Below are 125,459 nucleotides of genomic sequence, written 5' to 3'. Positions count from 1 at the left end.
GGAATCAGGCCTCAGATATTACCATGCACTGCCTCGATACTGCTAAACTAATATTCAAGATAGCTCATGCCTCGTCAAAGTTATATCTTTCTCATTATGATAAGAAATGGAATCACTTGTACTATTTTCAGAAAACAACAACATGGCAGTTGATTGGTGTAAATGTGTATACCTCTAAGTCCAAAGTTATCGCCCAGAAAATCAGCTTTGTACCAGGGCATAGGTATCTAATAGGAGATAAGAACACTCGCATGATAGTGTGGTGCAGCTCAAAGCGAGACGTCAGTGCAAAATTGGAATTTGAATTTAGTTATGTTAACTACAGTTTGCTACAGATGGTACATCCAAGTGTTCTTACAAAGATTACTGCTAATGGCGAAATTAATATAGCGCTTGTAGACGGGGCTTTGTTCTGGTCAGACGGTGATCTGAAGGTTGTACGTGACTTCACCACTGGTAGAAGTGAGCTTTTGAAGGAGTGCCCATCGGCGGAACGGAGCCTTAAACAAATTGGCGCTTTTGGAAATGCTTTATATATGGCTTGTGTGGACATGGATAGTAAAGGTCATTTTCGTGTTGTGGCTGTTAACGGAACCAGTATAAGTGCCTTTCCTATTCATGCTGAATGGGACTTGGCAAAAATCGGATAAACTGATCGCCAATGTTTTGCATATTGCACTCACAGTTAAGACAAAATTAGATTGTCATGGGGAGTGGTGTTGGGGAGATGTTTAATCGTTTAAACGACTATCTTCGTAAAATTACCTCTCGAAATATACTTTAGCAACGTACTAAATCCCACGCTCGCCCGCGCGTACACACTTATTACACTTATTATTACACTTATTGTTTTTTTTGTATATAGCAAATGTTACCAACATGTTTGTTTGCGTGTTGTTTAACGCCGCATTCAGTCATATTCCAGCTATGTGATGGCGGTCTGTAAATAATCGAGTCTGGAGCAGACCATGTGTGTGTCTGCCTATGTATTTATCCATTGGAAGTTTATGTTTAAATTTAGATTATCCATATATTGATGCAGTTTTGAATATATTTGTATATTTTATATACAAGTATATGCAATTGTTGTATTCGCTGGATTTTTGTGTGCAATCATTGCATGAAGCTCAAGGGCGTTAACCGAATTAATACATTGATGTATGGGCGTAAGGTTCAATAACCTAGTCATCCTGGACATGTGTGTTTGGACGTTGTGACAGAGGCTGGATAAACATGTAAAGGCAATGATCTACTCACACGCAAAAGAAGCGCAAGTCGAGTATGCAGTATACATGTTATATATTTTCAAGAGTAAAGACAAGAAATACTAATAGGGCAAGATTGCCAAAAATTTGACTGAAGACAGTTTAATGGATTAAAAGGCAGATGACATAATTGTTTTTTTCAAATGTTAAGGGCTTACACAGTATCGGGTCAATACCCAAAATGTCAGTCAGTTCCTGGTGTGACCACCATTACCATGGATCACTGCCATACATCTCCTGTACATTGAGTGGATCAGATTTGTGAAGGCCCTAGGGATCCTCCTGCACACATCCAGAGCAGCTGTGCGTAGTTCATCGGCAGTTGTAGGGACTGTGCGCACATTGTGCAGACGCCTTTGAACCTCATCTCAGAAGTATTCGATTGGGTTCAGATCAGGGCTGAGGGCTGGCCACGGTAGAACACGGATGTTATGTTGTTGCAGAAAGGCCATGGTAGCTCTGGCAACATGGGGACGAGCGTTGTCCTGCTGGAAAATGTGTTGTTGATGTTGTGCAAAAAATGGAACAACGTGGGGTCGGATAACTTGGTCGATATAGCGCTGACGATCACCTCGACGCCACCAAATTCTGACTCCTCCGTCTGCATGGGAGACACAAAAGCGACTTTCATCAGAGAAGATGACACGCCTCCACTCACGATGACGCCAATTGCGATGACCCTGTGCCCACTGAAGTCGTGCGTGTCGATGCCGTGGTTGGAGAACAGGACGACGTGCTGGTCGGCGACATCTGAGATTGTTGGAACGGAGACGTCGGATCACAGTGTCCCGGCTAATGTTTCGACTTTCACGTGCAGTTAGGAACGGATGTCGCTGGTGTTGACGGGTAATCTGCCGAACTTGTCGAGGTGTGGTGACCCTAGGACGACCGCTCCGAGGAAGCATTGTATCGATGCAGGAGACGGTAAATTGTGGTTATGTTAACGTTGAAATGACGGGCAACATCTTGGACAGACTCCAAAAATTCCAAACGTCCGATAGCCTGGTTTCTCTGAATTTGAGTTAGGCGTGGCATTGTTGACCAAGGAGTGGTAGGTACAAGAATCGGCCCCAGTTTTATACCCTCTACAGTTCGTGACAGTTCGTGCATTTTCGATTTCGCGAGAAATGGGTGCTTCATACCCACATATTCATTGAAATGGTGCGTTTTGGCGATTCGTTTTTTATGTTGCGTTTTTACTCGGGGCTTCCAAAATGCAACCAAAAATATTGAAAACACCATCGGGCTTCACTACATGATAAAACTCGTATCAATTTATGGTTCCGTGTTTGTTACCCATTTGTTTCAAACCACTTCCGTTTCTTTTGCGTGTGAGTATATTAACTTTGGAAAAAGGCTTTCGCTAGACAATCTAATCGAAAATATTTACTGTTAGTTAAAATTAGCATAGGCTTTGGCACACTAGGTAACTAATTATCACAGCATTGTTCATTTTTGCTAGGGTAGACTTAAAACTATAAATTTCAGCAGTGAATCAATAGCTGATACAAAATGGACATAATTTTTTTATAACTTCGCTTTCTTTTTATTCTTTAAGGTTTACTGGACTTGATAAGCCTTACCGTAACTCTATTAATGAAGCGATTCACTTCGTCTTATTGTGTATTCCGCAATAGACAATGTACCTATTGTTTCCTCTAATTAGCCCCCTTTCGCGTATATACTATAGTATATTTATTCATGAGATAACAATGTCGCCATCTGAACATAGACCTTGTAGAGGTCCTTGTATCCGCCCCAATTGGTCCATGGACCTGTTCCTCAATGAATGGTGTTTGTTTTACACAGCATTATTCCAGCTATATGGCGGTCGTTTGTAAATATTCGAGTCTGGACAAGACAATCCAGTGATTGACATCATCAGCGACGATATACGCAGTTGAGGAATAGTGTATGACATTACATTGTACAATACCTTGCATAGAAACTTCACTATCTCATGACAATATCATACTAAGTGTATGTGTACGGTCTTGCTTTTCTGGTATAAGATTACTGGTGTTTTCCAATAAACTGCATTTTAGTTCATACTTTCAGTTTCTTCTAAGAATGAGCTAAAGAGTCAAAGTCAAAGATATTTATTGCATGTACGGCCTCCGGCCCATATACAAAACAGTTACAAATAAGTAGTTTTGCATATTTGGATATATACTCATATTTATAAATTTGTTTCTGAGGGAATTTGCATTTTTAACATATATAGCCAGTTTGACATCATCTTTTGAACAAAGAAGAGAAATAAAAACAGGATAATTTGACAGATGGCGTTCTTGTATAAACTTGTTTCTTAGCTCACAATAATAAAGACAGACAAAAGTAAATTAAATTTCATTTTCTATAGCTGAATGGCATAATGGGCACAGCCTCTTCGACTTTTCAGTGAACATTTTCCTTCCTTCAGTTACCATGATATCTGACAATCCGAACCTAAATGTATTTACTATGGGGTAAATACGGTAAGGAATGTAATTTGAAGATGAAGGCTGTGCACGTGAAAGTGGTGACGTCACGTGCTTAAGGTGATCACGGATATTGCAGTATTATTTCGCAACGATTTAATGTGCCAAAAATATTAAAACGTACATTTTTGTTAGAGAAAGAATACCATAGAGAATACGGAGTGTCGGTATTTGACATGGAATATAACACTACAGTCGCGTGTCTACATGTATGATTCTGTGAATAAACCCTCTCGCCTGTCACCAGCGGTAGGCATTACCCATGAGTGGAGTATGGTATCATAGTAAATATTTTATGTTCGTTTGAACATAGTGAATTAGAACATAAATTGAATAAATGGACGTTGAAGGGTCCTTGATGTTAATGTAGATAAGTATTTTTCTGGTTGAATAATACTTTTGAAAGTTCTATAAAAGTCATAACTTGAACTGTTTTCTAGAGTAACATGCATCTTGTTGTAGTTAGTTTCATTCCTTTGTGGGTTTTGTACATATGACACTTATCCATATAATCTTCTTCAAATATTGTATGATAAAATAATAAAATCATGATTATTCGAGATGTTGTTCAAATGTATGTTTAACTATAGATACGTTTTTCTTACATTTTCCTTTTAATGGATATGTTTTGAATTATGAAGACAAAGATAAAAATAAAGATATTATAATGTACTCTTCAAAAAAAGAAACGCAAAACGTATATTTTTGGCCATAAATGCAAACTCAGAGGTGCAAAATGAAGAGGTTTTATGTGTTTTAGATTCAGTGACAAATTTTCCGCATCAAAATGATCACAACAATGACATGCAACACATTATTTGGGCAGCAAGTACGATTTGGACAATCGCACCCAGTGCATTAACAAAAGGGCCATAGAGCTGCACGTAGAGCACATGCAGCAGCACTATGAACAATATTAAAGTGCAGGGTTTATGATTGCCTGGCATCAGCGTAAGTCGAGCAGTGACAGTTCAACAACATGCCAAGATTAACAGAAGTGCAAAGAATCAACGTCATACGCCGCTTGCAGGCAGGGGAATCCTGATCAGCTGAAGCCAGGGTTTTCAATGTAGCGCCAAACAGCATGGGTCAACATGTGATCGGCCAAGGTCGGGACGACTAAGAGTAACCACCCCCGCCCAAGATCGCAACATCCAAGTGCGCCACCAACATGAAATGACGACCACAGACACCTCAATCACATCCCAAATACCAGGACTGCGCATAATCTCCGACCAGACACTTCCAAACCGTTTACGAGCAGCTGGTCTATGAACAAGACGTCCTGCTCGACACGGCATATTGAGTCGACAACATCGTCAACAACGACTGCATTGGTTTCGTATGGCCTCAACTGCGATGGAGAGATGTCTGGCTCAGCGACGGTGTATTCCAGCACAACAACGCTCGAACGCATACATCACCGATAAAAAGAGCCTGTCTACACAACAACAATGTAGATGTTCCAGATCCCTGGATTTGAACTGGACAGAGCACCTGTGGGACGAATTGGAAAGACGGCTATGCTGACATCAACCACAACCCCAGACGTTGCAGGAGTTTGCTTTTGCATTGCAAGCCGAGTGGGTTACCATTCCCCAGAATGGAATTCGCATACTCGTCTCTTCCATGGGCAGGAGATGACTACAATCACCAAGTGTTCTCTCCACAACATTTTAACTCAGTACCTTGTACGATTCCTCCTATAAATGTATTTTCCCACCTCACAAAAATCTGGCATTGCGTTTCGTTTTTGTGAAGAGTATATGTACATGTTAAAGCTGGTCTAGGAGATCTGAAGATAGACTTTGGTTGATATGCGAGCTCGAGTGTAGGCATACACTTCCCACTACACTCTGTGTGATGACCTTTCATAAGTCAAAACACGTCCAACATCACATACCATTATATGGAATGGAGTTCCCCATGGCGAAGAACACAAACACATAAACGTTGAGCAAAATTCCAACTTCAGTTCTTGGGAGGGAACAATAAATGCTTGCTCAAAAATAACATCTTAAACGACGATGCTTATTAAGACTGGGTTTCACTCTAAAGGTCTTAATCCACTCACGACTGCATTTGTTCTGTCAGCCTTGCCCGGGCACTTTTGGGCTGTGAACTTTGGACCAACCTACCCAAAGGTGAACAAATCTCACTTGAAAGATCGCAACGCTTCTGTCTGTAATACACTAAAAGGGTGGCATTCTTTGGAATCCCATATCAACACAAGGAAATTGTTCTTTCTTGGAAACCTGTGCAACATTTTGTAGCCAGACAGCTCTTCTTAGCTCGTCTCTTCGCTTTTAAGAACAACCGTTCTATCAATGCACATGGCCCAATCCCGGATTTATGGAACGTTCTGGAGAAGTATCTGCTTCTACCCTTCTTACATGCTTTCATGGTTAGTGGTACATTTCCAGTGCAAAGTTCCTGGAAGAAAATTGTAAAGAAATCCATTCATGAAGAGAAGGAATGGAATACCCGAGTAACTCTCAATCACGTCCTTAAACATTTCAGGAAAATCCATTCCAACAGAAAGCCTCACCCCGCCTGGTTCATAGCAAAAGCCCATCCAAACATTAAGAAACAGTGTGCGTTCATTGTTCATTTATGTGCCCTCTGGAGATCCTGAAATGTTCAAGGAAGCTGTTTTCTCTGAGGACCTACTTACACACGCCCTGTGTCAATGTGAGACTTTATGCATGTATCGAGACATGCTGTGGTGTGACATCATCAACATTGGTCCTGTGGAACTCAGTGTCCAACTCCAAGATAGATCCGACACTGATCTTGTCTGCAGTCTCCAGATCAACAGATCTGATACGTACAACTTCCAAATTAACTCTCAATCCATGAAAATCTCTCCTTTTCCCTGTTAACTTATAAAAGATTGAATCCTGAATCTGTAACCACCCTCCTTTCCCTCTCCTGCACTTATCTACGAGTCCTATACCCCCTCAACGAATAACCCAAAGCTTCCGCCAAGAGATCCCTGCCACAAAATTTTGACCTACTCTAACCTTGGCGATACCATACACACTGCATGGAGTTCTGGTGTTGACGAAGCCCGCGCTGATGGCAACCACCTCGAACTGGCTAATGAAGGGTTGGAATCTTGTAGCATGCGTGCGTAGTTCAGAATCCTTCGCTTCATATTGTTCGTGAAAGTCTCGTGATGTGATGACGTTGTCTTGGCTGATGACATACAGGGTGGGGAATCTGGTAGCATGCGTGCGTAGTTCAGAATCCTTCGCTTCATATTGTTCGTGAAAGTCTCGTGATGTGATGACGTTGTCTTGGCTGATGACATACAGGGTGGGGAATCTGAAAAGAAATGGACCGTGGCAGAAGTTTTCCTTTGGCTGGACAGAGAGACCCCGACAAAGTTCCCTTGCTTTTGGCTTTGTAGCACCTACTTGTTGGTCTGGTTATGTCAAAAACAATTTGACATGCTTCAAAAACCGGCACCCGAACCATGGTTTGCCAACATTGTGACAACCTGGAAAGAACAGATTGTACTAAAGATTTGAAATGTTCAAACAGTAATGGCCAACACATGGCCTCATCCAAATTCTGCCCTGTTTAACAAACAGAAATCAAAATTCTTAAAGTAATATGCGAAAGAAACACCAGCTATGCCGACACCAGGCTGCTTGTTGCCAATCAGTCAACACCCGTTTCTACTCTAAACTACTCTGCTGCTGTAGCCAAATCTGCTGACATTTCTTCATCTGTTCAGTGGGTCAGGTCTGATCGACCTGTCGTAACTTCGTCTGACACTTAGTCAGATATATGTGACAGTCAATCTGAATCAACATCTTCTACCTCTCAGGCTGAGACTCAGACAATTCATGTAGAACAAGGCAATTTCAAAAAAAGAAAGAAAAAGGTTACAGAAATCAATTGTCAAACAAAAATCAATCACCCAATACCCCCTCTTCTTCGGAGATATCTCCCCCAACCTCTGTTATTGTGCTCTAGACACGGAGGTGACTCCATCGTCACACTAACCATAGCCCTATTTTATAATGTGATAATGTTTTTACTGATAATTTATTGTTTTGCATGTTTTCAACTAGTTTTTGTTTTATCGAATCTGTGATATTCTAGTTATTGTACTGTCCATCGATGACAAAGCGTTAAGATATATATTATTAATGTATAACTTCTAGTCACGATACGGATGAAATATTACCAATATGGCGTTAAATATTTACTCAGTCGGAAATTTGAAAAACATATTTGAACGCGGTACATATTTATTTTTTTACATTTTGGGGGTTTCCTCTTTCCGAAAATAATATAGGATATAGTTTTACAGTGTGGCTAATTTGCCCTTATGATTAAAAAAATAACCCGTTACTAATACTGTACCAATATAATCAGCAATCAATCAAAACCACTACAAATAATATTTAGGAATACGCGAATCACTCGGGACCACTCGGCTTAATCCGCTGCTAGGCGAGTCGAGCGAGCTGTGTGTACACGTTCTCAAATACGACAAATTCCAACTCACCGCGTGCTACCTTGCGTAGGCGCTCGATAGTATGCGAAATCGTTAGGATACTTCGCTGCGTGGAGCTCGCTCAAGGCGAAGGTCGTCGTCAAGGTAAACGTCCAGTGCCTGACGATTCAGGAGTGATCACATTGTAGATATATTTCAACATGAAGGCTTGAAACTCGGTCCTTACACATTTATAGAAGCCAAAACTATACTTAAAGGACATATGAACAGTAAGTTGTGTGCCAGGCATTATATGTTGCTCATATCGTATGTTTTCAATGAAATTTCCCGAACGCGCACCGACCGATTTGGCGAGATTGTTATGAACTTGCAACTTGAATCACTTACAATGATGCATACCATCGTAATTACGCACTGGGGCTAATAGTTACTTGGTTTTATCGTTTTTATTAGATGTTGACTGTTTGGCTTAAGAACTGAACCCAGCTATGACTTATTTGTATACACTTTGAGTCGAATTATATACAGAACTTATTCGTCTCAATGATATCCTAGTAGTAGTGAACGTGTGAAATGATTTTTAGAGAAACGACGAATAACCGTATTTCTACACCTTATCGAAAACGCAATTGACACGCGTTAATGAGTTCATTATTTCCCCTCAAACATTAAAACAGTATTTTTCTGAGCAATATTGACTGTTGTCAGACATTTTCATGGTTGAAAAGATGTCATTGAAGTAGGCCAGGCCTAAACATTGTCATATGATTATTGTTATTAGCCTGCATTGAAGTTTTCTGAATATGTTCACCAAACAGAAATAGAAATAGAGTATCATGTTGTCTGTCTATTGTCTAATATAGATGGAATCGAGAGGGATTCTTGCCAAAAATAATTCATTGTAGTGTACCAGATCGATCTTCTTGGATTAGGAGTGAAATCTTCTTTGACCTCCATATCATATGGGCCAAGCTCTCTAACATTTCACCAACATTCTATCAGCAATAACATCTTCAAAGCCTGACAGGAGATATGGCATAGGCCCTATGCTAATACAACGCTTTCATGTTAACACAAGCGTTAAATGGAATATATAATGCACTAAATGTGAACGTTTAAACAAGTATTATAGCTGAAATGGATAGAATTATCATAAAACTGCGCTCATGTTATCAGAAACCTTTGTAAATCAGTGACCTCCATTGTGAGCTTTTTGTCTCTACAATTTTTATTAATAAAGTCACGAACAAGGTTACTCAAAAAATGAATGTCTTTGTACATCACAATTAATGATATAAAAACACAAAACAGTGTTGAATTCACAAATTTCTGTACAAGGATTTTCATGTGAAATATGTGAGGTGGGTTTTGGAAAATCCAGAATGGCTTTTACTGACTGTATACCGTCTCATATTAGGTCGGTAACAGCAACCTTGGATTTTTACTGAGTATCCTCGGACCCTATGGTACCGCGGCATTCATCGTATCGCGGCATTTGTGATTTCCGGTAGTTCACACGGGACACGCCTCTTAGCAGTTGTCTACTAATGCAAATCAGTAACCAGGAAGTGCTCACTTCATAAACAATTTCAATTTCCTCGGAATGTTCCGTCTGCTGTAAGTAAGGAGTTATAAATGTGTTGATACTTACTTATGGCATCTTTTTTAATATTGCCTTACCCCCCATCTATCAATGACCAACGATATAACCCGCAGTTCCCCAAGTAAACTTTCTCTATCGACCTGAACTAGATCATATGCATATTCATGGCGACTGATAAGGTAACGGAAGTTACGTGGTCTGCACATTTTTTCCCGCTCTGTGCCCAGAATCTATTGGGAGATCATAAGGGCCATAATGCCAAACTCAGAAATACGTTCTTCACTAGTAACCAAAAGATATAAACATACTTTGGGCATACAAGGAGTGCTTTTTACATATTTATTGTTGACTTTTAACATTTTTCCATTTTGTGACAAATTATTGTCATCCAATTTTTTTTATAAACAATCTTAGAATATCATTTCTGATATTTTGTTGTTGACTTATAAAAATATTTTTCTCTTACTTTTCGGTAAATATGCATTGAATACCTATTGCTGATAACACATTTAGAATTTTACTTGTGCTGTCTTTGTACTTGTCTGGACAAATCACTGATGTCTGGCATGATCATACCAAGTGGTTGGAAGAATTATGTCCTCTTTTTGTCCAATTCGGACCTCCATACACAACTTTTCTCTGTACCGCGATACGATGGAGTTATCTCCCTTGTCAAACAGCGCGAGGCCCAGGTTTTACTCGGAGCTACTAATCTAAATAATGAACTTTTATCAGTAAAATATGCTTTGTTTGATCAAATAAATGATATCTGATATAGAGAACACTAATAATCATAAAGGTTAGTGAGTGCATTTTGTTCCGTTTAGCGTACATGACAAGTACCGCGATACCCCGAGATTGCAGGCTATATATATATATGGGCTCATGTGGGGTAAGTACTTCTGCTCTCGCATTGGTCAATTTCACTTTGAGGCATAATTATACCAAATGTAGTTTTGCAAGGACCTTTACTGAATCACTATTATTTTTATGGTCTCATTACTTTATGCTGGTGTTCTGTGTTTTTAAGCCCTAAGAAGTATTTCTGATTACGCGTCTAACAATCCCAAAACACTAAAAGTAAATCTGATCTTTGAGAACATTTCTGTTAACACTTGGATGGTCAAATGACCATGTCTTTTCAATTCAACAGTGATTATCCCTTTCCAAGGAAGACGAGTCAATCGCTTGATTTCGAGCCAAGTTAAAAACAAATGCACAACATGATCAGTCACATGACATTACAGACTGGAAGGTTATGGTGTGGTCACAATCAGGGGGTCATGTTTTTTAGAGAAGCTTGTTATAAGGACCTATATGATTACTTACATGCTGAAAAAAAGGTCATATGTACTTTTTTCATTTGGCAGTCGTACTGTCTTGACGTGACATTATTTACTCTCAGCTTTCCATTTGGCATTAGAATTTTGCCATGGCAATGACCCACAAACATGTGAATTTTCTTCGTTTTATTTTGCAGCCTAAATTTTCACTAACTTTGATGAAGGTTGATTGTTCAAAAATGCATTATATGTTACTACATCAGCATAATAGAGTAGCAACCTCTCAAACAAACAGCAGCCGATACATCATCGGTACATACGCATGTTCTGATGCAAAGTTACCATCAGATCAAGTTTGACTATAATTTGCATTAGTAGTGAAAAAGTAAGTTTTGAGGTTTTCATTTAATTTCTAACCTTGTGTGGCTTAATTCGCCAAACAACATCTTTGAGGCGTCTAGCTTGATAACATCATTAAGCCTGTGGTCATGTATTGTTAAGGGAGTTTAAAAGAGGTATACGGTATATATATTTGAGCCTCACCTCTTTTAAAGTCCCTTAACAATACATGTAATTCATTGTAGCAGTATAACTCAGTTATATATAAATATATCCTTTACCTTATCAACTATAAACTCTTGTATTAACACTTCTCTTCTCTCCAATTATTTTCAACTTGACATAATTTTCTGTGGTTCCAAGGAGTTGCCAAGGTTTTTCTTTCTGATATCATTCAAACAAAACAAATTAATCATATTTTTTGCAGAGTAAACAAAATGTCTGGAAAAGGATCAAAAGCAAGTTCACGGGCTGGCTCTAAGGCAGGATCCAAGCCCGGCTCCAAGACTGGTACGCCACGCAGTTCCAAAGCAAGCACACCTAAAGGCTCCAAGAGCAACACACCTCTGCCAGTAGAATCTGTGTCTGGAGCAGTCAACGGAAGCCCAGATCAAGATGCTGGAGCCAGTAAGTGTCACGCAATGTCATTGTTGCTGTACCCATCACCAAGTTTTGTTTCAAACAAGGAATTCAAATCCTTAAATGGCATATGGATGCACAAGTACTTTATATTTATTTGCTTTTGCAGTTATTGATATTTACAATGATTTAAGAATTGTTTACCATTGACTATGGATCTGAAGATGCAGTCAGGTCTTTACTCATCAATTCTGATTATTTTTTTAGGGGATATTCCTGTAATTGTAGAGGCATGAGTCTCTCACTCATGTAAAGCTGTGTAGAGTTGCCTCCCTTAGGTGTGTCAGGAATCTGTGATAATAGGTTTGAATTCGCCCTGAATAGTATTCATGCCTTGTGGTTTATGAGCACCATACCTGTGCAAAGTGGTAAAGATCTGAATGATTGGTTTTCCTTCTCCATTAAGTCTGGCCAGGTTTATATGGGGATTGACATCACATTCAAGATAATTGCCTTTTTATAGGGACATGAATGCATGTGTGTGTGTGTGGCTGCTTGTTCTAGTCCAGATTTGTGCCTCTTTATAGTGCTAGCCCACAGAGATACCATGCTGCAGTTGGATACCAGACTTAAGCACATTATACTGACTTTGAGCCGACCGGTACTTCTTTTAGCCCTTTGATGCCGAGAGCCAGATTGGGTAACAACAAGTACCATCATTGAAAGTATTTAGTGAAACGAGGCGAGGGGATCAAACCGTCGACCTACCGTTCTCTGGGCAGATTCGCCCACCCTTTAGGCCACAGAGACTGTCCCGCCGACATTAAGCTGACCTGCCCTGGTCTGACTCACCCAGTGATTGTGCGCATGTGTTTTATATACACCCCAGGGAGCTGAGAATGAAAATTGTGTGTACAATCCATTGACTGGGGTAATAGTAATGTAAAAGCACGCCTGTGTAGTGTAGAGATATGGCGCAATATTCATGACCTATTGTTATTATTGTTGTTGTTATTATTATTTTCTTCACAGCAGATGGGACTCTGGAACCAGTCGATGCAGGCGAGGCGGCAAATGGAAGTCTGGTTGCTGTAGACGATGATGGAGAGCTTGCTGTCAGTGTCCATGAACCCGAGACTGATCAAATAAGTGTTGTGAGTGTTTTAGCTTCCATGGGGTGCTGCATAATCAAAGATCAGAAGACTTGTTATTGTCCCTCGGTCTTCAAAATTGAGGATTTAGGTCAATCGGCCCATGGTGTAGTCCAAATGTTAGAAACTTTTAATCATATACGGTACTTAAATTCTTGAAGACATCCCTTGAATTGAGGGTTGATATGGGATATGACATGAAAACTGCTTTACAATATTCTTTTTATCATATACCATAAAATTAAATGATAAAATGTGTCTATTTGCATGTGAAGACATTGTCACATGAAAGCTAGTCAAGCAGATAACTAGCTGGCACTAAGGGAGGTAACTCTAATTTCTTACCTCCTGGCTTATGATCTCCCATTCAAAATGCATTGACAAGCCATGTAAGCCCTTTGGGGTGTAGTACGGACCTGGTTATTTCAATCCCTGTGATGTGACCGAGACTATGTTAGGGATATTGCACATGCAAATGCCTCATATCATTGATACAAATACTGATGGAAATTCATCATGAACGATTTAGGGGTAAACTCCCAAGGGAGTTGATAATGTACTTTGGGGGCACACCTGTCCATTATGTAGCACCATGAGCATGCTTAAGGACATGGATAAGGTTTGATATGAATATGTATTTCATCATCATCATCATCATCATTTATTTATGTTTTGTTTCAAGTTTATTGAAAGTGGCAAATACATAAATGTGTAAGCCGCCTGTATGTAGTGTTACCTATTAAATGACAATGTATACTGATGGAAATGAGTAAGGGAACAATGAAAATTATAGTGAGCTAAGTTTTACTGTCAGTCCATTTGAAATAGAGTGCACACAAAGTCAACACATGTCAGAATCAAATGTTGAGATGTGTTTGTTTCCATTATATCATTTTACTGTGTCTAAAACTAGGTGTTCCCTTTTTCATTTCCACGAGTATATGTGATAATAGTTACTAGCGCCATGAGCATTCACTGGTTGAATGGAACCAGGCACGTTATGAATTGACCTTTTACACAGTAAACCATGTTTATAGCAAACTTGCTTATAATGAACTGACGGATGTGACGAAGTGTTTTTTCGGTCCTTGACTGCATATTTTATCACATAAAATTGATGGATATAAGGAACATGATTATTACGGATATAGCGGATATCGCGAACTCACTTTGTGGTCCCGTGTGCACACTGTCAACAACAATGCTTATGTTTTTAATGAACTGTTAGTCTCTGAGTTGCTCACGTGTCACCAATCAGGCTATTAAAAAACCCACGACCACACACGGCTGTTCAAAGAGGCAATAAACAATTACACTTACAGGCATGTGTTTAACTGGATTAAGTACTGACTCCTCATTCTACTCCGTCAATGAACAATAGTAAAAACGTGATTAGGATAAGCCTTTGAAGTGAATATATTCTGTCTTTAAAACGTGACGACAAGAGTGAGGAAATTCAGTCGAAATGCTTAAAACGATCTACGGTTATAAAAAATTAAAATTAGTGGTCCCTTTGATTTCGTTTTAACCGTAGTTTACTGTAAGTAACATTCACTCACTCACTCAATACTGTCGTCTAGGTGCAGATGATGAGGGACCGCATCACGCTCTGCAACTGGAAGGATGATTGGTGGACAGATACCCATGAGGTGATACTACAGAAGTTCATTGAGGATCCTGCTACAAAGTTCCTGGTCGCTTACCATGACCAGTTCAAAGGATTCTGCATGGAGCATAGCCTACCAGCTTTTAATGTGGAACAGTTGACCTATTTCATCAAAACTGGCTCTGTGAGGGAGCTGAACTCTGACAATTTGTTAAAGAATGTGCAATATGGAACAGTGAAGGGAGCACACATAGAAAGTCTCCTCCGACTCATGATGGGAATATACGCTCCCATCTTCTTCGAGAACACTTCCTGGCCAGACAGTATCCTTGCTTTCACATAAGGCAGTGTGCAGCATGTTTAAAGTGGTGTTCCCAGGTGGGGATTCTGGGTTAGAATAGGTCTCAGCAACCTATGCTTGCTGCAAGAGGCGACTAACGGGATTGTGTGGTCAGCCTGCTGACTTGGTTGATGCATGTCATCATATATTGAGTAGATTGATACTCATGATGTCAATCACTGGATTGTCAGGTCCAGACTCGATTATTTACAGACCGCCGTCATATAGCTGGAATATTGCTGAGTGCGGCGTTAAATAAACAAACAAAGAAACCTTATGGTGCTCCCTGGCGGGATTCTGGGTCAGAATAGGTCCCTAGTATACTGAGGGTAAGAGGCAGCCAAATGAGTTTGGTGATAAATCTGTGACTTTAGCCATTTGTCCGAAACCTGAGTCTTGAAAAAATTCTTTCAGTCTAGTTAGCTGTGCTCATACTAGTCCAAACAATAACACTAATATCTGCTATGAGTAATGTCACGTGACAAACTCAGGCAAGCCTCAGAGTTTTAAACTCTTTATCACTGTGTGTTGGTTTGTTTCCTATAAAAAACATGTGGGTAAGATTCTCTACGCATCATGAATTGTCCCACCGCTTCAAAGTATGAAAGGACAATATCAGTCTTGATTTATTCTAGATTCTGAACTCCACTGACTCAGTCACATGCCCGACAATACCTGGCAGTGTTCAAAATTATGATGATCCTGGATCCTTGAGGTTGCTATGGTATTTGCATCTAGGGACCTCCCAGATCTGAAACTTTTAACGCTGACTAATACAGGACAAGAACTCTTTAACCTTTTTACATAATTTCGGCCACTGGCCATCAGCATGTACATAACAGTCGATCTCCCCAAAACCAGTCTCATAGCAGTGTAAGAGTTATCTCCCCTGGACTGAATGTCAAGATGACTGCTTTCACTCAGCTGGGTCCAAATGGAAGGGTCAAAACTTACAGTTACTTTGAAATATTCGTGTACAAATACATACATATTAAGCATCTTGTACCCTGTATATTTATTACCCTGTGAGCTTTTAAGTTTGATTGAGATCTGAAATGTCTTTCCATAAACAAGCTCTGAGCTAATAAAGGTTCATATATTTCTGGAAAGAAGAACTGGTCAGTGGGAAATTTCCTGAACTAGGCGCAGGTATTAAGAACGATTTCTCGGCCCAACTGCACAAGTTCCTGGCCAACCTGACGGACACACGGTGGAAGCTGGAGGGGAAGACGGTCCTGTACATCCCCACAGAGGGGATGCGGATTCCCCCAGATGTGGCTGCCAAGAACAAGGAGCTGGTACAGAGGTTGGAGAGTAAGTAGTGATGAGTTGGTGGAATAATGCATGGGTTGATAAGGATGGTGATATTATGCATGGGTTGATAACGATGGTGAAATAATGCGTGGGTTGATAAGGATGGTGGCATAATGAGTGTATTGATGGGGATAGTGGGATAGTGCATGTATTGATAAGGGTGGTGAAATAATGCATGGACCCGTGAAGATCCGGGTTAGAATAGGTCTCCGGCAACCCATTCTTTTCGAAAAAGGCTTAAGAAGCGACTAACAGGATTGGGTGGTCAGGTTCACTGACTTAGTTGATGCTTGTTATCATATTCCAATTGCGTGGATCGATGCTCATGATGTCAATTACTAGATTATCTGTCCCAGACTTGATTATTTACAGACCGCCATCATATAGCTGGATTATTGCTGAGCTCAGTGTTAAACAAGAAATAAACAAATAAACATACAAACAAATAATGCATGGGTTGATTAGGATGTTGGAATAATGCATGAGTTGATAAATGTTGTGGAATAATCAATTTATTTATAAGTTTAGTGGAATAATGCATGCGTGCTTTGTGGAATAATGTATACTAGGTTGGTACAGCTTGTAGACGAGTGAATGAGATTAAATAAACAGAACAAAATGGAAAAATATGATTTCACTTCCTGTACTCACCTTCTTGGATCTTTCTTTTCTCAATAATTTACTCATATTCCACATTGTTTGTTCAGTTGATCTGTAAACCAATTTGTCAAGCCAAACCCTGAATTGTTGTAACTCCATCATGAACTGAGCACTTTCATATTTAACCTGCAATCAGGAATAATGCCTGTATTGATAAGGATGGTGGGATAATGTGTGGGTTGATATGGATGGTGGAATAATGTGTTGGTTTATAAGGATGGTAGAATAATGCATGTATTGATGGGGATGGTGGGATAATGTGTGGGTTGATAAGGATGGTGGAATAATGTGTTGGTTGGTAAGGATGGTGGAATAATGCATGTATTGATGGGGATGGTGGGATAATGTGTGGGTTGATAAGGATGGTGGAATAATGTGTTGGTTGGTTGGTAAGGATGGTGGAATAATGCATGTATTGATGGGGATGGTGGGATAATGTGTGGGTTGATAAGGATGGTGGAATAATGTGTTGGTTGGTTGGTAAGGATGGTGGAATAATGCATGTATTGATGGGGATGGTGGGATAATGTGTGGGTTGATAAGGATGGTGGAATAATGCTTGTATTGATGGGGATGGTGGGATAATGCATGGGTTGATAAGGATGGTGGGATAATGTGTGGGTTGATAAGGATGGTGGAATAATGTGTTGGTTGGTAAGGATGGTGGAATAATGCATGTATTGATGGGGATGGTGGGAATGTGTGGGTTGATAAGGATGGTGGAATAATGTGTTGGTTGGTTGGTAAGGATGGTGGAATAATGCATGTATTGATGGGGATGGTGGAATAATGTGTTGGTTTATAAGGATGGTGGAATAATGCTTGTATTGATGGGGATGGTGGGATAATGCATGGGTTGATAAGGATGGTGGAATAATGCATGTATTGATGGGGATGGTGGAAAAATGCATAGGTTGATAAGGATGGTGGAATAATGCATGTACTGATAAGGATAGTGGCATAATGCATGGATTGATAAGGATGGTGGAATAATGCATGGGTTGAAAGGATGGTGGAATAATGCGTGGATTGATAAGGATGGTGGAATAATGCGTGTATTGATAGGGATAGTGGGATAGTGCATGAATTGATAAGGATGGTGGAATAATGCGTGTATTGATTGGGATAGTGCATGAATTGATAAGGATGGTTGTTAATTCTTTCAGCGGCAATGATTCACTGGGCAAGGCAGATCAAGGAAGTTCTCAGTACCCAGGATGCCTTTGAGATGGCAGAGAACTCCGGCCCACTGGAAGAGATTGAGTTCTGGAAGAACAGGTGTGCCGATCTGTCTGGCATCAGCAGCCAGCTGGACAAGCCCGGAGTCAGGAGGATCACCCAGGTCCTCGAACTGGCCAAGTCTTCCTATGTGTCCTCCTTTCTTAAACTCTCCAGCCAGATTAAGGTAAATAGAAATCAGTTATTGATTGTTCATTTTTTGTCACTCAGATCATTGTACATCTTTGCAATACGCCAGTGAAGATCCTGGTTAGAATAGGTCCTCAGCTTACAATAAAAGAAAACTATGCTCGTAGTTAGAGTCAATTAATGGGATCGGGTGGTCAGGCTTGCTGACTCACTGTCATGATGTGATTGCATGGACTAGTGGACTAAAACTGTTAGTTGCTGACGCTGCATTGAAGCTGGCAGAAAGTCATTGTTTTCAGACAGGTATCTCATCCACACTTCGCAAGAAGGTAATAGGCAAGGTAATACTCAAGGCAAATCGTAAAATGCTTTTGAATAGCTGTTGTGTTGAACGTACAAAGGTACAGCCAACCTTCTTGAAATTGTGCCGTCCCAAAACTTCTCAAAAGATCATGTCTCCCCATAACCATCTGGCCACTACAGCACTGTGTTGTCCATTGCTGCAACTGACAGTCACTACAGATAGATGAACAATCTCCACTGCCACATAACACTACAAGCTATGTGCTCCGTATCTGTGTTTCCAGGAAGGATCCCGACAAGCTGAGAGCAACCTGAAGTTCCTTATGGTTCTGAAAGACCCCTGCCATGAGCTGACCGACGCCAAACCCAAGGACATACCCGTGCTGCTTCCCAAGATCCTCAACCTCATCCGCATGATCTGGGTCAACTCGGAGTTCTACAAGACAAGGGAGCGGCTGACCGGTATACTGAAAAAGGTGTGACAGATTAGCTGGACAAAATATTGTGGATTATTTAACTCATTCACTTTTAGCTTTCATTATTCAGATTCAGACATCACAGGATTCAAACATTTCTCATTCTGCATTTACTAAGTGATATGTCAGTTTCCTGTCAAATCTTGGGTTGATAGTGGAGTGATTCACGTGTTTGCTCATCATGCCCTAGGCCTGGTCTTGATTCTCTACATGGGTTCAGTTGTGAAGCCCATTTCTGGTGTCTCCCTCCATGATATTGCTGCAATATTGCTTAAAACGGTCTAAGATGTGACTCACTCACGCACTGTATCAAATGACAATCTGTACCTTTAAGGTATAACTAGAAGCTAGTAAATGTGTTTACATCTGGAAAACTATATTATATTCTACTTGTACCGTTTGATTCCATACCTCTGTATTTAGAGTGAGTGAGTATGGTTTTACGCCGCTTTTAGCAATATTCCCGCAATATCACACCAGAAATGGGCTTCACACATTGTACCCATATCGGGAATCGAACCCGGGTCTTCGGCGTGATGAGCTAACGCTTTAACCTGTAGGCTACCCGACCGCCCCTCTGTATTTAGAATTGAACCTCAGACCCAGTAGATATGATACACCTACATCCATCTGTCAATCTGTCCAAGAAATTGGGGGGCATGGGTGGCCCAGTCGTCTAAGGCGCCGCGATTCGCAGAGTTGCATCCCTTGGGCACGCCAGAAACCTATGATTGTGGGTTCGAATCCCGGTTTGCCCCAATTATGTTTCTAGGTTTGTCAGCACCATACCCAAGCTCGTGGGTTTCACCAAAGTGATAAACGTCTGAGACCTGCATCACTTCGGAGTTTCCTCCAACATTAAGCTGACACGCTGTGATATAACTGCAATACTGTTAAAAGCAGCGTTAAACCCAACTCACTCACTCACTCCAAGAAATACTTCCTTAATCAGTTATCAGTTATCAGTCATCATCTATCAATTATGTCCATCTGTCATTCCAATCCAGCAACCCATCCATCCATCCATCCAAGTTTTCATCCTAACATCTTTGCATCCCACCTATTCCCTGTTAATCTATAACAAATAATCAAATAGCAACTAATCTATGCTTGAGCATAAACACTCTCATAGCTTTCTCCATGAAATATCACAAACACATTTCCCATATTCAAGAAGTTGTGGGTAAATATGGCAGCCTGATTTCAGATGAGCAACGAGATCATCCGTCGCTGCTGCCGGGATATCAACCTGGACAAGATCTTCGACGGCTACGTCCAGTCTGGGAAGAAGACCCTGAAGGACTGCATCAAGTGTTGTGAGGAATGGAAGGACATCTACAACAGGGTGAGAAGCTGCCCCGCCCTACTGGAGCTGCATCAGCTCATGTTATCTGATGGCTCAAATGACCCAGTGGTCTCTGGAGGTGCTACAATTTGCTGTGCGGAGTAGCATCCCTTAACCAGGCCAGGATTCCATAACTCCTACATTAAGTGGAGCCCAGGGCACTCTAAAAAAATTAGAAATAGCGAGCATTTATAATTATTATAATTTATATAATTTGGGCAAAAAAAAATAAAATTGAAAGATCTGGATTTCGTGGTTTATACTGACAGCCTGAAATGATACAAAAGATTAATCTGTGTGTACTATACTCGAGAGACATATTTATCAAGAATTTAATCACCCATAATTAAGGGTGTGTACAAAACATGAGTGCGTATTATACACAAATAAATAAGTCTTGTGTACATTGGTCAATCAGAAGGGGCACTTATTGGGATTGTTCACTTGCAAATACAATAGCCAATATCACCATGGGCGCTTATTAGAGCGGGGTGCTTATTACATCAAGTATGGTATGTGATATAACTAGTCCGAAATAAGCTTTGGACAAGTTCAATTTAAATCATTTTCTACCCATAGTCAGAAGCCTGATAAACAATCATTGTCTCTTATGAAAAGTCTTCCTCTATCAAGTTGACGCTACATAAGAACTGACAACTATGTTAGTTTGTATTGACCTGTATTGTGTGTGTTTCTAGACGGCCAAGTTGCACCACAAGTTCTCCCCCTCCGGTTGGGTTCTGGACAAGAGCAGCATATTTGCCCAGATCGATGCCTTCATACAGAGGTGCAAGGATCTCCTTGAGGTAGGCATGTTTCAAACTCTCCAATTCGCTATGCATTGTTGTGGCCCTTAGACCTGACAGGATCCTATGTTAATGGGTTCACTTCACGTTTGATATTAAATCATGATATATGTGCAGAATGAGAGTTACCTCCCTTTTTTATACATGATTAATCCAGCTTTATAAAGACAGACGACGGTGAAAATGCTTTTGTGATTATCTTTTACTTCACTTTGTTTTAGTATTGTCAGAGCTGTGGGCTCTTTATGATATATATAAAAAAATATGTACTGTGACATGTATTTTGAAAAAGCATGTTTAAAGTTTAAAAATCTATTCCTTTTTCTTTTTAATACTATATACAATTCCCTAATCTAGAGTCTCCCAAGAATAAATGAAATCGCTTCTTTTATTCCAGGTTTGTGAAGCACAGATCCATTTTGCTCGTATGGAGGATGGGAATCGGACAGAGATGCCCTACTTTGGAGGTCAGAAGGGACCGGAGATCACTCGAGGTCTGTTGGAGATCGAGGCACAGTTTGGTAAAAATCTCAACATCCTTCGTTCTGTGAAGAAAACAATTCTGGATGTGAAGGCTACATCGTGGCATGATGACTACAACAGGTATGTTGAATCAATGTTGAAGACCATAAGAGCATTAAGCCACTTATCCCTGAATAAAGGACAGGGTATGATAAGAGTCTTTTGGCCTACAAAAAGGCCTCTTATCCTTTCTTGTTGGAGTGTCATGATAGAGACAAAGTGTAACAGGCCAAACATTCTCTTAAGCAGGACTAAACAAGAAACTGAAATCTTATTAGTATTAGCTGAAACTATTTGCACGACTTTTATACATTTCATGGACCATAAAATTAATTGAAAAGTATTTCTGAGAAAGTTCAGGGTCTGGATGATGAAACATGAAACGAGGTGACCAATGTCACTGTTCTGTTCAGGTTCCGTGCTGGTGTGAAGGATCTGGAGGTGATGATGCAGAACGTGATCTCGTCAGCGTTTGACACAGTGACGACAGTGGAGCAAGGCATAGAGCTGCTGGATGTCTTCATGCATCTGTCCACAAGAGAGGTTAGTTGATGTCCCAGTGAATCCTATGAGGAGAATAGGTGTCCAGTACCCAGGCCTGTCCCCAATGGAGGTTCCAGACCAGAATAGGTGTCCCGTACCCCATGCTTGTCCCCAATGGAGGTTCCAGACCAGAATAGATGTCCAGTACCCCATGCTTGTCCCAAATGGAGGTTCCAGACCAGAATAGATGTCCAGTGCCCCATGCTTGTCCCCAATGGAGGTTCCAGACCAGAATGGGTGTCCAGTACCCCATGCCTGTCCCCAATGGAGGTTCCAGACCAGACTGGGTGTCCAGTACCCCATGCTTGTCCCAAATGGAGCTTCCAGAGCAAAATAGGTGTCCAGTTCCCCATGCTTCATCCCAGTGGAGGTTCCAGACCAGAATAGGTGTCCAGTACCCAATACTTGTCCCCAATGGAGGTTCCAGACCAGAGTAGGTGTCCAGTTCCCCATGCTTGTCCCCAATGGGGTTCCAGACCAGAGTAGGTGTCCAGTTCCCCATGCTTGTGCCCCATGGAGGTTCCAGACCAGAATGGGTGTCCAGTTCCCCATGCTTGTCCCCAATGGATGTTCCAGACCAGAATAGGTGTCCAGTACCCCATGCGTGTCCCCAATGGAGGTTCCAGACCAGAATAGGACTCCAGTACCCTATGCTTCACCCCAGTGGAGGTTCCAGGATTTAATAGGTGTCAAGTTCTCAATTCTTGTCGTCCATGGGATTCCAGGGTTGAATAGGTCCCCAGTACCCACTACCAGTTCCCATACATGTTTAAATGATGAAGTTTTCAGCACTGAGATTGAAAAATATATACTTTGACATCTTTTCCATAAATCATGTGAATTGTGACATTGTACGAGACAGATGGAACCAAATCCAGAGTCTATTGAAATTAAAGTTTGGTCTGATATCTCAGCATGAATTAGCTCACATTAGCTCAAGCAACAAGTTCAATCAAGTTCACCAAGAAGCAAATAGGTACCAGGGTGTGATGATAATGTAACTGCATACCTCACAATCATACCACCAGAAAGGCAGCTTGATACTCCCCAGGGAGCAAGGAAATCAGTTTGAATGCTCCTAGATACAGTGACCAGGTAACATTATCATGCTTGTTGCACATACCCTTGTCTTTGTAAAAAACCTCCACATTTTCTTCTTTTCCAGGCCATTCGTCGCACCATCGACAAGAAAACAGTGGAGGTGTACACGCTGTTCAACGAGGAACTCAACTCCGTGAAAAAAGAGCTCTCACAGAAGGGGCTTGCTCCTCTAACTCCGTCACACCCTAAATTCTCTGGGGTGGCACATTGGGCTCGCTTACTCAAAAAGAGAATTGAGAGGGGTATGATGGTAGGTAGAGGATTTTCAATGGTTGAGCAGACCTGGGTCAGGGGTCAAGGTCAAGGTTTGATAAGGTGGAAGTCAATGGGAGAGTGCACTTGCAGCTGATCTTGTTTTTTATTTATTTTGAGTGGTGTTCTGGTGTTAGTGATGGATTTTGTTGAATATTGTACATATTTTATGTTACTGATTATAATTTGTATATGGTTTAATATGAATTATAGATGAGATTTAGTTCAGAGATGCTTGTCGTAAGTGGCGACCAACGGGATCGGGTGGTCAGACTCGCTGACTTGGTTGAAGCATGTCATCGATCCCAATTGCGTTGATCAATGCTCATGATAACAATCACTGGATTCTCTGGTCCAGACTCGATTATTTACAGACCGCCGTCATAAAGCTGGAATATTGCTGAGTGCGGCATAAAACAACAAACCAACCAACAAACTTTCATTTGAATCTGTACTATTAAAAAATATCATCTTGCCACTCATGCAGCTGAGCTATCTTATCATCAGAGTATTCCTGTCATAACACAACAAAACATGTATAATAGTTTAATAGATAAAAAAATATACGCTTTCAGCTGTTTCTTATGTCAGTGCCTGAGATGTCTTTTCAGCCTTAGAGCATCTATTTTTAACATTCTATTTTCTTTATGGTTTATTTCTTTTCTAAAACCATGGAGTCAGTGATAGAAATAAAACAAATACTTTATGTTTTGTTAGACTGATCCCTTTTTGGTATGTTTGGCCATTTGAAATAAAGAAAAAGTTAAAAGTAAAAATCTTTGAAAAGTAAAGTGTTACCTCCTTCCCCTTTTGTTTCTTTGATACTGAAACAAGTTCATAGTTTTGGTGATATGAACAAAATACTTCGCAAGCTAATTTTTTTTTCCATATTTGTGTAATGCAAGATATGACAAACAGCCAATGAACAACGCCTTATGTTTTAATATACTCTTTAGTGATTGATGTGTAGATGTCTAACTCCTCATTGTCTGGAAGATCAAATGATTCCCTGCTGATAAGTGCATTCTCCCGTTGTACGGCCAAGGGTGTGGGCTTCTGTAGATGTCATCCTAGTCATGTTATCCTAGGGATGTGATCACGTGATCCTAGAGATACGATCACGTGATCCTAGTCATGTTATCCCAGAGATGTGATCACGTGATCCTAGTCATGTAGTGGTTGCTGTGGTGTTGGTGTAGTCCCATTGTTAGGTTGTACATAATCCATGAGCCATGTCGTGTAGGAGAAAGCCAGCTGCAGCTCTGTACAGCACTTGACAGATTGTGTTGCATCCTTTTAATGATAGCTTTACACTAAGTCACAGTCATTGATAAATGTCATTGTGATACAGACAACACATGTTTATTCACTAATGCATGTTCTGTGCAGAGTTATATCCCTTTGTTTCACCAGGATCTGCCGTCATGGGTTTGAATCTCAGATTTATCCTGACTCTGATCCTCAGTTTCTTAAGGAATGTATAGGGATAGAAACTACAAAATGGTAATAGTGAAAGTCCACAAGGAAATGTCTCTGGTCCTTCTAAGATTTTACTTATCTTAAATCAAAACACTTTTGTTGCTTTTGAACCTAGTTGTAGTTTAGAAGAAATATAGTTTGATTGCTGTTTGCGGTGAATGGGAAAGTTTATTTCTTATTGTGTTGGAAAACTGTTTCTGTTTACTTTCATATGTATATGTATCGTGATACACATATTTACATCAAAACAAAAAGCTAGCTGTAGACACATGTTCTTAGCAACTATTTTTAGTTCTGAACTTGAAACGCTAATTACAACACATTTTGTGATAATTTCATCGTCATAAAACAAAAGTAAGTAATTTAAGCATGTTTATTGTATTGTATTGATACAGAAAAAAACATATCGTGTATGATATCGTGACATGAAAACTCATGATGCACCGGTACACCAATGTATCATTTCACCCTTAATGTTTACATTGTATTGATTCAAAATAGTGTAACAATAGTACAAACATACAGTGCTATTTTTGCCAGGTACCATAATACCGATTCTGAGAGTTTGAGGTGCAGTTTTTGCCATTTTAGACAAGTGCTTTTTCGCCAATCTAATGCCATATTTTTTTTTTACCAATTTTACGCTGTGCATCAGCCAAACCCAGACAAAAGGCTTAAATTGAGTGATGTTATTGAGGTCAGCCACCTTCTACCACTAAACTTATTCACCCAGATGCTGGACAGAGCTCACTTCCTGCCCCAAATCGGGTCAGGAGAAGAGGTGAGAGGTCAGTACCAACAGCTGTGTATTGCACTGGATGACTTCATCCGCAAGACCTTCTATGAGTGGACCCAGACAGTGGACAAGGTCAGTAGAACAGTTTGTACCAGCATCCTACTTTGACACAGGTGTTTCAATGATCATAACCATCACAGATACATTGAGCTGTAATTGGTAGGGATGTGCGGTTTTATCGGTATACCGGTATAATGCAATACAAATTCATCACGATACGTATCGCGATACGTTTTTGGCGTATCGGTTTTTCCCTTATTATTCAAATTGTGACTGACATGTATATGCCATGATGTATAGTCTTACCTTATTAAATCAAAACAAAGACAAAACAAATGCTTCATACTCTTTATTTGATTGTAGATAAAAATAATAGTACAATTTATTAAAATTGGTTCATAATTTTGACCAAATTGTTAACATTGCAGCTTTCATATTAATATTTGTCAAAGGGATATGAAAAAAAGCTTTTCTCTTGGAAGAAATTTTTTCCCAATATATTGCAACAATATTGCAATATGTTTTTGAAATATTGCAATATATCGCAATACACTTTTGGGTCCAATTCCCAACCCTAGTAATTGGTACCAGACGTCAATATTATGTACAGACTCTTTAAGGATGACGATAAAATGTACAAACTTTAAAAATATTTATCCGTTTTTAAATAATGATGACTCCCTCAATGATGACTCCAACATATTCTCACAATCCTCACATCAATTACCTGTACCTTTTCTCCCAATACCGATTGTCATATCTCTCCCGCTTTGGGATGCGAATGGTCAGCCATCACGTTCATCTGCGTTGCCCTGATACATCTATGGGGAACAACCCACTAGACGCTCCCCTCTTAAAAATAATGACAAGCAGTCGCCTTTTACAGCAAGCATGGTTTGGTGAAGACCAGATCTTCACGGGTCACATTTACTGCAAGTTGTTGAATAAACCATCATGGTTTGAAATAGTGTTTAGAGATTTCATTGTTTAGTTTCAGATGAATTATACTGAAAGTGTCCTTCTGTTAAAACATCTTATTATTTTTGTGTTTGTATTTTTATCTTACCATTTGCGGCTCAATGTACCTGTCCATGAAATATCCACCTGTATATTCTCTCTTTCTATATATATATCTCTCATCCTACTGCGGATCTTGCCTCTACCCAGAGTTCCTTGCAATCAGCCTAGTACCTCTGCCACAGGCTAGAGAGATGTGATCATTCGTCACGTCTTACATAGTCCATTCAACAACTGACATGTGTTTTTGGTCTATTTCATTTTCGAAAATTTAGATAAACATGTCATCAAAATATGGTTAGCTTTCATTGAGAAAATGTCATGAAAAGTGAAAAATGATTTCCATTTGCATATTCATACATTGTTTACAATGGTTGTACAGCTGCACATGCACACATTGAAGCTCTATGGATAGCAAGCAATACTGTCATTTTGCTGTGAATGTTGTCATACATCTCACTGTCACAGACCCTAAAGATCCGGGGTAGAATAGGTCTTCAGCAACCCTTTCTTGCCGTAAAAGGCGACTATTCTTGTCAGGATCTGGTGGTCAGGCTCGCTGACTTGGTTGATGCATGTCATCGTATTCCAATTTCGTGGATCGATGCTCATGATGTCAATCGCTGGATTGTCTGGTTCAGACTCAATTATTTACAGACTGCTGTCATATAGCTGGAATATTGCTGAGAGGGCATTAAACAACAAACAAACAAACAAACAGCTTTAGTACCATATCATAATAATTATACACAACATGTAAATCACCCAGAAAGGCTCACACAGGCTAAAATGCTTTGATTTAAGAATAAGCACATTTGTTTCCAAACAAGAGAAAAGTCTGGTCAATAGATATGCAAATGAGCTTGTGGATGTGGTGTAATGCTAAGTCATCGCTTTTCTGGAGTGTGATCTTGCCATGCTGTGTCCCTCTCGAAACTCTCCAGCATGGTATGGGGCGGTCGGGTAGCCTAGTGGTTAAAGCGTTCGCTCGTCACGCCGAAGACCCGGGTTCGATTCCCGACATGGGTACAATGTGTGAAGCCCGTTTCTGGTGTCCCCCGCCGTGATATTGCTAAAAGCGGCGTAAAACCATACTCACTCACTCACTCACTCACTCCAGCATGGTATTCTTGTTAGAGACTAGCGTTTAAAATTCTTTTCTTTTCAGTTTCCCTTAATTCGTGTAAATTTGTGTTTGTGTATTCAAGCGTGTAGGAGGAACAGAGTGTTTACACACCTGGAAGTACTGACAATATCTATCAAGCACAAATTATCTTTTTGATCCTCTTGTTCACGTACTATAGCAATAATTTCGAAATCCTCTTCGTCATTTTCTACTAATCAATGTATCTTTCTCTATTCCAGAACCATGTAAGTCTCATGTTTGCTTCTTGCTTTGTGCCATTCCTTAGCGTAGTCTGCGTCAAGTGATCTAATGTCACTCACTGTCACATTGTCACACCGACCCTGCACCCTGCACTTTTTGAGACATGCATTATTTTGCACTTAATGTAACATATTTTGCTGAATGTTTTTTATCAGTAACATTTTTGGGTAGGCCTTGGTAGGCATTATTTTCCAACCACCTTTTATCCTTCCCCTTGTAATTTTTGAATGAGGGCACCTTCTGGACTCATGCAGTGATTTGACGTTGGGCCTGGGTATAGAGAGCATATTTTGTTAGCTTTCAGAATTCTGACGTAGCGCTATGAGCATGCACTCGTAGTTGGATATTGCGCAATAGGAATGTCTATTATTTTTTTTAAAAATTGTATTTGTATTTTTATTAACAATTTGAATGAGTCCCGCAGAGATATGTTTAATTGTTCTAAGAACTTTTCTTATGAATACTGGAAGCAGACTTGCAAGGAGTTGCAATTTGCTGTGCAGAGTTGCTTCCCTTTGTTATTCCAGTATCTACAGATTGTAGATTTGAATTCTAGATTTGTGCTGATTATGATCCTTGTGTGGTATATATCTAAGATCCACATCACTTCGGGCTTCCCTCCCACTTTGAGCTGAGAAGCAGTGGTATAACTGGAATACTGTTCAAAGAGGCGTTAAACCCAACACACTCACTCACTCACTCACTCACTCACTCAAGTCTTATTCTCATGCAACCAGTATCCTTCATCTGATGAAATTAGTATGAGCTCATAAGAAATCAGATAGAACACCAGGAATGTCACAGTGAAAAGTTGAATATTTTAGTTATTTGAAAACTATTTGAAGTTATGCCATACTGATAGCCTCCCTCCAAACCAGGAGCGGTCGGGTAGCCTCATGGTTAAAGCGTTCGCTCGTCATGCTAAAGTCACGGGTTTGATTCCCGACATGGGTACAATGTGTGAAGCCCATTTCTAGTTTCCCCCGCCGTTACAGATATTGCTGGAATATTGCTAAAAGCGGCGTAAAACCATACTCACTCACTCCCTCCAAACCAAATAAATCTCCCCAATGTCGTGCCCAATTTTGTGTTTGTCAAAAACTGTGTTACATTACTGGAAAATGGTGATGGGTCTGTGGTGTTCCTGTGAAATGTAAGGGTATATAGAGAGGAAACACTTGACTAATACGTCACATTTTGTTCATGTTTTTAACACACAATCTTCAGACCAGGAAACCTGCCAGATACCTTATAAAAAAGGAAAAATAAGTATTATGAATATGAACTGTAGCTTGTGAATTCAGCGGAATGAAGTATATTGATAGTATTATGATAGTATTATGAATAGCTAATATAGATTGTGAATTCAATGGTTGAATATCGGTAGTACTATGAATATGAACTCTAGATTGTGAATCAATGGGATGAGATATATTAATAGTATTACGAATGTCAACTGTAGATTGTTAATTCAGTAGGTGACGTATATTGGTAGTATTATGATAGTATTATGAATATGAACTATAAATTGTGAATTAAATGGGTGAATATCAGTAGTACTATGAATATGAACTATAGATTGTGAATTAATGGGATGAGATATATTGATAGTGTTACGAATGTCAACAGTAGATTGTGAATCAATGGGATGAGATATATTGATAGTGTTACGGATGTCAACAGTAGATTGTGAATCAATGGGATGAGATATATTGATAGTATTACGAATGTCAACTGTAGAATGTGAATACAGTGGGATGAAGTATGGAGTTCAGCAGTATAAGGTGTAATTGTTGACAAGCTACACAGACATAGGAAGATGTATTGTGACTCGGTGTGAATGTTTTCAACAGGAGCCCCAGAAACAGCTGGAGGCGCCGCTGATGTGTCGCAGTATGGAGAGACCACCCATGTTGGACATCAACTTTAACAGGTCGGCATTATGGCTTGACATGGACTGTGTGGCTAAAGATATACATTTGTTTATTTTCACTTTGATCTTTTGCATCTATTGTTTTATATGAATAAATAGCAAGTGATTCTGTGGCTTTTCATTGGCGAACCAAGCAATTTGTTTTCCGTTTATATTTCCATAAACTGGAAAAGATTTAGGCCATGTCCACTGACAGAATACTGTGTCTTGATTGGCTTATAATAGAATTGGCAAGACTTGTGTTGTATTATTGCGCTGAACAAAACTGATTTGTTGTGTTGTCTACAGTCTTTTGTGTTAATGATTAAATATGCAGTTGTGAAGTTATTATTGTTGACATATTTATATGGAAGAATTGACTTTAATATTTTTGGTGGTTAACAGCGTTAGAAATTTGCACTAGTCCCATAGTTCTTGACAAACTGCCCAATAGTGAGGGTATCATTACGACTAGTAGAAATTTGCCATTACTAAGGGATTTTCTATGTGTTATTGAGACTAGCAGACTAAAACAGTAAGTTTCTATCGCTGTTTAAATAGTTATAAACATAAAAAAAGGTATGTACACCAAAATGAGTTAAAAAGATGCTTTGAAAGTATCATCACAAAACAACATTTATCCCTGGTGTTACCTGTTTACCTCTTTACCACCGCTTCGTCTTCAGAAGAGATGCTTCTGATTATATGTAGTGCACATGTTGTCCATGTTGTCACTGTGTGACCTTGCCCTTCAGGAACATGCTGAAGATGTTCCAAGAGATCCACTACTGGGAGAGGTTGATGTTCGAGATTCCTCACTACGCCGCTGATCTCTACGCCAAGAAGGAAGACCTCCGTAACCTCCGCGAACATGTGCTACTGGTTGTCCGAGACTATAACAGGTCAGCTACTCATATTGGTTGATGTTTTGGAGGACCAACTCTAGGAAATCGATGTGTTTATGAGTGAAATGAATATTGTTTTACGCCATAGTCAATTTACTTGATATGACCAAATTGGAGACAAACATATTGCTAATATACTGGTAAGTGGCCTTGGACTTTAACCAGCAGCCTTTAAACTTTACCATTGACCCTGACCTGCAGCTATGTATACTGTCACTCAACAGATAAAGATTTATTTAATGATGATCTATTGCACCGCCAGGTATATTGAAAAGAAATACTACTGAATAATGCATAAACCCCACTCACTGAAACTGCCATCTTTCCAGAATTATCGCAGCATTGTCTCTAGAGGAGCGGGGATTGTTCCGGGAGAGGATCAAAGTGCTAGACAAGAAGATCCACGCAGGACTCACCAAGCTGACGTGGGCATCAAAGGGAATATCAGACTACTTCGTGGGCGAATGTCGAGTTCACGCCAGTAAGGTGCAGGCCATATTGGATGACTACAAGGGGGCTAACATGACTGTCTCCGCCCACTGTGTGAAGGTCAGCAAGACTCTGCTAGTGAAGATCGACAGCAGGAAGATCTACGAGAATCTGGAGTTTGATGAAGATCAGGTGGGGTTAAACTTAGTGTCACAGTCTGTTCCAAAATTGTGTACGAGCCCAAATTTTGCTCTCAGGATTATTTTCAGTAGACGTTAGTGTGATTAGTCCAGCTTCCGAGACTCAGATGTTTGATGGTTTTCTAACGTCGAAGACTCTAATTTTGTTGTATATCTTTTTGTAAACAAACTGATGTCTGTGTGGACATTACCTATTGACTGTTATGATTCTCATTCTCATTTTGCCAATTTGGTAGGATAAGATGTGGTGTATTTCAGCAAGGAGGTGAGGTGAAATGGGGTTTAACGTCGCATCCAAGATGATTGCACTTATATAATAGCAATGTGCATACACGTGTGTCCGTGGCTGCTTGTACTAGTCTGGACAGATGCCGATTTATAGTGCTAGCTCACTGAGATACCATGCTGCAGTTTAACATGCATACCCCACTCAGACACAGTATACTGACTCCGAGCCGACCAGTCCTTGTTTTAGCCCTTTAATGCCGAGCGCCAGACAGGACAACAACAAATACCATCTTTTAACGTCTTTTGGTATGACACGGAAGAAAGTGCATGTTGCAGTTTTCTTCATGTGTAGGTACTTGGGGACAACAACATCATGAGAGGCTCGGTGATTGGTAGTAAGACAGTGGGGATGAAAGTGTAATGATTTTCTTATGTATGGCCTTAGGTTAGTTTTTTTACCTGTATGGATCGACTTATTTCAAATTTAAAAAAAACGGTCCTGCAAATAAAAATTCAGAATATGTTTCAATTGTGCAATGTTCATGATAAAGTATTTCAATAAGTTGATGCCAATGTCTGCAGGCCCGACTACGAGAGTCTGTACAAAAACAGCTGAAGGAGATTCACGAGGAGATTGTGTCCACCATGAACCAGACACACGACGTCTTCAAACACGACGGAACAGAGGTGAGGCATTGCTGTCTGATTTGTAGCTGACATTTATTTTGAACTTTTCTCACGTAAGTTCATACACAAGTGTTCAGTGCACAGAATGAAAGACAATGGCCTGTGGCTATCAAACTTCCAACTGGTCTACGATGTGAGAAACTAAACTAGACAGGTTGTCTATGATGATTACATTGAAGGATCAGGTAGTACTAAGAATTATGGCTCATATAACATCGTAGTGATACTAGTTTGCTTTGACATTTTAACATCATTCAGACTTGTTCATCTTGTTGACTTAACATCATTACATCTATCCATTTCTCCAGGTTAAACTACAAGAAATATATTTGAAAAAGGTCTTTAATTCTTGCTCCAATTTGCTCTAGATCTCACCATTTGCAGTTTAGATTTAAAGAAAATTCTCATACCCGTTAGTGAGCAATCTGCCGTCACTCTGATCTCTTGACCTAGGTAGAAAATGTGTAGCACAATGAACAATACAATACCGAATTCGCCATGATAAGTGCCACGCAAAAAAATTGACAAAGAGGGGGGGGTGCTTGAATCAAAGCCATAAGTTAAATCAGTTTTTAAGAGATTTAACTGTGGTGGAAACATAGTTCCAACATCAGTGAAACTAGAGCTTTATCAATAATAGTTGCTAGGCAATCTGGTGGTGTTGTTGTTGTTGGTGGTGTTAATCATGTTGTTCATATACTGATGACATTGTCCAGGTTCAGCAACACTGGCACCGCTACACGGAGAAGATGGACAAGATGGTGGAGGAGGCGTTCCGTCTCAACGTCAAGTACTCGCTACAGGAACTGTCCAAGGCCATCAACGGTGATGGCAAATCTCAGCCTAACCCACTCTTCAGGGTCAAGGTCGTGCTGGAACAAGACAAGGTTTGCATGACCCTATTATTACAAGCCTTATTGGTCATAATCAAAAAGACTTGTTTTCAACAACTCGCCTGACCCTGCAAAATAGCTCTCATTAAGATTACACCTTATTCTTGACCGTGTTTTCTAGATTTTGATGATGTTCACTCCGATGATTCTCTCCTGTAGGTGGAGTTCTCGCCAACTCTGAAGCAGCTGGCTACCATCATGGGGAACATGTCCTCTCATCTCACTAAGGCCATCTCCGGCATCAAGAGGCTGCCTGACGCTCTCCGCACCAGGAAGAAGTCAATGAGAGAGCTGGTAAAGTTTTATCACTGACCAGGGGTAGATTTAACAACAAATTTGTATGTAGCCAGCAGGGCTTACTCCTTTTAAAAGTTACTAGCCCTTTTCCAAACTAACTGGTCTTCAACTAAATGGTGGAGGCCATGAAGTGGCTGAACCTGAGGTGACGTAGCCACCCGGCAGGGCTCTGAAAAGTTTGGAAGTCCTCATCCCTAAAATGTTTTTTCCTGCACCCTGGAATTAAATCTTGGCTTCCGTTTCATTTGCCTCATTTCGTGGCAATTTATGAGCAAAAAAAGAAGTTGTTCAACCGAGATGATTCAATTAAAAAATTTAAACATACACAGGGAAGGGGGGAAATTTTGACGAGCCAGACAGGCCATCTACTTTACGTTTAAACTAGCCTTTTGTATTTCAACTGGCCATGGGCCAACGAGTCAGCAGTTAAATCTACCCCTGCTGTCACAGAATTGTGTGATCCTTACAAATATAACATTGCAAATTGAATATGCTCTTGAGGGCTGTTTGAAATTTATGGGTCTTTGGGTCCTTTAGGTTGGCTGCTGTGGTATCTAGGCATCCCCCAGATGGTTAACTTTTTACATGGGGTTATGACCTTGACTTTCATACTTAAGTCCCTACATGCGGTAATGACCTTGACTTTTATGTTTAAGTCCGTACATGGGGTTATGACCTTGACTTTCATGCTTAAGTCCCTACATGGGGTTATGACCTTGATTTGCATGTTTAAGTCCCTACATGGGGTTATGACCTTGATTTGCATGCTTAAGTCCCTACATGGGGTTATGACCTTGACCTTCATGTTTAAGTCCCTACATGGGGTTATGACCTTGACTTTCATGTTTAAGTCCCTACATGGGGTTATGACCTTGACTTTCATGTTTAAGTCCCTACATGGGGTTATGACCTTGATTTGCATGCTTAAGTCCCTACATGGGGTTATGACCTTGACCTTCATGTTTAAGTCCCTACATGGGGTTATGACCTTGACTTTCATGTTTAAGTCCCACCATTGGACTGTAGTTCATCAATGGTGTCAGGGTTAGAGTAAGTCCCTCCTCTATATCTCCTGGGCTTACATTTCTGTAAACCTACACTAACCCCTGGATCCATTCCCATGGTTCTCACATTTCCCGCCCTTTGTGATGATGTTACAGTCAATTGCATGCTATGTTTCCAGGCTATATACGAAGTCATAGCGCAGGATGACGAGACTAAGAAGATCCAGACCGTGATTAACAGCGGCATGCAGAGTAACGCGTCTCACCTGCAGAACTATCTGAGCACCTGGGACAACTACAGGGAGATCTGGGAGATTCAGAAGGACGCCTTCATCCGGAGATACCAGAAACTCAACCCACAGGTGTCTTCGTTTGATGCAGATATCGGCAGGTACGTTGGATCTCATCACACGCCAGGTACAAGGTTACTTCAGCCCCAGCAAGTCCAGTCTGCAACTGCACTGATAACAGGACCAGTGAAGAGAGAGAAGCTCTAATGCTTCATTTGACATTATTGCATTGAATGCATTTGTTGAAACACAATGTTAAAATACCTCTAAAATAAAGAAAATATTTTTGTTTATTATATAAGCCCAATATGTAAACATGTATTCTCAGTTTGCCTGCCATGAGAACTGAGTTTAGAATTGTAGATAAATCCTGAATCTAAATTCTCAATTGTACTTAATAAAAACAATGAAATATTTATATGATGTCAAAGTTTACAAACAGCAATGATGTTCGACATATCAGGTTGCATCAAAAAGTGCAACTCATGAATGGAAAATAAATCTTGAAAGGCGGAATCAGAACTGAATATGGCATGAAAAATTTCCAATACTCTCAATAGGTGGGATGTTTCAAGAGGTGAGCGCTTGTGGTTACCAGTAACACACACATTCTTCTCCTGCAGATACGACGAGGTGGCTAACAATGTGCAGACACAGGAGACTATCCTCAACATCCAGTTCGTCCTCCTGGACTGTTCCCCCCTGAAACAGGCCATTCTGTCTCACTGCAAGGACTGGCAGAGCAAGTTCACCACCCTCCTCAATGAGATAGCATCCAGCAAACTGAAGGAGCTGTACATGTTCCTGAAGGACAACTGTGAAAAGTAAGTCTTCTCATCACTTAACTTGCTTAAAACAACAGGGCGTCGACTGTTCTGAAGCATTGTTTGGAAACAGTAGCCGATAACCACTGAGATTACTCGATCTGCTCTCTGTATTCCTGAAGAGAAGTGACCACACCACAGTTAGCAGGTCAGGAAACTTTTCTTTCTGGAGAATACCCTACTTTGATCCAGCAATGTGACTGGGTTCATACGACCGAGGTATTTATATTGTAATCTGGGCTGTGATAAACACTGGCTTCCAATCAAGCTGGCAATTAGTACTTTGTAGCTCATCTGTAAGAAAAACATGCAAGTTTCTCTTCGAAGCCGGTGTAATTCTGCGCGGCACTTGGGTTGTCAGCTTTGCTGTGTGGATCTCTTTTGGTGTGGATTAACAATTGAATCATACATGAAGAAAAGGTTTTGACACACATACAGAAATTATTTTATGCATGATTTAAAATGTTAGACACCCAAAACTGCGTGCGTGTATGTGTGTGTGTGTGTGTGTACATATTCGGACCTACAGTTTTTATTAAGGTGTGGGTCTCATCGGCCTGCATGCCGGCTGATGTGTTTAACCATCTTCCCGAGGCAAGGGAGTTAACTAACTACAAAAGTCCAGTTTCCACCCTTGTTGAACTAAATGTGAATAAAGCATGCCGCCATCATTGTGGAGGCTTCAGTTAGACTCCTGTATTTGCTGGAACATTATGGTTTATATATATGACACAAAATCATTGGCATGGTTTCCAGAGTGAAGCGGCTACCGCAGACATTGGATGAACTGGGAGATAGCCTGAATCTGTGGGAGAAACTCAGCAATGACAAGCCCGAGATCGAGGCTAAGTTCGCTCCCCTCAACGACCAGTTCAGCATTCTGGAGAAGTATGAAGTCACCATTCAGGAAGATGTAAGTCAGACATGTTCATTTGCAGCATTGGAAATATGGGCTGTTTTTGTCTCAGGCAGTTACCTTTTAGAAAATATTGGCCCTATGGTCATGTTGATTACAAAAACTGTGTGTAAAATATGGGAATTTTATGGTTACAAATGTTAGAGCTGTCTTGCTCTCATTAAGGTTGCTCTGAGATAGTAGAGCCACCTAGTGATAAGATAAGGGAGGTAACTAACATTTTCAACTTGAAACAAGGGAGGCAACTTGTGACGCCAAGCCCGACATGCCTACCATGAGTACTAGTAGTATCAAAATATGATTTGTACCATACAAAATAACACTTAAAAACTCATATTAGGTGACATGATGATCTACAAATTCAGCTAAGTGACTAATTTGCAACTGCATGAAATTTTACTGTAGCCAATGCTAGTGTTTAGAAAAATGCATGAAGCTTTGGCATGTGCTTCCAATACTGCTACAGTAGCATAGCAATGGAAGGCAGCAAAGATTGTGTGTTGATATTATACCATTTAATTGACTGGTTTTATTATCATTTGCAAAGAGACTGGACTGGCAACTTTCTAACTGGGAAGGAAGTTGAGAGTTGCCAGTCCGGCAAGAGTTTCTGTGAATATTCAACGCTGTCATTTGCCTGATAACTTGTTTGTTTTTTTTTCTAAGATTTGCAAGTTTTGGATATTTAATATGAATTAGACCTTTTTATGGTGGTTTACTAAATTGTTTATCCAGGTCGTGGAGATGCACAAGGCTCTCCATGGGGAATGGGTGGCATTCCAGGAAACTCTCATCGATGCCGAGACCATGCTCAAGAAACACAAGGTAAACATATGGTTTCTCAAAATACTACGGGTATGTTTCACTCCTGATACTGTAGTGATGTCTTAAGTTAATCCTATACTTTTCATATTAAAATAGACTAATTATACCAAGATTAGAAGCCAAAACTACAGAAATGTACTTTGAATTTCATTTACTTTTGATCCTATCATTTTCAGTCACCAAGTGATGAAAGTAATGCATAAATATGTTAGGAATTCCTTATCTTAATAACATAAATAGACTGATTTTTCAGTCAGTTTGAATAATAACTGAATATTTAGGCATTTAATAAATTGCCTAAGTTAAAATGTTACACTTTTTGACTACGTGTATAAAATATACACACCATAAAATAAGCAATGCTCAGGTGAAATATTTTCTTTGTGTCTTAGTCAAAATAGCATGAACGAAAAAATCACACAATACTAAGTGAGTGACTTATCAAAATTTTGTCACCATTACCGCTGCTCTCCACAAAGATACCTTAATTTCCTTATTATCTTCTAGACTAAACTGTATTTCAGTTTTTTTATCGATGTGACCATACGCCTTACACTATCAATAAAAGCGACAAATGCACTTACATATGGCGCAGCACAGGCTGCAAACTAGTCTAGATTTCTGCTATATCATCCGGGTACTCACAGGGAAAAACAATAACAAAGGCAACAACCAGTCCCAGGGAATTGCTGTTGATCTGTTCCCCTTTAAAGCTCCTGAAGTAATTGAAATCAACAGAAATATATAATGTTGACCAACCTTAGACATCAAATAGTTACATGCTTGTGTCATGGCATCATTGCATTGTGTCAGTGTGTCATGGTTTTCAATTATCTGTGCAGAGTTGCATCCCTTAGGCATGCCAGGATCATATAACAATAGGTTCAAATCCCAGATAGGCCATCATTTTAGGGATTGTCATCACAATACTCAACCTGTGTGTTTCACCAAAGTGGTACCCGATGAAGATCCGGGTTAGAATTAGTCTTTGATAACCCATGCTTGTTGTAAGAGGCGAGGAATGGAATTGGGTTGCCTTGCCATGTCATCGTATTGTGTACCATAGATTCTCATGATGTCAGTTACTTGATTAATTGTTTGGTCCAGATTTGATTATTTCCATATAGTTAGAATATTGTTCAGTGCAGCGTTAAACAACAAACAAACAACCCAAATTGATAAATGTGTCAGACATGCATCACTTTGGGTTTTCTCCCTGATTCAGCCGACTGAAGTAATATTAACCTCACTCACTCTGACCTGTTAACAGGAGAAGTTCAAGAGCAGTCTCCTCGCCCAGTCGGAAGAACTGAAGAAACAGGTGGCGAATCTCCTTGATGAGTTCCAGACCAAGGGCCCCTTCACCAGCAACGTGGCGACGCCATCAGCACTGGAGACTATTGACGGCATCCGCAAGTCTCTCACAGCTCTCAAAGACTCGGAACAGAACATCCGGAAAGGTCTGAACATCTTCAAGATTGATCAACCACCATCCAAGGAGATCGCCAATCTTGAGAAGGTAGGTCCCTGCATACTCGCAAGGGGGGCAGAGGTGTGCAGACCCTTTTTGGAAAGTATACTAAAATACTAAAAAAAATATATCACAAAACAATTTGGTGACATTTTTTTCACCCAAAAAAACATTTGACTAACAAATGCAAATCAATTCCTGAATTATGTGATCCACCTTTTTCCGAAAGGCTGTGCATGCACATACCAACTGTCACTTTCATGATCTGGTAAGCGACACTTTGATTGGTCGGATGAAAGGTCGTTCTGACGTGACCCGTAATGGGATGTCCTCAGATCTTTGTTCAGCAATAGCAAGAACTAAGATCTGATTTTGATGAGATTGACTTTTCCTGCTGCATTCATACTAGGCTGAAATTTCCTGAATACTTTGCAATGATTAAGATTGGATGTTTTATTTTTCATTAACTAGTAACATCTGATCTCCTTAACTTAATGAATGTCTAAATCTATATGTGATATCAGTGGGCAGTGTCAGAAATCAGCCCTGGTTGGGTACTTGAGTCTTGACAAGGATTTGGATCTGTATAAGTACTCGAGTACCTGTCAGAGCCCTATATTAGAGAGCTGTTGAAGCTATTACAGAATTCCCCTAGTCAAGGCAGGTAAATCTACACTGTACAACAGACCATTGCAAACCAATTGTAATAGCTACACTGCCCTTGATAGTCAATCTTAAATACTCTCCCATTGGGAGTAGGGTTGCAACGAATACACTATTAGGCGAGTATTATTCGTATCACGAATATAGGGTAACGAATACGAATATTTATTCACGAATACAGTCACAAGTCAGGACTTGATGTATTATTTATGATATTCAGTGAAACAATAAGAAAATAAATTATTTGACATGGTTTGTTAATTATTAATTTATTATTCATTTATATACTGCACTTATCCAGGTACTAGTATCTGCTCAAATGCGATAATGACCAGTGACTAAAATACTGTCAAATTAAATATAAAAGAGTGTTGGCTTTGAAGAAATCTATGCATATAATATGTTCTTATGGATATTTTAAGGGTCAGGGTATGTAAATGCACATGACTGCATATTCATAAATATTCGATTCTAGCGACCACGAAAAACAAATTCAATTCATGAATGGATATGGTTCGATTCACCGAATACGAGAGTGAATTGTAACAGCCCTCATTGGGAGTATGGAATGATATGGTTTTCCAGCTGGTTGTCCGAGGTGACCAAATAGGATTGGGTAGTCAAAGCTAGGTGACTACACTGGTGTGAATTGCTGCTCACAATCTTAATCACTAGATTGCAGTCTGGTCCAAAGGCTTTTGATACTAAGCCGAAACATGGCTATTTGCATCGTTTCGTGTAGATTTTGGTGTTATCATGAGCTGAACTTACTTGACTGGATAGATTTTACTTGACTCAGAATTGGCCAAGAGGCTTGATTCACAGACTGGGATTGTCAAACATTTACAGGTCATAAACCTAGAATATTGCTGAGAGTGGTGTTACCAACAAATGTCAGATAAAAACAATGATTAACTCTGTATTGTACCCTGGCAGGAGTTGGAGCAGATTGAGATGGTGTGGCAGCTGACCAAGGAGTGGGAGGAGCTATGGCAGGACTGGAAGGTCGGCAAGTTCACGGAGCTCCAGACGGCAAACATGGAGACTCACTCTGTCTCACTCTACAAGAAGCTCAACAAACACAGCAGGGAGCTCAAGGTACACGCACCACGGTCTCCATACCTTGTTCAAAAACCATGTAATGTTGATCATGCAAAGATGCTGATGTGTTGCTGATCAGAAGTTACAGAGATGTTGACATGGTGTTGATGCAATATTTACAAGGTGTTGATGGGATGTTAATGAAGTTGATTAGAAGTTGAAGAGTTGCTGACATGATGTTGAATCATTTTCGACAAAATGTTTATGCAATGTTGACAAAATGCTGATGTGCTGTTGATGAGAAGCTAAGTGATGTTGACATGATGTTGATGCCTTATTGACATGATGTTGATGCGTTGATATGATGTTGATGCGTTGACATGATGTTGATGCGTTGACATGACGTTGATGCCTTATTGACATGATGTTGATGCCCTATTGACATGATGTTGATGCCCTATTGACATGATGTTGATGCCTTATTGACATGATGTTGATACCTTATTGACATGATGTTGATGCCTTATTGACATGATGTTTGTGTGCAGGACAAGAACTGGGAGGTGGTGGAGACCAGCAAGAACAGAGTCGATCAGTTCAAGAGAACCATGCCCCTCATCACTGACCTCAAGAACAAGGCCATGCGACCCAGGCACTGGACACAAATCCAGGTAGGTTTCTAGTCTTACAACACTCGCCCCTCATCACTGACCTCAAGAACAAGGCCATGCGACCCATGAATATATTGTATTGGTGGTCAGGGTATTTTGATGCACTAATGTATTGAAAATAATTACCCTGCCCTATAAATGCTTGTCATATTTTTGGATGACCCTCCCAATATCCTAGTACATTTTCTTCATGACCCTCCCTTAAAAGACAAAATGCAAAAGCACTTTACATTTTATTATCAAGTGTTTAGTTTTTCAAGACGCGCCCCAAATATGTGTATTATTTTTTATGACCCTCCCCTAGAGACTCCTCTGATTCCCTATGATAAATGACAGGATTACCTCCTTCTGAAAGTAAATGCTATAAAATACAGCAACCCCTTGGGGTTTCCAGGTTAGAATAACCCAGCTACCTATGCAGGTTGTAAAGACAACAAAAGGATCTGTGGTGAGACTTGGTGACTCATCGTACCCTGACAGTGTAGATCATTGCTCACGATATCGATCACTGGCCCCGTCATACAGCGGGAATATCGATCACTGGCCCCGTCATACAGCGGGAATGTTGATCACTGGCCCCGTCATACAGCGGGAATATCGATCACTGGCCCCGTCATACAGCGGGAATATCGATCACTGGCCCCGTCATACAGCGGGAATATCGATCACTGGCCCCGTCATACAGCGGGAATATTGATCACTGGCCCCGTCATACAGCGGGAATGTCGATCACTGGCCCCGTCATACAGCGGGAATGTTGATCACTGGCCCCGTCATACAGCGGGAATATCGATCACTGGCCCCGTCATACAGCGGGAATATCGATCACTGGCCCCGTCATACAGCGGGAATATCGATCACTGGCCCCGTCATACAGCGGGAATATTGATCACTGGCCCCGTCATACAGCGGGAATGTCGATCACTGGCCCCGTCATACAGCGGGAATATCGATCACTGGCCCCGTCATACAGCGGGAATATTGATCACTGGCCCCGTCATACAGCGGGAATGTCGATCACTGGTCCGTCATACAGCGGGAATATTGATCACTGGCCCCGTCATACAGCGGGAATGTCGATCACTGGCCCCGTCATACAGCGGGAATATTGATCACTGGCCCCGTCATACAGCGGGAATATCGATCACTGGCCCCGTCATACAGCGGGAATATCGATCACTGGCCCGTCATACAGCGGGAATATCGATCACTGGCCCCGTCATACAGCGGGAATATTGATCACTGGCCCCGTCATACAGCGGGAATATCGATCACTGGCCCCGTCATACAGCGGGAATGTTGATCACTGGCCCCGTCATACAGCGGGAATATCGATCACTGGCCCCGTCATACAGCGGGAATGTCGATCACTGGCCCCGTCATACAGCGGGAATATCGATCACTGGCCCCGTCATACAGCGGGAATGTCGATCACTGGCCCCGTCATACAGCGGGAATATTGATCACTGGCCCCGTCATACAGCGGGAATATCGATCACTGGCCCCGTCATACAGCGGGAATGTTGATCACTGGCCCCGTCATACAGCGGGAATATCGATCACTGGCCCCGTCATACAGCGGGAATGTCGATCACTGGCCCCGTCATACAGCGGGAATATCGATCACTGGCCCCGTCATACAGCGGGAATGTCGATCACTGGCCCCGTCATACAGCGGGAATATCGATCACTGGCCCCGTCATACAGCGGGAATGTTGATCACTGGCCCCGTCATACAGCGGGAATGTCGATCACTGGCCCCGTCATACAGCGGGAATGTCGATCACTGGCCCCGTCATACAGCGGGAATGTCGATCACTGGCCCCGTCATACAGCGGGAATGTCGATCACTGGCCCCGTCATACAGCGGGAATGTCGATCACTGGCCCGTCATACAGCGGGAATATTGATCACTGGCCCCGTCATACAGCGGGAATGTCGATCACTGGCCCCGTCATACAGCGGGAATGTCGATCACTGGCCCCGTCATACAGCGGGAATATCGATCACTGGCCCCGTCATACAGCGGGAATATCGATCACTGGCCCCGTCATACAGCGGGAATATCGATCACTGGCCCCGTCATACAGCGGGAATGTCGATCACTGGCCCCGTCATACAGCGGGAATATCGATCACTGGCCCCGTCATACAGCGGGAATGTCGATCACTGGCCCCGTCATACAGCGGGAATATCGATCACTGGCCCCGTCATACAGCGGGAATATCGATCACTGGCCCTGTCATACAGCGGGAATATCGATCACTGGCCCCGTCATACAGCGGGAATGTCGATCACTGGCCCCGTCATACAGCGGGAATGTCGATCACTGGCCCCGTCATACAGCGGGAATATCGATCACTGGCCCCGTCATACAGCGGGAATATCGATCACTGGCCCCGTCATACAGCGGGAATGTCGATCACTGGCCCCGTCATACAGCGGGAATGTCGATCACTGGCCCCGTCATACAGCGGGAATATCGATCACTGGCCCCGTCATACAGCGGGAATATCGATCACTGGCCCCGTCATACAGCGGGAATATTGATCACTGGCCCCGTCATACAGCGGGAATGTCGATCACTGGTCCGTCATACAGCGGGAATATCGATCACTGGCCCCGTCATACAGCGGGAATATTGATCACTGGCCCCATCATACAGCGGGAATATCGATCACTGGCCCTGTCATACAGCGGGAATATTGATCACTGGCCCCGTCATACAGCGGGAATATCGATCACTGGCCCGTCATACAGCGGGAATATCGATCACTGGCCCCGTCATACAGCGGGAATATCGATCACTGGCCCCGTCATACAGCAGGAATATCGATCACTGGCCCCGTCATACAGCGGGAATATTGATCACTGGCCCCGTCATACAGCGGGAATATCGATCACTGGCCCCGTCATACAGCGGGAATATTGATCACTGGCCCCGTCATACAGCGGGAATGTCGATCACTGGTCCGTCATACAGCGGGAATATCGATCACTGGCCCCGTCATACAGCGGGAATATTGATCACTGGCCCCGTCATACAGCGGGAATATCGATCACTGGCCCCGTCATACAGCGGGAATATTGATCACTGGCCCCGTCATACAGCGGGAATATCGATCACTGGCCCGTCATACAGCGGGAATATTGATCACTGGCCCCGTCATACAGCGGGAATGTCGATCACTGGTCCGTCATACAGCGGGAATATTGATCACTGGCCCCGTCATACAGCGGGAATATTGATCACTGGCCCCGTCATACAGCGGGAATGTCGATCACTGGTCCGTCATACAGCGGGAATATCGATCACTGGCCCCGTCATACAGCGGGAATGTCGATCACTGGCCCCGTCATACAGCTGGAATAGCGATCACTGGCCCCGTCATACAGCGGGAATATTGATCACTGGCCCCGTCATACAGCGGGAATATTGATCACTGGCCCCGTCATACAGCGGGAATATTGATCACTGGCCCCGTCATACAGCGGGAATATCGATCACTGGCCCCGTCATACAGCAGGAATATCGATCACTGGCCCCGTCATACAGCGGGAATGTTGCTTACTGCAGCATTATAAAAGTGTGTGTGACTCAGTAAAACCTATCAAGATCCTTAACAAAAGCGTCATGTGTTTTCTCCTGTTTAGACGGAGATGCAACGAAACTTCGACCATAAAGCTGAGGACTTTACCCTGGAGAGAATCATAGAGTATGGCTTCGACCAGTACAGCGAACAGATCAACGACATCTCAGGTGCTGCCACCAAAGAATTAGCCATTGAACAGGTAAACTATATACTATATACTATATACTATATACAGTAGGCTCGCAAAAGTAATTATTGCTGGTTAGGCCACTCTTTTATATTTTTTGGCTTATGGAATTGTCCGATCACAGCCCAAAATTACAATTGTGATGTAAAACAAATTTGTATACCCGATTTATTCATGGAAAGACTATAGTCATTATTAGTTCTTTAACTGCTTTTCAATAGCTTAGATTTCTTTTAATTTGTCCAACTACTTTTTTTTTTAAAGTAACAGGTGACAGATGTGACCAAAATATTACAAACGTTATCAAACTTTACTTGGGACTAACAGTCTGAAAACAGTTGCAGGTGAGAACACTGCCGAAACAATGCAAACTTAAGGTCCAAAACACAACCAGGATACCCTTATCAAACACATCACCATCGAATAACTATTTCTTATTTGTTTTAACTTTAGCCACCATCAAACATGGGTGTATACTTTCTTTTGCACAGCAATTTATCTCAATCATAATTTGATAGGTAATTGGGAGGCACAGGCGGTCCTGCCTTCTAAGGCCCCACAATTCTCTGTCCCTTGTGCACACCAGAAATCTTTGTTCATGGGTTCGAATCCTGGTTCGCCCAGATAATGTTTCTAAGTTCGTTGGTGCCATACCCGTGCTCGTGGGTTTCTCCAAGCGGTAAACATCTGAGACCTGCATCACTTCAGGCTTTGCTCCCACATTGCCACTACTCAAAGCGGCATTAAACCCACTTATTAACAATTTGTGGAATGTCAAGGTTGAAAGATTTTGACTGATTCATTGATTTGTTTTCCATGAAGGGCTTGGAAGCGATTGAACGAACGTGGAATGTGACTGAGCTGGAAATCGCTCCATACAAGGACAAGGGTCACTTCAAGCTCAAGTAAGTGGACATACACCGACAACAGCCCATATCCCAGATGGGCTCAACTGTGTACATGTAATTACCATGTGCATATTAATTTTAGGGAGGAGTTTACAAGTTGCATTCTTCATTAAGAACCACACCCATGTCATTTTGCCTGCTAGACCAGTGGGGACTCTGAGTAAGAATATAGTTCTCAATGCTGGTCGTAAGAGGCGACTAATGGATCAGGTGGTCTGGCTCACTGACTTGGTTGATGCATGTCATTATATCCCAGTTATGTAGATCAATGCTCATGATGTCAGTCCCTGGATTGTCCGATCAAGACTCAATTATTTACAGACTGACATAATATTGCTGGAATATTGCTGAGTGCAGCATTAACCAAACATACAAACTTTTACCCAATATTGCATGTTTCAAAGAAGTTTCTTATCTTGTTTTCTTAACCGGTCTGCAAATAATTTTTGAAGAAAATGATAAAAAGAGCAATATTTTTTAAACTTTGATTGAGAATATATTTTTTTCATCTACTTTTAATTAGGATATTATTTTCATTGCATATTTGATTAATAGAAATGCCCTCGAAACAAACTCATTTGTGTTTGTTTTCATTTTAATCCTAACCTTATGCAGGTTGTCTGTGATAATTGCTAAAACCAGAAATTTTTAATTTACGTGAAGATAGAGACACTCGCACAACAACTGAATGGGCCAGTCATATTTCCTATCATGAACTTATGAAGAGTAAAAAATGAGTTGCAAGTTGATTTTCTTCAGGAGGGGAGGTGTGGTAGTACAGGTATTCTCTCATCACGTTGAAGATCTGGACTTGATTCCCAACATGGGCTCAGTATGTCAAGCCTCTTGTTAGAGCTTCCTGCCCCTGATGGCAGAATAATGCTAAAAATGACAAAAAGTCAAACTCGCCATTCAATTTTCCTCAGGTCCACAGATGATGTTTTCTTAGCCCTGGAGGATAACCAGGTTCAGTTGTCAACAATGAAGGCATCTCGCTTCGTCAAGGCCTTCGAGAAGGATGTAGACAAGTGGGAGAGAACTCTGTCTCTCATCCTGGAAGTGGTGGAGATGCTGTTGACCGTGCAGAGGCAGTGGATGTACCTTGAGGTAGAGTTGTCTCCCTTACATGATAAAATTCGAATTGAATGTCATGAATATGTGGCCTGTTGCTGGAGTTGTCTCCCTTACATACAAAAATTCTAGTAGAACATAAGGAACACTCATCAAGAGGTAGAGTTGTCTCCCTTACATGATAAAATTCAAATTGACAACGATGAAGACACTGCCATGAGGTACAGTTATCTCCCTTCTGATCCTACAGTGGTGCCCGGGCGCAAAATATTGAATTAATTAGAATTCTTACAAGGTAAAAGATGGATAGTAAGCGAGTAAACATGACGTTGTATCTGTGATTGCAAAGCTTGAGTAGTTACAGGTACTTTGTGGGCGAGTAGAATTTCAGTCCTTTTTGAGGGGTGTCCTGGTGTCATGTTGTATATTGTCACAATTCAGGCTTGTAATTGTTTCAAGGTTGTGATGTATGTTGACCCCAGGATGTCATAATTCTAATAATAATAATAATAATTTATTATTCCACCAGAATATCTTCCTTGGCGAGGACATCCGAAAGCAGCTCCCTCGGGAATCAGCGGAGTTCGATGACGTGAATGCCAAGTGGAAGATCATCATGACCAGGCTCAACAGTGTGAAGAACGCACTCAAGGGAACGCATCATCCTGGTAAATAGACACAGAACATAAGCTCTCAGGGACCAAAGAATGTGTTTGTAAAAGTTAATTTCTATGATACTGAACAAATCTGCTACTCTCATTGCTTTCCTCACTCGTACCATACAGAAGCCTTGATGTTGATTGGCTGATTAAAAAGTTCCCCTGTCCCAACCCCATGTGGAGGGTTTCTTTCTCCTTCCTTCTTTCTTTCTTTCTTTCTTTCTTTCTTTCTTTCCACACACTATTCAAGCTATATTACAGCACCTTGTAAATAGACCGAGTCTGGACCAGACAATCCAGCAATTGGGATACGATGACATGCTTCTACCAAGTCAGTGAGCCTGATCACCCAATCCTGTTAGTCACCTCTTACAACGTTACAAACCAGGCCCTCACAGGGCTCAGATCAACATGCAGAGAGTTACCTGATGGGAGTAAACTATCCAGTTTGAATGAGACTGGTAGTGATGAGGGAGTGGTGTGTTGCAGGGATGCTGGAGCAGCTGAATGACATGAATCTGAAGCTGGAGGAGATTCAGAAGTCACTGGACATGTACCTGGAGACCAAGCGACAGATCTTCCCACGATTCTACTTCCTCTCCAATGATGACCTCTTGGAGATCCTGGGCCAGTCCAAAAACCCAGAGGCCGTTCAGCCTCATCTCAAGAAGTGTTTCGACAACATCAAGTCTCTCAAGATGTCAAAGGTGAGGAGGCAGGAATAGGATGAATGTTGTACAGATTTAATGTTGAATGTTTCTTTGACATGAGGAATAAGACAAAGAGAATTTTCATATAAAAAAAAGGATATTTAATAAACTGAACAGAAGCTTATATATAAGGCCTTTATCGTTTAACAATTAAATTCATTATTCTGTATGTGTAGAGATAAAAAGTACCTATGCAGACCTGCAATTAATCAATGTAATAGTAAATAGGAACTTGGCTGATCTATTAAGAAGTTGTTCTCTACTACTGGGAATCTTAAGAAATGCAAATATTTCCATGGGACTGAAATATAATTGTAGTATTGATATTCGTAAATTTGCATCAACATAAAACATTTATTGATTCATCAATATTGTTATATCTCCAAGACGCTAGATTAATTAAAAAAGGAGTCCAACTCAAGTCTAGAATGATTTGGCAGGTCTAGATTGCCTCAGTTATTGAACTTAAAGACTGTTCTGGGCTACATTTGGATTATTATTTTTTGTTCTGTAGATATATATTATTAAATAAGATAACTTTATTTATCATATAATGGGTAGGTTTCTCGGCAGATAAAAACTATGTTCGTTGGGGTCATATGCGGATAGAGATGCAAATCTTGAAGGTCAAGTAGGAACTAATTAATTCTGACTGTAACTCCAAATGATGAAGGCAACACCATGTTTGTCTGTAAGCACATCGGGAATGTGGAGAAACTACCGAGATTATTGCTATCATTATCAAAAGAATAGTCTAATGTACTGACAATCAGTGTCTAACTGTGACGTAGCTAAGGTATTTTACAAGTTTTAGCTACTTTGGATATATAAATTGCAAAACAATTTAGTGAGGACACTAGTCTAGCGGGATCAATTTCCATATCTGTGCTTGTAGACCTCTGGACCTTTTCCGCAAATTAAAACAGTTGGAATTGGCCGAAATATGTCTGAATTTAACTGCACTTCGTAACATTATGACACGTCAGGCAGACTCTAACCAAATGTGACATTTCAAAGACTAGGGTTAGAGGTAACTTCCCTTTAATAAAGGGCAGTTACTCTAGCTGACAAATCGATGGATTGCTGCGAAAGGCAAGAAGAAACAATTTGCGTACGCAATTGTTTTGCTTATGTAGTTAGGCCACTGTTTAAAAAAACAGGTTTCAGTTGGAGCTATATTAACTGTTGTGACTGTCTGACGGACACATCACTTACCTTCTGACATAATAGATATATTAATGCGCCCATTCCAGGAAAACTTGCAATGTTTAGGTCATGTTTGTGAGTGATGGGAAGAGAATTTTCGAGTACAGAATTGAAGAATGACATAATATGATAAAGAGATTATCACGCTTGTGTTGGTGGATGGTATATATTCTGCATTAGGAATAAACTATGTATTTATCTTGCCAAATCAAGCTAAATACAATGTTGATTGTGAATGCAGGATATTTACCAGCCCAAGACTATCGCGTGATTACGTTTATTTACATATAATTTCCCTATACTTTGGTTATTACCAAAACATGTTAATCTGGATGTTTTTTTCCTCGAAACATTAATCTCTGGACTAACAGGCTTCAACTGTTTATAAAAAAGATTATAAAAAAATTAATAAAAATGGCAAGAATACTTTTACGTCCTTGTATCAATGCTAGTCTTGTTTTTTGTTTGCATTGCTTTTATGTGCATTTATTTTGCTTTATCTTCAATGCTCAGCTTTAGTTTGCTCATAGTCCAATACACAGATACTGAAACAGCGTTGGAGAATGTAATTTAAATTGAACATAATTTCTCCACCTATTGTAGCTGCAGGACCGCCCAGTAGTAAGTACAAGTTGTGTGGGACATAGTCCTAACAATGAGTGCAGGTAGTTAACAGGATATCAGTATCAGGCAGTAATAAAGTCTTAACTACCAGTAACCATGGAAACCAAGAGAGTCAATTTAGAGTTACCTGAATTTGATTGTACTGGTATGGTTTCATGAAGATAAAATGAAGAGCCTGTGACGCAGGTTAGAATAGGTCGCCAGCACTTCATTACGTGTTGTCAGAGGCGACTTAATTTGATAGGCTGGTGACGCTTGGTGACTGGTTGATTGTTGTCATCATACCAAGACAGCTTGGGAGCATGCTAATAATGTCAACCACTGGTTAATCGGGAGCAGACTTGTTTATTTACAGGCTGCAGTGATATAGATGGAATATTGTGACTTTGATGTAAAGCAACAAACTAATAATCATTAATAAAGAAAAAACAGTCTAGACATCCTTAAGTTTTTTTTTTGTTTTGGGGGGGGGGGGGGGGGGGGGGGTACAGAATAAAAATTCACTTTGGACTTTCTTCGCGGAAGAAATTTAAGGGATCTGATTAAGATGAATATATTGTAGACGTAACCATTCTATAACTACACAGAACTAGATTTAGTTATTTAGTTAGACTAAACTATAGTTATGTAGAATGAGTTCAAATGCTGCTACTTATCTAATTATTATCTCCTAGAATTACTGGAACTGTATTCACAGATCACAATAAGGTGGTGATTTAGTAGATGTCTTAAGCTACAAGTACCTGCATTGCTGGAAGTCTTCAGTTGATGGACAGATGTATTTTCTCAAACACAGTATCTTACAAACTTGCTCAAATGTTTAAATTGCTGAAGCTTGTTTGTCTTCCATGAATCTCATGGCAAGTGGGCCTGATATTGATGGTAAGCTTTTGTCACACAGATGTTGGAATCTGATTATTGTGGTAAGGTATGCTGATGTTATTGGTGTGAGACACCAGTGTTTCTGCTGGCTGTTGAAACTGCCGGTCTGGTAGACTGGCAACTCTAAAATTACCAGTCCCCCTAAATTTTATCAGTGCCAACATTCAACAAATAAAAAAAATCTATTACCTGGTTTTAAATCTTTCAACATCATGATCAATGCAATGACATCATATCTGAAGTAAGTTAGTTAGATCTACACATCATTCACACAAAGTCCATTCACAATTTTCTCCTTTTTTAAAAAATATTTCCAGACAAGTTGCTACAAATATATATTTAACCTTGAAGCAAACTGAAATGATATTTCAATGTGCTAAAAATAGACCAGCGGAAACCCTGATGGTAACAGACAAGCTGACTTTGTTTCGAAAAATATACTTACATATGTATATGAATATCGCCAATGTTTTGTTCAATGACAAAGATTTATAAGGTACTTTATTTGCCGGTCCACAGGGACTGGCAGTGACATGAATTACCGGTCCAAGCCTAATTCTACCGGAAAAACACTGGCAATTACCGGTTAACAGGAACACTGGTGTGACACTCATGGGAAGGGTGTCGGATACTGGTGTAGGATACTGATACATGTGTTTGTGTGTGCAGGCTGGCATAGCACAGAAGTGGGAGGCAGCAGGCATGTCGTCCACGGACGGAGAGTATGTGGAGTTCGGACACTCTGTCTTCCTGGATGGACCAGTTGAGGTGAGTGATGTTGAAATAAAGTGATGAAGTATTTTAGGAAAAAGAATTTCTCTTCATTTTGACATCAGATACCAAACAAACATGAATAACACACACATTTGAATTGAGTTGTTGTATAGACAATCAGGTGATGTGGATTGTTGTCAGTGTGATGTATGTTGTAGGCCTGGCTGTGTGACGTGGAGAGGACGATGAGATGGACTTTGAAGGAGGTGCTCAAGAACTGCCGCATTGCCCTAAAAAAGAGCCTCACAAAGAGAGACAAGTGGATCAAAGAGTGGCCCGGACAGGTAATGATGATGATGATGATGATGATGATAGAAGGCATATTCATATTAAACCTTATCCATGTCCATAAGCATGCTCATGGTACTACACAATGGACAGGATGATGATGATGATGGTGATGATGATGGTGATGGTGATGGTGATGGTGATGATGGTGATGGTGATGATGGGCACTGCCATTTTGTTTGAAGCAAATGCTAGTGATATGAGAGGTGGAATTTGATTGGTCAATCGGAGGGACATAGAAGGGACATAACTCGTAATAGCCACTGGTGGCGCTATGATCGAGCCATGAAATTCCAGCCTAGTTTGGCAAGGGTGGAAACTGGACTTTTGTAATCAGTTAACACTCTTGCTGCGGGAAGATGTCAGTAACCAATCAGAAACAAGTGTCTCAATGCAAGGTAAGATAATAACCAATGTATCATCAATCGATCACTCTCTCCTGAGGGGTAATTGTATCTGCTCTTCCACAGATGTGTATAACATCCAGCCAGATTCAGTGGACACAGGACGTGACCAAAGCCTTGACCACAACAAAGGAACGAGGAGACAAGAAGGCTCTTAAGAGTATGAAAAAGAAACAGGTACGTATGTAACACTCGTCCTTTAAGTTATACTGAGTCCGTTAGTGGCGTCAGAATCCTATGAGTGTGTGTTCACCATGGTTATTGTTCTTTCACCCTACTGCTGGTTTCATTGGAGTGGGAAACATTTAATAAAGACCTGAATCATTTAGAAATTTCCTCCCACGTTAACTAACATAAGACCTTACATGTTTGTTTACTTTGTGCACTGATCCACAAACCTGGAAAATATAAAATTCAATACCTACCAACCACATATTTCACTCTCAATACCTGTAACAACCATAAGTCTTGCCGTATCATAACAAATTAGTGTTCAAAGTTAAACCAGTTCACTCACTTACTTTCTACCGGGAGATTTGGGCATGACCACAACATGGGTTCTGTTTTCTATACATACTAATAGTGATTTTCTGATTAACTGAATTGATAGGAAGGTCCAAATAACCCAGCAGTTGAATACAATTTTCCAAAATCGAACACAAATGATTTTTGCCCCTCTCTCAACAAGTTATGAGATAGATTTGTTTTAACGTTTATTTAATACTCATATAGTTGTCTTTTTTTTTTAATATATATGTCTGATGTAAGTATTTGTATTTCTTTTTGTGAGGTGTGATCCTGTTTTACATGAACCAATTAATTTTGATGTTAAATCCGTTTGGACAATGCAACCATCAATCATGATTTAAAAAAATTTCCCAACACTACTTTCCCATCCCTTGACAATCAGTTTCAAGTTCTGAAGTTAATATGCATTGTCAGTTGATTTTATGTAAGTAGTGAGTTTTGTGAAATTGCTGCTTTTCATATCATGAGGTTCATGTTATAATATTCCACCTATTTGCAACAGGTTGCCATGTTGAACAAGATGTCAGAAGCTATTCGAGGAAATTTGACCAAAATTCAGCGTCTCAAGATTTTTGCCTTGGTAACAATCGAGGTCCATGCCCGAGACATCATTGAGAAGCTAACCAAGTCTGGATGTTGTGATGTTACTGCCTTTGAGTGGCTGAGTCAGCTCCGAGTGTACTGGGACAAGGTAGGAAGTTCAATACTTAGTGTCAGTGAGCTTGTGACAAGGTGGGGGGGGCATGGGTCGTGTAAGGTGCAGCAATTCCCTGTGCAGAGTTACGTCCCTTAGATATGCCAGAAACTTATGGCTCTGAGTTGGAATCCTGGTTCGCCCCAATTATGTTTCTAGGTTTGTCAGCACCATATCCATGCTCATGGGCTTCAGCGACGTGGTAAACGTCTGAGACCTTCATCACTTCGGGCTTTCCTCCCACATTAAGCTGACACGCTGTGAGACAACTGGAATTTTGTTCAAGGCAGTGTTAAACCTAGCTCACTCACTCACTCTTGGCAAGGCTTGTCTGTCTGTCCATCGTCCACTGTCTCTCAAATCTTGATTCTTTTCACAACTGCCAGAGGGGATTAGTGAAAACATAAGGCATTGTCTGTCACAATAATGGCTTTGAAATAAGGTAGGACGTTCAATGTGATTCCGTGGTATTTGATGATATTTAAAAAATAACTGAGGCCACGCCCTCTAACAGGCTGTTGTTTCCTGATTGGCTGATAATAGAATTGATGGGGCTAGTGTTGCATTACTGCACTGAAACTATGTCACAGATATTGTATCATTATGTGCAGTCTTTTGGTTAATCATTACATAAGCCGTCTGTGAGGTTACTTTCGTTGACATATATTATTATTAAGAATTGACTTCAATATGTTTCGGCATTTACGGAGGTATAAACGTAAAAATATCGTGTGCACACTTTGTGTGAGTCTGCTACACGCCACGGATTTTCACACTGCGTATGCTGCTTTTTACAATTACACCTCAATAAACACAAAAAACACATTTCAGTCAATTTTTAAGTTTCAATGAACTTATAGCAAGGCTTGTCTTGTGTGTCTGCTGTTCACTAACACTCAACTTTATTTGGATTTTCCCAAACTGGCTGAAGGGAGGCACAGTACAGGGACTAAGATTTCTATGCATGCATATACTAAGTTTATATATAATATATATCTTTTAAATAACACTTTTTGAAACTTTGTTTAGGCATAGGAAGTTGAAATTCATGTCGATGTTTAGAAAAACATAAGGATTTTTTTATTTATTGAGTTGATCTTGGTAGTAAGATAAAGGAATATATTTTTTGCTTCAAACATGATAAAAAATTATTTACAATTTTTTTTTTTATCAATTTTTAAAACTGAAAATATAGTATTTAGAGTGTTGAAAATTCTCCGAAAGGTCCAGATAGCTGATAGTGTAGAAGGATATGCAGCACTGCAACTGGACACAGATTCAGTATTTTCGTTTCATTAAGATATTTTCCCCTATCTGTCTACAGGAGATTGATGACTGTGTGGTCCGTCAAACCAACACCCAGTTCCAGTATGGCTACGAGTATCTGGGAAACTCAGGCCGTCTCGTCATCACGCCACTCACAGATCGATGCTACATGACCTTGACCACTGCCCTTCACCTTCATCGTGGCGGTAGTCCCAAGGGGCCTGCGGGTACTGGTAAGACAGAGACCACAAAGGATCTTGGGAAGGCTCTCGGCATGTACGTCATTGTTGTCAACTGCTCGGAAGGTCTGGATTTCAAGTCTATGGGCAGAATGTTCTCCGGCTTAGCACAGGTAGGAGGTTCACCTTAGATTTCATTTTAAGTTGAAGGTCATATTTCTACTTTGTTTTCTATTTTATTTCAATTCCATTGAAATATTCCCATGTATATTAATCATACTCCCGACATGAAAGCGTGTCTGTCCTTCTGATAAAATTTCTGTGTGTGACGAACTTGAAAACTACTACATAGTTTCTTATCAAACTTGGTGAGCACTTTCTAAAAGCAGAGGTGCCGTGCAAAGTTTGAGTTCAATATTTGAATTTTCTGAAAAAATACAGCTATTTTTCTATTTGTTTTATTTAGAATTTTTTTACTTCAACATTTAGGCAACCTATAGCTTGAAAACCTCTTCATGGATTCTTTGCAGTTTTCAGTGCATTGCAAAGCTTTCTGAGAAAATAGTCATAGTTACATCAACTTAGGATATGGTTTTTTTTTTACTTCAACTTTTTTGCAATCTAGAACTTGAGAACTACTACATGGATTATTTTCAAATATAAGGAACACTTTCTGTACCAATGGGAGAGGTGCTGTGCAAAGTTTGATTTTGATATGTGGATTTTCTGATAAAATAATTAAAGCTCAAGAAATATGCATGAGTTTACAGTTTTGTGGTGAAATTGAAAGTTCCTTGATTGTAAAACATTTGGTGTGTCTTTAGTCCAGATTTGAAGGCTAACAGAGAATGTGAAGCCTTGAGATCCAATAGCAGTTTGTTCCAAAGTACTGCTGGGATGTTGGGGTGGCCTAGTGGTTAAAGTGCTCGCTCGTCATGCTGAAGGCCAGGGTTTGATTCCCCACATGGGTACAATGTGTGAAGCCCATTTCTGGTGTCCCCCGCCATGATATTGCTGGAATCTTTCTAAAAGCGGCATACAACCTCACTTGCTCACTCACTCACTCACTCACTCACTCCAAAGTACTACTGCAGGATTGTGCTGTGATGATGTACATGATCGTATGGTTGTGATAATTATTGTCGATTCTTCATCCCAGACAGGAGCATGGGGCTGCTTTGACGAGTTCAACCGTATCAACATTGAGGTGTTGTCCGTGGTAGCCCAGCAGATCCTCTCCATCCTCAGTGCGCTGGCAGCAAACTCACAGAGATTTGTCTTTGAAGGGCGGGAGATTGACCTTATTTGGTCATGTGGAATCTTCATCACAATGAACCCAGGTCAGTGTCAGAAGGGCGTGGCTTTATCAGTGTCAGAAGGACGTGGCTGTATCAGTGTTAGAAGGGCGTGGCTTTATCAGGGGAGACATGGCACAAGGGCTGGGATGGGTTACTCAGGTACCCAGGTCAGTGTCAGAAGGGCGTGGCTTTATCAGTGTTAGAAGGGCGTGGCTTTATCAGGGGAGACAGGGCACTAGGGCTGGGATGGGTAACTCAGGTACCCAGGTCAGTGTCAGGAGGGCGTGGCTTTATCAGGGGGCCTGTTGACAGTTAAAATTACAAAGGGCTTGTTGAAACATAAAGTAGATGGCCTGTCTGGCTTGACAAAATTTCACCCTTCTCTGTGTATGTTTAATAATTTTATGTGGGTCTTCTCAGTAGAATGACAACCGGTTGTCATTTTCTAATGTTTTTTACAACTTCTTTATTTGCTCCTCAATCACCACGAGATGAGGCAAATGAGATTGAAGCCAAGTTTTAATGGAAATGCAGGAAAAAACGTTTTAGGGGTGAGGAGTTCTAAAATGTTCAGAGCCCCGCTAGGTGGCTACGTGACCTTCAGGTTAAATCTACCCAATGGACAGCCCAGCTGTCTAAGGCAACAACAATTATTTGTCTAGAGTTGTGTCTCTTTGTGTGCCAGGATCAGTTAAGCCCAGGTTCAAATCCCAAAATGATGATTCTTCCTGATATGAACCTTAGTTTGTCAATGCACATGCTTGTTGATATTTTTTTAAGTGGTTAAGACCTTAACCGCTTTGCTTTTTTTAGAAATTCCTCCCCATCAATACTGTATAACTGAAATACTATCCAAAACGGCATAAAACCCAACTCCCTCACTCACCCACTCTCCACTGACCACTCAGGTTATGCTGGACGTACGGAGCTCCCGGACAACCTCAAGTCAATGTTCCGACCCATTGCTATGGTGGTGCCGGACTCCAACCTGATTGCTGAGATCATCCTGTTTGCTGAGGGCTTCAACAACACCAAGCTGCTGGCCAAGAAGGTGTTCACCATGTACTCACTGGCCACCCAGCAGTTGTCCAAGCAGGACCACTACGACTTCGGTCTGCGCGCTCTGGTGTCTGTGCTCCGATATGCCGGCAAGAAGAAGAGGTCCAATCCTCACATGTCGGATGAAGAGGTATGTGGTTTTTCCATGAGTGGAAGCGAGGTTACAAAATCAATCCCTATATCCTTTGAGATAGGAGAGAGTGACTGTTTGGAGCATCTCTGATTCTATAACAGTATGGCTCTCACATGTCTGATGAAGACTGTCGTGGGCAAGTTAAATATTACAATGGTATGGCTATATGGCTGGACAATACACCAACTGTGCGATCCAATACGTATCGTGATACTTGCATGTGCACTTATCTGTGGTGCGTAAGCCATCTTTTTCATAGACAGGATTGCCAAATACCTGGCACACTAATGATTAACAGTTGGCAGTGTCAAGTATAGCGCAATGGATGAAAAAAATTACGTTTTCACAACTCATTTTCACTAGTAATTAGTGTTTGATGTAACACTTATTCAAGAAAAAAATTAAGGTAAGAATCGATACTTTTTACTTAGTGTGCGACTGTGATTGATACTTGTAACGAGAAGGAAAAAATCGCAATCCACCAATTAGACCGACCAAATTGTTATGGGTTTTAATGAGTTTCCTGGTAAATATGTCTAGAGACCAAAAAGAATTGTGAAGGTGGATTTCATTTCTCAAAGAAGGAAACCATAAATTGAGGCGTCATTAAAAACATAATATTGGCCTGTCCGAGAACCTGCATACACGCGGATATACACATGGGTTCCGCCTGCTTTTAGAATATAACTAAACATTTCCTTGAATGATTTTGAACTATGTGATCCGGTAATGGCAAATGTTTTGCATAAATTGTGAACACGAAATTCCCCGTTCCTCTGTCAAGCTGTATCTCTGTTTACTGTGTGATTAGCAAAGAAACATATCTTTTTACATCTTCTTGTTAATATTAAGTGAGTTATTCCCAACATGTTTGAAGACCACTGTGTGTTTTGTTCCAGATTCTGCTGCTGTCAATGAAGGACATGAACATCGCTAAGCTGACGTCCGTGGATCTGCCGCTGTTTAACGGCATCATGATGGATCTGTTCCCAGGTGTGGAAACACCAGTTGTTGACAACTCCAAGGTAAGCAGGGGGCACGGGTGGCCCAGTCGTCTAAGGTGCCGCGATTCGCTGTGCAGAGTTGCGTCCCTAGGGCACGCCAGAAACCTATGATTGTGGATTCGAATCCCGGTTCGCCCCGATTATGTTTCTAGGTTAGTCAGCACCATACCGGTGCTCGTGGGTTTCTCCAAAGTGGTTAACTTCTGAGACCAGCATCACTTCGGGCTTTCCTCCCACATTAAACTGACCCGCCACGATATGACTGGAATACTGTTCAAAGCGGCTTTAAACCCAACTCACTCACTCACTCACTCACTCACTCACTCACTCACTCACTCACTCACTCACTCACTCACTCACTCACTCACTCACTCACTCACTCACTCACTCCAAGGTGCGTATCAGTCCCATTTATCTGGAGCCGTGGTGGCCTAGTGGGTAGAGCACTTGCTGATGTCCTGGTTCTTGTCCCCTCATGGTTACCGTCAAGCTCACTCTTGGTGCCTTTGGGCAGTCAGGTAGCCTCGTGGTTACAGCGTTCGCTTGTCATGCCGAAGACCAGGGATCGATTCCCCACATCGGTACAATATGTTAAGACCATTTCTGGTGTCCCCAACCGTGATGTTGCTGGAATATTGCTTAAAGAGGCGTAAAACCATTCACACTCACTCACACTCTTGGTGCCTTGCCCAGAATTCACTCTGTTCATAATTCAACAAATATATCAAACATCAAAACACCAAAAATGCTTTTATAGACTGTACAGCACCCATACTTGTTACATACAAGCTATATAACATTGTATCTATATGGTATCTAACAATACGATAGTTGTATCGAAATTTTATATATTCTGATGCATCCTGATGCATCAATATATCGGTAAATCATCCATCCTCTGTTAAAGGCAACTTACTTCATATAAGTGCAAGTGCACGACACCTGTGTAAAATCCGGGTAGGAATAGGCCCCAAGCAGCCAGTGTTGGATGTGAGAGGCAACAAGGGATCAGGTGGTCAGGCCTGGGGACTTGGTTGGTGTGTGAATCGTTGCTCACAATATCAATCACTGAATTGTTTGGTCCAGATTTGTAGGCCGTTGTCACATACCGTGATTTTGTTGAGTGGGCATTAAATAACACGCATCCACGCAGGAAATAAGCCCAGTGCATCACCATCCAACTTTATTTCTTGCAGCTGAAAAAGGCCATCACGACTGAGCTGAAGGAGCACAGCCTCCAGGTGAATGAGCACACCATCACCAAGGTCATCCAACTGTATGAGACAAAGACGTCCCGCCACGCCGTCATGATCGTGGGAAACACGCAGTCAGGCAAGACAGTCTACTGGAAGATCTTGCAGGCTGCCATGACCCGGCTCAACAAGGAGGGCGACGCTGCCTATCAGCAAGTTAAGGTAAGGCAACCTGTTCTGTAGTCACGCGATAACCTGTCACTCTGTGATGGAGCACGGGTGGCCCAGTGGTGTCAGGTGCCCCATTTCGCTGTGCAAAGTTGCATCCCTTTGCATGCAAGAAACCTATGATCATGGGTTTGATTCCCGATTTGACCTGATTATGTTTCTAGGTTTGCCAGCACCATGACCCGGCTCTTGGGTTTCACTAAAGTGGTAAATGTTTGAGACTTGCATCACTTCCCACATCAAGTTGACAATCAGTGATATAACTGAAATACTGTTCAATGTGGTGTTAAGCCAAACTCACTCAGTTACTCACAACTTGTCCCAAGAGGCATGGGTTGTACTGTTGTTGAAAGTGCTACAATTCACTGTGCAGAGTTGCCTCCCTTAGGCTTGTTAGGAACCTAAGATCATGGTTTTCAATCCACAGTTTTCCTTGATTATGTTTCTAGTTTTGTCAGCACCATCTCCAGTAGGGATCTTTGATATGTTGGACTTCGTGTGTGTTTATTGTGCTCTGATGGTCACGTATTTACTGTGTGATTATGTTAGAGAGGATAGAGGACTGTCATGGATGACATCTGCTTTTTAACTACAGGACTTCCCACTGAATCCCAAAGCTCTCTCCCTGGGTGAGCTGTACGGAGAGTTTGACCTCAGCACCAACGAATGGACAGACGGGGTCTTGTCCTGTGTCATGAGGCAAACTTGTGCAGGTCAGTCAATCGAATTGGGCAGTGTTCAAGATTCAGGGTTAGAAATCGTCCCCAGCAATCTATGCTGGTCTTGGGAATTTTTACTGAGTTTTGTTGTAGATTTGGGGTCTCTAAGCGGGTCTAGATAACCCCCTGCTGTTTCCTACAGAAACATGCATGCTACATTGTATTTGATTACAGACCCGGGACTATGATCCAAATTACATTTGTTAGATTTCATAGTAAGATTGAGTCGGCCTATTTAAGGAAGGAATTTGCTCGATACATAAATTCTCTGATGATCAAATATATTGTCAGACATTAGCAAATATAATCCACAAATGTCAGCTGATATGTGTTTAGCGAAAAATGGTTTTCACCAAGCATCACCAATTAATCACGAAGCATCTTTCTGCAGATGAGAAACCAGAAGAGAAGTGGATTGTATTTGACGGGCCCGTCGACACACTGTGGATCGAGAGCATGAACTCTGTGATGGACGACAATAAGATTCTCACTCTGATCAACGGAGAACGTATCTCGATGCCAGAACAGGTGTCACTCTTGTTTGAGGTCGAGGACCTTGCAGTCGCGTCTCCTGCCACTGTCTCGCGTAGTGGCATGGTGTATGCTGATTACAAAGATCTCGGCTGGCAGCCATTTGTGGAGTCCTGGCTGAAGAAAAAACAAGATAAGGTATGGATGGAGTGGGATGTTTCATATTTCGGGGCTTACGTTTTCATTCTTAAGTCAGCTTCACACTCCCCATTGTGTTTTACATGACAAATATGTGTTGGTGTTATGCTGTTCCTCGACATCTCTTAAATAACATTGCCAATTTGTAGCAGAGGTAAGTGAAAGTCATGTGACATCTACACAGTATCTGATTGGATGTAAGCAACAAACTAATGTTTGGCAATCATTAACACATCAAAATCAAGTATTAAACACTAAAATGTAAAAAATATTAGTGAGAATTGAAACCAATTCTATTTCTCGCCAACAGTTTGCCAACTTCACAAACTAGCTTGCAAACTGTTTTCTCAATGTTCACACACTAACCTATGTAACTGTAACTCAGTGATCTTCGTGTCATGTGAAGCCCCCATTAGAGGACTGTGATAAAGACCTTTTATGCCCCACAGGATCTGAATCAAATTTAAGAAATGAGCCAAACCTTTAGAAAAAGTTATCAAATGTGTGATATGAGAACGTGATGAGACTCTGTCAATACTTGTATGTTTTGGAATTATAACAAATATAAATGTTTACGAAAGGCTAACATGTGTCCAAAAAGCTGACTTAAGTGGTTTCCAGGATATATTTTCCTAATACTTGGACATAAGCTATTCCTTGACTAAAGCTCATTTTCTCAGATGTAGAAAAGTAACAGTAAAAAGTGATGATGGTCACACTCTGGCACAAAATGAGATTTTCACTTGGAGTTTGAACAACAGATGTTTACACTCATTTTTAGTTTTCCTATGAACTTGATCATGAGAGAATTAAATAAATTGCAAATGTAAGAAAGAAAAGACACTAGTTGTCAGCCATTTGTACATGTCTGATAATTTTCATACTCATCTTTACACTTTTTCAGTTACTATAAATGTGCCATTTCTAGTGAGCCAGATCTCCTTCTTTCAGTTATCAGTGCTACATTGTAGCTTTGTCCCTCCCTTATAAGCCATCTCTTCTCTTTGTAGGCCCTGATTGAAGAGCTTCGTCGCCTGTTTGACAAATTCATTGTCAAAATCCTTGACTTCAAGAAAGCCAACTGCAGAGAGTTGATCTCCATTGCTGAGCTCAATGGGGTCTCCTCCTTGTGTAAACTGTTTGACAGTTTGGCAACAACAGAAAATGGGGTAATCATTTGAAATGATAATTGAATTATTTTTTAAAATAATTTTCTTCAGTTTTGATAATTACTTGTAAGCAATTTCAGCTACAATGAAACCTTAATCCAGGACCCATGAAGATCCGGGGTGGAATAGGTCTTCAGCAACCCATGCTTGCTGTAAAAGGCGAAAATGCTTGTCGTAAGAGGTGACTAACGGGATCGGGTGGTCAGGCTCGCTGACTTGGTTGATGGGTGTCATCATATGTCAATTGCATGGATCAATGCTCATGATGCCAATCACTGGATTGTCTGGTCCAGACTTGATTATTTTTCAGACTGCTGTCATATAGCTGGAATTTTGCTTAGTGCTACTTTAAACAACAAACAAACCAAACCAGTCAGTATATTGAGAAAGTGAGACCTACTTTATGCATGAACTTTGTGTACCTGTGAAGATCGGGGTTAGAATTGGTCTTGAGCAACTCATCCTTGTCGGAAGAGGCGACTAACTTGATCGGGTGGTCAGGCTCGCTGACTTGGTTGATGCATGTTGTCATATCACAAATGCATTGATCAATGCTCATGATGTCAGTCTCTGGATGGTCTGTTCCAGACTCGATTATTTACAGACTGCCGTCATACAGCTGGAATATTGCTGAGTGGGGCATAAGCAACAAACAAACAAATATAAACTTTGTGAGAAGCCGGTGCTCCCTGATAAGGAAGCAGGACGTAAAGTAATTGGCTGAAATTTTTCGGATATGTTACATTTTGTTTGTGTGATGAAACCTGATTGCTCACTGATCTGAGCAGTCATTGGTCTCCCTCTCACCTTCAGTCTGGAGCAAATACATGGTAAAGCGGGTGTATTTTATTCGTGGGGGTGGAGGAACGTTATGTAAACAAACCCAGGAAGTAGTGATAATGGCCTTTACGATACCCTGTCTTGTCCACCAGGTTGATTCGAGCGACACAGAGAACTTCACTCGCATGGTGGAGCTGTGGTTCCAGTTCTGTATGATCTGGTCCATCTGCTGCTCCATTGATGAAGATGGGAGGAAGAAGATCGACAACTACATCCGTGAAACAGAAGGCACCTTCCCCAACAAAGACACCATCTATGAGTACTATGTGGACCCCAAGAACAAGACATGGGTGCACTGGGAAGACAAGCTCAAGGGCGGTTGGAAGTATAATCCAGCGTGAGTGTTTCTGTTTACTTTTGATTGCCTTTACTGGTCATGTTATCCTGAAATACAAGTCCCACCCACAAAGCCATACTATTAGTTGTAGCAGGATCACGAGGGGTACAGTTTTTTTATCATACCTCTATGTCAGAGTCAAGAGATCTGATTGGTCCATATGATCTTGATATAATACTGTGTAACCCGCCTTGGAGGGCAATGAATTTCTCAACAGAGGAATAAATCTCCTATACCCCGCCACAAGTACAGCTGCACATGTATTTCTGAGAGACTGAATAAATCCTTTATACCCTGCTTCAAAGCAAAAAGCTGTACGCTTTTTCTTAGCCAATGGATGTCACGTGCACAAGCACAAGCTAACCTCAGCTCATCTGAGCAGCTGTTTTCTATCATTTGGAATTTATTTGAATTATTTTATAATATCATATTAAAACATGTCGGTAAGATAAACTCGTTGTAGCAGGATCACTCGTGGTACATCTGGTTTTATGCATCTCTCGTTAGGTTTTATACCACTTACCTCCGGCTCATGGTATAAAACCTAACGCGGGATGCATAAAACCCCATGTACCCCTCGTGATCCCGCGTTAGGTTTCATTTATTTCAATTTGGGAATTTGTGCTTGCATTGGCTGAATGTCAGCCTTTGAGCAGCTGCGTATACATTGAAATACTTGTTTGGTTTCAGTCTGCCCTTCTTTAGGCTGATTGTGCCTACAGTGGACATGGTGCGCTACGAATATTTGACCCAACATCTCATTGACAACAACCACCCCGTCATGCTGGTGGGCCCAGTCGGCACGGGGAAGACATCCGTCGCTGATTCGACTATTGGTAAACTGGATGCCAAGGTCTACAGCATCCTCTCCGTCAACATGTCGGCACAGGTGGGTGGGCATTGTGCTGCTGGGTAGGATCTTGGTGGGTTTGTAGTGGTGCTGGGTAGGGATGTGTATTGCTGGGAGTGGGGTCTTGTATGTCTTGTTTTGCTGAGGGTGGACTTATATCATTGTGTGCTCATTGGGTCTTGTGTTGCTGGGTTGTGGTCTCGTGTTGATGGGTGTGGGTCTTGTGTTGCTGGGTGGGGGGGTCCTGTTTTGCAGGGGGTAAAAAATTGTTTCTAGTTTTGCTGGTGTGGGTCTTGCTCTGAGTGATACCTTTGTTGGGATACATAGACATTCCCAACAAGATCAACACAAAGGTTGGGTGTTCAGGTTTTACTGTATACAACTGTGACCATGTACCGTTCTGCCCACAGACCACGTCGAACAACGTACAAGACATCATAGAGAGCCGTGTAGAGAAGCGTACCAAGGGCGTGTATGTGCCTATCGGCGGCAAGAAGCTGATCACATTCATGGATGATTTCAACATGCCGGCCAAGGACACCTTCGGATCACAGCCTCCTCTGGAACTCATCAAACTCTGGCTGGACTATGGATTCTGGTATGACCGAGCCAAGCAGTCCGTCAAATACATCAAGGTATGACAGCAACTGTCTGTTGATAATTGGGGCAATAGGGACTAGTGGTCTGAAGGATTCAAATTTAGGGCATTAGGGCCCAGTGGTCTAAACTGTTGAAATTTGGGGAAATAGGGACCAGTGGTCTTAAGGGTTGAAATTTGGGGCAGTAGCGACCAGTGGTCTAAATGATTGGATGATCATGGGTTGGAACCTTAGAACCTTAGATACTTCCTGACACACCAGGAGATAACTGCACTGACACACCAGGAGATAACTGCACTGACACACCAGGAGATAACTGCAATACGGTTCAAAGCATGTGGGTGCAAAGCAGAGAAGAATAGAGAAGAGAAGTGTCTACTGTTGATAAGGGATTGTTTAGATTGGCAATGACAGTGATGCCTCACTTCTTATCACTCAGCACAGAATATTTTGGAGTCAGCGGATTTGAGAAAATGACTGTCCTAAATAAGTGCCAACACTACGACATCAGATGGGCCAGTGTGTGATTTTGATGAGTAATGATATATGTATTTCCAGGACATGCTGCTGTGTGTTGCTATGGGGCCACCTGGGGGTGGTAGGATGGTCATCTCACGCCGACTACAGAGTCGTTTCAACCTCATCAATATGACCTTCCCGCAGGTAACACTGTCATCCTTGCACTCTCTCTGGAGATTCCTTCAGCAGGCCTAGTTAGTTATAGTTAGACAATATTAGTTTTAAAATCTCTCGATAACTATTTTGGATCTTTTGTATGATTATTAAATTATGTTTATTATAGATATTGATCAGACCCAATCAATTCATGTTCATATTTTACCCTAAATTATTCATTTTAAATATTTGAATTCAGTCTAATTGAAAATATGTTCTTTACAAATTTTAGTTTGTGTGGTTTTTTTTAACTTTACTTAAAGATGACCAACAGTCATTTTGTGAGTGTTGCCTCCTGCCTTTTGGCAAACTAACATGGAAATCTTTAAAACTAAAATAGTAAATCCGTCCACCCCAAATATATTTACAGAAGTGAAATCAGAGACTGAGATTGATTACAAAAGAGTAGTATATTTCAAGTAATTGTTGTTTAACTGTGTGAAAGTAATTATAGTTTAAGTATGAGAAAATAATTCTGGTGTTACTATGAGAAAGAAATTAAATTATTATTTACTATGAGAATGTAATTAAATTATAGTTAAATGTGAGAAAGTGTCTTAGTTTAACTATGAGACAATCCCCAACCATTCATACTTCAGGAATCCGAGATCAAGCGCATCTTTGGCAGCATGATAAACCAGAAGCTGCAGGACTTTGAGGAGGAAGTGAAACCGATCGGGGACGTCATGACACAGGCAACCATCGAGATGTACCAGACCATCGTAGCCAAGTTCCTCCCCACACCCACCAAAATACACTACCTCTTCAACCTCCGGGATATATCCAGGGTGAGATGTGATCCATGTCCCTTGTGTAACATTGTGATCCATGTCCATGTGTAACATTGTGATCCATGTCCCATGTGTAACATTGTGATCCATGTCCCATGTGTAACATTGTGATCCATGTCCCATGTGTAACATTGTGATCCATGTCCCATGTGTTACATTGTGATCCATGTCCCATGTGTAACATTGTGATCCATGTCCCATGTGTAACATTGTGATCCATGTCCCATGTGTAACATTGTGGTTCATGTCCCATGTGTAACATTGTGATCCATGTCCCATGTGTAACATTGTGATCCATGTCCCATGTGTTACATTGTGATCCATGTCCCATGTGTAACATTGTGATCCATGTCCCTTGTGTAACATTGTGATCCATGTCCCATGTGTTACATTGTGATCCATGTCCCATGTGTTACATTGTGATCCATGCACTATGTGTAACATTGTGATCCATGTCCCTTGTGCAACATTGTGATCCTTGTCTATATGTATCTTTGTGATCTATGCCCCCTTATGTTACATTGTGATCCATGTGTAACATTGTGATCCATGTCTCATGTGTAACATTGTGATCCATGCCCCTTGTGTTACATTGTGATCCATGTCCCTTGTGTTACATTGTGATCCATGTCCCTTGTGTAACATTGTGATCCATGCACCATGTGTAACATTGTGATCCATGCACCATGTGTTACATTGTGATCCATTCACTATGTGTTACATTGTGATCCATGTCCCATGTGTTACATTGTGATCCATGCACTATGTGTAACATTGTGATCCATGTCCCTTGTGCAACATTGTGATCCTTGTCTATATGTATCTTTGTGATCTATGCCCCCTTATGTTACATTGTGATCCATGTGTAACATTGTGATCCATGTCTCATGTGTAACATTGTGATCCATGTCCCTTGTGTTACATTGTGATCCATGTCCCTTGTGTAACATTGTGATCCATGCACTATGTGTAACATTGTGATCCATGTCCCATGTCAATACCAACATATGAATAGCCTTACTCTTTTAGTACCAACATGTAAATTGTCTTACGCTTGTCAGTACCAACATGTGAATAGTCTTACACTTGTCAGTATCAACATGTGAATAGTCTTACACTTGTCAGTACCAACATGTGAATAGTCTTACACTTGTCAGTACCAACATGTGAATAGTCTTACACTTGTCAGTACCAACATGCGAATAGTCTTACACGTGTCAGTACTAACATGCGAATAGTCTTACACGTGTCAGTACTAACATGTGAATAGTCTTACACTTGTCAGTACCAACATGTGAATAGTCTTACACTTGTCAGTACTAACATGTGAATAGTCTTACACTTGTCAGTACCAACATGTGAATAGTCTTTCACTTGTCAGTACCAACATGTGAATAGTCTTACACTTGTCAGTACCAACATGTGAATAGTCTTACACTTGTCAGTACCCTCTCACAAGAAACTGCACTGACTGAACATCTATATTTGCTGCAGGTGTTCCAAGGTCTGCTGCGAGCTCACAAGGACTACCATGACACAAAACATGCCATGACAAGATTATGGATCCATGAGTGCTTCAGGTAACAGCAGCCCCGTAGAGATTCCTGGTTAGAATCGGTCACCAGCAACCGTTACGAGCTGGGTGTAAGAGGCCGCCAAATGGATCAGGTGGTCAGGCTTGGTGACTTGGGTGATGGCACGTCATACTACTTTCGATTGTCTGGTCCAGATTTGAATATTTACATGCTACTGTCATAGAGCTGTCTTTTTGTATCCCCTGGGCATATCCCCCAGGCATATCCCCCAGGCATATCCCCCGGCATATAATGGGGGGAAATAGTCATCATCTGGTCTGTCTGTCCAACTGTCTGTCCGTATTTTGTTTCTGGAGCATAACTTGAAAACTGTGAAAGATTCTTCATCCTAACTTGGTACATGTATGAGCCAGGGGCTGAAGTGGTGCTTTTTGCTGTTGGGGGGACCGGACTTTTCATCTGCTGATGACTCTTGTTTTGTCAGGTCATGAAATGAGCCTGAATGTGAACTTGTTGTCTATTGTTTCCAGGACACGGGTGGCCCAGTCGTCTAAGGCGCCGCGATTCGCTGTGCAGAGTTGCGTCCCTTGGTCACGCCAGAAACCTATGATTGTGGGTTCGAATCCCGGTTCGCCCTGATTATGTTTCTAGGTTTGTCAGCACCATACCCGTGCTCGTGGGTTTCACCGAAGTGGTAAACGTCCGAGACCGGCATCACTTCGGGCTTTCCTCCCACATTAAGCTGACACGCCGTGATATGACTAGAATACTGTTAAAAGCGGCGTTAAACCCAACTCACTCACTCACTCTATTGTTTCTAGTAAATGCATAAATGAACACATCTACATGTATGTATACTTTTTTATTGATTTAATTTCACCCCTTAGTAGTTTCTGAAATAGTCCTTGACACAAGTCATTAGAGTTATAATATGACAGTCGAGTGATTATTTTTGGTTCTGTTTGTCCAGAGTGTTCTCGGACCGTCTGGTGGACGACAAGGATATGGAGGCATTCGTGGCCATCTTGACAGAGAAACTGGGCAGTCTCTTTGACCAGACCTTCCACAACATCTGCCCCAACAAACAACCACCTATATTTGGTAGGTACAAGATAATATTTCAACTATTTAGGAAATAAACTCTGTTTTCAATGAAGCGCAAGGCTAACTGTAGAGTAAAGAGTCACGTGATTGAATTTGGAACTGGATGAGCTCTAGATGTATGGAATACCAGTTATCTTGGCAAACAACACATGATTCCACTCAATCTTATGGACATATAGAAAATATATGGGGCGGACAGTGGGCCCCCGGGGTCATTTATGTGTTGCATAATGGTTTTATGTTGCTTATTAAAAGTGATTTATCATGTGGATACGGTGTTCGATATCCTCTATGTTGTGAGGGGACAAATTGGACCAGGCTCTGAGACTTGCATGTCATCGTACCCGAACAGCGTGGGTCGTTGCTCATAATATCAATCACTGGATTGTCTAGTCCAGACTTGATTACTTACAGGATGTTGTTATATAGCTGGAATATAGCTGAGTGACAACAAATAAATTAACAAACAAACTAACAAACTCTATAACTGTCAGACTTGTACATGTTTCCTTGGCTAACTCCTGTTACTTGTGTAAGCTGGCAAAATCTACCCCACATCAGAGTTGACGTAGATTCTGGGAGCTAATTCTAAAGGACTGCGACAGGCACCGACTGTCAAGATGACAGAACTACAGTGCACTCTGTCTAAACTGGCATCACATGGTACCGGAAAACAATTCTCATTTAGATATTGTACCAGTTTATGCAGAAAAATGCTGATTGTCGATGAGAAACAAGACAATGGTGTATTTCCATGTCTTCATATACTATATTCACAGATGATGCGAGTTAGTCTGTGCTTAGAAATGTACCAGTACAAGCCTTCTGTGTGTTTATTTATGTAGACATGCACCGTGTTACTGAATACTGATTATGGCTAACAGCAGGGGTAGAAACTAACAGTTATAGTCCACTAGTCCTTACAATGTTAAACATATAGAAAAACCCTTAAAAATGGCAAATTTCTACAAGTCCTTACTATTGGACAGATTGGCAAGGACTATAGGACTAGTGCTAATTTCTAACGCTGGCTTACAGCTGAGTGATTGTTCTGTGCCAGATTATGGAGAGACATTTTCTATGTATATTGGTAATAGGGACTGACAAACAGTGCCAGGATTCGGAACAGACAGTGGCCAGATCAGACAGTGATTATCTTATGACCTTGTCACTGTAAACTGCTGGCAATAAACTATAATGCAGAGCTCCAGATAAGCTGCGTATCTCCGTAAAATACGCATCAGAAATGCAGAAATACGCAGTAAAATAAAATCCAAGCATATCAAATACGCAACGAACATTACAGATACGCTACAAGAATAAAACTTGTGCGTATCATCAAAATACTGTGAAGTAATCTTGCATAATCGATTAGCAAATCAGCAAGTTATTTTGAAATTAAAAACGGGCATTCTGTCAACCTTGCCAAACTCCACGATGACAGTTACATCATGATTATTTGCCATCACACTTTCTTGTTGAAGTATCGTGGTATTTTTGAGTCCCATAAAGCTCTCGAACCCACACGACACCAGTTTGCAGGGACTAGATGAATAGTGTTTTTAAATATTTAACTTAAAAACCCACATGTGTAAACACTAGTGGGTAACAGAAATTTGAATACCCAGATAGAATAACTGATACCCAATGATTTTAAAGTGCATGGGTAAAATACCCACAACACCAAAAGCTTATCTGGAGCTCTGTATAACGGGTTTAGACAGAGCACTGGATTAGGCAAAGGCCAGAGTCCACTGTAAGAGGTATAAGAGCTAAGTCTGTCGTCTACTGTCTCATGGGAGTATGTCTGGTACAGGTGACTACATGAACGTGGAGCAGGTGTACGAGGACATCCAGGGCCTGCCCGGGCTGAAGAAGCACATGCTGGAGATGCTGGAGGAGTACAACACCACCCCGGGGGTGGTCAGCATGGACCTTGTCCTCTTCAGGGACGCCATCGAACACGGTAAGGCTGACCAGCTGCCACATACTTTTAATCATATGAAAGCCGTTTGATCACGTGCAGACTGTTTCTTCATTTTGAATCTACAGTAAAGTACGGTTATAACAAACTCAAAGGGTCTACTAAGTTTAGTTCGTTATAACCGTAGTTCGTTATAAGCATATATACACCATAACTACAGCAAATAGTCGGGACCAAAGAAGTAAGTTCGTTATATCCATCAGTTCGTTATAAGTGTGTTGTTATAACCGTAGTTTACTGTATTTGATCGTGTGAAGGTCTTTTGATCATGTGAAAGCCATTTGATCATGTGAAAGCCTTGTGATCATATTGAGGATATTTGATCATGTGGCGGCCTTGTGATCATATTGAGGCTATTTGATCATGTGGAGTACAGTGTTAGAAGCAAAGGATCAAAGTCAAGGCATCCTTGTCATAGTTCTTATGTTTGGAAGAAAGATTTGAGGTTCCCTTGATCCTAATACCATGGCTAAAAATCTTAAAGGACTTCAAATTTCTTATATGCTTGTATATTCATTATATGATAAATGTATGTCACACACTTCAATTTTAGAAATACTGCGTTTGTAAAACTAGTTGGACCAACTATTCTTTTTTCTAAATCAAATGACTATTTTCTTGTTTCAATATTGCAGATACTAAACATAACACAATGTAGCAATAAATTACAATAGTTAATCTGACATTCATATTATTATAATAAATCTGACATTCATATTACTATAGTTAATCTGACATTCATATTACTATAGTTAATCTGACATTCATATTATTATAATTAATCTGACATTCATATTACTATAGTTAATCTGACATTCATATTACTATAGTTAATCTGACAGATTAACTATAGTAATATGAAAGAAATCATCTTGCAAATCAATATTTTTAGTTCCAATGGCGCCATTGATGTTTCAGTTTCGAAGATCGTCCGTGTCATTCGCCAGCCCCGAGGCAACATGCTTCTGATCGGTATCGGCGGCAGTGGGCGCCAGAGCTTGGCCCGTCTTGCTGCACACATATGTGACTACAACACCTTCCAGATCGAGGTCACCAAACACTACAGGAAACAGGAGTTCCGAGATGGTCAGTACACCCACCTCCCACATGTCTCTAGCCTTGCACATTATTGTTTGATCTTGAACTCTGCATGTGCATTTTCTCTTGTGACCTCCCATGTGACTCTTGATCTTGTGCATTGTAGCTTGACCTTGCAATAGTCCCTTGACCTTGAGTCTTTCTCTGCACTTCCCTCCTCTCTTGATCATTAGTGCTTGACCTTGAAATTGTCTCCTGACCTTGAGTCTTTCTCTGCACTTCCCTCCTCACTTGATCATTAGTGCTTGACCTTGCAATTGTCTCCTGACCTTGAGTCTTTCTCTGCACTTCCCTCCTCTCTTTATCATTAGTGCTTGACCTTGCATATTGTCTCATAAACTTGAACAAATTGACCACATAAATCTATGCATGACATCTTGTTCTCAGGCTGTATTGTTGTTACAATGCTGTTGATGTTTGTGGCATCATTAATAATATCACAATTGTTAATCTGATATATTTATTGTGATAAATGTGAATAATGTTAAAAACTCAGACATTAACCACCACTTACTCAGGGATTGTGAATGAGAACTGATCTACTGGTGTAAAGGAATTGAGGGCACATATGTAAAGCCAGGAATTCCTTACTGTATACATTCTTAAGCTGATTGGGGACATAGAAGGACCCATGGTCTAAACATTTACCTGCCAGAGTTGTGTCCCTTTGACGTGACAGAATCCACTGATAATGGGTTTTAAATTCCAAATTTGGCCTGGCCTATCATACTTGCTTGGTCATGCATATGCCCTAGTGTGTGTGTCTGTGTATGTGTGTTGTTTAATGATAGGCTCAGTAATCTGTAGGTAATGCCTATCATATTAATCACATGCTGCGAGATAACTTACATACTGTTGAAAGCAGTGTTAAAGTCAACTGACTGAGTGTATCATATCTGAAGAAGCTGTGCTGACATTGTATGATATATCTGAGCAATTGTGTGTATCAGATCTGAAGAAGCTGTGCTGACATTCTATGATATATCTGAGCAATTGTGTGTATCAGATCTGAAGAAGCTGTGCTGACATTCTACGATATATCTGACCAGTTGTGTGTATCAGGTCTGAAGAAGCTGTGCTGACATTCTATGATATATCTGACCAATTGTGTGTATCAGGTCTGAAGAAGCTGTGCTGACATTCTATGATATATCTGACCAATTGTGTGTATCAGATCTGAAGAAGCTGTGCTGACATTCTATGATATATCTGACCAATTGTGTGTATCAGATCTGAAGAAGCTGTACTGGCAGGCTGGGGTGGAGAACAAGGCGACATTGTTCCTGTTCAACGACACTCAGGTGGTGGAGGAGGGCTTCCTCGAGGACATCAACAACATCCTCAGCAGCGGTGAGGTCCCCAACCTCTACAAGCCCGACGAGTTTGAGGAGGTGAGTTGAGATGTGGCAATCAGGAGATAACGATTTCTCTAATGTGCCTCGTCTTCCAAAACTATACAGAGTTATGTCCCTTGGCATGTCAGAATCCGGTTCTCATGGGTTTGAATCCCAGATTTATTATGCTAGATATGTCAACATCTGTCCCATGGAGAAATTATGCCAGTTTGCACATTTAGGGATTCACACTAATTTAAAATTAAAATCACACATTTTAAAACAAGTTTTATGTGAAAGATCACACATAAACATGCATTTGAAATGTCATAGTGTGCAACATATTTATTCATTGGAACTATAATATCTTGTGGATAAATCACAAAGTGGTCAGTCATTAGTGAAGAAATTGCAAAGTCCCGCTCGGTGTCAGCAAAGTCTCACATACACAAACAATTGACCACAAAAACAAAACAGTTTACCACAAAACAAAAGTGAAGGAATTCCAGAATTCAGAAACAGTGTACTGCTCAAGAATCAATGGTTTTTCCTTTTGAGATGTCATGCAGGTGACAATTTGTGAGTTATTTAGCCGTGAAAATCAATCTGCCATTTTTGGAAGAAATGTATCTAGACCGAGGGATGTGTGTGATAGAAATATTAATGAAAATGACATTACGAGAGGTAGCGGTGATAGACGGTCGAAGTGTTAATAAGAAGGTATGTAAGAAACACATCTGTGATCTTTACTATGAATGTCATCCACCCCCCTACTGGTTAAATGGACATTCTTCCATTCTGGACCTCCCCCATCCTTTATAGATATCTGGCAAAATCTCTGCCCATGCTTGTGGGTTTCATTAAAGTGGTAAACGTCTAAGACATGCATCACTTCAGGTTTTCCAGTAACTGTAACTGTTGACTTTAAACCTATTATAAACTCCATCACAGGACTTCTGACTTACATGTGTTGTTTGTAGGTGCGCACTGCTCTGTCGGACGTGGTGAAGAAGGAAGGTATTGAGGACACGGTACAGAGCGTGTTCGCCTTCCTCGTGGACCGGGTCCGCGCCAACCTCCACGTGGTCCTGTGTATGAGCCCCGTGGGAGAGGCCTTCAGGTAGAGTGCTGGTCTTACTCACTGTCACACTGTCTTAGTTCCTGTCTCCAAGACCACTCCTGTGGTCTCGTGGTCTCGTGGTAGAGTGTCCACCGGGAGAGTGAAGGTCCGGGGTTCCATCCCCGGCCACTTCATACCAGAAGATGTTTAAAGATGGTACTTGTGGTTACATTACCTGACGCTCGGCATTAAGGGCTAAAACAAGGACTGGTCGGCTCAGAGTCAGTATACCGCGTCTGAGTGGGGTATTCATGTTAATCTACGGCATGGTATCTCAGTAGGCTAGCACAGACTAGTAAACCCACATACACACACATGTGCATGCACGTCACTATATAAGTGCAATAATCTTGGATGCGATGCGATGTTAATTCCCATTTCACCTCACCATGTCTCAAAACAGATTATTCTGCAGTCAATCTCACTGTTTCGTTTACATATATTGGACCGCCTCCATGGTTGAATGGATAGAGCATCTGCCAGGAGACCTTCAGTTTACCATGACTCCCCAGTACACTGACTCCAAGCTGACCAGTTCTTATTCTATCCCCTTAATGCCGAGCTCATGGCAGGGTACCACCACCTTTTAACATCTTTTGTTATGCAGCTGGGGATGAAAACGCTGACAATCTGCTCTCAGGTAGACACTCTATCCAATGGACCACAGAGGCATCAGAAAGTAAAGTAGGTCTCCAAGGATGCTCCAATGTTTGTGTGCTTTTACCCCCATTAGTGAAAGAAAAAAATCCTCATCCCTTTTATAATGTGGAAGGGGGACTTCCCCTAACTTTTTTAGGTTGATTTCTTACAGAATCTGTTACATTTGTCCCAGTTATAACCAGAGTTTATGGTGCAACATTTTTGTGATTTTCAGGTATTTAGACGTTGTGGTCGAATTTATGCATTTTTGTGACATTTGGAGATTTTTGTTTGAGATTATTTTCCAGTCAGCGCTTTAAGAATAACACATAACACATTATTTTTCAGAAGACCCAGCATGTTTAGAGAACAGTTTACAATTTACTGATGTATTACTATTAGAGTAAATGAGTATGAATGTCATGAATGTACCGATAAGACTAATATTATCTTTAAAGCAATTGTTTTCGCTCCTTGCTGCGCTGCTAGTGATGAGGGAGTTAGTGAGGATGCTACGTGGTCTGCTGCCTCTGTAGATCACAATAAGCAGCGCGCACCTAACTCTTCTTATGCATCAGCGCAGCGCACACTGCGACAACAGCTTAGCGGCGCGGCCTTGTGGTGGTGTCATGCATGTACCTTGTGGCTGTGGGTTCTGCTATATATATACTTTCTCTCCGTCACTCATCATTGTGATCACAATAGTAACATAACACGTATAGGCATTTCTCACAATACAGAGTCCATACAGTGCTTAACTTACTTACATTGGGAAACGTGTGGTCCACTCATCTAAGGCGCTTGAATTAGCTGTGCAGAGTTGCGTCCATTTGGCATGTCAGAAACCTGTGATCGTCATTCAAATCTCAGATTTATCCTGAATTTTGGCTTCTCAGCACCATACCCATGCTCATGCGTTTCACTTAGTGGTAAACTGCTAGGGCGTGCACAGCGATAGAAATAACGTTTTAGTCTCCTCGTCCTTATAATAATAACATATAGCAAAACCCTTAAAATGGCAAATTTCTACTAGTCCTTATGATACCTTAACTATTGGGCAGTTTGGCAAGGACTACAGGACTGGTGCCAATTTCTACTAGTCCTTATGATACCTTAACTATTGGGCAGTTTGACATGGACTACAGGACTGGTGCCAGTTTCTACTAGTCCTTATGATACCTTAACTATTGGGCAGTTTGACATGGACTACAGGACTGGTGCCAGTTTCTACTAGTCCTTATGATACCTTAACTATTGGGCAGTTTGACATGGACTACAGGACTGGTGCCAGTTTCTACTAGTCCTTATGATACCTTAACTATTGGGCAGTTTGACATGGACTACAGGACTGGTGCCAATTTCTACTAGTCCTTATGATACCTTAACTATTGGGCAGTTTGACATGGACTACAGGACTGGTGCCAGTTTCTACTAGTCCTTATGATACCTTAACTATTGGGCAGTTTGACATGGACTACAGGACTGGTGCCAGTTTCTACTAGTCCTTATGATACCTTAACTATTGGGCAGTTTGACATGGACTACAGGACTGGTGCCAGTTTCTACCACTGCTGCCGTGCTTCCTCCCACACGAAGCTGTCACGGAATATAAATGATACACTGTTCACAGCAGCGTTAAATCCAACTCACCACTCCCTATTGTGTGTTGTCATGCATGATGTGGCCTATTTCACAAAACTATTATGAGAAAGGGTGCTTCCAAGTTTCATCTTAAGGCCTTACAAATATTTACATACACATTGACTGTGTTTCTAGAAGTGTTCAATGTAATATTGATCTTTCATGAACAGGAATTTAGACGTATATAATATATACGGTCGACTGGCTGTTGTCAAGCTTTCGCTTCTTGTCTGAGGTTACGTATCGTAGCATTGTGAGGATAATGAGGTACATCGACGATGCAAGGTATTAATGTACAGTTGTAAACACCTTTCACTCAAATTAACAAGATGTTCTCAGTAATTAATCCTCGATTAATCAGTGTCAACTCAGTTTATTGCCTATTACAGTGATTGACCGATTGGACTATCACGTAGGTACGATGTATTTTCAGCAATCAAAACAAACAAAGCTTGTCAGTGTAGTTAATCTTCATTGTGTTGCACCTGCAGACAGAAACTGCTCAGTCCTAACTGTTGATCATGTCCGGTCAAAATTTAAGAATGTCCGGACAATACGTTTTAAAATGTCCGGTAAGCAATATTTTAAAACGGACATTTGAGATTCCCAATCGGACATGTCCGGCGCATATGACGGTTTCCGGACCCCTGGTATATATGCTCAAGGAAGATGTGATGTGCTTACTATACAACAGATACCATCCTCAATACGTCACGGGGCTGTATACTCTTCGTTCCTCCAATCACATAAAAACATACATCTGCTAATCAAGATTCTTAATCAAGGAATTATGTGACATCCTGGTTCCACAAAGAGGGAAAGAAGCCAGTTCTCAGACCAATGACGGTTTTGTTTACAGCTGACACGTTTTTGTTCCTCGCCATAGCTTCTTTATCAATAAAAAATTGGAAGGGTTCTGACAAAGATCATGCACATAGTAGGGTTCATTTGGCAGCCATGACTTATACACAACTTCATTTCATTGGCTGAGCAAAATAATATTTAGTCACCAATACAATGCATATCAGCCCAGTGTGTCTTAACCGATGATATCTGTGTGCCATAGGTTGCCTAGCTAGATACTTGCTAGATACTTGCTAGACACTTGCTGTGTTTTATGCCAATCTCATTAAATCAGATCTTTCATTCTGATACCTTACCTCTCTGCGTCATGATCTGAGTACAACTCGAAAGAAGGTCGTGTTGGATGAACTTTAAATGAAGGATGCCTGATTTCTTGATCAAATTACGTGTCAGCTTTCTAAAACGATCATAGCTAAAGAAAACCACGGCAGAACATAAATATACTCGCAGTAGCAGAGACCGCCTTCATCGTCTAGTGATAGATCCTCCTCAAGGAGAGCAGAAGGTACAGTGTTTGATCCCTGCATCATACCAATAGACGTTACCAGAAGGTACTTGTTGTTACCCTGCCTGGCAGTCGGCATGTGCAGTCAGTCTTGCTTGACAACCGATAAGGATCTATATTTATTCTTTACAGTAAATAAAGAAGTTGTTATCATATATTGTGTCTTCTTTGACATCCGTCACATTGTAAGTAATGCCTGTCAAACAATTAAATAAAAGAATGGGTTACTTTCAATCCTTGATATATCTTATCAGATTTGTCAGGTGCATGTTTTGTTAGTCCTTTTTCCGAATTTTCCATTGTTCATGTAAATAGATGTTAGATGTTACTCTGTCATTAATTATTTCTTTGAATTTTTCTGGTGATGGGATAAGTATTTTTCTCAGTGGCAGACAAAAGGTATGATATTTTGGATGTTATTTTGAAGCTTATATGTGGGCTGGCATGATTCCTACACTTTGTGGTGTCTGTCGTTTCTAGTTTTGTGTGGAATGAAAGTAGTTTTAGATGTTGTCAACTACATTTGGCTTCTAAGTGTGAACCAGCATGGTCGCCATTTTACTTGTAAGTTTATGGTCGCCATTTTCATTTCAATTGATGGATCATGGTCACCATTTTAGCTGAGAGTTCATGATTGCCATTTCATGATTGCCATTTCATGATTGACCTTTCATGATTGCCATTTCATGATTGATATTTCATGATTGACATTTCATGATTGACATTTCATGATTGACATTTCCATTTCAACTGATGGATCTTCATCTTCATCTTACCAGACAGAATGTTTTCCTGATTTTAGCTGTTAGAAGATGATCTCCACTTTAACTTTTGGATTAAGATCTCCATTTAACCTGACAGAATAATGATCACCTTTAACAGAGGACGCCAGTGGAGATTCTGGGTTAGAATGGGTCCCCAGTCCCCTTTGCTGATTGTAAGAGGTGACTTAATGGATGGGGTGATCAGGCTCGGTGACTTGATGATTGCATGTCCTTGTACCGTGATTGGGTGGATCATTGCTCCCAATATCGATCACTGATGTGCCTGGTCCAGACTCAATTATTTACAGGCCATGGTATAGCTGGAATAATGCTGAGTGCAGCTTTAAACAAGAAGCACATGTACAAAGAAACCTAAGAGGCAATTGACTTGGTTGAAAATTGTAGAACAGTGCTCATTGTATCAGTCACTGGGTCATCTAGTTCAGTGTTTACACCTTGATGTAGCTTGATTATTGCTGGCTGTGGTTCTAAAGATTAAAGCAACAATTAAGTGACATCATCCATTCTAACCAGCAGACCATTTTCAGTTTACAAGTTATAAAGATCACAGGATATCATATAAACTAATTAACCTACATGATAAAATAAACAGGAAATTATTTAAATTCTATTAATATGTATCCAGTTTGATTTGCATGTTTAATGAGAGCAAACTTAAATTTAGTAGTAACTGAGAGAGTTGGAAGAGCAAAGCTCAGCTCAACTGTCTTTTTCAGCGGGAAAAGGACCTTGACCTGTCGATACTCTCCGAATGATGGCGTTCCTCAGAGTGTACCGACTGACTGTCTGGGGTTCTTTGAAAGCCAAAAGACCTTGGGCAGTGTTTGCAGTTTTCCTTAGGAGTCAAAGATGTCATATTCTAAATCATTTGCTGAGACTATATTTATTTGTTGAAACTGTAGTGTGAGTTGTGTCGCTATGTGTTTGCAGGAACCGTATGCGTATGTACCCTGCTTTCGTCAACTGTACCACCATTGACTGGTTCAGTGAGTGGCCGCAGGATGCCCTGCTGGAGGTCGCCGACAAGTACCTGGCCGAGATGACCCTGGGCAGTGAGGAGGAGGTCAGTCAGTTCTCAAACAGTTGTCAGTCAGGTCAATAAATGTGACCCACCAGGACAAAAGGGACCTTATGGGTGTTGGGGTACAATTGTGCTGTCACGTCATGAAATAAAGATGTTTGATGTCGCCATGTATCGAGGCAGTTTGGCAGGGTATAGGTTTTAACAGGGAGTTTATATATGTCTTATATATTCCCTGAGTTAAGTTGAATATATATCTCTGAATATTCACAGTTCTACATGTGCGGATTGAAGAAATGTATCATATATTTCTCTCGTTAGTTTGTAAACATTATTTCAAAGCCTTTCAGCATACATGTCTACTTTCAATTAAACAGACATCATATCTAAAAACTGCAATTATTACACAAACAGTCATAAGTTTGAAAATGAGACTTTGCAGAAAATGAGTCCTGATGTATCAGTTGTACTTTTGTGGTCCTAAGATACTAAGTCAATATGTATCATATATTTCTCTCGTTAGTTTGTAAACATTATTTCAAAGCCTTTCAGCATACATGTCTACTTTCAATTAAACAGACATCATATCTAAAAACTGCAATTATTACACAAACAGTCATAAGTTTGAAAATGAGACTTTGCAGAAAATGAGTCCTGATGTATCAGTTGTACTTTTGTGGTCCTAAGATACTAAGTCAATATGTATTTTTTCACCTACAAGGTCCTTCACCTCATGGTTGGTCACAGATATGAAATGAAGAAGTGTTTTTGTCAGTAGATTAGTGATTAGTGGGACTTGACAATACATGTGTTGTAGTCTCTGCCATATTCATTTACCATCTTCATTTGACCTTGGTGTTTGTTCTTATCATTCTCAAAATGCATTTCTTTGCACTGAAAACAACAACAACCTCCTCAGAAACCGTGGGACCAGTGACCTTAAACCTGTCATGTTTGTTCCCAGCAATGATGACATTCCGGTTTGTTGATGTTGTGTGAATCCAATTTATTTTCAATATTGGCGGTCACAGTGACCATTATGCAGCCATTTTATCACCTAACTGATCCGTGAAGATCCGGGTAGAGAATAGGTCTTCAGTAACCCATGCTTGCCAAAAGAGGCGACTCTGGTCAGGCTCACTGACTTGGTTGGTCCATGTCATTGTATCCTAATTGCTTGGATCGATGCTGATGATGTCAATCACTGGATTGTCTGGTTCAGAAAGCGGGAATATTGCTGGGTGCCCCATTAAATAACAAACAAACAAACAAATATTACCAGACTGAAGAAGCTGAACTTTAGCGTGTATGTTCCTTCTTAGGATGTAGAACTATTATTTTTATCATAGTTTGTTCAGATCATTAGGATTATGTTGTTAGTTTTTGGTCTGCTGTACTTATACAGAAAATATTTTAATAGCAATGCTGACAGCAATCTTTGTTGAGAGTCTCTCTTGTTTAAACAGTTGTCTACATATCCAGGTGAGCTACAGGTGAGCTTCACTGCAGTTTTATTCGTTGCTTTCCCTTCCAGAACAAGCTGAAGCCTTCCCTCGCTAAGATCTTCTCCGTCATGCACAAGTCTGTGTCAGAGTTCTCCAAGAGGATGCTGCTCGAGATGAGACGTCACAACTACGTCACGCCCACCAACTACCTCGAACTGGTGTCAGGATATAAGAAGTAAGAATCGGTCACTAACAACCTTTGTGGGACTGGACAGTCAGGCGTGGATGGCGTGTCAATGTACCCTGATGATGTGAATCGTTGCTCACAATATCAGTCACTGGGTTCTCTTGTTCTGACTAGATTAGTTACATGCTGCCATCACTTAGCTCTGGATTTGTACGGTTATAAACAACACACACACACACACATCTTTTGATGATGAAAACAATAATATTGATAATATTTGAATTAGTTATAATAAATGGCTTATATGAACAACGCTTCACTACATGTGAATGCTCAGTCACATTACATTAATACCCTAAATGGATAATGTGCCTTCAAATTGCATTCTCAACTCCCTGGGGAGGATACACCAAAATCATGAATCCAAATGTCCAAATGAAAAAATGAAAGTGAGCTTGACTAGCTTCATAGTGGTGACCGATTGACATGACAGTTTGAGATGGTCAACATACCTGATGTTCTAAATCAGTTCGTGATTCTGTTACAGACTGTTGAATGAGAAGAAGAAGGAGCTGGGCGACGCTGCCAACAAGCTGAAGAACGGTCTGAGTAAGATTGATGATACGCGGGAGAAGGTGGAGAAGATGTCGGTGGAGTTGGAGGACGCCAAGACGAAGGTGGCGCAGTTCCAGAAGCAGTGCGAGGAATACCTGGTCATCATTGTCCAGCAGAAGAGGGAGGCGGATGAGCAACAGAAGGTGAGGGCGTGTCATGGGGAGGGGGCTGGTCACCTGGGGGATGGGCATGTCACCTGGAGGGGGCTGCTAACATGGGGTGTGGGCATGTCACCTGGGGGGTGGGCATGTCACCTGGAGGGGGCTGCTAACATGGGGTGTGGGTATGTCACCTGGGGGGTGGGCATGTCATCTGGAGGGGGCTGCTAACATGGGGTGTGGGCATGTCACCTGGGGGGTGGGCATGTCATCTAGTTTGGGCTGGTAACTTGGGGGTAAAGGCATGTCACCTGGGATGTGGGCATGTTATCTAAAGTGGGCTGGTAACCTAGGGGTGGGGGCATGCCATTTAGGCTGGGGGCATGTCATCTGGGCTGGGCTGGGCTGGGCTTGTACCTTGGGTAACTTGTTATCTGTGGTCTCATCTGAGGTCTGGGCATGTTAAATTGTTTGGGTGCGTATCATCTGGCATTTGAGTGTATCATCTTGTGTCAGATTGTGTCATCTGGATTTGGAGGGGGGAGGGAGCATGTCATCGTCGGAGTGTGTCATCTGGGGTGGGTACAGCTTATCTGGCACAGTTGATTTTCTAATCAACTCACCATTTTATAGGTGTACGATTAATGCTAAAATAAGAATGTGCTTATTGTCCAAGACTTTGATTTTTGTTTTGCATACATTCAGCAAATTTTTTTTCTATATTATGCTGGCATGCCATGATATGACTGAAATATTAAACAACTTAAGGGGACTCGTCAATTGGCAGACACAGCAAACTTGATTCAAGTCATTCACATCTTTTTTATCTATATTAGCCTAGAAGGAAAAGATTACACTGTTTGTTTGTTTGTTTGTTTCAGTCTGTGGCTCAGAAGGGCGAGCGTATTGCAGAGGAAGAGACAAAGTGTCAACACATGGCCGACCTGGCCCAGCATGACCTGGATGAAGCACTACCAGCCTTGCAGGAGGCCATCAAGGTGAGCACAGGTCACGGTGACCTGTTGGGTAGGACATTGGTCACAGTGACCTAGAGGGTATGGTAACAGGTCACTCCGACCTATAGGGTATGACACAGGTCATGCACTGGTGAGTGAAGGGCTCACTTGCATAGAGCAATCTCAGGTCTACAATTATTGTAAGTCCCATAGTTTATTATCTACTTACGATAGTTGTTGGCTACAAACACTTTGTCCAAATGCCCTCTTGGTCACATTGACCTTCGGGGATGAGTAGTTCATGCTGACTTACAGTAAATGGGTAGCGGTCATACCGACCTACAGTGCATGCATACAGGTCAAGCTGAACTAGTGTCGAGATACAGGTCGCACTGACCTACAGTGTAGATATACAGGTCGCACTGACCTACAGTGTAGATATACAGGTCGCACGGACCTACAGTACAAGGGTACATGTCACACTGACCTGCAGTACAAGGGTACATGTCACACTGACCGACAGTGTAGGGAGGGATACAGGTCACCCTGGCCTACAAAGGTATGATAAAAGTTGAACTGCTTGTGCACAAAGAACTAAACAGCAGCCTGACTGGTTCTCTACAACACAAAGAATGAAGTAGTTTCATCATAAGCACATCATCTTCTCCACACCAGGCTCTGGAGTCACTCAGCAAGAAGGACATTACAGAGATCAAGTCATATGGCCGACCCCCCGCTTTGGTAGAGAAGGTTATGGAAGCTGTCATGATTCTCCGGGGAAATGACCCAACATGGCCGGAAGCCAAGAGACAGCTAGGTGAGAACCCTCATTATTCATAAGAAACTGAATAACTACATGGTTAAAATTCACTATACGTAAAGTGTTAATAGTTATTATGCCCTCGACCTAAAAGGGGATGTATAGTTATACCAAAGAATTCCGTCTTAAGTTTAACTTGAAAACTACTGCATAGATTCTTTTCACACTTGTTGAACACTTTCTATTCTAATAGGAGGGGTACAATGCAAAGTTTGATTTCAATATTTGGATTTTTGGAAAAAATACATTATTTTTCATTTTTTTACTTAGAATTTGTTTAACTTAAACATTTGTGGGACCTATAACTTGAAGACTACTGCATGGATTCTTTTCAAATTTTGGGAACAGTTTCCATTCTGATAGAAGAGGTGCAGTGATTGTGAAAAGTAGATTTTCTGAGAAAATATGATTTTTTTCATGTTTTAAACTTAGGATACTTTTTTTACTTCAACATTTGTGTGACATATGACTTGAAAACTGTTCCAGGGATTCTTTTCCAATCCTATACCAATAGGAGAGGTGCAGTGCAAAGTTTGATTTCGATAAGTGGGTTTTCTGAGAAAATATTGCTTTTTTCATGTTTTGAACTTAGAAATATGTTGGAGTCCAAGTCAGGGGTATTGGTGAGCCCTGCTCACTTCTTGCCTTGTTGTATTTTATTACTAGTCCACATAAATGATCTGTTACAGCATTGCCATTGAGCTGATTAAAACTTGTCAGAACTTTTAAATAAACTCCCAGACAAAGAAAATATACACATGTTTCATTGTGTCTAGACATTAAACAAACTGAAATATTTTATACGATGGTGATGTGTTTGATGCAGGTGTTCTTGTTGTGTTTTGGACCTTAAGTTTACAGTGTTTTGGTGACTGTTTTCAGCATAGTTATGTTTTGATAACATTTGTAATTTTTTGCTGTGTCATTTATTTATGTCCCTTTTGTTAATTTGGACCCCAGCATTGGTTCACAGTATGATAAATGGTTGCTAGGCAACTCTTGGATAGTTACCCAGCTTCATCAGTGATTCTGTCTCTCTTAGGTGATGGCAACTTCTTGAAGCAGCTGATGAACTTTGACAAGGACAACATCACAGACCGTATTCTGAAGAAGATTGGCTCGTACTGCCAGCAGTCTGACTTCCACCCCGAGATCATCGGGCGCGTGTCCACCGCCGCCAAGTCCCTGTGTATGTGGGTGCGAGCCATGGAGGTGTACGGGCGGATCTTCCGAGTCGTGGAACCCAAGAGACAGCGTCTGCAGGCTGCCCAGTCTCAGCTCAATGAGAAACAAGCTGCCCTTGCTGATGCTAAGGCCAAACTAGCTGAGGTATGTCTGTTACATTCTTAGGAGGAAGTCAGTGATTGTGCTCAGTCAGCAGGATACGGACATCACTCTAGAATACAATGAGATCTTATTTACAATGGAGGACACCATATGCTTGCATGGCATTATTTTTTTTAACTGATCCACCCTGTTTATTTAAAAAGCAGAATGGAAGAAATAATCAAAATAATTTGGTTTTGATACAAATATTATCAAACTCCAAATAGAAGAAATAGTATATTCATCGCGTGCTGCCACTCCATTCATTGCGTTAATTTCATATTTTTCAAGAAAAAATAGAGTTCTTGTGAAAGATCTAGAAGCTTTCCGCAGCTTCAAGACCCATATAACTGTCTCTGTGGTGTAGTGGAGACATACGGGATAAAACAAGGACTGGTCAGTTAGGAGTTGAGTTGGTTAAACATGGCATGGTATCTCATTGGGCTAGCACTGTAAAACCTGCATTAGTCCAAACTAGTACAAGCAGCCACCCAGACACATGTATATCGTTTTATGAGTGAAATAATCTTGAATTTGACTTTAATCAAAATTTCACCAAACATTAAAGCACATAGTCAGGCTGCGTTCAGCAGCCCATTTCTTTTTAGTTTATCAAATATCTCTTAAAACTCTCCTGACAACATGGCATCTGTTGTGTCACAATCACAATGTCCAGCCTGAGCTTGTCTTAATTCGTATGTTTAATTAATTAATCGATGTACAGAACTTGGTCATTTGTTTATTCGTCAGATCACTATACCCAATTTATCTGATCAATGACACTAATAATCGATAACACTTATATGATTTTTATTTATCTTATGATTACCCCTACAAATGACCATGAAGATCAGGGTAGAGAATAGGTCTTTAGCAACCCATGCTTGCTGTAAGAGGCGTCTAACGGGATTGGCTGGTCAGGGTCGCTGACTTGGTTGATGGACGTCATCGTAGATCGATGCTCATGATGTCAATCACTGGATTATCTGGTCCAGACTCGATTATTTACAGACCTGTGATATAGCTGGAATTTTGCTGGGTGTGGCGTTAAACAACAAACAAACAAACAAACAAAACGTCTGCAAATGTTCCCCTTAGGTGGAAGCCAAGATGGCGGAGCTGAAGAGGCAGTACGATGAAAAGCTTGCCCAGAAGGAGGAACTGAAGAGGAAGGCGGAGCACACCGAGATGATGCTTGACCGTGCGTCCAAGCTGGTGTCTGGTCTGGCTGGGGAGCGGATCCGGTGGGAGGAGACGGTCAAGGACCTGGAGGAGAGGATGGGCTACCTGGTGGGGGACTGTCTCATAGCGGCAGCCTTCCTGTCCTACATGGGGCCCTTCCTCTCCAACTACAGGGACGAGATGGTGCAGCAGCGGTGGATGCAGGAGGTAGGGGCATGGGGGGTTCCCTGGGGGGGTGTCATCGGGGTGTCCTTATCGGGCATGTTGATATAGGTGTCCTCATGGGTTGTCATTGCGTTGTGTCTTTGGGGTGACCTCATGGAGTGTGCTTGTGTTGTGTCTTTAAGGGGTTTCCTTATGGGGTGTAGTCATGGGGTGTCATGGAGTGTGCTTGTGTTGTGTCTTTAAGGGGTTTCCTTATGGGGTGTTGTCATTGGGTGTCCTCATGGAGTGTGCTTGTGTTGTGTCTTTAAGGGGTTTCCTCATGGGGTGTCCTCATGGAGTGTGCTTGTGTTGTAACTTTAAGGGGTTTCCTTATGGGGTGTAGTCATGGGGTGTCCTCATGGAGTGTGCTTGTGTTGTAACTTTAAGGGGTTTCCTGATGGGGCGTTGTCATGGGGTGTCCTCATGGAGTGTGCTTGTGTTGTGTCTTTAAGGGGTTTCCTTATGGGGTGTTGTCATGGGGTGTCCTCATGGAGTGTGCTTGTGTTGTGTCTTTAAGGGGTTTCCTTATGGGGTGTAGTCATGGGGTGTCCTCATGGAGTGTGCTTGTGTTGTGTCTTTAAGGGGTTTCCTTATGGGGTGTTGTCATGGGGTGTCCTCATGGAGTGTGCTTGTGTTGTGTCTTTAAGGGGTTTCCTTATGGGGTGTAGCCATGGGGTGTCCTCATGGAGTGTGCTTGTGTTGTGTCTTTAAGGGGTTTCCTTATGGGGTGTTGTCATGGGGTGTCCTCATGGAGTGTGCTTGTGTTGTGTCTTTAAGGGGTTTCCTCATGGGGTGTCCTCATGGAGTGTGCTTGTGTTGTAACTTTAAGGGGTTTCCTGATGGGGTGTAGTCATGGGGTGTCCTCATGGAGTGTGCTTGTGTTGTGTCTTTAAGGGGTTTCCTCATGGCATGTAGTCATGGGGTGTCCTCATGGAGTGTGCTTGTGTTGTGTCTTTAAGGGGTTTCCTTATGGGGTGTTGTCATGGGGTGTCCTCATGGAGTGTGCTTGTGTTGTGTCTTTAAGGGGTTTCCTTATGGGGTGTAGTCATGGGGTGTCCTCATGGAGTGTGCTTGTGTTGTGTCTTTAAGGGGTTTATTTATGGGGTGTTGTCATGGGGTGTCCCCATGGAGTGTGCTTGTGTTGTGTCTTTAAGGGGTTTCCTCATGGGATGTAGTCATGGGGTGTCCTCATGGAGTGTGCTTGTGTTGTAACTTTAAGGGGTTTCCTTATGGGGTGTTGTCATGGGGTGTCCTCATTGAGTGTGCTTGTGTTGTAACTTTAAGGGGTTTCCTGATGGGGTGTTGTCATGGGGTGTCCTCATGGAGTGTGCTTGTGTTGTGTCTTTAAGGTGTTTCCTGATGGGGTGTAGTCATGGGGTGTCCTCATGGAGTGTGCTTGTGTTGTGTCTTTAAGGGGTTTCCTGATGGGGTGTAGTCATGGGGTGTCCTCATGGAGTGTGCTTGTGTTGTGTCTTTAAGGGGTTTCCTTATGGGGTGTTGTCATGGGGTGTCCTCATGGAGTGTGCTTGTGTTGTGTCTTTAAGGGGTTTCCTCATGGGGTGTCCTCATGGAGTGTGCTTGTGTTGTAACTTTAAGGGGTTTCCTGATGGGGTGTAGTCATGGGGTGTCCTCATGGAGTGTGCTTGTGTTGTGTCTTTAAGGGGTTTCCTCATGGCATGTAGTCATGGGGTGTCCTCATGGAGTGTGCTTGTGTTGTGTCTTTAAGGGGTTTCCTTATGGGGTGTTGTCATGGGGTGTCCTCATGGAGTGTGCTTGTGTTGTGTCTTTAAGGGGTTTCCTTATGGGGTGTAGTCATGGGGTGTCCTCATGGAGTGTGCTTGTGTTGTGTCTTTAAGGGGTTTATTTATGGGGTGTTGTCATGGGGTGTCCCCATGGAGTGTGCTTGTGTTGTGTCTTTAAGGGGTTTCCTCATGGGATGTAGTCATGGGGTGTCCTCATGGAGTGTGCTTGTGTTGTAACTTTAAGGGGTTTCCTTATGGGGTGTTGTCATGGGGTGTCCTCATTGAGTGTGCTTGTGTTGTAACTTTAAGGGGTTTCCTGATGGGGTGTTGTCATGGGGTGTCCTCATGGAGTGTGCTTGTGTTGTGTCTTTAAGGTGTTTCCTGATGGGGTGTAGTCATGGGGTGTCCTCATGGAGTGTGCTTGTGTTGTGTCTTTAAGGGGTTTCCTGATGGGGTGTAGTCATGGACTGTCCTTTGTGATGTGTCTTTGGGGGTGTCGTCATGTAGTGGCCTCATCGGATGTCCTTGTGTTATGTCTATGGGGGTGTCCTTTTGTTGTGTCTTTGAGAGTGTCCTCATGGGGTGTCCTTTATAGTGTCCTCATGGATGTCTTTGTGTCTTGTTATCATGCAGTGCCTTCATGTAGTGTCCTTTTGTCATGTCATGTCTTCTTGACCAAGTCATGCCAGAATCCGACGATCGTGGGTTTGAATCCCAGTTCACCTTGATAATGATTCTTGGTTCGTCAGCACCACATCATGCTGGTCGCTTCACCAAAGTAGTAAACGGCTTACACCTACATCAATTTGGGCTTTCCACCTCATCAATCCGACACGATCACTGAAATACTGTTTAAAACAGCATCAAACCAAACTCACTCATTTGTTCGACATTGTCCCCAGGTGAGAAAGCTCGGTGTGCCGTGTGCGCCGGACTTCAGTTTCTGTAACTTCATGGCCAAGCCGACTCAGGTGCGGGACTGGAACATCCAGGGTCTGCCTAGCGACGCCTTCTCCACGGAGAACGGTGTGATCGTCACCCGTGGCAGTCGCTGGCCCCTGATGATTGACCCCCAGGGACAAGCCATCAAGTGGATCAAGAATATGGAAGTGTCTAAGGTAGGAATATTGACTGACACTGGGTATGCCTTGAAGAGCTTATTTTGTTGCTTATGTCTGAAGTATTACATTGAGATACTTTTAATTGTTCATCTTACAACCAAAGAACAAGTCTGAGCAAAATTCACATTCATTTTTTTTCAAAGTTTGTGACCAACCTGGAGATAAGGGTGAAAAATCACAGTTTGACTTTTCATTATGTTTTAAAACTACAGTGTCTTTGGAACACAAACATGCAATTCACAAGCTTCAATTCATATTTCACACAGAAATACATAGCATCAAACATAAAACTCATTTTCTGACTTAAAACGCTTTTTGTAATAATTCCAGTTTTAAACATAATGTCCGATGAATTGAAAGTAAACATGTATGCTGAAAGGTTTTGAAATAATGTTTTTATTACATGACAAACTTATGAGAGAGAAATGATATTTTTGTACAGTCTTAGCACAATTGTATCCCAGCACCCATAAGACCAGGTGGGTCACATTTGTCCTGTGTATGCTCTCTGAAAGTCATAGATCACAATTTAATGTAAAATGGCCCGTGGAACCAAGAACGAGTCAGTAAGCAGTAAATTCATATTTGATCCTGAGCAATAGGGATGTCACGATTCACCAATACATCAGTGCATCAATAATATTCCCAGACAATACAATACAAACATTGATAGATACACAACTACCTATATTGGTACATAATTTAATCCAGTATCACTTCACACATGGAACCTTAACAGCAGTGGAAGGACTTCGAATGAGTCCTACATTTTAAGAAACAATTTTATCTTTGTTAATTTTTGCAAAGTTTTAAGACTTAAATTCTGTTCTAGTGTTTTTCTAACTGGTGCTAACTCTCTAGTTTTCTGTAATTTGAATAACATTGATTGAAATGAGACATATATATTTTAAAAAGAGACCAGATATGCAGGAAGTTTCAAGCCATCTTAACAGTATTTATGCTCTGTGAATTATACAGATTGTTGCAAATTCAGTATCATGATACGTATTGTGAACAAAATATCGCAACTGGAGATCGTCATGTCATTACATTCCTACTATATTGCATGTCATCATTTTTCACAAACAAACTCAGACTGAACATTTACTTACAATAGTGTATTTGGAGTTGTCTTACATGTGCACTGAGCCAGTAATTACCCACAGGTTAGAAACAACCGAGTTCGTAAAAATTGTATGTCCACTATGTTTACGTCATCCAGACAGCATTGTGGACAGCATTCAAATCTTGTTGGGACGACGTAAGGTCAGAATGATATCCCACTAGACACGACATCCTAGAAAAAGAAATTATTACCCTCACTCTCGCTCGAGATACACAGGAATTCTGACACTAGTTTCGTAAAATCCGTATGACAAACATGCTCATGTAATAATATCTATGTATGATTGTAATAGCTGAATGTTGATCTCTTCCTCCAGGGTCTGAAGGTGATAGATCTGCAGCAGTCTGACTACATGCGCACGATGGAGAGTGCAATACAGTTTGGCCTGCCCGTCCTGCTGCAGAACGTGCAGGAGAAGCTGGACCCCTCACTGGACCCCATCCTCAACAGATCCCTCATCAAGATCGGTCAGTCCTCCACACCTCAAGCTTACCTTGTAACGGCCCCATCCTCATCTTCATCACATGATGACGTTGTTAATGGGTTAATTATGTGTCATTGTACCTTGATGGCTTCTTGAGCCATAGAATACATAAATATAAAATGACTTATTATTGTTAAGGCCAATCTAATACAGTCTAAGATTTCCCTGTAGTGGATATTGACAACTTGGGGACGAGTGCCCTTACCGCCCTCGGATTTCAATTAGTGCCGCATGGAGGATCTCGTTGCCAGATTGATGTGATGCTTGGCTAATGACTTCATCAAATTGTCCAACACTTTACCACGGAACCATGAGTGTTATCAGAAATAAGTGCCCATCTACACCCAATTGACACCCAATTGTTTACTTTTATGCACATGCACAGTAGCCATTTTCTCTGTGAAACTCGAAACTTGATAAAAATTATACGGAGTTTCCTCAAATTACATTGGATTAATTTGTTAAAAAAGATAGCTAGCCATACCCGATGTCAAAGTCAACCCAAAGGATCTTAATGGGGTGCCTGACCTAAAGGTTCATTAAGAGGTGTTCCTTTGGCAAGTGGTGTCTAACCCTAATGATCGTAAAGGGGTGTTTGATCAGAAAGGTGTACCTAACCCTAAGTATCGTGAAGGGGTGTTTGATCGGAAAGGTGTACCTAACCCTAATGATCGTAAAGGGGTGCTTGATCAGAAAGGTGTACCTAACCCTAATGATCGTGAAGGGGTGTTTGATCAGAAGGGTGTACCTAACCCTAATGATCGTGAAGGGGTGTTTGATCAGAAAGGAGCTCCAAGGACTGAGGATAGAGTTGGGGGTTAGTTACCGTAACACAACTAACCCTGAGGATCAAAATGGCACGTGAGCTCTGTGTAGCGAGAGCCATAGTTGGCAGCCTGAACCAATTAGCTCTAGTAAGCTGCGCCTGATTTATAAACTGCATTGTTGCCAAAAATTGGTACACTGAAAGACAATGAAACCACATAATCAACTTGAAACCTGAAAAGATATGTTTTTGTGCTCAAGTCCATCTTTAAACACATTGAATGAAATTCGAACCAGTTTGACGACATTGTTATGTTTGATTATGTCATGCCTACCCGTGAAGATCTGGGGTAGAATAGATCTTCAGCAACCCATGCTTGCTGTAAATGGCGACTGTGCTTGTCGTAAGACGCTACTAACGGGATCGGGTGATCAGGCTCTCTGACTTGGTTGATGCATGTCATCGATCCCAATTGTGTAGATCAATGTTCATGATGTCAATCACTGGATTGTCTGGTCCAGACTCGATTATTTACCAGTACAGACCGCCGTCATATAGCTGGAATATTGCTGAGTGCGGCGTTAAACAACAAATAAAACAAACAAAAAATCATACAAACAAACTGCCCTGAACAATTTATTTTGATTTATGTGGCCATTTTGTCAAATATTACAAAAAGTCGAATATATGCATTTTCAAAATGTGTCGGTATATGAAAAAAAACGTTTAAAGAGATCAAAGAAGGAAATAGTTCCGTCCTGCAGAGGATGTTTTTTAATGTGGGAGGGCAAGGTATCAAGAGAATATGTGAAAGACAAGTCAATGAGATTTACACTGGATGCATATTCTTCCAATTTGCAGACAATCTTGAGAAGGGTAAAAATGCATGATCTGTATATTAGCAGTCTGGACACCCTTCTCCTCATTGATGTTTCATGACTTGTCACTTTCAAAATGTGTTTATTGTAGATTTTCATTTATTTTGCCGTAAGGATTCTAGCAACCTATAAGAGGCGACAAAATGGATCGAGTCGTCAGGCTCGGTGACTTGGTGATTGTGTGTCTTTGTACTCCGATGGTTTGGATCAATGTGCACAACATCGATCACTGGATCGCCATCTTATAGCTGGAATATTGCTGAGTGTGGCCTTAAACACGAAACGCACACGTACACACATATTATTTTTTAATCACATTATCAGCAAGATTTTTATTTTTATTGAAATGGTTTCATGCATTGCATGGCACCACAATTGATGTTTGAAAGGCACTGATATGATGCATAGCCACAGAACCACAATGAATGCCTAAGATTTACCATATTTCCTCTGACAGATATCCTTTGTGTGTATTATTCCTGATTTCACAGTGACTCGGCCTGTATTTCATCAGTGTTTAGTGAGCAGCACAGCCTCGATAATACCGGGCACCATTTAACATTTCTTGTACTTAACACAGATTTATCTAAACCTGCTCAGAGGCCAGTATTTGGCCCAAACCTGAAGCAGTTGTCAGTAAGCATTGCCCAGTTATGTTATAATGGTAATAACTAATTCTATGTCTTGTATTTGTGACTTGAATTTCACAACAGCATTACCAATAAACAAGTGGAGGCTTTAATGTTCAGTTTAACATTGTTGCGATGTATGAAATATGGAAATCAGACGCGTCATACCAAAAGACTTAAAAGATGGCACCTCTTGTTACCCTGCCTGGCGCTCAGCATGAAGGGGCTAAAACAAGAACTGGTCGGCTCGGAGTCAGTACACTGTCTGCATGGGGTATTCATGTTAAACTGCGACATTGTATCTCAGTAGGCTAGCACAATAAAACCAGGATTAGTCTGGACAAGCGCACACGCACACGCACACGCACACGCACACACACACACACACACACACACACACACACACACACACACACACAGTCATTATGTAAGTGCAATAATCTTAATCAAGTTAATGTGACATTAAACCCCATTTCACCTCACCTCACGTATGAAAATAAGTAACATTTAAAAGAAAGTTGCAATTTTTAGCTATTTTTTTTTCTCACCATTTTGTCTGTCAAGGCACTTACTTTGGGATCCTAAACATAACCCTGCTTTCTTCCCACAACTGACCACCATAGGCCTATACTCCATATTGTTGTATCACTATTTTCACTGGGACAGTCTATTGGAGGAAATACGGTAGATTGTTCTTGCATGTCAAATATAGAAATTCTACATCGACCTAAATCAGGAAAAGAATTTCTTAAATAAAGCAATAATGATCACAGTCTAATATATTAATGGTAGTTGTTGACATATGAGAATTGCAAAATAAAACAAAATACAAACATAAAAAATTGCTGTTGCCTTAAGCATTGTAACAACCGGCCTTGAAGTTTTTGTTATCTGTTTTTGTGTTTTTGTCCAAGTTGTACATTAAAACTAATTAATGTACCGGTAGTAGGAAATTAATATCATAGAACAGAAAGCAATGGATGAAATGGCTACATTGTCACACTAGTTGTAACTGAGGGACTATTGCAGGTGGCGCTTACATCATCCGTCTGGGAGACAAGGAGATTGAGTACAACAACGACTTCCGTTTCTACATCACCACCAAGCTCAGCAACCCCCACTACACCCCAGAGATTTCCACCAAGGCCACCATCGTCAATTTCGCAGTCAAGGAGCAAGGTTAGAAAAAATTACAAATCGGAAAGTCTATCTGGCAATGTGCATTTCGCAGTCTCAACGATTTTGTTTTCAAGTGAAATATCCCCTCATACTAGATTAGCTCAGTTTGCTAACGACCCGTAAAGATCCGGGCAGAATAGGTCTTCAGCAACCTAACTTGCCTTAAAAGGCGACTATGCTTGATGTAACAGGTGACTAACATGATCAGGTGGTCAGACTCTCTGATTTGGTTGATGCATGTCATCATATCCCGTTTGTGTTGGTCGATGCTCATGATGACAATCACTTGATTGTCTGGTCCAGACTCGATTATTTACAGACTGCCATCATAAATCTGGAATATTGCTGAGTGTGGCTTTAAACAACAAGCAAACAAACAAACATTATGCTAAAACCAAACCACTTGAAGTGTTATGAAGTCTGTCTCCACTTGGTAAGACTTGTGAGACGATGTGTGACAGTAGAAGGGAGAATCTATGAGCCCAGTAGTGTTAAAAAGTGCAGGATGTAATACTGTGAACCACGTGGCCATGCTCAGTTGCCGCCATTTTGTTGTTATGGATACAGGGGAGATAACCACGTGAGAAAAATCATGTCCACATTACCACCATTTTATTTATCAATTTCAAAGGGAAGTATCATTTGTGAATGGATTTCAGTGTCGATGTTATCTTAGACTATACAAATAACAGCAAAACTTGTATATTTTTTACCCACTACCTGGTGTTGTGCTTCATTCCGATTCGCTTTCTAGACGGAGTATGAATTAGCATCAGTTTTGAAGGCTTGTACAGGGGGGGTCGCCTTATACGTGGGGTGGCTTTATATACGGCGATATACGATATACCGAAACACAAATGAAATATTGGAATACATGTTGTTTTAAAAGCGCATTGCAGTATACGGGTAATACCGTGCAGTCCTAGTGCCTCCATAGATGTCCAGCTGAATGTTTGTGTCTGCGCTGCAGGTCTGGAGGCCCAGCTACTGGGAATTGTGGTCCGGAAGGAGCGGCCGGAGCTGGAGGAACAGAAGGACACGCTGGTGAGGAGCATCGCTGCAGGGAAGAAGAAGCTGGTGGAGTGTGAAGATGAGATTCTCAGGTGAGGCTGTGTAACTGTAACAAAGTGACCTGTCAGCAGTTCTTCTGCAGGGGTGGATTTAACTGCTGGCCCATTGGCCCGTGGCCAGTTAAATTTACAAAGGACTTGTTGAAATGTAAAGTAGATGGCCCAACCGGCTAGTCAGCATTTCACCCCTTGTCCATGTGCCATAATTTCTTAAGTAATGTGTATTCGATGTAATATTTTGCTGCTCAAAAAAAATTTTGCGGTTGTATTTAATTTTCTTTTTAGACACAACTCCTGAATCCTGTAAATTCAATGAAATATTTAGGGGGATGTGAATAGGGTGGTCGGGGTCACGCTCATCATTTAGTAGTGGGCCAATTAGATTGGAGAAGGGGCAGTAATTTTTAAATGGTAAGCCCAGCTGCCTACATAAAACCTTGTTAAATCTACCTCTGTCCTGGTGTATTGTTTTAGCGAAGTTAGGAATAGAGTGAGACTAGACAATTTCACCAATTAAGAACTGGTTTTTTTAAGATTTGGCTCTAGGGGTACAGTTTTGAAAAACAGTTGAATGTATTTGCAGGCTGCTTAATGAGACCAAGGGGTCCCTCCTGGACGATGAGCAGTTGGTCAACACGCTCCAGACTTCCAAGATAACATCCCAGGAAGTGTCCGAGCAGGTCCAGATCTCGGAGCAGACCGAGGCCAAGATTGATGCTGCCAGAGAGGTGAGCTTATACACAACAGTGACAAGTGTGTGGATCTGGAGGGCGAAGAGAGGAAAACAAATGAATCGGATTCTTTTTTTCTGCCTTGAAATTTTTCTTTTGGGAGGATTCCTGGTAATCAATATCCCATGCTTGTGATAGGTGGCTGAAGGGGATTGGGTATTGAGGTCTCTGTGGCTTGATTGTTGTTGTGCTATTGTGTCCAGGCTGCATTGTGGCTCATGCCTTCAGACCCCCTGGGGATTCTGGGTTAGAATTTGCCTATCCTTGGCATAAGAGGCGACTTCATGGATTGGGTGGTCAGGCTCAGTGACTTGGTTGATTGCATGTCATCATACCTTGACAGTGTTTCGTGTTCAGCACACAAACTACAAATGGGCGAAGTTAAGCAACATTGGTCACATTAAGTGGATTGGCGACTGTGTTTGACTGTGTTCGGCAGCTTGACTCTTTCTAGGTCCTGCCACACACTGAATCACATGTTACATGTGGTGTTTCATGTGACAATAGACTTTGTTCAAAATATGATTCTGTTCACCCAGCAATGAATGGGTACCCGGTAGGATGAGATGTAATGTGACTGTTAACCTGCTAGCGGCTCATAAGGCAGCTTGGGTTGAAAAGTCTCCAGGGAGATTGAAATTCCAGTACACACTGATCCATTGACCATAGCACTTGCAACATGCTTTAGGGTGTGGATTGTATATATATGCACATTATTATTACTGAATGGAAGAAGCTCCACTTGTACAATTATACTTAAGGCTACAGGATAATCTGCTTCTTCTTTCCAGGGCTACCGGCCCTGTGCCCAGAGAGCCTCCATCCTGTTCTTCGTCCTCAACGACATGGGACGTATCGACCCCATGTACCAGTTCTCCCTGGACTCTTATATTGAGCTGTTCATCCTGTCCATTGAGAAGAGTCAGCGCAGCTCCAAACTGGAGGAGAGGATCGTCAACCTCAACGAGTACCACACTTATGCCGTGTACAGGTGAGCTGGCGCAGTTGTTGTATCCTACCTACTAGCCCCGATCAGTGTGTGAAATACATATTGCTGGCTGGGTAGGACATCTTGCCTCAAAGGGAAGTAAAGTCAGCATAGCAAATTGCAGATTTTAATAATTTAGGACAGACTTAATGACAAATGCTTGACCCAAATTAAGTTTGAAAAACGGAAATCACGTAAAACAGACCATGAAAAAAAAACAGACGAAAAATGTCTTCACTGCGGGGATTCCCCTTACAGAGTTAAAATCTGCTCCCGGTGTTTTACACGCTGTGCGATTTCATTGATCGGGCATGTGCCTAGTCTGCCTGGTGGTTTATTCAGGGTCTTCCTGCTTGTCCCGCATCTATTATAGGTACAAATTCACCCGAGCGTGGTGATGGGTGATACAGTTGGGGATTAAGGGGGGAATCTCACATAAGACAAGTAATTGGTGAGGATGTCACAAAATATAATGACACAGCTACTTGGTGAACTATATTCACATACACTGATACAGTGAAAACTTGAAAATATATATCAATGCGTGACTGAATTTATTAATCATTTAGTACAAGGGCTATAAAAGTAATTACAGACAAGAAACAGTATTCCACTGTGGCAGATGCACAGGCTGACATACAGTCTATTCCCAATTCTGACAGGGGTCGGCACTTGGATTTTGCTGGATACAAGTTCATGACTAAGACCGGACGTCAAACTTCTATTCACTGGAAATGTTCCCACAGAGCATGTCCGACAACCATTAGCACTAAAGATGACTTTGTTACAAAGCACAATAATCTCTTATACCCCGCCACGAGCAACACAGGCAGCACATGGATGTCTGAGAGGCAGAATATATCTGTTATACCCTGCTTCCAAGCAAAAAGCACTAGCTAACCTCGCTCAATCGAACAGCGGAGCATCATATTAAAACATGTCATTAAGATAAATTCGTTGTAGTAGGATCACTCGGGATCCATCCATCATTAGGACACATAAAACCCCATGTACCCTGAGTGATCCTGCTACAACTTATAATATAATCATCACTTTGTTTTTATGATTGTGTGTGATCAATTTTACCCAGGTCATGTCATGGGACAGTTTCGAAGAGGCCCAGTTTGTTTTGATGGAGTAACATGGCGTTGTGGTGTTGCAGGTACACATGCCGGGGGCTGTTCGAGAGACACAAGCTGCTCTTCTCCTTCCAGATGTGTGCCAAGATCCTCGAACATGCCGGCAAAATCAACATGGATGAGTACAACTTCTTCCTCAGAGGTGGCGTGGTGAGTTGAATAGTTTGACGTCTATCTCTGGTGACATGTAAACTTTTTAAGAATTCAAACTGAAATAGGATTGTACAAGTTTATGACCTGTATCAGCTTGTCTTGGATGCTAGAGGTTCACACAGAAGAGATGACGAGACCCATGTTGTGACCAAAATGAATGTGAATGCAGGGATGAGACTTTTCTACAGATTTCATTATGTTATTTTTGTGATGCATGCAATTACACCATATACATAAATCATATAGTCCCCAGAACCTTGTCTGTCATTTAGTGTTTTTAAAAAAGAAAAATTCTCATCCCCATGAATGAATGGCCAGGTTCAGAAATATTTAAGGATGCTGGTTCGAAAACAGACAGAAAACCTATCAATTAATCCACACCTTGAGATTAAGGATGAGAGGTTAATGTTATTAACCAAAGACTTATTCAGTTATTTAAACTCATCTTTGGATATGGATTCTGACCTTTACACACACGCACACACACATGCACACACACATGCACACACAGAGACAGGCAGACACAAACACAGACAGACACAAACACAGACAGACATACAGACACACACACAGACATACAGACAGACAAACACAGACATACAGACAGATATACAGAGAGACATACAAACACACAGACAGATAGACAGACACACAGACAGACACACAGACAGACAGACAGACATTCATAAACAGAGATGGACAGACACACAGAGACTGACACAGAGACACACACAGACATACAGACAGACAAACACACAGACAGACATATAGACAGACATACAGTCAGAGATTCATAAACAGACAGACAGACACACAGAGACTGACACAGACACACACACACACACATGTCACTACATAAGTGCAATAATCTTGAATCGTTTCACCTCACCTCACTCTCCCAACTGGAAACAAGTATCCCTATCAAAAGTTATAGGTCTTTGTTAGTATAAGTCCTCAAGAAGAAATGTTTGTGTTCAGGTAATTGACCGAGACAACCAGATGGACAACCCATGCTCCGTGTGGCTGTCGGACAACGCCTGGGACAACATCACAGAGCTTGACAAACTAGCCAACTTCCACGGCATAATCACCTCCTTCGAACAATACCCCCGCGACTGGAACATCTGGTACACGTCGGCCGAGCCTGAGACCTCGCCACTGCCGGGGGAGTGGGACAACGCGTGTAATGAGCTGCAGAGGATGCTGATCGTACGCTCACTTCGTCCCGACCGAGTCTCGTTCTGTGCCACGTCGTTCATTGTCAACAACCTCGGCTCCAAGTTTGTGGAGCCCCCGGTGTTGGACATGCAGCAGGTGGTGGAGGACTCGACGACCAAGACGCCGCTCATCTTTGTGCTGTCTGCAGGGGTGGTAGGTGCAACTTGTTTGTTTGTTTGTTTGTTTGTTTGTTTGTTTGTTGTTTAACACCGCACTCAGCAATATTCCAGCTTTATGACAGTGGTCTGTAAATAATCCAGTCTGAACCAGAGAAGCCAGTGATTGACAACATGAGCATCAATCAATGCAATTGGGATGCAATGACATACATCAAAGAAGTCAGCGGGCCTGACCACCCGATCTCGTTAGTCACCTCTTACGGGTCCTGAAGACCAATTCTAACCTGGATCTTCACGGGTGAGGAGTGTTGTGTACAACTTGTGGCTGATAGTGTGTCCTTGAACCCGGATGTTTGCATGTTGCTGATGTTCCTGTCCCAGACTCAGTTTGGTACAGCTTTGTGAGATTCAGCTGTAATATTGGTGACTGATGTAACACAATATTCACTCACATGTCACAAAGAAAGTAAAACAAACTCTCTTTACCAGCTTCCATTAAGCAGAAAGCCAAACTGGAACTAGTTCACATTAATCAAGGCTAGTGTATTGTTCTGTCTAGCCATGTAACTAAGGGAAGAATTCTTATGCTGATTCTGTCTTCTTTGGGGTGCACGCCAGTCGTCTCCTCCCCTAGCAGTGACAGGATCCTGTAATCATAGGCTTTGGCCCAGATTTGCCCTGATTATGATTCTTGGTTTGTCAGCACTATATCAGTGTTCATGGGTATTACAATGTAGAGATGTGGAGGGTATGCAACTCCTCACTTTATCTCCCACAAGTAGCTGACACTATTGAAATACTGTTGAAAGGGGAGTGAAATGCATCATTTCCATCTTTATATCTGCTGCTGCTGCTGACAAAAGGTTCTGATTCTCTGATTCTAGGATCCTACGAGTTCCCTGCTACAGTTAGCTGAGACCAGTGGCATGGCTTCCAGGTTCCATGCCCTGTCCCTGGGTCAAGGTCAGGCTCCCATAGCAACCAGGATGATCAAGGAGGGCGTGAAAGAGGTGAGTGTTTAAGTAAAAGTAAAATCTCACTCTGGGATGAGGTCTTCCAAGTAAAAGTATAACCTCACTCTGGGATGAGGTCTTCCAAGTAAAAGTATAACCTCACTCTGGGATGAGGTTTTCCAAGTAAAAGTATAACCTCACTCTGGGATGAGGTCTTCCAAGTAAAAGTATAACCTCACTCTGGGATGAGGTCTTCCAAGTAAAAGTAAAACCTCACTCTGGGATGAGGTTTTCCAAGTAAAAGTATAACCTCACTCTGGGATGAGGTCTTCCAAGTAAAAGTATAACCTCACTCTGGGATGAGGTCTTCCAAGTAAAAGTATAACCTCACTCTGGGATGAGGTCTTCCAAGTAAAAGTAAAACCTCACTCTGGGATGAGGTCTTACTAGAAAAAGTATAACCTCACTCTGGGATGAGGTCTTCCAAGTAAAAGTATAACCTCACTCTGGGATGAGGTCTTCCAAGTAAAAGTAAAACCTCACTCTGGGATGAGGTCTTCCAAGTAAAAGTAAAACCTCACTCTGGGATGAGGTCTTCCAAGTAAAAGTAAAACCTCACTCTGGGATGAGGTCTTACTAGTGAAAGTATAACCTCAATCTGAGATGAGGTCTAACTAGGAAAAAGTAAAACCTCCTGAGAGTTATCACAAAAAAACGAGTACATCCAAAACAATGGTCAGTATCCGTGATGGGTTTTCTAATTGGATGAGTCAGTGTCATCAGTGTCTCTCACCTCTGTGTGTGTACAGGGCAACTGGGTGTTCCTGGCCAACTGCCACTTGTCTCTCAGCTGGATGCCACAGCTGGACAAGCTGGTGGAACAGCTGCAGATTGAGGAGCCACACCCGGAGTTCCGCCTGTGGCTCAGCAGCTCCCCACATCCGGAGTTCCCCATCTCCATCCTGCAGCAGGGCATCAAGATGACAACAGAGCCCCCCAAGGTGAGTGATGGCTGCAGCACACATGAACATACATACAGATTATTATACTCCCATGTGTGCCAATTCTTGTATTTCCCGAGCGAGAGCAAGGGAAAGAATGACTTCTTACACGAGTTTTTTGAAAAATATATTAATCACAACTGCCGTCTTAGAAGACCACAATTCTGGAATGACATCAACAATATTCAGCTAAAACGTTGTTTCTTGTGAGGCATCATTCTGACCTTACGTCATAATAAGATTCTGATGATGTCAACAATGCCGTCCTGATGACAGAAACAATACACAGGTGCATGAAGTGATATTTGCAGTAGTGCTCATACGTTTTTATGAACAGGGTTATTTCTAACTCTATTGGTGATAATAGTCTGAGTTTGGTTCCAGTGTTATTGTGGGGCATGGTATCACAGTGGGCTGGTACTACAAACTGGCATTAGTCTATCCAGACTAGGACAAGCAGCCACAGACAAACATATACATGCACTTCGCTATACAAGTGCAATAATCTTGAACGGACATTATACCCAGCCCCGCCCTGGCTTGCCCTGCCCCGCCCCGCCTTACCTCACCTCATCCCATCTTGCCTCATCTCGCCTCACCTCACCCCCACTTCACCCCACCTTGTGTCACCTCTCCTCTACTCACCACACCACATCCCACCACACCCCATCCCACTTGACCTCACCTCACCTCACCTCAAGCCCACCCCGCCTCGCCTTGCCCCACCTTGTGTCACCTCTCCTCTATTCACCACATCACATCCCACCACACCCCATTCCACTTCACCTCACCCCACCTCAAGCCACCCTGCCTCGCCTTGCCCCACCTTGTGTCACCTCTCCTCTACTCACAACATCACATCCCACCACACCCCATCCCACTTCACCTCACCCCACCTCAAGCCCACCCCGCCTCACCTCGCCCCACCTTGTGTCACCTCTCCTCTACTCACCACATCACATCCCACCTCACCCCACCCCACCACATCACATCCCACCTCACCCCACCCCACCCCACCCCACCCCACTTCACCTCACCCCATCTCAAGCCCACCCCGCCTTGCCTCGCCTTGCCCAACCTCACCTCACCTGACTTGACCTCACCTCACCTCACTGTTCCCGTTGTGTGTGCAGGGTCTGAAGGCCAACATGAAGCGGCTGTACAACCTGGTGGCCGAGAGTCAGTTCAACCGCTGCCACAAGCAGGACAAGTACAAGAAGCTGCTGTTCTGTCTGTGCTTCTTCCACTCCGTGCTGCTGGAGAGGAGGAAGTTCCTCATGCTGGGATGGAACATCGCTTACGAGTTCAACGACTCCGATTTTGAGGTGAGTTGCTGATCTGGTTCTTTCCTGCTGTAATTTTAAGCTCACCTTACCAACCCAGTGATCTTTCGTGAAGACCTGTTTGTCCAGTGTTCATGATCATTGGTGTTTGTAAACATGATCTCAGAAACTGCTGGACCAATGAAGCTGATACTTTATCTACTTGTTATGGGGGTGAGGTAGCCTAGTGGTTACAGCATTCGCTCGTCACACATGGGTGAAATGTGTGAAACACATTTCTGGTGTCCCTGGCATGATATTGCTGAAATATGGCTCAATCACTTATATTGTTCTCAACATTTTTTACACCTGAAATTGTTCAAAAAGTTTGAATCCAAAAGACTACTTTGAATAATTTTCAGTGATGAGAATTTGGTCAAATTATTTGTTATTTGTTAATATGGTCACCAGTTACACTCCGTGTATGACATAAACCCTGTGTGGGATACAGTGAGTGTCAAACGGTCGAGAGACTCCTGAAACTGTAACCATCATAACCTACACAGATTGGATCCAATTTGATGTCATGACAGTATGACGTCATTTTTTAATAGGAGCAATCATCATGATGTCTGCAGTAATATAATGGTGAGATTGCCAGACATATGATATCCTGCAAGCGGGATGATCAGGATCGTCTGATTTCTTACGTACCGGTATATTTGGTAGCAAGGAAGGTATGTGTACCGATATGTATTGTATGGAGTGATACATGTATCTACAGGTGTCGGAGAACCTACTGAGTATCTACCTGGATGAGTATGAAGACACACCATGGGATGCCCTCAAGTACCTCATTGCCGGCATCAACTACGGCGGCCACGTCACAGACGACTGGGACAGACGCCTCATGCAGACTTACATCGGCGACTACTTCTGTGACTCCTCCATCAGCCAGGCCTTCTTCAAGTAGGCACCCATGCTTTGCATCAATTGCCCATAGTATTCATCAGTTGGTTTACCATATTCATTATAATAAGTGCTCTGGTCGCTTAGATAATTGACAAAAGGGGACACTTAAAATATAATACACAAGAGAAATTTGTTGCCTGAGATCGAGCAGCATTGAACAAACCTAGTTCAAACGTTGGTGAAGCTAGCATTTTTAGATAATTCTGCAACAAATTGAACAAAGGGTGGCCATTCGCAAATGGCAGGATGGTGTTTGCCCATGCAAGTGCATGTCCTGATGTTAAGGAAGGAGAATGTTAAATGTATATATGTTGTTGTTGTTGATTTTTGATGACAAAATGAGAGCAATGTCATACGTGGTACTATTTACAAATGGATCCTGGAAGTTTTGGTTAGTTGACAAATTTATTACAATCAGATCTGTTACACCACTTCAAGACAAGGCAACCTTACCGCTACGATTGTCGTAAGTCTGTGTTAATGTATGGGAGTTACGATCGTCTTAGTGCTAAGATCGTTTTGTGGAGCCGCCCCAGGTTACAGGGGTGAAGCTAATGTTTTCCCAGCTGTATGCAGTGTTTGAAATTAGGCGTGGAAGTCACAGGGTCCTTGTCATAACCCCAATGTTAAAAACTTTAATATTTATGAGGCCCTGGAATCAGTTACGACAGCAGCACACCTGAGGGACTCTTAGTGTCTGTGTGAGGAGGGGAGAGTGGAATGTTAAATGTTGTCAATGTAAAGTTCAACTTTATTTAAGGACATTTAGGTGGAGGGGATAAAAAATGTTAGATTAAATAATATGATACAGTCCTAAAACAAATTTCTCCGCCACCTCTCCCACTCGAAAAAATGACCAGTCCGTAAGCCCAAATTGAAAGTTAAGATTTAAGGCTCCCTAAGTTGAATTGCTATAGGAGCAAACTTCAAGGACCGCTGTGTTGAGCTCTGTCTGTAAGTGTGATTTCTCTCCTGTACAGGGTGTCTACACTGGCCACCTACTATGTCCCCAAGGATGGCCCTCTGTCTTCCTACAAGGAGTACGTCAGCATGCTGCCTAACATCGACCACCCAGAAGCCTTTGGCCAACACCCCAACGCAGACATCGCATCCCAGATCCAGGAGACGAGGATGATGTTTGATACGCTACTGTCACTGCAACCACAGGTCTCGAGCACAGCCGGAGAGAGCAGGGAGGACAAGGTACCCAAAATAACATGCTGTAGCCTCCTCTGTGTTACTTCATGGGTCTCATCTTGTATTGATACAAATCTTAAGTGGAGACTTTCGCTGTTGGTGATTGTAGATTTATTGCAGGGTTTGATTATAAAGAGGTTGAGAGTGGTGGGGTGGGCATTGGAAGGGGAGGGTAGAGTGGGATGGGAGGGGTAGGGTAGAGTGGGGCAGGGATGGGAGGGGTAGGGTAGAGTGAGGCAGGGATGGGAGGGGTAGGGTAGAGTGGGGCAGGGATGGGAGGGGTAGGGTAGAGTGGGGCAGGGATGGGGGTAGGGTAGAGTGGGATGGGAGGGGTAGGGTAGGGGGTGCAGGCAAGGGAGGGCTAGGGTAGAGTGGGATGGGAGGGGTAGGGTAGAGTGGGGCAGGGATGGGAGGGGTAGGGTAGAGTGGGGCAGGGATGGGGGTAGGGTAGAGTGGGACAGGAGGGGTAGAGAGGGGTAGGGTAGAGTGGGACAGGCAAGGGAGGGCTAGGGTAGAGTGGGATGGGAAGGGTAGGGTAGAGGGGGCAGGGATGGGAGCAGGAGAGTAGGATGACCTTGGCTCTTCGACCATACTGAAAGATGAAAGTTCTTATGGCCACTACATGGCCATTTGTTTTCAAAATAAATTAAATTTGGTACATGAGTTAAGTTAGTTGTGATATTTGAGTTTTGAGCTTCATAAGAAGTTTGCATTTTGACCATATGCTCCTAAATCCTTTTAAAATCAGACTTTTTGTCGCATTTTAGCCACATGCACATACATTTAATGTTAATTCAAAAACATGCAAGAGTTCAAATGAACACCATCGACTTCTCATTCACATGAATGTGTCTGATAAAGTGTTGGCCAAAAATGGCATTTTGATAAAGAGTGGGACAAAATTGGCATTCTGATAAATTGTGGGTCACCACACCTTCATCTTCACATAATTACTAAATTAGATTCCAGAAAATAAGAAAATGTATATTTTGTGGCTTAACAATTTCATGTTCAAAAGATAAAAATTTGATTTTATTATGAACCTTTTTGAATTCCACATGCCAAGTGTCCTAATGTGTGCATGTCTATGTTTCAGGTGCTTGACCTCGCAGCCAATATTTTCAAACAAATTCCTGAGAATATTGACTATGAGGGCACAGCCAAGATATTGTCCGTGGATCCCTCGCCGCTTAATGTGGTTCTACTGCAAGAAGTAAGTGCACATCAGTCCTTTCTGCAGATTGTTCGGCTGGTAGTATATAACTGAACAGTCCTTTGATCCCTCAGGCCATTCTAGACCACCTCCGTGGTCTAGTGTATAAAGTGTCTTGTTGCAGTGAACTCTGAGGCCTGTCCTTGTTGCAGTGTTAGTTGAAGTGTTTTAACTTGGGTTTTTGTTACAGATCCAGCGGTACAACCTTCTGCTGGACGAGATCCGTGTTTCTTTGACAGACCTCGAGAGGGGTATCCAAGGGTTGGTGGTCATGAGTTCCGAGTTAGAGAACATCTTCCAGTGTATCTACGACGGCAGGGTGCCCCCAGCATGGGAGAAGGTAATACGGATAATAATCATTATGGCTTCTGTGATCCCCAGGGAGATGAGAATATAAAAACTGATAATCATCACGATTGGTTCTGTGATCCCCAGGGAGATGAGAATTCAAAAACTAATAATCACCATGATGGTGTCTTCAGTTCCTACAGGGCACCTACTCACTTCATTAAAACTTCACCTCTTGGAAACAGTAGCCTTGTTCTCCTGTTGGAGAGACTCCACAAGAATAAAAGAATGAAAAAAAACTTTGAGTGTGGTACACGAGTCTGTAGTTTGTTGACTGAGTTAGTTCTCCCTAAGTGAAATAAATCCAATGAAAGTAAATAATTGTTTTATAAATTTTATAAATTATAAATTAGGTTTACCCAGTTTACCCCTTTGAAGGATTTTCTTTACGAAAATGAATTTACACACCAACCTTGTTTGAAGATGTAAACAAACTATACACTGGTCAATGGATCATTATGCTCTCAAATTTCATTCTCAGCTCCCTGGGAAGTATTACAACCCAAGCTACTATGAAGATTTAGTCACATTACCATGCCATCAGATAGAAAGCCTCAGCATTACTTATAACTGTATATATACAGGACGAATTGGAAAATAATTTATTCCAATCTGAAACACAACATACAAACTGTTTTATCTTCTCAGGCCTACCCATCAATGAAGCCGCTGTCAGCATGGACACGAGACTTGGTGACGAGAGTAGAACAGTTTGCCAAGTGGGCTCAGACAGCTCACCAACCGACGGTCTTCTGGATGTCCGGCTTCACCTTCCCAACTGGCTTCCTCACAGCGGTACTGCAGACCTCGGCCCGGCAGAACAGCGTAAGTTGTCTCCCTTTACTTATAAATCCACACAACAATACTGCAGACCTTGGCCAGGCAGAACAACGTAAGTTGTCTCTCTTTACTTATCAATCCACACAACGATACTGCAGACCTCAGACCGGCAGAACAGCGTAAGTTGTCTCCCTTTACTTATCAATCCACACAACAATACTCAGCTGCAGACCTCAGACCGGCAGAACAACATAAGTTGTCTTCCTTTACTTATCAATCCACACAACGATAATGCAGATTTCAGCTAGGCAGAACAGCTTGGCTCTATGCTCCAACACTACAATGTCCAACAATGATTTCCTCTGCTACAACACTCTATATTGTGTTCCTTTATGCTACAACGGCCTACATGGTGGTGTTCCTCTATTCCACAACGCCCTACATGGTGGTGTTCCTCTATGCCACAACACTCTACATTGTGTTCCTCTATGCTACAGGTATCGGTGGACACGCTGTCCTGGGAGTTTACAGTCATGACGGTGGATGATTCCAACATCACTGGACCACCGAAGGTAACGTTTCTTTGTTTGTTGTTTAATGCCACATTGAACAATATTCTATCCATATGAAGGTGGCCTGGTACTGATCAATCTCATTAAAATCAGATTTTAGTCCCAATCTGGTCCGTGACACTCTCATTGGTCGGATGGAAGGCCATTCTGACAGATATTTGTTTGGCAGTATTGAGAACTAAGATCAGATGTTAATGAGGTTTGTTAGTAATCAAATATGGACCAGACAATGCAGTGATTGACATCATGAGCATCAATCTATGCAAATGGGATACGATGACATGCATCCAGCAAGCCTGACCACCAGATCCTGTTAGTTGCCTCTTGTGACAAGTATTGTCTCATTTTATGACAAGCATGGGATGCTGAAGACCTATTCTAACCCAGATCGTCCTGGGTGATGTAACAGCGAGCAGAAAAACACTCCTGAGAATGACATTCATGTCTAGTATTGTTCTTGTACATAGTTCGTCTTTTAAGTTTCAGTTTCCCAAATCAGACTCTACAGTGAAACATTTCCATGGCTACAAAACTTTGTTGTGTTAACACATTTTAACTAGTTTACAAGAAAGTGATCTGTAACACAAGTAATTGATTTGAGTTATTACCCATAAGGTTGGAAAAAAACGAGTGTATAAAAGTTGTATTTGCACCACTGCATATATCACTTCATACACCTGTGTATGGTTCATGTCATCCGGACCAGCATTGTTGACACCATCAGAATCTTGTTGTGATGCAAGGTTACAACTGAAGATTGATGTCATTCGCCAATTGAGGTTTTCTAAGACGACGGTCATGATCAAAGCATTTTTCTAAAGGGGAGCTCTAATGATGAAATAATGGTTAATAAAGAAATTATAATTTCATTTGTGTCATCCTGGTTTTATGAAACTTGTGTAATAATTCATGTAATACCCTCACTCCTGCTCAGGAAATACAAAACTTTTGACACTGAATTAGTAAAATCAGTATGACACACATGGTCGTTAATAATCTCTATACAACCCTAATGGTGTTGTCTGGAGGTCTGCAGGTCTTAACGTCTGATGCAAACTGTATGTCTACCTGCAGGATGGAGTGTTCATCAAGGGTCTGTTCCTGCAAGGAGCTGGCTGGGACAAGAAGAACGCCTGTCTCATCGAGGCCAACCCCATGCAGTTGGTGTGTGCTATGCCAACCATCCACTTCAAGCCCGTGGAGAACAAGAAGAAGACAAGCAAAGGTACAGGCCTATAAGTGAAATTAGAGATATAAATTAAACAGCTGCTTGTCATAACCTGAATATGAAAATTTCAAATATAAATAATTTCAGAGAAATCCTGAAGGACCATCCTTCATTTCTAACATCCTTTATCATGGGTCACAACAGGGTTTGTACAGTCACAGTATTCAAGGCTTTTTCAAAGTTCCTTCCCAAAACTCAAGGCCTTTTCAAGGTTACTTCCCAAAATTCAAGGCCTTTACAAGGTTCTCCCCAAAATTCAAGGCCTTTACAAGGTTCTCCCCAAAATTCAAGGCCTTCACAAGGTTCTCCCCAAATTCAAGGCCTTTACAAGGTTCCTTCCCCAAATTCAAGGCCTTTACAAGGTTCTCCCCAAAATTCAAGGCCTTGACAAGGTTCCTCCCCAAATTCAAGGCCTTGACAAGGTTCCTCCCCAAATTCAAGGCCTTTACAAGGTTCCTTCCCCAAATTCAAGGCCTTCACAAGGGTCCCTCTCCAAAAAGTCAAGGCCATGCAAATTTACATTTTACTACTTTTGCATAAATGACGAAGTGGAACTCTTCAGGTCTGACTACTGGCATATTCCACTCTGTAAGGAATAAGAGATCATTCAAAGGGAGGTAACTGATGTTACCAACTATAAATACATTGCAGGGATGGGACTCGGGTACTCGGGTCCGGTGGATCCTGAGTTGGACCCAGGTACCCACATGACTACCAAGTGATATACTGTGTAATGACATTAACAATAAAACTGGTTACACACCAAGAAGCTTATGTTCACATTTCTTTCTGATTATGCAAACATTCATTCTGACATTTATATGTTCGAGTAGGGATAAAGGGTCAATCAACTTCAGTGTATGCATGATCTCATTTTATATATGTATCTAAATAGTTTTTGCCAGGGCTGCAGTAAAACAATTCCCATTTAGACATTTTGTACCCAACTCTTGAGACCTATAGCAGGTGCCCATGTAATAGTATGTCAGGTGCCCGGTTAGTAAATTTCGACTCGTCCCAGCCCTAATAGATTGTATACAAAAACATTTCGTCGATGTCGCCATGATAGCTTTGTTTTGAGTCCTGTTTCCCCTCTCTGTTGCAGGAATCTACACATGCCCGGTCTACTACTATCCAAACAGAACCGGGGGTTCCGGGCGGCCGTCCTTCATTGTGGCAGCAGAACTGAAGTCCGGCGAGAAGGCCGCTGACCATTGGGTCAAGCGAGGCACAGCTTTACTCATGAGTCTTGACTACTAGACACTCTCAGTGTTACTGACCGATCATTGCTTCATTGTGTAAATATGTCTTGCTGCTCAGTGACGAAGAGCAAGCATCTTCATGTGGTCGATTACATCCAAAGATTTGTTCACTCAACTTGTTCTGAGGACATGTACATACTTGTTTTTGTCAACATTCCTGTGTGAAATTTCATTTCACGTGTATTCTCAATACATTTGAAAGTTGTACTGTGCCAATTATTTTAGGATGTGTGAGATATAGCATTTGTTGCAGCTTGTTTGTGGTTTGTTTATGTGAAATGTTTACTATTCTGACAGAATTGTGATATTTTATCAATATCCTTCATGAACTTGCCTCATCAGGAATCCGCTATTAAAGCAGTTATATTAATAATGATTCCATCCGTCCTTCTCTCATCTGTACAATTATTTGTATTAAAAACAAAACAAACAATATGATAATTCTGACCAAAACCACTGCAAAATGTTTTATTGTCAAATTCCTTGATTTACAGATATTGATGGTTATGACACAAAAAACCAGGTGGCAAAATAATAAAAATGTTGGGAATTATTTAAGGATGATTTCTAAAGTCTAAACTCGAAAATAACTGTTTTTAAACAAAATACAAACACAGTATGTGTACTCTTTTTTTTTTACCTTTTTTTCTTTGTTATTTAACAAAATACATAAGCTATATGTAACACATGAAAATTAATAGGAACAAGTTAAGTTTAAATGTTAATTCACAGTAAAAACTGATAAAAATGTGGATGATTTGTTATCAAAAGATAGCAACTTTTACAAACAGCATTTATTAGTTGTGATGTTTACATGTTTTTGTGATGTGTATATAATGCGTTACATAATGAATTACATAACGAGAGTATTCTTAGTTTTGAAAAAGCAACAATACAACTGATATGAAGTGCTCACCGATGTGTATTGAATTAACCTTGAGTGTGACTCCTGTTCCATCCTTGTTTTTGCCTGTACATGAATGTACATAATGAGAGTTATTGTTTATGAATTTATACACAATGTTGTTATTTATTACTTTTACAAAACGTTTACAGCATTGAACAAATATTGCATTGTAAAAATGACAAAAATATGGGTTGATATGTGACAGTTGAAACTGATACCCTGCCGAATAAACACTTAATAATACCGGACTTGTGTTTGTCATGAAATGGCGTGTTTTTTAATAATGATATTAATAATAATAATAATGTCTGTTGACTGACATTGGGAGAGTACCTGTGTTTGCTGCGAGAAAAACAGCCCTTGTGACAATCTGGGTAATGCAGAAGGCAGCAGCGTTGGGGAGTCTTCACATTCTCCGAAAAGTTCTGGGTGGATTCAACTAGGCACCGCTTCCTGGGAGAAGTCCCAGTTGCTGTCTGGGCTGCGTGTAGAGGGGGCAAGGGCCCTGAGCTGATGATGAGCCTAACCAGCCTGACTGTGCCAGGATCACCCAAACCCTCTTTGCTGCCTTTATTTAATTTATTCTGTAATGATACAACTACAACTACAACTACAACTACTACTACTACTACTACTAATGCATTTACTACTACTACTACTACTACTACTACTACTACTACTACTAATGCATTTATATTGGGCAACAGTTCACACAATAAATATGCTCTGTGTGCTTAAGCAACTGTAAGACTATTGAAACATAAATGTCTTATGCTGAGATTTGAAAGTGGGAAAAGTGGGAACAGATTTCAGATTTCAAGCAGATTGTTCTACAGAGAGGCTGCAGCATATGAGAATGTTCTCTTCCTGAAAGTACAAGTTTTAACAGGAAACTGAAGAGATGCTGTTGTGGAGATCGGAGAGTTGATTGAGGAGAGAGTGCTATGCTGCTCACAGCTATGTTCCAGCTGTGTGAAGTGAATGAGGGAATACTGTCAGCAATATTCCAGCTACATGATAAGGGAGCCTGACAAAACCAACCAGTGGTCGATAATGTGAGCATCAATCCACGGTGTTAGAGTTTAATGACAAATTCACCCAGCATTCGTCACCACTCATCCCTTTCGCTAACCTACAAGAAGACTCGTCCCGTATTGATTTATGTCATGTGTGAAAATACGACAAAACAATCAGAATGCGCGTATGACAAGTATTTTATTCAAAGAATCCCTCAGGAATAAGTTTTAATTTTACAATGTCTTGCATCTTAGTATATACCCAACATACAGTTAAATGTGTTCAATCATACTGTATAATACCAAAAGTCCTGATGTGTTTAAATAGCATCTAGAATGTATATGATATATGGGGGAACCACATGTGAATCATTAAGCAACAAGTTACAATTCTTTTAGCTATGCCCGTTTGTGCTTAGAGGGGGCCCAGTTGTAAAAATGGCAACGAGAGGGGCAGGAGTCGCTATTCGGTTTGTCCGGGAATAACACGAGTTGGACGCGAATGATTCACCCAAGGTCGCACATGGTATACGTGTCATCCACATGTCTGTTCCTACATCCATCATCGACACAGGGGACATATTCTTACCCAAATCTCAGTGAGCTCTAGTGAGTGAGGTGTTACTCATTCATGTCATATTTAACCAGGGGATTCAGGATTAGAGTGGGTCCCCAGCAACCTGTGCTGATCCTAAGATCCTGATCCCCAGACAGCGATTGGGACTTCTCCCAGGAAGCGCTGCCTAGTTGAATCAAAACGGATCTGTGGTCATGCTGATCGTTGCTCACAATAACGTGCACCAGGATCTCATATTTACAGGCTGCCCGCATATACAGTTGGACCTCGTTGTGTCAAACTTTGATGTATCCAATTCCCAATTGTCTCGAACACACCTACTGGTCCCTGCCTTCTATATTTATCATCAAACTGGATGTGTGGAATTCATGGTTATCTTGAACTAGAGTCCCAGGTGTCCAAATTTAGCATTACATTCCCCTGATGACTCGAACAGTCCAAACTTTCAACTTACTTTCCACACAGTGACTGACCTCACTGTTTTCCACAATTACATCAAAGGCATGCATTCCAAATAACTGGGCACACGAAATGAACACTTTAATGATTGTCTCGAACCCCGGATAACTCGACCTTTTTTCCAGGTCACCTCGAGTGCCACACAAGGAGGTTCGACAAGCTTGACTATTGCTGAGTTCATGCTAAACAACAAACAAACATTTTTTGGCATTATTCCTGCAGGTTACACAGCAAGGGTCACCACCAATGGGCATTTTACATTGTATCCATTAGAGCTGGGAAGAGTAACCTGAGTACTCAGGTCGGGTGGGACTGAGTAGGACCCGGGTACCCACACTCCTACCCGGATCCGTGGTTAGTCACGTGATAGATTGTTTAACTACCAAACTTATCTAGAACTCCATGACCAGATAGACACAATTTTATGGATAACAACTTTTTTAATACTGTGAAAAGCGACGTTTCGGTATAGATCCTTATACCGTTGTCAAGTAAGACTGAATGATGGACATAGTACAGAATATATATAGAAGGTGGAGGATCCAATACTCTATTGTTAATCCTCCACCTGTACTATGTCCCTCACTCATTCAGTCATCCGTCAACTTCTAAGTAATGCCTATGAAACAATTTTGAACTCCATGGTAACACTACAAGTCACTAATATTCGCATATCTTTCTGACTATGAACGCATTCCGTCTGACTTTCATATGTTTGAATAAAGATTAAACTTCAGTCAACTTCAGTGTTTGCATAACCAGATCGTTTTATACGCGTATCTCAATATGTTTTCCCAGGGCTATGGTCAAACTATTCCAAATCGGACGTCTTGAGACCTGAAGGGTACTTTTCTTTAGTCCGTAAACAAGAACAAGTCTTTGGCCCAAGCTAACTTCCTCAGGAGATGCAGATAAAGTCAGTACATCTATACTCTCCAAATGAGTAGGGAATGTTTGAGAATAACAGACGATTACAGAACTACCAGGAGGTATCGAGTGGTGGTAATGGATGGATGAGAAAAAGGGAAGGCCTCGGTGTAACATGACAATAAAAAAACACGTGTTCTCAGTGTAGTGAGTGAGTGAGTGAGTTGGGTTTAACGCCGCTTTTAACAGTATTCCAGTAATATCGCGGCGTGTCAGCTTAATGTGGGAGGAAAGCCCCAAGTGATGCAGGTCTCAGACGTTTACCACTTCGGTGAAACCCACGAGCACGGGTATGGTGCTGACAAACCTAGAAACATAATAGGGGCAGCGTTAGAAATTGGCACTAGTCCTATAGTCCTTACCAAACTGCCCAATAGTAAAGGTATCCTAAGGACTAGTAGATATTGGCCCATTTTAAGGGTTTTGCTATATGTTATCATTATAAGGACTAGTGGACAAAAACTGTTAGTTTCTAACCCTGCGGGGCGAACCGGGATTCGAACCCACAATCATAGGTTGCTTGCGTGCCCAAGGGACGCAACTCTGCACAGCGAATCGCGGCGCCTTAGACAACCCGTGCTCCCTGTTCTCAGTGTATTTGTAAGGGCGCACACAACCAGGGAAGGCGACAGGGATGTGCAGTTAACACATGAACGTTTGAGATGACTTGATCAATGACTGGTCACGCCCCATCACGGGTCAAACATTCGTGTTTTCCACGTGACATGGTCCGAGTCAATCTCCCATGACAATTTGAGGGAGTCTCGGTCCCTTCTCTTGCATCGACTGGCCCGTTCGGCTGACGTAGCGATGGCTTTTGACGTCCGCGTACACGTCTCCCGATCATGGCCTAGACGTGCTCTGTGGGGTAAGGTCAGGTCTCATGGCTGACCATTGCATTCTGTTGATGTTTGCTGCAGGAGGTGGTCATTACTGTTATCACGGTGGTCACGAGTATTCGTCTTGAAAGACGAGAATGAAACCACTTATGATCTGCGGGTAACTTCATAAATCATTCTCTTCAAGTAGTATAGGTAATAGGGGTTCTGGCTCACTTCCACTGGAGCCAGATTCATATACCTATACTGCTACTACAGATGGAATTTTTTATGCCAAAATGATTATGCGATTCAACGATAGTCATGAGATTCAGCTAAATTGACTCCAGCTCACCACCACCTGGAGTCTATGATATAAATTTTTATAGGTAATGATGGTTCTGGCTCACTTCCACTGGAGCCAGCTCACCAATACCTGGGGCCAATCATTGCTTTAGATGAGTCTAAATGGTAATAAAAATATTCTTTATTATTTTTATCGATAAAGCGATATTCAACATTTTTATTAAGTTCTTCGTTCATTTTACTAGGAGACCAGACTATATAACTACACTCTTTTTGTAAATTGATAAGAAACAATTGATAACCGTATTTGGTTGGTTTGACATCACTGATATAATAAAAACCTTGTGGTAATTCTTTCCATTGAATAGCTTTCTCCATTATTATATATTTATGTTAGCATTTGTCTAAATGTAATCACACGATAGTAAGCAATCTATTTTTAATCTCCAACCAGTTCTTTGGTTTTGGCACGGAATAATTGACGCGCTTGTTGCCTCCCCTGTTCTATGAACTTTTTTTTCTCGTCTTCGCTAATACCACTGGTCTTACGAGATTTTGATCGAATCTCCTGCTTCATTTTGTTGTATTTGGTGAGTTCCGACAGCACTAAACGAAACTCATCCTCGGATATCTTACAATCGGCCATTGCTGTCGAAATATGATCCTCAATGCTGTTCAACTTTGCTTCGGCGAGTATCCGAATACTATCGTGTTTTAATGCTTTCTTTTGTAACCTACGAGAAATGAATTTTATCGCTATTCCTGCCAGTCCCGAGACTCCAGCTGTTATTTCCATGCCGAGCACGACCCCCCTTAGATACAAAGAGATGGATTGATAATGATGGTGTAAATACCTATGCTTATGGTTATGGTGGTAATACCGTACCGTCGGGAACTATGAACAACTCTTCTCGTACAAATGCCCTACCCGGTCCATCTTGAAGATAATAAAGAATAGGCTCTCCTTCTTTCGTAACCAATCGACTAATGTTATACGTCTTAAGGGACCATATGGGATCGGTTGTGCGACGTAGGCCTCCTTCGAGTTCACCTGCCTGGTATAAATATCTTACCCTTACTCTATCCGGAAGTTTTCGTTCTTTGCCTCTCCTCGGTGCTGAAGATTCGGAAGTCACGGATTTCATTTTAATAGCATCGGATGGTTTCTTCCCTATTAATCTCGTTACTTCATTATTCAGCGCTGATACAACGGCTGATAATCGTGTCACCCATTCGGTTGATCTCAATCGCTCGGATTTCATTTCGATCCCATACTGATAGCCAAACAAACGTTCCGCTAATGTCCTGTTAAATCTTTCGACGATAGCTTGACTGCGGTGGGCCTCTCTTTCACCACGGACGATTTTGACATCGTTCTTTGTTAACAGTTTAGTTACCGATCCCATAAACTCGCGACCGGGATCTACTTGAAATAACTTAGGCCATTTTAGCGGTCCGCGTTTATATATGCGACTCAGTGCATTAGCTACCTCTGTTGATTCTTTCGATGTTAATGGCTCAGCCTCTTTGTATCGACTAGCCACATCCACTACGGTTAAAGCGTATTTATACGTTTTGTGTTTTACCTTATCGTGGGGAAGAAACAAGAGGTCAGCCTGATGAACTTCATTCGTTGTAAAAATATCAAACTTCTTCCTCGGTATATAACGCGGTGCTGGTAAATATATCTGCCACATCGCTTGTTTCTTTAACCAATCCTTGGCCACATCTTTAGATACCTTAGCCGCGGTGGCTAATTTTTTTATTGCTCCTACACCTTTCCAATATCCTCGTGGGCTATAGTAAATTTTATCCATTATTAATTAATATGGATATTTCTTTTAAAACGACTTTCGTTGAATCACATCATCATTTTTATACTAATAGAAGCAATGATTGGCCCCAGGTATTGGTGAGCTGGAGTCAATTTAGCTGAATCTCATGACTATCGTTGAATCGCATAATCATTTTGGCATAAAAAATTCCATCTGTAGTAGCAGTATAGGTATATAAATCCAGCTCCAGTGGAAGTGAGCCAGAACCCCTATTACCTATACTACTCTTCATGATACCTTTTCTTCAAATGAGAGTACTATTGTTTCGAGCAATCTTCTGGCCTTGTTTGCCTCTGAAGTTTCAGTGAAAGATGCGTCATGCATGTCAGGTGGTAGGAAAACGAAATGAAGACCCATTCAGTTGGGTCATTGTTGACGGTGTTGGTCTTGTGTCTAAGCCATGTCTGGCAGTCAGTGGTTAATTGACAATTATGTTGACTTCACCCAGGTTTACCAGAAGCCATGCCCTTCAGAAAAAAATACAGGGCCACAAACTAAGGCTGTGATCAAGTTTTCACTACGGTTGAAGCAGTTCAGTCTGATCAAGCGTCAAATTTCATGTCAGGACTGTTTTATTAGGTCATGTAGGAGCTGATTATGACCAGCGATTCGCTGTGCAGAGTTGCGTCCCTTGGGCACGCCAGAAACCTATGATTGTGGGTTCGAATCCCGATTCGCCCCGATTATGTTTTTGGGTTTGTCAGCACCATACCCGTGCTCGTGGGTTTCACCGAAGTGGTAAACGTCTGAGACCTGCATCACTTGGGCTTTCCTCCCACATTAAGCTGACACGCTATAATATAACTGGAATACTGTTAAAAGCGGCGTTAAACCTAACTCACGAAGTCACTTAAAAAATATTATCAGGGTTCTCTGCATTGCAATTGTGGGATGAAGGCAGTCACTTACTATTTGGTCACACGGTCAGAGGACACTCAACTCATAATCAATTGCCCTCCATGTGCCAGTTTTACTTTACCCTTTGAACAACGTTGCAATGAAATAGTGAATGGCTTTGAAGATTTAAATAATGTTCAGAAGTTGTCACATTTTAAGCAACTCATCACTCTAATTTTACTCAGCCAAAACCTGCAAGGATATTCTACTCCCAAGAAGAGCATGTATATATTTTTAAATCTGTATACGTATAAATTTTATTTATTATGCCTGTTTCTTTTATGTGTACATACACGCTTAATTTAAAGTACGCTTGGTGTCTTATTGTGTTACATTTTTACTTTCTTATCTCTGGTTAGGTGCGAACACACTTAAACATATTATCCGTGTCCTTTTTTTATGTACATATACCGGATTGTCTCTCATAAATCATGTTGGAGTGGCTTGAGCATGTTTTACTTTTGTCTGTATACTTTTATATCGTACGCACAAGGTGAGACATAAATAAACTATCTGTCTGTCTTAAGCATTTCAAAGAACAGTTGCTTAATGCCAAATCTTACTTGAATGTACCAGTTTCGGAAAAAGACTTTTGATGGATACTGAGTTTCAAGAGAATATATGAAATTATCACAGGACAAAATGAAATCTCAGAGTTTGATGAGGTGAGAATGTCTTTGCAAGAGTTCAAATTTGAGATCTGTGCATCAGTTGATTGGATCAGTATGCATATGCTGATTTTCGAATGATGCACGTACAATAGAAATATATATTTACATGTTTAACAGAATATTATGTAAACACTTACCTTGAAATAATATATTTTAAAGTAAGTTTAGACCTGTTAGAGGTGACCAACGGGATAAGGTGCTCGCTGACTTGGTTGATGCATGTCATTGTATCCCATTTGCGTGGATCGATACTCATGATGTCAGTCACTGATTGTCTGGTACAGACTTGATTATTTACAGACCACCGTCACATTGCGGGAATATTGCTGAGTGCGACGTCAAACAACAAACAAAGGAAAAGGAAGATGTCTGAATTTTAACCTTGGGATCCTCTGCTATTCCTGGTGCAGTTCACCTAGGTTTTCACCTGGCGTCTTCAGTACATTAATACAACATGCTGACGAGTTAGGGTTCCATTGTTTGTCATTACCTTTAACAGAATAGGATTTTGAATAAGGTGGTGATTAATTCATGCTCATGTATATGTAATATTCAGCACTCCTTGTGACCTAGAGATCCAAGGATTTGGCTCCAGGAAAACTGTGTTCAATCCAATCACACAGTAATTCAGTTATATATACAGGAGGAAAGTCCAGGTCGTGAATGTCACCACATATGTATCGGAGCAAGCAGGGCAAATCCACCCATCTTGTAATAGCAACTCTCAAAACTTCACTGATGCCTCAAAGGAATGATGATAATACTTGAGGACACAATTTTCATGACAAAACACATTCCTCATATTTCATACAAAATTTATTAGCAACTATACAGCACAAATAGACAAACATGTCAAGCATTAACAGAACCCATGAATCCCATCTATTGGAAACCCCACCCCTCTTTCCCAACCCCCAGCATATCTAAATACCCCTCCCACGTCCCCTTGATGTATCATTCCGTTCTTCCTGATTCGTCCGTCTTACAAGTCTTACCTGTTCCCCTTCCACCCTATACACCACTTCCTTGATTGTTCAATCTCCTCTTTCTTCATAGAGTCATTCATTTCTGATGCATGATAAAACAAAACACCGGCTGATACAATGAAGCCCAAGCCAACCGACCCCAGACGCTGACATCATTCAAACTGCTGTACATTCCCACTTCCATACATCCATACATTCACAGTCACACAAGCACACAAGTTACCATCATAATGGCTCACAAAAAGTCTTGGAATTCTGATGGTTGTTGAGTTTCATAGGAAACTCGAGCTGCTAATTCAGGAAAAAAACTCAGCTAAAATTATGTCCTAGATACCCTCCCGAGCATACTCTCATTATATTCTTCTCCATTCGCGACCAACCTCATCAGGATCAGTATCGTTCTATAAAAATCGGGAAAATGATGCTTGTAGTCCTAGTATTTTCCCTTCGTCATGTTGTTTTGATTTCCATTTTGTTTTAATATATTTAGTCCCCTCCCCAAAACGTGCAGCTAGAGTTGCTATTAAAAGCATAACATGATTATGACACTAAGTATTATGACCACAAAAAAAGAGACTGCTTTGTTCCACACATTAGCAAAAATCCTTAAACAGACTTTCCAACATGGCCACCTGCTCACATAACGTATAGAAATGTCATGGATTAAAAAAAAATAGCATACAAATTTACCAACTGTTCCACCTTACTGCATAGAGTTAAAGAAGTATCCCTTACCACTGTATGTGTTTAAAACAAGCACAGAAAACATCAGACTAATGATACCATGTGTTAGAAAATATCCAAAGATTAAATATAAATTCATTGATTTAACATAGAGGAAATATTTACAACACCTTTTCAAAATAAATAACAAGTTTCGAGTACAATGCCAAATCCAGATATGATAAATTATCTCAAAAGCAAAAGTCTTCCTGTGAATTTAAAATATACCAAGCCACTGCACACCCACCCTCCCCAAAACAAAAAGCATAAATGTATTGACTCACACCTACCTTAACCTGTTAATTGCTTATCCATAACAATACAAAAATCCCATCCTGGCATGCCGACATCCGGGCATAAACAGAGGGGACACTCTTATTAAAGTTGCCATGACAGTTCCCCCCCCTAGCAGATTACTAGAACCTATCACCCATACCCCAAAGGACCAAGCCCCAGGATCCTACCCAGCCAAGCCTACACCCACCTTCCCCCACCCCAATTCCAGAATAACACAACCAACCACTTTTCAAGTAATCCATCCTTTTCCCTCCTCCTTAGAGATCATTTGATATCCTTCTCAACCCTTTACAAGTAAACATCTTTCTTAACCCTTTAAAAGTAAAAATCCCTTTTACAAATTACAACCCATCCCAAAATTTACGAGAATCTTACGTTTTCCCCACCCCTATAAAGTAAACTCTTCCAAACCCCAACCCTTTGCCTTAAGTCCCATTACTAATATTTATATGCCACCCCTAAAATATCAGTATTAAATCCCTTCACCCCACCCATTCAGGATTAACCTACCTTTACCCAACCCTTCCTCACAAAGCCTCCAGGCATGATGAACAATGACCGATCTCTCTCTCTCCAGTCTGCTCTGACTGTCAATGTACATGGACAGTTCAAGACTGTCCTTCCACAAACTTGCCTCCTGGATGAACATCAAGCCTGTCAAATCTAGTCAAAATGTTGACAGTGCCTTCTTATGAGTGAACAGCCAGTATCAATAAATATTCACACACAAAAAAAAGCACCTGAGATTTTCATCTTGATAGGCTGTCTATGATCATGCATTCTTGACAAGGTTCCTTTGTCTACTAGGGAATTGTTTCAATTTGACTGGATTCAATATACCTAACAATTTGTTACCCCCAGCCAAACTGGCAAAGTTAAAATGTTATTATGTCTTGATCATAATTCAAACTAAAATTTGTCCCCATTCCCAGATAAACTTTCCATCTCACAGAGATGAAGTGTACATCAACTGAGCATGTTAGAGTCTTTGTCTTTGGATGCTCTGCTCCTCTGCCATCCAAGTAGACTTGCTCATATTCCCATGGAAAGAGGTAAGAATTCACACACAAGAACACAGCAACTGGGGTTCCTATTTCCCCAGTGCAAATGAGAGCTTTGGTCTTGCATTCTTCTTGTTGAGTATGATTTCCTGGTCTCGCTTTGTGCGCTTTCTCTCCTCGTCTTCAAGTCGTTGTTTTTCTTCCAACATTTTTCGCTGTTCTTCAACTAATTTCAACTGTTCTTCAGCCTAAGATAAAACAAAAATAACATATCATGTTTTGATTCTTCCAATCAGAAAGTTCAGACTGACTCTAGCCACTCTTCCAAAGCAAGATCAGGGCTCAATCTAGCTGCATAAAACATGCACAAGTGCAACCTATTATTGAATAAGATAAATGAAAGGTTTTATAAAAAAATATATTAGGTTTCTGGAGTTCTGCTCCAGAAACGAACGCTACCCTCATTTTCAGTACAAATCCACCTTGTTGTCATGAAAACATAAATTGTAAACAACAAGAAAACATTGTTATCACTATCTCCCACCATGGGAAATATTTGAATTTTGTTTGTTCATACAGCATGTATAGTAGTGAATATAAACTATAAGAAAAAGTCCCATCAAGCTTTAAAATGAGATAGCCACTTGGGCCACTTACATATATACGTCATCAGAAAAGTATATTAAATGTGATATTAATTACTAAAAGGCCCGTTCTCTAGAAAAAATAACTCAATCCTGATAAGTATCTCTTAGATCAGCTAACTTGTCCTCATTGCACAAACTATGCACCAGGTAACATAACATGGAGCAAGGGCCATAACTCTGTAAAGAAATAATTGGGGGAAACCAATCTTTGAACTCAGTCTGGACAAGTATCTCTTAAGCATGCAAAGTTTCATTCATGTCATGTCAGTAGTCTGAGAAAACTCAGCCACAATTTCACACAGTATGCACTAAGTTGAAAAGCATGTAGCAAGGGTCATAACTCTGTAGGGGCGGTCGGGGAGCCTAGTGGTAAAAGCGGTCACGCCGAAGACCCAGGTTCGATTCCCGACATGGGTACAATGTGTGAAGCCCATTTCTGGTGTCCCCCGCCGTGATATTGCTGGAATATTGCTAAAAGCGGCGTAAAACCATACTCACTCACTCACTCATAACTATATTCTAACTCATACTAATATAGCAATATTCCAGCTATGTGATGATGGCATGTAAAAAAACAAGTCAAGACCAGACAAGCAATTGACTGATATTATGATAAAAGATCCATACGATATGATCACACGCAATTGACCAATTCACAGAACCTGCATAACCCATGCACTTTGTCGCCTCTTACAACCAGCATAATTTGCTGGGGACCCATTCTAACTCTGAATATCTACATGGTTGAGCAAAACAAAATCATTTCGGATCTTGTTATTGCTTGCAGGAAAATGAAAGAGCTTCAGTTAAGTTGGACTGAGTGAGTGAGCTTTGAACGCAGCTTTGAACAGGTATGGTGCTAACAAACCTAGAAACAGAATCGAGGCGAACCAGGATTTGAACCCAGGTTTCGGGAGTGCCAAATGGACTCAACTCTGCACAGTCAACTTGACGCACCTTAGGCTACTCATGCCCCCACAAGTTGGACTGAAAAGTACTTACTAATTTTCTTTGCGCGTCTTCAATTTTCTTATTGTTGTCCTCCATTATTTTTTCTAACCTTTCCCTCTTCGCCCGCTCTTCTTCCTAAAATAGATACAAACATAACAGATAGAACTCATGCAAGATGATGCAGGTTCAACTATAATGTCACAACCAAAGCATGTACAGAAACTCCTAAAGCATGAATCTTATGATGTTAGTATGAGAATCTCCTTACAATACACAAATGTGAACATACACGTATACATTAGTCGCAGAGACTGGCTAATCATCTTGCAGAGTTACCATGGTTACATTAATACAATATGATGTACAAGTGGTGCAGAACTTATCAGATTACTAACGAGTAAATTACAAAAAATATTGGAAAATTCTCAGGGTTAACCAATCAAATACCTACACATACAAAGAAACATGTGAAATTACACAGACAAATACAACAGTATAAAAACAGATTTACTCAATAGAAAAAAAAGATATTATGGAGGGTAAACATGAAAGCAGCCACAGTGACAAC

At 41.4% G+C, this 125,459-nt stretch overlaps 2 protein-coding genes across 4 annotated transcripts in view; one reads left to right on the top strand and one right to left on the bottom strand.

The window, feature by feature from the left end:
• Positions 1-8,350: 8,350 nt before the first annotated feature.
• Positions 8,351-113,023, top strand: LOC124145136 (dynein axonemal heavy chain 2-like). 3 transcript variants are annotated; one of them, XM_048390532.1, is made up of 81 exons: positions 8,351-8,485; positions 11,869-12,068; positions 13,056-13,174; positions 14,752-15,100; positions 16,267-16,431; positions 18,258-18,496; positions 19,047-19,238; positions 20,446-20,583; positions 21,282-21,389; positions 21,787-21,992; positions 22,325-22,454; positions 23,620-23,805; positions 26,020-26,154; positions 28,465-28,470; positions 30,340-30,419; positions 31,154-31,300; positions 31,633-31,924; positions 32,743-32,847; positions 33,564-33,734; positions 33,900-34,034; positions 35,221-35,432; positions 35,955-36,155; positions 36,912-37,068; positions 37,807-37,896; positions 39,167-39,415; positions 40,967-41,128; positions 41,620-41,742; positions 45,397-45,534; positions 46,345-46,427; positions 47,357-47,537; positions 48,031-48,169; positions 48,650-48,867; positions 52,252-52,350; positions 52,515-52,640; positions 53,115-53,225; positions 54,079-54,267; positions 55,595-55,888; positions 56,875-57,055; positions 57,922-58,202; positions 59,105-59,230; positions 60,406-60,624; positions 61,226-61,343; positions 61,741-62,018; positions 63,029-63,187; positions 64,120-64,364; positions 65,055-65,253; positions 65,625-65,849; positions 66,372-66,476; positions 67,088-67,276; positions 68,774-68,859; positions 69,785-69,915; positions 71,735-71,884; positions 72,821-72,988; positions 74,231-74,391; positions 75,315-75,454; positions 80,819-80,951; positions 82,444-82,589; positions 83,089-83,299; positions 84,136-84,252; positions 84,886-85,027; positions 86,073-86,359; positions 87,455-87,745; positions 90,387-90,602; positions 92,048-92,198; positions 95,518-95,667; positions 96,638-96,770; positions 97,321-97,465; positions 98,260-98,459; positions 99,619-99,745; positions 100,727-101,119; positions 101,970-102,095; positions 102,848-103,039; positions 104,173-104,364; positions 105,086-105,270; positions 106,254-106,476; positions 107,567-107,683; positions 107,874-108,023; positions 108,680-108,856; positions 109,309-109,383; positions 110,458-110,608; positions 111,717-113,023. In XM_048390532.1, exons 2-81 carry the CDS (start codon positions 11,879-11,881, stop codon positions 111,869-111,871), a joined length of 13,611 nt encoding a protein of 4,536 aa, XP_048246489.1. In that variant the 5' UTR covers positions 8,351-8,485; positions 11,869-11,878; the 3' UTR covers positions 111,872-113,023. The 3 variants fall into 3 exon arrangements, with proteins under 3 accessions (XP_048246489.1, XP_048246488.1, XP_048246490.1); XM_048390531.1 differs by having other exon boundaries at positions 13,053-13,174; XM_048390533.1 differs by lacking the exon at positions 28,465-28,470 and having other exon boundaries at positions 13,053-13,174.
• An 8,061-nt stretch (positions 113,024-121,084) lies between these two features.
• LOC124145138 (arginine and glutamate-rich protein 1-like) overlaps positions 121,085-125,459 on the bottom strand; it is a 12,394-nt gene continuing 8,019 nt past the window's right edge. Inside the window, exons 5-6 of the mRNA XM_046514818.2 lie at positions 124,943-125,026; positions 121,085-123,541 (exon numbers count right to left, since the gene is read on the bottom strand). Coding sequence (XP_046370774.1) covers positions 123,383-123,541; positions 124,943-125,026 — 243 coding nt within the window. The 3' untranslated portion in view covers positions 121,085-123,382. The remainder of the gene's footprint in view (positions 123,542-124,942; positions 125,027-125,459) is intronic.

The sequence above is a fragment of the Haliotis rufescens genome, unplaced genomic scaffold, assembly GCF_023055435.1.
Source record: "Haliotis rufescens isolate VD_foot unplaced genomic scaffold, xgHalRufe1.0.p SCAF_9, whole genome shotgun sequence".
NCBI classification, from domain to species: Eukaryota; Metazoa; Mollusca; class Gastropoda; order Lepetellida; family Haliotidae; genus Haliotis; species Haliotis rufescens.
Note: the sequence above shows the minus strand (reverse complement) of the source record. Positions and strands in the feature narration are given on the sequence as shown.

Coding starts and splice junctions, on each gene's coding strand:
- LOC124145136 (XM_048390531.1), top strand. CDS start 11,879: ATGTCTGGAAAAGGATCAAAAGCAAGTTCACGGGCTGGCTCTAAGGCA. Junction 21,390..21,786: donor GGTGCAAGGATCTCCTTGAG/GTAGGCATGTTT, acceptor CTTTTATTCCAG/GTTTGTGAAGCACAGATCCA. Junction 80,952..82,443: donor CCCTGGGCAGTGAGGAGGAG/GTCAGTCAGTTC, acceptor TTTCCCTTCCAG/AACAAGCTGAAGCCTTCCCT.